We start from the raw sequence: 144,179 nt of genomic DNA, 5'->3' as shown, positions 1-144,179 counted from the left end.
ATACTGTTGTAAAAACTTAGTGCTGTGGTTGACATAGATTACTTGTTAAAAAAAGTTTGTTTCTTTTCTGCCTTGGGGACATGCAGAGTCATCATCCAAAGTGAAGTAAATGTCATTGTCCAGCCTGAGGGCAGACGTGGCCTACAGTGGTGACCTCAGTGCCTTTCACATTGTCGCCTCCTCCTTCACCCTGGGTTTCTACTCCTCTGCTCTCCCGGGTCACCTTCTACTTCTCTGACCCTCTCCCAGCGCCTCCTCCCAGGGCCATGTCCCCCACAGAGGGTCTTCAGCTCCTCTGTTGAAGATCATGGTCGCTGTCTGTGATATTCGTCTCTGTTTGCAAGGCTGATCTCATCCTCACCCATGGCATCCACAGGGCTGCCGGAAGCTCCCAGCCCGTGTCCACTCCGTTTCTATTCTTCACTGCTCTCTTGGACACCATGTGTTGAGTAAGATCACAAACATTGAACCTTTAGAATCTTTGTCTTCCCCGTCTGTCTGTCTGTCTGACTCTCTCCACATACATACACGCGCACACACACACGCACACACACACACTCACACTCACAATTCAATTAGTCAACAGAATTTAATTGACTTGTACATATTTTTCAAAACCAAACTGTTCTCATAGCTTTTCTCCTGGCCTGTTTAAATAAAACCCCCTTACAGACCTTCTTACCTCTAATTGTGTACCTCCCCAATCTACCCACCCCCTTAGTGAGATCAGTGTTATCTTTTTAAAACCCATGTTGGACCGTGTAACTTCCTAACTCAAAACCCTTCATTGTATCCCCGCTGTTTCCAAGTTAAGCCCAAATCAGTTAGCCTAGCATTTGAGGTCCTTAGTATCTAGGGCTTAATCTCTCCACCTTCACGCCCCACCGTTCCTCCGTCTCTTCCCTCTTCCTCCCTCTGTGCTTTTCAGTGACACTCTGTGCCTCCGTCACCCATTCTTCGACACCCAGCCTGACTTCACCCCTTTTGCTGAGGCAGAGTGAGAGCCATGGCATCTTGTGCTTTTATCCGTTGTAGCATTTAACCCCTTGTGTTACGGGTTTTTGTCCGAGACGTCAACGCACAGTACCATGCATACCTGGAATATCTTAGGGATGGGATCTCTAGTTGAACAAATGAATAGCACCCCCGTGATTGATGACAGAATCCTCATGAACACCGTGGTCACCAAGGCCCGGGTGGCATGAAGGAGTCACTCCAAGGGCTTACAGGAGATGATCACAGGGGCACTGGAGTGGATGTCCCAAGCTCTTCAGTGAAAGGCTTGGGAGCCAGATTGCAGTGCTGCCTGGGGGTGAGAAGTTCACAGTGAATTTTCCATGTATGGAATCCTATCCTCTTGATGGCTCAAAAGCGCTTTTCATTATAGGTGTTTAGACAATAAACTGGGAAAGTTGAATTATATAGAAACATGTTGGTATTACCTTGAAGTAGGGTTTAAGGAATTATGACTATGCCTTTTGTGTCTATTTCATTTCATTTAGGCAGTTGAGAGTATTTTCATGACAAAATTCAATTCTAGTCCTGCGGTTTTTTTTTTTTTCTGAATTAAAAGAGTTGGAGCGTTAATATGATATCCAAACCAACCTGTGAAGTGACAGATGAAGGGGTGGTTGATACGCAAACAGTATCAGACACTTCAACCAGTGGTTTGACAGTATCCTTTCAGGAAGTAGGTCACGGGGATGGGGGAGGTAGTATGGTGGGACTTCAAAGGGGATTCTTTGAATTTGGTTCACATGGTCATGCCGGGAACCCTGCACTGTGTACTGAACAGCTGGAGCGTCTCCATGGAGTGTAGCAGCTTCACTACCCAGCACTGACTCATCAGTGGAAAACTCAACTCTTCCAGCGCACCAACACTCACAGGCCCTTGACCATGATGAAAATTCTGGAATTGACCGGGGTTGATCTTCTGCCATGTCTAGAATGTAGCCCAGACCTTACAACAGCAGATTTTGGTTCACTGTGATCTGAGACCACATAAATATTGGATAGCACTTTGAGACACTTGATAAAGTATCCAGTAGTAAATTAATCACCTCCAAATTTAAGGATGAGTAAGCACTTCCAAATTAAAGTGTTTACAGAAAGATGGGTCACGGTAATCAAAAAAGGAACTTAAAAAATCTATAGGAAATAACTTTTGAGATACTCTAGTAGGTCACTTTCCCTTGTGCTCTGGAGATATATATAGATATAAAAAGCTGATCTATCTCTATCTATATGCTGATATTCGATAGATAACTTTTTAAAGCTGAGATACTGATTCCTAAAATTCAGTCAATAGCCTTAGAATATTTTGCTTTTTTCTTCTTTCTTTCTCTTCCAACATGTTGGGTTCTGCAGAGCTTGTATTTGAACCAGTTCTCTATTATTTTACACTCTTGAGCTGTTTGTCAATTCCCATAGCTTCACCTTTCAGGCGAAAGGCTTGGACCTAGGGGTTTGCTGTGTGTACTACAGAAGTCGTAGACCCCTACACACTTGCCTCCCAGTGTGGGAAATGCAGGGCACACTTGGGGGTCAGCTGGAAGGTTTGTGCCCCTTGAGATCGCAGCTTGATACAGCCGCCCACTCCCATTTGGGGAATTCTCGCTTGTGAAAGTCCAAACACTTCTCCAGCATTTCTGTGAGCTCCCAAGGACATTGGGCTTTCTGGACTTCTGCTTCCTTGTATGAAAACTTTGCTCTGCATTGTTTTAATAAGCCATTAAGGTGATTCTTACATTGGTATCTGTGGATCACACCTTTGCAAACACTGATACAAGGCAGCATAATTTGCCTCATGTCTTGTTCTCAAACGGGCATATCCAGAGGTGTTCAGCAGAGCCAGAGACTTTAGTTCCACAGTGTTCCTTCTATAAAACTCAGCTGTGGTTAATGACCCCCTTTCATTTTGTTGTATTCATAAGACAAAGAAGTGTATGAATAATATCAAAGGAGCGTTATGGACAAGTCAATATCATAAGAGTTCAGAGGATGGAGAAACCATTGTGTTCCCAGAGTGCGTGAAAAGAATCTGAGACAGCTTGCTGAGAGACGGTGAAACTAAACTTTGAGGTGGTCAGCTCTAGGGTGAACAAGATGAGCGAGAGCTCAGGAGGTGGACATGGGGGCAGCAAGAACAGGATGTAGTTGAGGACCCATAGGGCTTGAGCCCAGCCGGGGTGGAGAGCCCTGGGTACCAGGCTATCACTAGAACCTGGAGGAGAGACAATAACCTTGCCACCACTGCTGGTAAATTCATAAGACATATTTTCTTTTTGAGTTAGTGCCCCATCCCCTGCGTTTATGGACACGACAGGAGTTTATAAAATGACTCCTCGGGGAGGGTGCTTTTCTGCTCAGTTGATCCACAGTGCCTGATGCTCCGCTAGGAAATCAGTAATACTTATTGACTGACAGGTTTTTTCCTCTTCCCCAAGGCCTTCTTTAAGGCTTCTGAAAAGACCGCCCTTCTTCTCTTTCTGACCTCAGCGCTCCCTCACCTCCACCTGCCCACTCCAAGTCGTTCTGAGGCTGCAATTTCCCGTCTCGCCTTCCTCTGGTTTTGTTCCTCGTGAGCCTTGATTAGAGGTAAGCCACAGAGCAGTCCCCTCGGGCAGCTGCCTTTCTTTCCACTCTTCCCTGAGCGGAGGCATCTGGTTCTCATTCTCCTCTTGATGCACTGGTCTCCACTTTCACCTTGCTCTGTTTTCGTATATATTACACTGCTGGTTTGAAACTCAGAGCTCCTGACTGGTCTTGCCCCCTGTAATAAAAGTAGCATCCATAGGGAATCTGAAGAGAGTTGGACAGGTTGAGAAAAGCTTGAGTATGAATTAAGCCTTACCCAAAGCAAAATTTCTGTAACCAGGGAGACAGGAGTCTGTCAAACCCTTTTGATGGAGGCGTTCCTAAACTCAGTCTGTGTACAATCTTTGTGGAGTCTGTTGACCCCCAAAATGTGATTCAGATTTGTGTATGGGCATGTATATTCTTTGGCTGATAGGATCTGAAGTTTTATGAAATTCTCTAAGAGATCTGGGGCCCAAAAGGGGTTAAAATCCACCATCACAAATCTTTCTATGTGGTTATCTGTAGCAATGCTGTTGTTACTGGGAGGAAACTGAAGCTTATGTACTTTAGGTTAGGTACTTTCTAAAGTCACTAAGTAATGTGATCTGGAGGCAAACCAAGACAGGCTGAGCGAAGGCTGTGAGCCGCCACACCATCCTGCCCCTCCACTGTGGGAGACAGGTCTTCACATTCCCTAGAAACGCTTGTCACCTGTTGGACTGCTCAGGTGTGCAGAGGAGGCTGAGTGAAGCCCACGTGCTTTCTGTTGGTACCTGGAACCATGAGGGTCACCTAGAGCAAGTGTTCTCATACCTGGTTGAAATAAGAAGGTCCTGGGTAGCTCGTAAACAGCCTGATGCCTCAGCCACACCCCCAGTCCAGTCATTTAACTTGACTCGGGTGGGACTTGGGCACCGGTAATTTGTAAAGCTCCTCAGGTGATTCCATTGTGTAGTCAAGTTCAGAAACCATTAACCGGCAGCATCTGAAATGGTGAAAGGAGACTGAGGGCCATTTAGGAAACCTGGGTTCTGGCCTCCCGCACAGCCGTCAACAAGCCCAGTGCATTGGCCCTTGATGGTTCCCCCCCCAGAAGGCCTGCTCAGCCTGGATGATCCAGCAGGACTGGTTTTTCCTCTTCTCTGCTCATCAAAACGTTGTTCACTTTCCCAAGCCCAGCTCTTAGGATGACGCCACTAGCCAGAAATGCCCTCTCCCTTGATGCTCCCTCAAAGCACCGCTGGTTCCTCTCTCCTGGCTCTGTGGTTTGCACTTTGCCTCCTCTCTCATGCTGCCCTCCACCCCTGTGCCTGGCGTCCAGTAGTCAACTCAGCATGTGTTTCTGGATGGATGGATGAATGAATGAACCTGTGGCCTTGAGCATTTCACCTACTTCTTAGCCAGCGCCTCACCCCCAGCCTTTTAGATTGGTGTCTCCACTGCAGTCACAACAACCTTTCAGTCTCTAAAATTAATTTCTAGCACAGTTACTGGACCAGGCTGTTTTTCTGGGGTTCTTCCAGCTCTCCCAAGGAGGGAGACATGGAGAGGAGAGCTGTAATATTCACTCAGCTCCAATTTATAGACAGTGTTATTTACGAACTTCTGGTCAAACGGAACTGAAGTGAGCTAATTTGTTTTGGAGAGCTCAATAATTTTTGGACACTTCAGCTGCAGTTCAAAATTTCCCTCTCCCGACCTGAGAACATCTTGTTGGTTTTAGTTGTTTCACAGCTCACTGTACAGGGGTGTCTGCTGTTCTGCCCCTGGTCAGGACAGACCTCAGAGCCTGCGTCTCCAGCCTCAGTAGTCACCTGTACCTTACCCTTGGACATCTCTAATATCATAACAGTTTCTCTTGTGATTTTTTTGTTGGCAGCAAGTTGCACCCTTGCCTTTAAATGCCCTAGTTTGTCTTCACTGTTCTCAAGGAACTGTACTGAGATTCTCCAAATGCACTTATTTGTGATTCATCTAATCGAACAACATTTGAGGATAAGGGGGAGGTGGACAAGGGGAAGGAAATAGAAATGTGCAGACTTGTGGACTGAGAGGCCCATTGAGTGCCAGCGATATGGCTCCTTCTTACTGACGTGGTTCTTCCCCTGCCTCTGGGAATTTAGCTTCACAATGCGGTGACCGTCACAATAGGAAAGAACAGTGGTCCTGGAGGGTTAGTGTTGGAGATCATCCCTGCCAGCCTCCTGAACTTAACTTGGAAGGGAAGAGGCTTTCACAGGGTCACCAAGAAGAGTGCCCAGCCAGTGCTAGGACCCTAATCCCAGTGGAACATAGGAAAGGCGGACAGGACCTGGCTCCTCCTCATTGTAGGTGAGCAAAGTGCTGTTGGGAATGGAGCTACTGTTTCACATAGTGGTAATGACCTAGGGGGTCATGTCACCAGCTCAGTTTAATATTCATGGAGCAGGTGGTATCAAGCTGATGATTGCTCTTCTAAATATCACACACACAGCCATCTGAAATAGCCATGTCCTCTTAGACATTAAATAATGTAGTCTGCCCTCTGTATCTGGAGTCTGTACTGAGTTCAGCCTTGACCTTTTCTCTGTCTGCAGCAAGCAGGCATCAGAGAAGCTATTTCTTTTGATTTTATTTAAAAATATTTTACTCGTGATGTTTATAGAGTACTTCAGACAGAGCCTTCTGGACGAGATGGTAAGGTATTTGAGTCCCCCATTTCCATTGAACTGACCAATGAAATATACACATTTGTAAAAACCTGTATTCATACTAGAAACCAAGGATTGATGCCAATCACATGCTGCAACACCAAAGAATTTCTGAAATAGAGATGACGGGGTTTGAACTGAAAAAAAAAAGCTATGTGGAGAATCCTGTCTCAGAGAAAGCAGAGTCTAGGGAATTATATTGAGGCGACATGGGCAGGATCTCAGTGACAATGCTGACCTGGAGAGATGAAGGTTGGAGGTGAAATCAGGCTGCAGAGGTCTTCAGTGCATGTGATTTGAATTGCTCTTCTGTGAAAGTATAGGCTTAGTTCCCCCAAAATTGCATGGTAAATTCTAGAGTTTACTCCTGAAACAGGCAGTAGCACCAAGCACAGACATGCTATTATGGAGAATTCATCTTGATGCCAGAGTTATAGCCAGAGGAGACAGATATGCTGTTTGGTAGGGTGGGATTGATTTCACTGGTGTTTCATAGATCAGTGTTTGTGGCTAAGAATTTACCTTTGAGCGCCATGTTGGCTTTATCCTTATTATTTCAGTATTTTTCCCCTAATTTTTTTTGCCTTTAGAATTGTCAGTTTGATTTACTCATAGACCCTAAGGTTATTTCAGTGACATTTTTTTTTTAACTTCTTCTAGCTTTCCTTCCTAACTCTAACAATTTAGGAATAATATCGTTATTCCTATTTTTAGTGAGTTGTGGTCGGGCAATTTGGCTATAGAATTTATGAATTTTGAATTTATTAAAGGTTTGTTTATTGCCTAGTATGAAATACTTCGTAGGCATATATTGGTATATTCTTGGTTGAATGCCAAGTTAAATCTCTATCTCTTCCCCTTTCTCTCTTCCCCTCCCTCCCTCCCTTCCTTCCTGTTTCACATCTATATATCTCTTATTATAACCTTATTAATTAATTATATGATTCAAATCTTCTGTAACTTTCTTTTTGATTTGTCATAGATGAATAGTTAGTGCCTTATTAAGTTTTCTTAGTTTCATTTCTATTTTTTGCAATTAAAATCATTAAAATTTATTTTACCAAATATTAAAGTATTTATCACTTAAGTACTTTTGACTTACACTATTATTATCAATATAAAAAGTATTGCTTTATTCATTTAATTTTTTTACCTTTTTCTGATGTTATTTCTATTCCTTCTGTAATTTTATTTGCATTTGCCGGATACATCTAATTTAAATCATTTGCTTTTAACCTTTCTATGTGATTTACTTTGTTTCACTAATAGGCAATAAATCATTATGTTTTCTAACTTAACTTTCCAAGTTTTCTGTTTCTTTTTACTAAGACAGTTTAGCCTACTTATGTTTACTGATATAAATTGCTTTTATTCCATTAATCTGCTATGCTTTCACTTATTAGAGCTTTAATGAGGACTAAGTGAGATAATAACTCTAATGTTCTTAACACAGTGTCTGGCACATATTCAGTACTTTTACTATTACTTATCATATCAATAGAGGCTCAGAAAAGTATCCATTCAGCACTCATTACTGAGAAAACTTTTTAAAAATGAAGATAAGGGCTTCTCTGGTGGCACAGTGGTTAAGAATCCACCTGCTAGTGCAGGGGACACAGGTTTGATCCCTGGTCCAGGAAGATCCCACATGACACAGAGCAACTAAGCCCATGCACCACAACTACTGAACCTGTGCTTTAGAGCCTGCGAGCCACAGCTGCTGAGCCTGCGTACCACAACTACTGAAGCCCGCGCGCCTAGAGCCCGTGCTCCGCAACAAGAGAAGCCACTGCAACGAGAAGCCTGCACGCTGCAACGAAGAGTAGTCCCCGCTCGTCACAACTAGGGAAAGCCCGTGCACAGCAGTGAAGACCCAATGCAGCCAAAAATAAATAAATAAGATACATAAATTTACTTAAAAAAAATTAAAATGAGGATAAGAAAGATACAGATTTTAGTCTATTTAGCTTATTAAAATTTTCAAATATCCTTCAAAATTTGTTTTGTTCATATGACTTGTGCACATATGTCTTCTTCCTTAGAAGAACCTAGTAACTGTACTAAAAATACACCTTCCTGAGCCTCACTCCTCTACTGCTGAGCCAGAATTTCCAGGAGAGAAGCCTGGTGATTCTTTCGAAAACAAATATCCAAGGTGATTATTGTTATTAAAGAAATTTGAGAAACACTACAGTTTCAGCATTGGGACTTTTAGACCTTATCATTTGGCTTTATTTAGTAAATTTGATGTGCTTATTAAAACATTTGTAGCATGGAATCATAGGTTCATCCCAAGTCAAAGCAAACAATAACATTAAGATTAACTAGAAGGGTCCTTTCTTAGGAAAAAAGGATTCAAATATCATCCATATCTAACAACTTTCTTAAAAGAGAAACAAGAGAATCACTACCAGTAAAATCAGTAACAAGACAAAGATGGCCACAGTCATCATTACAGTGTAACTTTGACAGCCTAACTCCAAGCTCAGGTCCTGGAGTTCAGAGGCCCTGGGTGGTGGCCTTCATTCCTCCACTGACTAGCTATTTAATCACTGGCACAGTACTCCTCTGTCCTGTTTTCTCAGCTCTAGAATGGGGATAGTGATACTATCGACCTCATGGGATGTGAGGATTAAGCGAGGTGATGCATAGGAGATGCTGAGCAGAGTGCAAGGTCCATTAGTTAGCACTTGCAGAAGTCAGCTTTCTGAAATTCTCGCTCATGTACACATGAAGAAGTGGCTCAGAGAGAGTGTGGACTTGAACCAGAGCACCTGAGTTAATGGATGTTGACTCTGGCTTTGGGAGTCCGTTCAGTACATTTCTCACTCCACCACCCTGCCGCTTAAACCTGGACTTGTTAAAATTGAAACATGAAAAACAAATAACAGAAATAGATTTGATGTCCAGCACAAGCTAAACTGCCTATAAGCCCAAGGATGAGCACTCATGCTTCCTGACCACAGCCCTGACTCTCAGAGTGACTTGGGGAGCAGAATCTTCTAGCACCTTACACCTTAGTGGGCACAGCTAATGAGCAGATGGGAGAGAGTGCTGCACGGACCCCCACCCAGTCTTCTCCACTTGCAGCCAACCTGCAGCAGGAAGCAGAGGCTGGTATGCAGAACACAAAGCCCCGTCTGCATGGTGGCCTCCCCAAGGTGGCAGGTGCTGTAGGTTTGTTCTCCCGGCAGGGATGGCTCGAACCTTTCATCACCAAGACCGAAGTTCAAGCTTGAAGAATATGGTGCAATTAAATCTGTGAGTCTTAACTCAGAGTGTTGAGCACCCTTCCTTCACATAAACGAATCGTATTATTTTTCCCACTTTGGTGGCTGACAATCTCCCCCTGCCCAGCGAGGCAGGAAGTGTGCTGATGTGGAGGTGAACTTCTCTGGATGGGTCTGGCCCACAGCAGCCAGGAGGCATCAGGAAACGTCGACAGGTGAATGTCTGGGTAGACGAATGAAGGAGTCCACAGCTGCGCAAAAACCTGTCTTGATTCCTCAGCAGACTCAGTTTTTTATTCTCATTCAGTTATAAGAGAAGTCTTACATCTCCTATGATGATGAGAGTAGGTTAAAACAAAAACAAAAACAAACTTCTCCTGTGAAAACCAAAGATGCAGGAGTGTAAGCTCAACAGAGACTGCGCATCAGAAATTCTGAGCTCCAGCCCTCATTCACCCCTACCAGTTGTGTGAATTTGGGTGTATTAGCTCAAGCTTCAGTTTTATGTAGAATGCAATTAATATTTATCAAGTTGATTTCAATGGGGGTGTAAGGTGTACTTGACAATTCATATAGAAGCTTTGCTGAGGGCGTGGTTCAATTCTTACTTATCCCTCTCTGTGCTTGACATACAGCTGTTCACTGGATTTTTGTTGAGTGACTGAATGGGCTTATGAAAGAGCACTACAAGCCGTAAATGCCTCATTTTAAATGATTTTTTTGTGTCTCTGTATCTCCTGCTATCCTATTATTTTGATGAGGGCAGGGAGGGCAACTTATTCATCATTGTACCCCTGGAGCCTATGTTAGGGCCTGGCAAGTAGTAGGCTCCAAGGTCATGGTTGTAAAATTAGTCAATGCAGGATAGAGGTGATGCTATTACAAAGAAGATCTGAAGCCCCAGCTCCTTCTCTTGCTCTAAGTTTATTTACTCTGAAAATCCCATTTGGTGTTAAAAGTATCTCAGTTCACTTTATCTGTATGTCTTGTCTCTTCCATAAACTGTGAGGTCCCGAGGGAGGGGACACTACCTTCTATCTTGGCAGTTTTCCTGACCCCTGAAGACATGCCTTAAAGCTTAATGGATGGAGCAACTGGAACAGGTCTGGCTGACTGTTGGACCAACGAGTACTTTAAAAAAATCACGTTATTTTTTCTTATCATAAAAGTAACACAAGCCTATATTAGGAAATTTGGAAACTACAAAATATTATAAAGAAAGAAATTTAAAAAAAAAACCCTTCCTTAATCTTCCTACCGAAGCACTATTTTACATTAGAGAATTTAAATTTTCTTTGAATTTATCAGGATAAAAGGAAATTGAAGAAATTACTTAGTTTCATTTATTTATTTATTTTTGGCTGCAGCGGGTCTTAGTTGCGGCACGTGGGATCTTTCGTTGCGGCGCATGGGCTTCTCTCTAGTTGTGGCTCGTGGGCTCAGAAGTTGCAGCATGCGGGCTTAGTTGCCCCAGAGCATGTGGGATCTTAGTTCCCCGACCAGGGATCGAACCTGCGTCCCCTGCATTGGAAGGTGGATTCTTAACCACTGGACCACCAGGGAAGTCCCCAAATTACTTAGTTTCTGATGATGTTTTTTCAGTGTGAGAGACACTAATTTCTAAATTATTTCTTGCTCTCGCTCACTTTTCCTAAGCAGATAAACATTAAGAAGTTGGTGTTCATGTGTTTTAACACATCTTTGATGAGCATGACTTTCAATGTCTGGGTAGTAGTAAAACTTAGTCAAAGGTCAGAAGACACCATTTCAGTCTGTAAAACACAAGCAAGCAAAACTTAATTTTTCTCTAATGAAGTAAAAAGTATTTATACTGATTTTTATTACTCTGCAATAAAGATTAATAGAAAAAAACTAATCTATAATAAAAATATTCTATAAAAGCGACAGAGCACTTGAAAGATGAGCAGACACACTATGGGGAAAACGGGGAAGTATGGCAGCTTCTTAGTACCACCTCAAGTGCATTCGTGCTGTCAGAGGGCTAGTTTGTGCTTCCTTTTCTCCTAAGTTACCAGAACAGTAGAGTTTTAATTAATTAATTATTTTGTGCTAACGTACATTGAACGCAATTTATACGTGCCAGATAGTATGCTACACTCTCAACATATTTAAACTAAACTCATTTTATTCTCACAACCCTATTATTTCACAGATGAGGAATTGTGGTTTTGGGTGAGAGAAGGCTTCTATTTCACCTTCGGTAGATCTGTTAAGGATTTCTGAAAGATAATCTCATCTAACCATCTTGTTTCAGAATCAGGAAACTGAGCCCAGAGTAGTTAAGTGACACCCACGGTCTCTCGGGCAGTTATTAGCACAGCTGGGCTAATCTCCAAGTCTCCTTCTTATTCCAATGCTCTCTCCATAATTCTGACACTGGCTACAGTCACATAACTTATCCTGGGACTAAGTACCCTTAGCTGTCAAATCTATGTGCTTGGACCCATTGGGGATGCTGGCATTTACTCTCATTAGTTGCATCATCTTTGGTGTGTGTGGGACCTCCTGGACCAATGAACCTGTGCGCCAAGGTGTGAGAGTCAACAGCATTGTATGATAAGAGGGCAGCAGGTTGGGAAAAAAAACTAGAGGTTCAGATGACTGGTGGTTCCAGAAATGCGAGGCAGCAATGTGTGAGAAGGTGCAGGCCGTCGTCCCCCTTCCAACTTCACCCTGTCACTTGGAGTTAGAGCCCTAGGTGAGAAGGTGCTAGAGGGAATACAGCTACTGTGTTTTCTTAGGCAAATCACTGGTGCCGATCAGTGTGGGCACAGGCTATGTGCTAAGCCTTGGAGAACGCTTTTCTTTGTGTCTTCATTTTCAGCACCAGCTTCTTGTTGTTTTTTAGCAACGGTTTGGTAGTATTCCTCAGGTTTCACCCTTTCAACATCTGAATGTCATTCCTTTGGCTAACCAATTTTTTTTCCTTCCACTTCTTCACTTGGTGATGACAGGAGAAACTGTTAGTTTTTTAAAAAGTTGATTTAATGGTCCACTTGCAAGAAGCCACATAGCAACCAATCTGTTCTTAAGATTTTGGATTTATTTGATTCATCTTCTCAGATGACTTATTGAAATTGTCTTTAGAATGTGTCTGAAATGGGTGTTGTGTGCTCTGCTGATGGCACTAGACCCAGAATTTCCATCCAGGTATTTATTTAATCGTCTCTTCTAATTTTCTGTGCTGACACTCATCTTGAAGCTTACTTTGCCATTTTTTGGAACAGGACTCCACCCCTGCCCCAAATATTTAACTCCTCTCAGATAAATCCAAGCCCAACCCTGAAATTCCCAGGTTGGCCCTAAATCAATGCCAGACTCTACAGTATGTTAGTAATGGCTCATACTTCAGGGAGAAGAATTTTCATGAGTATTTTCAGAGATGCAGATAAAAGCAGCAGAAAGCCCACACTTGGGCTATAGTGATCATTGCTTAAGGCAGGTAGGAAAGATATGGTGGAGAGAGGAGCAATTCATTATTCGAATACAAAATGAATATTAGAAGTTTGTGTTAGAAAGCCTGAGCATCTCCAAATTTAAGCTGAACTCTGTAATTGCATTTGAATTTAGTCTGAAGATAAAGATAGAAAGATTCAGGGTCTTTCAAAGCAAAGGATGGTCTACTGGTTGGGCTGTTTCAGGGGGCTTTGTCCATTAATGGACTGGCTGCTCTTCAGATAGGAGTGTTCCTTGATCTGCGAAACAGAGCAGAAGTACCATCTTCCTAAGTATGTGGGGGACGATTGATGAAGGCATGGACCATGCGCCAGCCTTTGATTTCTCTCCTGTAAGAAACTATGTGGCACAACCAAGCATTTTTTAAAGACAAACCTGGGGCAATCACCTTTCGTGTGTCGGTTTCCTCTGCAAAATCAATGGCGTAGAATAGAGATGCTTCTAGCAATATCGTTGTATTCTCACTATGATTAGGTCTATACTAAGGTTTTGGAATCATAAAGCTGAAAGCACCTTGGAAGTCATCTTGTCTAACTTCCTGGCTCAGTCAGCCTTTGCTGTGTACCAAACCATGCAAAAATTTTGTGGCTTCAAACAAACAAAAATGTATTGTTTCTCATCATCCTGTGGGGTGGCCAAGCAGTCTCTCTTCTGCTTTCTCGGGGCTCACTCATGACTGCTTTCAGCTGGCAGTTCAGCTGGGCTGGCAGGTCCAAGATGGCCTCATTCGCATGTCTGGAAGTTGGTGTTGGGTGTTGCTTGGGGGTCCTTGTTTTCCAAGTGACCTCTTATCCTCTAGAAGATGAGACCAGCTTCCTTATAGGGAAACCTTAGGGCAGTGTCCTCAGACGGGGAAGGCTTCTGAAGGACTAGACTCAGAAGTCACACATCCGTTGATAAGGTCGCCTTCCATGCATTGATAAACGCAAGTATCTTAATTCCCCTCATCTTGTGCTATGTTCATTCTGTAACACGTTGCTTCCCATTGGCTATTTCCAAGTTCATTCATCAACCACAGTATTACTGGGCACGTACTACATGCCAGGAACTGTGCTGGGCATTTTGGTGGATTGAAAGATGACTAAGAAATTATCCCTTTTCCTTCAAGTAATCTATAACCTATGCCTCGCGTGACATGCGAGAGGGGTTAACTGACCACGTTTTAAATAGGGCCGTAACCTGTTCCTAAAGGCTCTATAAGAATGTGTGTCATGGGTGGAAATTAAAGCCCCTTCTTATCTTGAGTTCAATAGCATTACCATATATTTTTACTGGGACAGTTGAGGTGCTTTTCCACTTTCCACAGTCTCCTCCACAGTAAGTTTAATACATGAAGAAAGACAATATCCAAATTATCGTAAATCTGTCGGCATTCCATTTCAGAACAGAGGCAAATGGAGTTTCCATGTATCTGAAATGTTGTATGTATCTGGATTACTGTTTTATCCTTTAATGGGGTGGACCTCAGGGTCAAGTTTTATTATCTGCATCTTAAAAATGTAGAGCTGGAGTTTCAGAGACGGGAGTAGAGGGGTGACCTAAGTCAGGGTGGGACATTAACCTCCTGACCTCGGAGACTGATGGATCTCAAGCAGCACTGCACTCCAGAGGGGAGGCTGTTTTGACATAGAGAGGAAGGCCAGACACCCTGGTGTTTCATTTTAAGCTTTGAAAGGTTAAACTTAGGCTTGCTTTTGCCCTCTAACCTGCCAGGGCCACCCCCTAGCAAAGACCACCTTTAGAGTTCTCCACTTCTTCTTCTTGGACCTTAGTTCTGCTCTTCCCCTCTCTTCAGGTACCTGCTGCCCACTTGTCATCAGCTGTTCGCTTCCATACCTGACTTTCAAGAAAGAACCAGCTACCAGTTACTTACATTTCAGTGTGAATGTCAGTTATTGGGCAAGTCTGATCTTTTTCTAGAAAAAGAAAAGCTTCATTCACGGAAAAAGGGATCCTGGTCATCAGCGAGTAGGTTATAAAAACATTCCCAAGGCCCCTTGAATCATGCCTGCTACTTTCTGCTCTTAATACCTACTCAGAGAGTCTAAGATTCTAAGACTGTTGAGGAGTAGTATTTGAAAACCGAAGTGGTCCACGGAAGTGCTGTTGATACTTCTTATTTCGTTGGTGAAAAACTAAGACCCAGAAAGAAGTGATGGCTTGTCTTGTTATACAACGAGTTAGTGGCAGAGTTGGGATTCAAATTTAAATCACTACATCTTTAAACAAGCAAAGTTTGAGCCAGATATTATTTCCTCTTCCTGAGAAATTGATCTACACAGAATTGGACACTTTCCAGCCGCATAAATTCTCGTAAATCTTTTCTAAGGCACTGGAGGGTTTTTGATACAAAGAGGATGGAATAAGAACCAGGGAGGAAGCCATGGAATAGTCTAGTTGCTGTTGTTCTTGTTGCTGCTACTCCTACTTCAGTATCACACCTGGAAGTGGCATCAGAAAAATAGTTTGACAGATTGAGTCTTGGGCTCTAGCGTTCAGACATAAGTCCGTTATATGGTCTTGGCAACTCATGTAACCTCCTTGCTCATTTGTTAAACAAAAATAGGTAATCTCTGAGCAAATTTATAGACTTTCCATCTCTAGAGCTGGGAAGACAAGATCTTGGTGCAGTGACCAGACTGAGCACAGATTTGCAGTAATGAGGGAGTGATGGTTGGAATAATGGAGTAACGCTTCGAGTAATGGTTATTAGCTGTTTTGGGGACAGCAAAGAGGCCAGTTTGACTAAGACGAATGACTTAACGTTGGCAACTTTTGAGTAAAATAGAGATAACAGTTACTTTTTTAACATGATAAAATATGCCTATCAGGAACAGAGGCAGAATGCTCACTCATGTCGCCATGATTAACTGTTGCTCTAGAAGTACCCGATGATGCCATTAGCTCTTGGAGGTCTCTTGTTTTGGGGGCCCTTTTAAACTCAGGGAATTATGAGAGCCCCGGTTCTTTTCTGACAAAAGTGGCTCTTTAATGGTAGAATTTTTGGCACTGTGGACAAGCAAGTGGAAGAAATAATTTTAGGCAGAAGCCTTCTAGATGGTCTTCAGTTCATACTTACACATCTCTCTTCTGGCTTCTCACTGGGGTGTTTTGAAGGCTAGTTATCTTATAACGGCTGTTCACTCACAATTCTTCCTGATTGGTAGACAGGATAGCCTTGTGGATGGAGCACTACTTAGGAGAAGACCACATTTCAGGTCTGCCACCCACCAGCCAGGGGGCCTTGACCAAGGCAGTTAATAGTACCTACCCTTGTATGTTTTTATGAAAATAGATACAATGACACCTACTCTGTCTGCATCACAGAGTTGTTGTAAGAATCAAGTAAAAAAAAATTATGAATGTGTTTTACTATTGAAGGAAATTTATAGAGATGAGGCGTGGTTCTTGTCTGGACCAAGCCCTTGGGCCTTTAGTTTCCGGAGAACCGTGTAGCTGTGCATCTGCCCTCACCCTATAAAACCGCATTCTTTTCCTAGTGCACCCAAGGCCTGCATCCCATACACCTAGAGTATGTGGCTTTCAGAGTGAGAGCCAGCTTGGAATTGTGTTAGCAGAGCAGGTACAGTTAAAAAGCCTGGGGCTTTGGAATTTTTAAAAGGGAACCAACACCAACATCTCTGAAATAAATTGATTTGGTTGAAACTCTTCCAAAGAAATTACCTTAATTCTGAGACTAAATATGCTGCGTTCCAGCCTAAATGGACTTTTCTTGGCCAATCCCCTGAGAAGTAAACATTCAAGTTTAATAGGGAAAGGGCAGTAGAACTTGCAGTTTTAGCTCACTGATGTCACCCATTGCTTTTTGAGCCAAAGAACAAGAAAATCCAACACTTCCTTCAAGTATGAAGGCATCATATGGGAACGATACAAATATGTTTGTGGTTTCTCTATATTTTCTCTTAAAGAAAAACACAAGAATTGAAGAGGATACATTTTTCAGAATCTTGACAAGACATATGTGCCTCTCTCGGAGAGGGGCCCACCTAGGACTGTTGGCTGTCTGGTCAAAAAGGCTGTCTTTTTTGTTCCTTAATTTAAAAATATGATAAAAAAAAATAAGCACAGAGGGTCTAAATTGTGGAAGAGCTTAATGTTAAATCAAACTAAAAAGTCAGACCCAGGGATAAGATCTTAGTATGCCCTAATAGGAATAGGAATACTATTCTCCTAGTAATACTAAGGAATTCCTAGGAGAGCTTTTGAACTGAAAGGCAAGAGTTCATTTTGCTGGGGAGGAAGTGACAAAATTAAGATCGGGGAGGGTTGTGTAGCTTACCCCAGGTTATAGGGCTTCTGTCCTCAAGGCTAGACTAGAACACAGGACTTTTTGACACCAAGAATCCTCCTATCTTGTTTGAGAACAAATCGTTCCTTGATAACAAAGATATCGTCTTAAGGCTACCCTGAGTCCAGTATTCCCAGACTCGTGGCAGTAATGACTCTGAGTAATTCAGTGATTGGGCAGTGACACCTCACTCATGCAGGGAAGCAGGCAGGCATAGCCATCTTCCAATGGCCCCCAACTGAAGTCGAGATCTCTGTTCCAGGGCCTTCTCCTGGGCAGGTGAGTCGAATCACGGGTTTTCAAAGGCACTAGTAGAGCTTGCATTTTGAGCCAACTCTTGGCGATTTCACTGGGGCATGCAGAATACTTGGGTGAATCCAGTTCGATCCTGCCAGCTTTAAACAAGCACCACTGAACCAGACAGATGTTCACAAGTGAGGGACATGATCCCAGGCGGCTCATGATCCAAAGCGATGGCAAGGATTGGAGCCTCTCATCTTTATACCCACGGTCCCTAACACCCAGGAAGTATTTACACAACATTCGGTGATTGAATGTGGATGGTTAAATGTTAAGCCGGTGGTGGGATTGCCCTGAGTGTGGAAAAGAGGGGGCGATCAATCTTCCTGGGGTGTGGAAAAGAGCAAGTTCAAGAAAAGCTTCAAAGCGGATATTTGATCATTTGATCTGAGCCTTAAAGGAAAACACATTGCAGAGCAAATGATCGTCCACTTAATCTGTTTAAGTTTCAGGGTATAGATCTGGTACTTCGGCGGGTGGGTGGCGAGGGGCTAGTTTGTACGCAAAGCACCCAAACTTCCCTGATAGGGAAAATGACCCCTGGGGTTGAGAGTGGGGATCAGGGATGCCCAGCTTCTTTGTATCAGAGCTGCCGGGTCTGTGTCTGGGTGGAGCTTCGTCCTCAGGCGCTGGAGCTGACCTCGGGCCTTGGACCGGGCCTCGGGTGGCCTCACCTGACTTCCTGCCTTGCCCTTACTTGGGTCCCTGGGAAAAGCTGTTGTACTTGGCCTCCCTCCACCCCCAGGGTACGCAATTACTCAGAAACTCCCAGCTGCTCCCAAGCCCCACACTGAGTTTCCAAACAAAACCTGTGAAAACAGATCTCTGGTGGCAGCCTCGGCCACATTTGGCAGCTCCCCACATCCACGGTCCACGGTCCATCAGCAGGCTCTGGAGTCCCAGACGCTCTCCACTCCAGATGCACACGAAGCCTGGATGGACACTGTCTTTGAGACGCATCCAGGAAAGATCTGCCCGGGAACTCGTGGACTCAGTGTTTTTCTTCTGGCTCCATCCAAACCAAATGGAGCTGAATATCTGCGCCCTGGCCTGTCCCTTTATTGCAGGCACAGGCTCATAGCTCTGCAATCATGCAGTAAGAGAAAGGCTCTCCTAGCTGCAGGGCCTCATGGGGCTTCTCAGTCTCCACTTCTTCCCGTATGGGGACCCCGTGTTCAGAGTGCGGCCCCTCCCCCTCACTCCTCCATCTTACCAGTCTCCCTGTCCTCTCTGTATCTGAACCTGCCGTCTTGTCATCCCACTGCTGTCACCTTCCTTCAGGTCCCCACTTCTTGCTGCGTTATTCCAATAGTCCCCTACTGTTCCCCTCCTTCAGAAGCGTGATGTTGCCAAATTTTTCTTTCCAAAGTATAAACCTTCAGTGACATAATGCCCCTGCTCAAAACCCTTCTGAGGCCAGCTCCCCTACCCCTTGATGCCCTGATACATTATCCTGGCGTTAAGGCCGCCGCTGCTCAAGGCCCTGTGGCTGAGTCAGTCACTAAAACTTAAGCTCCCCACGCCTGGTGTGCAGATGCTTCTGGGAATTGGCTGCCCAGACTGTGGTGACATTTCCCACCCGCTCCCACCACTGCTCCCCGCCCCCCCCCCCGCCCTGAATCTACTTTTTCAAATGAAACGTAAGCAGAAGTGATGTGTGTGTCACTTCAGGGCCCAGGTTGTTCAGAAGAGGGTGCTCCTTTCCTACCCTCGCTTTCTCGTTCTCAGTAGAAACAGGATTTTATGCCCTTGGGGGTCGAGAAACCACACGATGGAAGGAGTGTGGGTCCCAGAAACGCCGTTTGGAGTCAACCATTTTGTCTGTTTTGTGGGGTAAAGGTAGCCACATGTTGTCGTAAGCCATTGGATGTTGGGGGTTTATTTTTGTTTCAGCTAATGCTCTCTTGACTATTACAGGCTTTGATCGCCTTTCCAGCTTGATTTTCCGTTACTCTCATTTATCCCCTCATCTTGAGACCAAACTTGCCGTTCCTCATATGCACCTGTGCGCACCTGCCTTCTCTGCTTGGGTGCCTTTATCCTCACCTGTCTGGATCCACGTGTCATCCTGCCCATGGCTCAGGATGCAGGTGAAATGCCCCCGCTCCATTCAGCTTCCCTTGGCCACCGCAGGGGGAGCTCCCTCACTTGGGCCTCAGATCCTTTATCTGTTCCTCTCTTGTTCCGCTCATTTCTCTTCGCTATGTACTTCAGTCAGTGTTTATGTATCTCATTTCCCTGCTAACTTATAATAGTTCTTGGGAAGTGGGGGAGACCACGTTTCTTTTCCCTTTGTTATCCCCATGGCACCATGGCTCTGAGTGGTCCCCCAACCCAACTCCTTGTATTTAAAGTCACCTGGTTTTTATAGATTAACAACTGAAGGAATAAATGCATAGTTAGTGTAGGGCACTCCTGTGGCGAAATTATAGAACCCGTAGTCTGTCTTCCAGCATCCTGGCCTCCTCTTTTTGTCTCCTTATCCTTCCTGCCTGCTCCTCCCACAAGCCTCCTTCCTACCCTCATGCAGGACAGGGTGGAGAGAGCAGAGTTCATAGTCTTTGAAGCCAGGCTGCCAGGGTTTGAACCCAGGCTCTGGCATCTCCCCGCACTGTGCACCTGGGGGCTGCCCCCGAGCCTCTGCACCTTGGCGTCCTCATTGTGATGTGGGTGTAGTAACCTCCTAATAGAGTTGCTTGAGGGTGAAATGAGGTGGCTATCCGTGAAGCTCTTAGAACAGTAATGGGTCCGAGTGAGCACGATCTGAGTGTTCACATCACATGTCTCTTTGTTCCTTCTCACTTTTCTTTCTCTACATCTGTTCTCCGGCCCTTTTAGACACTGAGGAGTCAGGGATGAGATCAGCCCAGGACCTGGATGGTGGATGGCTCTCCCCTGTGTGTCACTTACCGCTGATCATTCGTGAGGGGCTGCCTGAGCACTGTGGAGGGCGGTGATTCTGAGCCAGAAAGAGAGGCATGATCAGTGGGCTGTATGCGCCATGACTTCAGGAGAGGAAATAGTGGCATAGGTGCCAGGCATTATTTATTCCCCAAAGAACTAGGATTTTACTAGACACTGTAACTTGGAGGAATGAACAATTAAAGTGGAATTTGTTTCTATAAATAAATGTTCAGAATTCAGATGAGTCATTACAACTTTAGTGCTATGAAACTATAGAGAATCATCTACTACATACCCTCATTTAACTTAGCAAAAACCAAGGCCTAAAGACAAGTCACTTGTTCAAGGGGCCATGGTTGGTTTTAACAGTAGAAAGACAAGAACCAGGCCCCTGACTACTCATCCAGTGTACTCCTTAGGTATCACAAGTGCTAACCTCAGGTGAATCTTATAAAGCTTTTCCCACTTCACTCTCCTATCCAGGAACCTTCAGTGGCTCCCTACTACCCTAAGAGGAAGGTTAAATTTCTTATGTGTATAGCAGTCGTCCACAACATGACCCTCTTTCCCCACTCAGAATCCCCCGGTGGCTGGCACTCTCCTGCATTGCTGGTGATAATGTAAATTGGCATAAACCTTTTGGAAAGCAGTTAGCAGTATACATCAAGAAGCATAAACATGCTCGTTGGCTGGTAATTCTATTTCTATACCCCTTCCTAAGGGAATATCACTTAGTACAGAAAAACCTGTACGCCTAAAGGTATTCATCGCAGCATTATTTATAATAACACAAAACCGGAGAGGACCTAAATGTTTACCATTAAAGGGGTTTTTGAATAAATCGTGATATATTTAGTAAATGTTATAAGTTATGAAATAAAAACTGTGAAATAACATGAGACATAAGATATAATGTTAAATAAAAAAGGAGGATATAAAAATATATGTAGAGTGTGGTGACAACGATCTGAGAAATACACATGGGGGAAAAAGACGCTAACAAAATTCAAATAACTGTTGTACGGGATTCTTTTTCTGTTATCCAAAATTTGTGCAACAGCCGTACATTATTTTCCTAATATCTAAAAATTTAATCTTGCATAATGATAAATGTTATGGTTCAGTCCCATCTGCAAACTACCGTTGCCTGGAATCCTTGCGCTCTTCTCTTTGTGAAGTCGTGTGAGCTGATGTCTGGCGTGTGCTTTAAAGCACTGCGGCTCCAAGAGTGGTCTGCGGACTTGTTCTCCGCAGAAGAGGTGTAGCAATAGAGTAAACGTTACTGTGATCTTGTCACCATGGGGAGAGTCAGTTCAGGGCCCAGGACAGGGCTTGAGTGCTCTGCGGGGGAAGGAGACTGGGGAGAAACGGTGAGGAAGATAGACCAAAAGTTGGGCAAAATGACTGAAAGTCAGGGCTTCCCTTGTGGTGCAGTGGTTGAGAGTCCGCCTGCCGATGCAGGGGACACGAGTTCGTGACCCAGTCCGGGAAGATCCCACATGCGGAGGAGCGGCTGGGCCCGTGAGCCATGGCCGCTGAACCTGCGCGTCCGGAGCCTGTGCTCCGCAACAGGAGAGGCCACAACAGCGAGAGGACCGCGTACCGCAAAACAAAAACAAAATGATTGAAAGTCAAGTGATAAGTCCAGAGGGGTTCACCGCACTATATTTATTTTACCTGGGTGGGTATTTGACTATTTCCATGATAACAAGAGTGGAAAATTCCTGCATATCCTTCTTTCAGGACGCTACCCTAGTCCTGTCTTTTTGGGCATATTGTTTCTGTGCATTTTACTCACGCTGATCTCACTTATAATGACAACCTTGCTTGGTGACATCTTTTTATGTACGTGTGTGTACGCACCCATGTGCATATGTACACACACATGTACATATGTATACATTACAAGCATATATTAGGTGTAATGTGCAAATAGTTATAAACTCCCTGAGGGCATGTATCCCACTTCACGTTTCTTTTGCCCCAAACAACACTTTTTAAAGACCTGGGGATGCACATTGTTTTGTAAATGATTTAGATCAGCTTTACAACTTGCCTGATGACTCGTTTAACAGCAGATTCCTGTGCCTCTCCCTGGAGATTCTGATTCACTTGGCCTAGGGTGGGCCACAACCTTCCTTCCTTAGTGTCTGAAGTGCAGTGTGGTCTTACAATGTCCTCTATTAAAATACGCACGCAATTGGGAGGAGGATGTCCATTCAAACAAGGCTTACTGACCAACACCCTCAGCCTTTAGTCCTTCACCGCTGGCGCAGGGCAGAGAAAGGGAACTGGGGTGGGACTGGGAATAAAGATCAAGGTCGGGGTGGTCTCTGAGAGACAAGGTCTAAGGACAAGAAGAGAACTTCACTGATTCTTAATCAACACTGAGTCTGTTGTACCCATGGCTTTGGGCTCTCAAAATCCCTTCAAAAATCTTCTTTCAATTAAACAAATTTCAAGATAATTCAGCAATATGGAGCCAGTATTCACAGAAAGATCATGAGGCCAAGAAACATGTACTTTGTGAGGGTCTTGATTACAGCTTAGAAATAATAGTAGATACGATGCGCTCCATGCATTGGGTGCCATGTGTCAGGCACTGTGCTAAGTGCTTTATACTTGGTTTTAGTGCAGATGGAGAAACAAAGGCCACACAGCTTAGTAAGTGGCAAAGCAGCTATTTGAACTCACATCCGATTGGTTTTGAAGACCGTCTTTCTATTGTGCCGTACTGCTTCTTTGTACACCCAGTACCTAGCCAGGGTCAGGAGCACACGGATTCTCAGCAAAGGCTGGTTAAATGACTGAGGGAATTTCCCACAGTGTTAGGTTCCTGTGTGTTCTCAACCCAGTGCTGGAGGCCAGAAGAGTCCAAGCAGAATATAGATGATTCAGAGGAAGAGTCTGGGGAAAAAAAAAATTGAAAAACAAAGGAGAATGAATGAAAGGTAGAAAAAGTGAAACGAAAGAAAGATTTAGAGGAAGAGTAAAATGATTGGGGGAATTAACATGGAGACAACAGAGCTGAAGGCAGCCCTCTAAATGGTCCTTTGGTTTATGGAGAGAGCAGGGGTGTAGCTAGAAGAGGATGCACGGCTGGAGGAGCAGGTGGAGGCCCCGGGAATCACTGCGGTGGCCTGGGACTCACCGGGCTACGGAGCTGAGCTCTGCGGAGTGGCTGGCCGTAGGCTTTTGGATGGTGACCAATGCTGACTGCTGAAAAACATACAGGGAAGGAAAGAACTGAAAAACTCACTGACCGCTGCTTTCGTGGTGCCTCACTCTTGTGCTTGCCCGAGCGTACATCATCCAGCGTGCAACCCGTCACTCCTTCTCAGCGTCAGTCTGGTCTGTCACGACAACTGGAAATACCATTATCTGCATATAATTGCATTTCTGCAGAGAGACCTCAGTCTCAGTGGATAATCTGACATCATAGGCCGTGATGGATCATCTCAGACCATATGCCCTGAAAGACACACATACCATAGTAAAGCCAAAGATTATGTCACATGCTCTCTGGTCTCTCCATTGGAGTTCCTGTCATCAATAGCTTGGGCTCCAGATGAAAGCATGGAAGGCAGCAGAAAACCAGCATGTTCAGCCTCTATACTGGGAGCAGTGGAGTTACTGCGCTAGTCAGCAGGGCCAGGAGTGAGTTGGCAAAGGAATGCTTAGTTCCCACCTCCTTGACCTGTGCTTTCCGTGGGGTTGAGACTCTCACTCAGTTTTCCTGCTTAGTTTTGCTCTATCTCCTATTTCCTTTGAAATCAAGCAAAATCAAATCACTTAGTCTTAAGGAGTTTTAGTTAAGTAAGGAATATTATTTTTATTAAACCTGTCATACATAAAAAGCAAAACAGAACAAAGTGGGGCAGAAACGTTTCCACCAGAGAATGAGCATAAACCTTTAGATCATGAGGCTTGTCACCAAATTCCCTTGATGTCCCTGATGCCTGGATTATGCATTTGGATCTCTTCTTCTGCTGGAAAATGTACAGTGATGTCAGTAAGGAGATTCCCAACTGACTTGCCACTACGTAGAGTCACTGATTTTCTTTCTCCGAAAGATAGCCCTTGGGTAGCAAGCTGCCGACAGCCAACAACTCCAGGACAAGGAAACTATTATTGGTTCACATGTTAAGCCTATTGAAGTTAAAAGCATCCTTCAGAACCTCAGACTCTCCACTTGGAACTGTCTCTGTCTCCCCTCGGTTCTCACGGTCCTCTCTACTTAGAGCACTTGTCAGAGATGGCCCAGACCCACTGAACAGAGCGCCACTCACACGCCTTTCCCTTCGCTCCTAAGAGAGGGCCTTGAACCCCATGGGTACTGGCATAGGTGTTTTGTGAAATCCAACCTTTGCTTCAGAGAGCGTTAGCGCACCACAGAGACTGCTGTAAGTAAGTAAGATGGCCCTGAATAACCCAACTCCTCACCACCTAGACCACAGAATGATCTCAGTGGTATTGCAGCTTGAGTTTGAAGCCAGATGTGGCTACACCTTTTTTTGTGACCAACTCACCTCAGCCTCCAGAGGAACCTGAAACTTCCTAATGCAGAAATGCAGGTGATCACACACTGCAGCCCTAAAGGGAGATGTCCGTCACCAATACGTATTTCAACAATCGGAGAAGGTTCCACGTAAACGGAGATACAGTAATCGTTTCCAGATACGTGGAGATTTCTGCTGGCTCCGTGATTGTCCCCATCAAGCTAGGAGATCATGAAAAGTGCCCTTTCTCTGGTTCAAATCACTTCCTCCTGTTGGTTGATTTTTTCTTTTTTTTAAGTTATACAGTTATGGCTATAGGGTGTTTGTAAAGGACGAGTCTCATTGTTAATATTGTGAATGCTTTGTCCTCAGGACAGTTTTATTATGCAAATTAATCATTATGAAATGCACTTTAAAAATCATAAAGGCTTCTGTGGAATTTTAAATATTTCTTATAATTGTTTCACAATAGTGCATGGATTAGCAAATAGTATAAGGTAGAGGATACTAACAGAGATATTTACAGAAAAAAAAAGTACACATGAAATATGGTTTGGCCAGGTTTAATACACACAGAATACACTTTAATACTTTCATATGGTCTGAATAATATCCCCATATTGATTTTTTCCTCGTTTCTACAAACTCCACAGCAAATGTACGACAATGGCTCATTGATTTATTGTGAGTGTAGCAATGGGTTTATAACAGCATGAATCATTGCCGATTGCTCAATTCACCACATGCCTTAATAAAAGTTTCACTTTAATAAAACTGAGCTAAGGCAAATATGCCCAGAGGCTGGCCTGACATTCCTTATACATTACCCTGCCTCAGGAAATTATTGCCATATATTTTATAGCAGCTACAGTAGGCTAGGGGATCAGGATTAAAATGTACTAACTACTGTGATATTTAACAGAACTCCTGTGTTCCCAGTTAACCCTCACAGATACAAAATGAACAGAGCAATTAGGAGAGAGCGTGGTGTAGGGAGCAGACCTGGGCTGGAATGCACGCCATGGGGATCAGTGCTGGCCCTTGTCACACTGTGAATGTCCCTTAAGCACCCAACGCAGTGGAGGTGAAAAAAAAATGATCCTGTTTTCCTTCCAGAGTTGCTGTGAGCGTCAAAGAAAGAAGCGGAAGCACAGGGCTTTATGAACTACAAATGCAGTGCCAGTGTAAAGCAGGGTGTCAGCCTGAGGGGCAGAGACTGCAAGGCAAACGCACACCAACCCCTCAGCACTGTGAACTCTGTCTTTGGCAAGATCCATCATCATGGTTGTTAATAACAGTGTGTGTGGATAAATAAAAGATCTTACTCTGTTGGTAGGTGTTTAGGGGTTAAGCAGAGAAAAAACCAAGCATTCTAATAGAGCTATAGGATTATTTTCATAAACTAAGGATTGCTTTTTGTCTCTCATAGTAAGAGTTGGCAGTGAGCCCACCACACCTGCATTGTGTTAGAGAAAATCAAGCTGGGGTGTGAGAACGTAGGCCAAAAGGAATTGCCGGTACAGTTCAAGTGACTTATCACCTGCTCATTATTGCTCTGGAAGAAATTGGGATTAGAGCATCCATATACTATTCAATGATGGTTGGTGTAATGTATGTTAGTCCAGAAGACCAAGAAGCCTCTTTGGACTCCTAATCAATACCAGTCACTTAGGATTCTTTATAGAATGTGTGATAGAGAAGGGTGGGGTGTGGTCCTGTGGAAAGAGTCAGACAGCTTTGGGCTTGAGTCACGTCTCTGCCATTAACTACTGGCTGTATGACCTTGGACCAGGTACAAAATCTTTCTGGGCCTCTGTTTCCTCATCTGTAAAATGGGGTTACAATTGTTGGAGTGACGTTTAAAACTGAAGTTCTCTCCACCCGATCTCAGCTGTTTCACGGTGATTAGTCTCCATCTGCCCAATGAGTCTATCTGCCCCACTCACAGTCCTTTTCCGTTTCCCCCTGGCTCTTGTTTCACCCACACAGCAGCCTGGTAGGGGAGACGTTGCTCGCCCAGCACCCGCTCTGTCTCAGATGGCCTTCCCCTCTGCTCCGCAGCAACTTCATCACGTTCAGCTCTCCAGACCAGCTTGTGTTCATCTCAATCCTTTCTCCTCAGTTAGAACCTAGAGGGAAGAAACTTTTGTTCTTCTCAGCCTTGTTCCCCTAATGTATAACTTTCTGTCTGGCGTATGGAAGATAGTAAATATTAAATAAATGATGAATGAATACATGAATTAATGATGTACAGCAGGTCACAGCTCAAAGAGTTTGTATGAGCTTTTGCAAAAGCGAACTTGATCATAAGTTTTGAAAACGAGTGGTGACTCAGGAGATGCTGGATGAGCCAAAACTCAATTTATAATTCAAAATTGCTGCTTCTAAGATAGGAAAATAACATTAATACACGACTGATGTTTATTGACTACTTACTATGTGCTGGGCACTGTGCTAATCGCTCCACATTCCTTATGTCATTAGTCCTTGTAACAGCTCTACGACATATGTGCTGTTATTTTTCCCATGTTACAGCTTAATACACTGAAGCTTGGAGAGATTAAATAACCTTTCCAAGGCTGCAGAGCTAATGATGGCTAAGTTAGGATTTGGACGTCTCTTTCTGATTCCAGAACCTGTGCTCTAACTCCTATGTTGTACTGAGCAAAGGGGAGTAAGCACCACAGATGCCAATGACACTGCCATCGACACTGCCACTCACAAAGGAGTTAATGTTTGAATATGGGGCTTAGGGTCATAGTGAACTAAACTCACTGTTAACCTAGTTCTCCATATGAGTTTCACTTCCCCTCGTCCATGTTCTGAGGCTTTAACTGTTCATTCTCACTCTCAACCACAAAGGGACTCCAACAGGGGCAGCTGAAGTGAAACCTATCGTCATCAGCGAGGAACTGAGCTGTCAAAAGAAATGAAAAATCCAGGGGCAACTGCCGCCTTACCATTCATAAGTGAGTTTATCGGGAACTCTCTTGACATTGAGCTCTAACTACGGCATTTAAGAAAATCCCAAATTTGAAATAAATAAGTTGGCTGACATACAGACATTTTACATATGAATTTAATAAAATAGGTTTTTCTTTTTGAAATCTTTGGTAATCTCTGAAATATATCAACTGCAACCCAGGAACATTGTATCCCAAGTTGTGATTCATGAAATGAAACGGAAATGTATTATGTAATTCAATTTGGAGAGTCCAGCGCGGAGCTCATTAGAGCTGTTGCTGCTGATGTGCACTGTAGTTCAGAGGCCCTGTGGTTTGGGCAAACTTCTCCCACTCCTTACCTCCCCTTCCTCTGAGGACATTTTAACCAAATATCGTCACCCTTTAAAAATAGCATTCTTGAGCATTTTGCCCACAAATGAGGATCATTCAGGGGAAATCTTAGGAAAGACTGTGGATTGTTTCCCCTCTCCTCACACTTTACCATTAACCCATCTCGTGATGAGTCAGGCTCGGGACTGACTCATGGCCGTTCTATGTAGTCCTTGGATCCAGACGAGGCCTCACCCGTACGTTGGGCAGGTGGATACCAGCATGTCATCTGAGGTAACCAGAGCCCAGAGAGATGAAGAGACTTCCCCGGGGTGATACGGCTCTTAAATATCCACGGCTAGACCTAACTCTGAAATCTCTGGGGTTTTTTATTTTAGCTCATCACATGCCTGAATTTGCAATCAAAGCATAGTTTTCCCTACATATGGTGGTTTCTATGAAAACAAGTAGGAGAATGAGTAAGCACTTTTAGTCTATCTGATTTTTATTGTACTCCTTTGGGATTCTTTCTTTAAAAAAACATTTATTGAGATTAGATAAAATACGCCATTTTAACCATTGTAAAGTGTACAATTCAGTGGCTTTTAATACATTTACGGTGTTGTGTACTGTGACCACTATTTAATTCCAGAACATTTTTGTCACCTTGAAAAGAAACCCTGTACCCATCAAGCGTTCACTCCCTATTCTCTTCTTTTCTGAGTTCCTGGCAACCAGTAATCTACTTTCTGTCTCTTTGGATTTGTCTGTTGTAGATATTTCATATCAACAAATCTTGCGCAGTGAGGTCTTTTGTGACCGGCTGCTTTTACTTAGCATATTGTTTTCAAAGCTCATCCACGTTATAGTATGTATCAGTACTTAATTCCTTTTTATGTTTGAATAGTATCCCACTGTATGTATATACTATGTTTTATCCTGTCAGTTGATGGATATTGAGGTTTCCAGTTTTTGGCTATTAATGAATAATGCTGCTATGAACACTCATGTACAAGTTTTTGTTTGAATTTTTGTTCGTTTGTTTTCAGTTCTCTTGGATTTACGCAGGAGTAGAATCTCTGGATCATACAGAAATTTTATGTTTAACTTTTTGAGGATCCACCAAACTGTTTTCCAGAGCTGCTGCACCATTTTACATTCTTACCAGCAATGTATGAAGGTTCCAGTTTCTCCACATTCGCATAGGCACTTGGTAATTTCTGTTTTTTGTTTGTTTGTTTTTTTATTAGATCCATTCTAGTGGGTGTAAAGTAGTATCTCATTGTGGTTCTGATTTGTATTTCCCTAATGATGCTGAGCATCTTTTCATTTGCTTATTGGCCATTTTTATACCTTCTTTAGAGAAATGTCTATTCAAACCATTTGACCATTTCTTGATTGGATTGTTTTCTTTTTGTTGTTCAGTTGTAAGATTTCTTTATATGTTCTGGATGCTAGACCCTTACCAGATATGTTATTTGCAAATATTTCCTCCTGTTCTGTGGGATGTCTTTTCACTTTCCTGATAGTGTCCTTTGCACAAAAGTTTTAAATTGTAAGTTCAGTTTATTTTTTTCTTTCGTTCCTTGTGATTTTGGTGTTATATTTAAGAAACTATTGTCTAATCCAAGGTCATAAAGATTTACAGCTATATATTCTTCTAAGATATTAATAACTTTAGCTCTTAGTTTTGGGCCTTCCGTTCACTTTGAATAAATTTTTTACATATGGTGTAAGATAGTGGTCCAAATTCATTCTTTTCCATGTGGCCAGTTGTCCCTGCACCACTTGTTGAAAACACTATACTTTCACCACTGAATGTTGGTATTTTTTCTTACATTTGTCAAAAATTAATTAATCATAGGTTTATGAGTTTACTTCTGGACTCTCAATTCTGTTCTGTTGATCTGTATCCCTTATTCCAGTGCCACAGTGTTTAATTACTAAAGCTTGATAGTAATTTTGAAATTGAAAAGTGTGAGTCCTCTAACTTTATCCTTCTTTTCTTAAGATCATTTTGGCTATTCAGGGTCTCTTGCAACTTCTGTGAATTTTGGAATCAGCTTGTCCATTTCTGCATGAAAGGTCATTGGAATTTTGGTAGAGATTGCACTGAATCTGTAGATAGATTTGGGAAATATTGCCATCTTAACAATATCAAGTCTTTTAATCCACGAACACAGGATGTCTTTCCATTTATTTTTAGGTCTTTTAAATAAATTTCTTTCAACAATGTTTCAGTTTTTTTCAGTGTACAAGTCTTGTACCTCCTTGGTTAAATTTATTCGTGGACATTTTATTATTTTTTATAATATTGTAAATGGGATTGTTTTCTTCATTTCAATTTTGGATTGTTCATTTCTGGTGTATAGAAATACAACTGATTTTTGTATGCTGATTATATATTCTACAACTGTGCTGAACTTATTTATTAGGCCTGATTGTGTGTGTGTGTGTTTGTGTGTATTTTTAGGATGTTCTATATATAAAGTCATGTTATCTGTGAATAGAGACAGTTTTACATTTGTCTTTTCAGTTGGGATGACTTTTCTTTTTCTTACCTAATTACCCCTGCTAGAACCTCCAGTATAATGTTGAATAGAAGTTGTGAAGGCAGAAATCCTTTTGTTGTTTCTAATCTTAGAGGAAAGGCTTCTACTCTTTTACTATTAAACATGGTGTTAGCTGTGGGTTTTTGATCAATGCCTCTTATTATGTTGGTGAAGTTCCCTTGTATTCCTAGTTTGTTGAGTGATTTTTATCATGGAAGGGTGCTGGATTTCATAGAATGCTTTTCCTGCATCCTTAGGATAATCATGTGGGTTTCCCTGCTTCTTCTTTCTATTAATATGGTGGATTAACTTAATTGCTTTTCATATGTTGAACCAGTCTTGCATTCCTAGAATAAATACTACTTGGTCATGGTATAAAATCCTTTCAATGGGTTCAGTTTGCTAGCATTTGCTGAGGGTTTTTGCACCTATATTCATAAAGGATTTTGGTCTGTAGTTTTCTCTTCTTGTCATGTCTTTGTTTGGTTTTGGTATCAGGGTAATACTGGCCTCATAGAATGAGTTAAGAAGTGTTCCATCCTCTTCTAATTTTTGGAAGACTTTGAGTAGGATTGGTGTTCATTCTTTTTTAAATCTTTGGTAGAATCCACCAATGAAACCATCTGGTCCTGGGATTTTCTTTTTGAAAGTTTTTTGATTGCTGATGCAATCTCTTTAAGTCTGTTGAAATTTTCTATGTCTTCTTGAGTCAGTTTTGGTAATTTGTGTGTTTCTAGGAATTTATTCACTTCATCTAGGTTATTTTATTTGCTGTCATACAACTGTTCATAGTATTTTCTCGTAATTCTTATTTCTATATGGTTGGTAGTAAAGTCCCTACTTTCACTCCTGATTTTAATAATTTGAGTCTTCTCTCTTTTTTCTTGGTTTATCAAACTAAACGTTTGTCATTTTTTTTTTTAAGAACCAACTTCTGTTTTCATCAATTCTTTTTTTTTCTATTCTTTATTTCATATATCTTCACCCTTGTCTTTATAATTTCCTTCCTTTTGCTAGCTTTGGGTTTAGATTGCTCTTTTTTTTTCCTCTAGTTTTTTAAGGTGTAAAGTTAGGTCATTGACTTCAGATCTTCTTTCTTTTTAAATGTAGACATTTGCAGGTATAAATTTCCCTCTCCACAATACATTTACTGTATCCCATCAGTTTTGATATGTTGCATTTTCATATACATTTGTATGAAAGTATTTTATAATTTCCCTTGTGATTTCTTTTTTGGTCCATTGGTTGTTTAAAGATATGTTGTTTAATTTCCACATTTTTTTGGAATTTACAGTTTTCCTTCTGTTACTGATTTCTAGTTTCATTCCAGTGCAGCCAGAGAAGACAGTTTGTATGATTCCAGTATTTTAAGTTTATTGAGACTTGTTTTGTGACTAAATATATGGTCTATCCTGGAGAATATTTCATGTGCATTTAATAAAATGTGTATTCTATTGTGGTTGGGTGGAGTGTTCTGTACATATCTGTTAGATCTAGTTCATTTACAATGTAGTTCAAGTCCTCTATTCATTAACAGATTTTCTGTCTAGTTGTTTTATTTATTATTGAAAACACGGTACTGAAGTTTCCAACTATCATTGTAGGATTGTCTGTTTTTCTTCTTCAATTCTCTGAATGTACGCTTTATATATTTTGGGGCTCTGTAGTTAGGTGTGTATGTGTTTATTATTTTTATATCTTCATAGTATACTGACCCTTTTGTTATTATCTAATGTCTTTCTAATTTTTGGCTTGAAGTCTATTTTGTTTGATATTCATATGGCCTCTCAGGGTTTCTTTTAGTTCTTGTTTGCATGAAATATCTTTTCCTGCCCTTTTACTTTCAAATTATTTGTGCTTTGGATCTAAAGTGAGGTTCTTGGAGATAGCATAATGTTGGATAATGTTTTTAAAATCCATCCTGCCAATCTCTGCCTTTTAATAAGAGGATTTGAATCATTTACATTTAATGTGATTATTGTAAATGTAGGATTTCAGCCAAGTCACTGTATTTTTTCTTTAGATCATTTATCTTATTTGTTTCTTAAGTCCTCCTGCCTTCTTTTGTGTTAAATTGATATTCACCAGCATACCATTTTGATTGCCTCTTTATGTCTTTTACTATGTATTGTTGTTGTCTCAGTGGTTGTCACCAGGATTACAATTAATATCTTAATTTATAGCAATCTAGTTCAAATAAGTACCAATGTAATTTCAATAGTATATAAAAACTGCTCTCATGTCACTTGGTTCCCCCTATTTAATTACATCTGTGTACACTGTGTGCCCACCAACGTAGATTTATAATTATTGTCTTATGCAATTGTATTTTAAATCACACAAGTAAAAAAGGGTACCAGGGCTTCCCTGGTGGTGCAGTGGTTGGGAGTCCGCCTGCTGATGCAGGGGACGCGGGTTTGTGCCCCGGTCTGGGAAGATCCCACATGCTGCGGAGCGGCTGGGCCCGTGGGCCATGGCCGCTGAGCCTGTGTGTCCGGAGCCTGTGCTCCGCAACGGGAGAGGCCACAACAGTGAGAGGCCCGCGTACCGCAAAAAAAAAGAGTACCAAAAGTACATTAGTACTAACTTTTATATTTTCCTGTGTAGTTATTTTACTACTGTTCTGTTCTTTATTTCTCCATAAGAATTCAAGTTACTGTCTATTGTCTTTTCATTTCAGCCTGAAGGACTCCCTTCAGCATTTCTTGTAGAGCACATCTACTGAAAATGAAACCTCTCAAGTTTCATTTACCTGGGAATGTCTTAATTTCTTCTTCATTATTTCAAGTTTTATTGAGATACAGTTCACATGCCATTCAATTTACCCATTTAAACTGTGCAGTTCAGTAATTTTTAATATATTCATATATGTGTACAACCATCACCACAGTCAGTTTTAGAACATTTAATCACCTCAAAAAGCAGCCCATACCATTTAACTAATTACCCCTTTCTGGTTTCTTTTAAGTAATTAATCAAACTTTTATTTTGGCTTATAATTATTATCCTACATAATTAATTATATAGGATAATTCATATTATTATATTAATTGTGGGCAACTTAAGCTCTTTAGAAGGGGTTGGATATTATGAAATTGGCATTTTGGTAGCTTGGTCTCGTAGTGTGTGTCAGAAGTGTGGAAGGACCAAGATTGGAAGCAAGTGGAGTGCTTGCACAGTGACTTCCTGGGATATAGCAGATATTCAGTAAATATTTATTTAAAGAAGGAATGACTGAATCAATTAATTAATTGTGGATGTCCACTTAAAAACCTATTAGGGGGCTTCCCTGGTGGCGCAGTGGTTGGCGAGTCCGCCTGCCGATGCAGGGGACGTGGGTTCGTGCCCCAGTCCGGGAAGATCCCACATGCCGCGGAGCGGCTGGGCCCGTGGGCCATGGCCGCTGAGCCTGCGTGTCTGGAGCCTGTGCTCCACAACGGGAGAGGCCACAACAGTGAGAGGCCCGCATACTACAAAAAAAAAAAAAAAAAAACCTATTAGGAATCTATCTAGAATGGTGGCTTTAGAAAAACGCAGGGAGGAGAGGTTACTAGATATCTGAAGAGGAGAAACATAGCTGAACTGGGTGAAGGAGTGAAGATGACAGTCTGGTTTTCATCCTGGGAAAAAGAAGAATGGAGGAAAGTGCAGTGGAAAACTTGGAGTACTTGAAAGGGCAAGTCTGTGGCTTTGGGGTCAGCCTTTATTCTCATGCTCATTACATGCTATACATGTTAAATTCAAAAAGTTTTACAGTTGAAGATGAGAGAAATAAAAGGAAGATTGTTGTACTGCTCCTAAGGAAACGGACAATGCTTAGGTGAGCACTTCTGATCTTCATTCTTTGCAAAAATAGCATGATCCCAGCAGGGATTAAAATGTAGTATAGACATCACAATAGAAGAGTAAGAACAGTGCTCTCTATTCGGGTTCTCTGCGTAAAACCTGTTGGTTAATTATTCAATTCAGTTATTCCTTCATTCAATAAACATTTATTGAATTTTTGTTGTGTGCCAGGCAGGAACTGTGCAAGACACTGCAGATATAGTAATAGCAAGTCATAGTTCCTTCCCCCAAGGAGAGACAGGTAAGTAAACACACTGTGTTAATAGAACGTGATAAGTACTTCTCTGGGGCTCAGTCCAGGAGTTACAAGAGAACAGAGGAGAGGCCAGCGGCTGATCCAGAGATCAGAGATCTGTTATTTCCAGCTGAGACCTAAGGGATGATTAAAAGGCAGATGAGGCAGAGGCGGTTGGGTGGGATGGGGGTGGGGAGCATTCTGGGTGGATAAATAGCATGTGCAACGATCCAGGTATTGAGGGTATCAGGAAATGATTGGTTGTTCAATATGGTTGGGATTGAGAATCACAGTTGGGGAGGGAGAGTGGGAATTTGAGTATGGAGATGATAAGCAGAAACTGGATCCTGTAGGACCTGTTAACTCTGGTTTTTTTTTTTTGCGGTACGCGGGCCTCTCACTGCTGTGGCCTCTCCCGTTGCGGAGCACAGGCTCCGGACGCGCAGGCTCAGCGGCCATGGCTCACGGGCCCAGCTGCTCCGCAGCACATGGGATCCTCCCGGACCGGGGCACGAACCCGCGCCCCCTGCATCGGCAGGCGGACTCTCAACTACTGCACCACCAGGGAAGCCCGGACCTGTTAACTCTGATAAGATATTTGGACTTTAGCAATAGGGAGGACTGAGCCAGTTAAGAGCCTGTCTTACACATGAGTGCACGTATACACATACACCCCCCCCACACACACACACACTTATAGATACATAGATTCAGGGAAGTTGTTTTACCCATTATAAAGGCACAGTTTGATGGTCCCTTGAGCACACAAAACTCATTATGCACATTAAGTTTAAATTGTGTGTTTGACTCTGCCATCTGGGAGGAAAGGGTAATGGGAGGTTATTTACACATGTACTTCAGGAGCTGGTTGAGAAAACATGGAATCAGGATCTCCTTTAAAAGGAGAGTGAGTATTCTAGATTGTGGTGGTGATTTCCTTGACCTAGAGGGCAGTTCTTAGAAGAGAAGATGAAGAGTGCTAGTCTAGGCTTAAAATGAGGAAAATGATACCCAGTTGGTGTCATTGCCAATTCCCACAGCAGGTTCCTTTGGTGGGGCGGGGGTGTGTGTGTCATATTCCCTGTGGAAGTAAGTGAAATCTGCACATGGAGCGTTGCTGTCTCATCTAGTAAGCATCGGGAGCTAAGAGGGCAGAAAGCAGAGAGGAATCAGCAGCGGTACATTACTGTGGAGCAAGAAATGCAAAATCCTTAGAGTGATTTCCCCCAAATGCTTAGGCAGGGGGAAGCAAAGCAATGTTGTAGAGACCTTCATTAGTTCCCTAGTGGGAGGTGGGCAGAATTTCGTGGGGTAGAGGAGAGGGTTTGTGCTGGTTAGAAGCGGAAGTCATTGAGTAACCAGCTAAGAGGCCAACTAAGTGAAGACAATTGCCTGGGGTATATGGGACCATTTACTGGAAAGCCAAACTTCTGGTGGTGGAAAAAGATTCAGATTAATGGGTTCGGTGGAAATAAAGGGGATCCAGATAGAAAATAGTGCCCTCCCACTCAGGCTGGCCTTTAACCAGGGGTTGTTTCTTGGGGTGGAATCCCTGATGAGCTAGGTTCATAATTTTCTCCCCCAGGCATGACCCTGGAAGATGTTTGCTGGAGAAAAGAGGAGAATAAAAGATATTGCAGGGATTTAGCCTTAAGCTAAATTGGGATCCAGATAGCCTATGAAACTGGGTGGCTCTGAGGGAAGGTCTCCACTTCACATATCAACTTGCACTTACCTTACCCCTGAGAGATGACCCAAATCTAGCAATGAGAGGTGCTATTAGTAATTCTTTGCAGTCTTGAAACAGTCCAGCTGTGTTGAAACTGCTCTGGAATTAAGATTTTGGATAAGGTGTCACGTAGTTAAGAACAAAAGATTTTTGATTTTGCACATGAATCTGGGAGAAACTGCTAGGCTTTTGCACTGAATCTCAAGATTCTACAGTCAGTTTTCTGTGATGTTTGTCCAGGTCCCTGTGTTCTATTTCCACCATTTAAAAGTGTGTAAAAGAACATTATAATGAATGAGTAACAACATTTTAACAAAATAAGCCAAAACAAAACACACAGGTGTGTGCGCATGCGTATGCGTGCGTACACACACACACACACACACACATACACTGGGCAATGGAGCAGAAGCCCAGAGTAGAAAGAAAGCAAAAAGGGGACTTGTTCCCTCAGTGACAGCATGCAGGTGCATACCCCCCAGGAGGTCAGTTTCCCCATATGAGGAGAGGGAGCATTCAGCCTGCCTTGCCTCACCTTTTGGGCATGATGGGGAGAATGAATGAGAAGATAAATATCTATGTATTTTGGAAATAGAGGTGTTGTAAAATAAGATGTTTTATAATCAGCCAATTAAAAAGAATCATGTCCAAGGACATTAGCCCACAGCAGTCCTCCAGATAGGAAAGGAAAACAACAGAAGTAACAACAAGGACAAAACTGCCCTGATGGCCCAAGTTCCAGTGTCGGGGTTATGTACTTGCTGTGTACTTCTGTTCTCTGTCAGCAAGTGGCTGAGATTCTGACTTCCATAAATAGCCCTTAGTTCCTCTCTCCTGCAGCTTTTGCTGACTCTCCACTCTTTTCTCCCTTCCCTGTACTCAGCACTGATGGCCTGAAATGTTGGTACCCGGGACCTGCTTTGTGCTGCTGGCTTCTGGTGTACCCAGCCTCCCATGCCATTCTAAACAACTGGTGAGTACAATGGATCTTATCCACCCATGTCTGCCTCAGATACCAGCATAGGACTGATAGTAAATATTTTTTGATCAGTTGCTTGATAAATAAAAATATTTTAAAAAATGAAAATGCAAAAACTCAGCTTAAAAAGAAAACAGTGATGTAACCTTTTTGAACGTACCAAAATGGAAACTTACTGGCCAGGAACTATTAACTTATCTCCCAAACACACAGAAGTAGAAACATACCAGATTTAGGTTTCATAGTTCACATTTCTTTATCAAGAGTTGTTGTTTTTATTATAAGCTCTATGTAGACCAGATCAACACTAAATTGTAAAACAGTGAAAAATGCAGAAAATTGATAACCTTTATTTGGGGATGACTTTGATAAACCATTATTTATCTTCACAACACAAATGTACATATTTGACAAATCTTTTTTGTATCAGGATATTACTATTTTTAAATGGTACAAAAAAAGATAGAAAACAGTGGTGCAGAGTAATGGAAAGAGGACTGGATTTGGCTTTTAAGTCTCAGGTATGAAAATAATACACTATCCTTTGTAAACTTCTCTGAGTCCTAGTTTCCTCAGTTGCCCTATTAATATGGCAATAAATTATACCCCCACAACCTCTCAGGATTTTGAATGACTCCAGTGATATAATGCATGTGACCATGATTTATAAATTCTAAAGTGCTCCAGTATATTAGTTGTTATTATAGCAAAGATGAAACAAAGTTCTCCATATCTTCTGCAGAAAGGGGATTTGGCATTAACCATGATCATTGTATAATTTCAGATAAGCAGCCTCACTTAGATCAGAATTGGCACTCTGGAATTTTGAAAAATGAATGATCTAATTTCATTTTTGTTTTTGTAAAATCGTCAGACAATTTGTTTTGTGTTTCTTTCTTTTTTTCTCTCTCTTAACATCTGGTTTTCCTGATTCAATCAGACCTAGACATACCAAAAGAGTGTAAAAAATATTTTTGGGATTCATTTGCAGACACTAGTCACTTGGATCTTTTCATGCATTTTGTGGGTTCTTATCTCAGCCCAGCCTAGACACTTGAGTCTTTAGATATTCCTCATGTACAAGATGATGTAGTTATCAGGGGAACCTACTTTATATCCAGCTTAAGAAGTTTCTTGAGTCTGTACTAGTCCAAACTCCTTTATAATGGAAAGGTGGTGGCCAGAGTTGTTCAGGTAGCTTCCTATCATGGTGTGGAAGGGAGAAAACCTCACTGGGGAGGTGGCTCATCATGTGAGACTCCAAGCGAGCAGTCATGAGTCCTGCCCTTATTGGCTCAACTAGCTCTTGTGCCCTCTCAAGGCTGATTTCTGACTCACATGACCAGGTCTCTCCCTCACGTCTTTGCAAGCATGGACACTCCAAGGCTCAGGTGCGATCGACCTGGCTGTTGAGGCAGGTGTGGAGTTCGAGTCCCCCTTCCTCTCCTCCAGGCCAAGGCCACCATGACCTCCCTGAGCCCAGGCGTGAGGAGCTGGGTCAGTCTGTTTCACTCTGCGGCTTGACTGCATTGACGCAGATGCTTTTAAGAAGAGTAAGCTGAAGAAAGTTAGGTTATTAACTACCTAGCTGGTGTAACCCCTGGCCTAAATGGGTGGCATATAGAATTGATGTGCACAGATCAAACGGCCGCTCAGTCCACCAAATATAGTCTCAGTCTACAAATAATCAAGTAGTCTGTCAGCGTTCAGTATTCAGACAGGAGCTGCTACATGAATGAACGAGGGGATGGCAACCCACTGGCTTTCTTACACACTGAGCCCTTGGCTATCAGTTGCCATTTATTCCTTAACACAGTAGAAAAATGTTGATTGAATGCCTGTGACTTGGGCAGTATCTGGGTCTTGGGGACACAATGGGGACAGAAGCGCAATGGTTTGTGCACCTATGGAACTTGTTATAGTCTGTCTGGAAGGGGAGATAAACTTGAAACAGAAGGACACATGTTCCAATCTAAAACCCCCGCTGTGATAAGTGCAAGGAAGGAAATATACCAAGTGCTATGACGGTATATAAAGGGGGATCCAATCCAGTCTGAGTATCATGAAGGCTTCCCTAAGGAAGTGGTAGTTGAGGTGATGTTTGAAGAGTGAGAATGAGTCGGCTCAGGAAATAATTCCAAGAAGCAGCAGTTGCTCCAGCAGAGATTCTGATTTCCAGGAGGAATGCAGTGTGTTCTGAGAGTTGATGGAAGTTATGCGGTGTGGATTTAGACTAAGAAGTAGAGTGTTACCTGCTGATGTTGGGTAGTAGGGACCAGACCATTACAGGCTTTGTGGTCAGGATAAGAATTCTGATCCTCAGCCTAAAAACCATGGGAAATCATGAAAGGATTTGAAAAGCTCAGTTTAAGGGACAGTTCGGAGTGGTAAGAGTGCGTGTGGGACACCTGTTAGGAGGCTAGAATAGTAGTCAAGATGAAACAAGATGGGAGCTGAGAGAGACTAAGGTGGTGGTGGAAAAAGAATGAAGATAAGTGGACAGAATGGAGAACTCAGTGAGGACTAACCATGCTTGACGCTAGATTCGGTATTTGTGTGATAATAGGATGCATCCCAAGTAACTCTTGGATTTTTCTGCTTGTACAGTCGAACAGACGTGGGTACCATTTCCTGGGAAAAGGACTCCTGGAAGAGGACCAGGTGTGAGGAAAGATTACGGGCCCGCTTTGCACACGTGGATATTGAGATACCGTTGTGCCATTTCTGTGGGGACATAGAGTAGGCATTTGGATACACGAGACTAAAGCTCACAGGAGAGGTCATGGCTGAACATGTGACCTTGACAGTCATTGCTACACCGGTGGGAACTGAAGCCGTAGACACGAATGACATTCAGTGAAGTGAAGGGTGATGTTGCTGTCGATGGTCCTGCTCAACACCTGCTACCAAGTGCTAGGTCCCCATCACTGCCTCCTCGAGGCCATTGAGGATGCTTTTCATCCAGTCTCGGCAGGCTTCTCTTCGAATTGAACAGGAGAGAGAGAGAGAGAGAGAGAGAGAGAGAGAGAGAGAGAGTGTGTGTGTGTGTGTGTGTGTGTGTGTGTGTAGGTGAAGGTTTGTTCTGTGGATCTGGGGTTGGAAAGTCACCATGAACTGTGTTTGAGTTTCATTCTCTAACACTCTAGTCTGCCAATGTTTGCAAAATGGAAGGAGTAGAGTGGCGTTTTCCGGGGTATAATTTATTTCGTTTACCTTTGGCTTTTTATGAAGCTCACACCTTCTTTCTCCAAGATTCCCTACTGCTTGAGACTTTAAACAGTCTGATCTGGTTTCTAATTTTCTCATAATTTCACCACCCACAATTAACTGGATAGCTATATTTTCCTTCATCCAGCAAGGTTTACTAGGAGTTGAACACCTCCTCTTTATTTTCCCACCTGTCTTGGCATCTGAACCTAATTCCTCAAATGAATCTACTGGTTACAGCACTACGTGGTGCTGGCTTTCCATCCCCACAGGTGCCCAAACATTCCGTTCCTCTGAGAGGGCTCTGTCAGAGGTCTCGATCTTGCCAATGGAATTGTATGGCCGGATTTTCACTGACCTTTAGTTCCTCAGTTGGGTTTGTATTGATGGGGAACACATTTGAAAAACAATCAGGTGGCCTTCCTGACTGTTCTCCATGTCTTGAAGAAAAGGTAGTTTTGAAGGGGCCAGAGTGTGCATTTTGGAAAGGTGAGGGTTTCTGCTTGTGGCTCATAGGCTTATGTAAGGCTAAGATTTTATAGTCTGTTTTTGTGGCCTATCATCTTTTAGTTCTAGTGTGGAAAAACATATCTCTTGCTTTGAATTTAATTGCCGATGAATTCGGGGTGAGTGTGTAGTATAATCTGCTGGACTCATGCCCTGGGGTTACCAAAATAAGAAAGATAAGCCATAATCCACACTCTCAAGATGCATATTTGTATAGTAGAGGGGACAGACCGAAAATGACCAGACTCTAAAAGCTGGTTATGATAACAAAGCAACTAACATGGAGAGAATAAAACATTCCACTGGTGATTTTAAAAGCTGTATGTTTAAAGGAAGTGGATCTGGTTAGCCTGCAAAAGACAGGCATATTAATAGTTCACCTCACAGGAAAAGATGGCAGTCTCCCCAGACAAATTATGAAAACAGAATATTTATATATCGTGAAGGTAGAATGTGGACTTAAATATGCAGAAGCTTCTTTGCCAGTTAGATTTGTAACAAAAATTAACATTAATGGAAAAAGTAATTCCAGAGGATGATGGCTGCACAGAGCACACCAGTGTTAGCAGAATTAGTGCAGCATTGAAGCTGGACTTCCAGAGCTGTCTGATGATTAATATCTAAAGAAAGTATGAGGCTTCCACAGCTACCAGAGGACAAACATACAACAATTAATTTTAGTGGATCTCAGACCTGTCTTAAATTAACAGCCTCTTACTCATGTTCATGTCTTCATTAAATATCATAACGAAATTTACCCCTACATTAAATAGAAAAATCCTAGCTGGTAAACATGACCCAGATATTTGTAAGAATATACTCAATATTTGTACACCCATTATGTTTTCAGATAACAGGAGAAAAATGCACTACAGTTTTTTCCTCTTGTTAAGGCACTGTCATTTAAGCTTAAACCTGGAGTACTTGAAATAGAGTTTAGGTTTACAAGATCAAAGCATGGAGAGAAATGTCAGGTGGCTGTGGAAAACGTGTCTCTCTGAAAAGCAGAAATCTCAAGGAGGAAAAGCCGCGATGGCTTTGCTCTGTCCATTTGCTTAGTGGAAGAGCTGCAGCGTAAGTTGTCTAAAGTGGCAGGTACAGCGAATGCTGTCACAGATGGTGTTAATTGTTAAAATAGTGTGAATGCCAGCTACAAGTAGTATCAGAATATATCCAGGATTGTTTTTGATACCTGTACTTTTTGTGGTTGTTGTTCCAAAAACTAGGGTTTTTTTTTAAAGATATTTAAAAATTGGAGTATAGTTGATTTACAATATTGTGTTAGTTTCAGGTGTACGGTACAGCGATTCATTTATAAATATACAGACATATATACTTTTTCAGATGATTTTCGCTTATATTGATGCCTGTATTTATAATAAATACCTGGAGGCAGGGGTGGATGAATTTCTGTTGAAAGCTGTTCATGTGTGTTACATGTGTAACATACATGGTAAATATTTGTTTACAGTCTATGTTTAATGAAACAGGCATTTAAGATGAAGTGAAATCAACAAAAAGGAAATAGATGCATGGATATGTGATTCTGAGATTGAAGTGAGTCTTAAATAAATAAAATGTGTAATGTGAAAAGAAAATAGCATACTTCAAGTTCTGAAGGAACGTGGGTGGTGAAGGTAGCCAATAGGAATTCTGTGTTATCCCGGAGGACATAACCCAGGCTTAGAATTTATAGAGAGGTAAAACTTGGCACTCCACAAGGGAGGAACTTCTCAAGAACTTGAGCAATCTAACATGGAAATGAGCGGCTTCAGGTTAGTGAACTCACAATGGCAGCAGTGTTCAAGCGGGTATTGGATTACTGCCTGTCAAGGATGTCGTAGAAGGAACTGATTTGTGTGGAAGACTGGGCTAGATCAGCGACTTTCAACGTCTTTTTAAGGATTGGAACTTTTTTCCAAATAATCTCTTACATAAAAGCAGAAAATTTAAAAATAAACAACGAAGTAAGAGGGCTGCTTCGGTGAGTCCCACCCTCTCGGTCTCCTCAACATAACTGGCCCTTGGCATCTCCTCTGAATTCCAAGAGCTTCAACACCCCCTCCTCACTCCATAATATCTAAGGATTTATGGCTCCTTTTGCTTCCAGGATTCCATGATTATGCTGTATATAAATTGTTCTTGTTTGAAATGGTTCGTTAGCTATGTTTCTTTTCTTTTTGCTTTAATTCCTAAAACATATGGAGTTTTACAAATTAGGTTTAGAAATTTTTAGCCCAGAGTTTAGTTTTGAGTTGTCTAAATACACATGTTGACCAGTCAGGATACAGAAATGATGATTTTTTTCCAAAGGAAGAGTTTTTGAGATCTAGTAATACATGTTTTATATTCAAACTACTTGAAATCAGATTGTATGACAATGAGGAAGTACAGCACTAAGTAACCAGGTCCAATAACTTTGATCAGCTTATATTTAGTGTGTTATGGAATTATGTGTTTCTTTCAACTCTGTCTGGCCACAGAGATCTTTTGAAGCTCACGTGTAGGCAGTTAATCTTGACTGGGTTCACTGATTTATAACAGGGGGAAAAATGCTCTTGTGAATCCAAATAACTTAAACTTGAAAAAAGTTTCAGCCAAGTGATTTTGTCCATAAGACACTAATAAAATTAAAAAGATGTCAAACAGAGAACAGATATCTTGCAGGGGTCACTGCTCTGCAGGTGCAAAAACTTGAGTTAACCAGTTAATCAGCTTGGGAGATTTAGCATAATAACAAACCTAAAAAAGATGGGTGCATCAAGCAGATAACGATTTATTAATCAGAATGAAGAAAAAGGTGGCACGTCTGATTTGAAAAATGAGATTTCTAAAAAATCAGTCTCTCTGGCGTGTATGTATCCTTAGCAGGCCAAATTACAGTCAATTTACAGAAGAGAAAAACATTGACAGGTATATTCATTGCTGCCTTAGTATGGTAGTGAAGAGCTGAAGGCATTCTGGTTGTGCATCACTTGGAGAGTACATGGATAAAATGTGGTGGGTGTGTTCGCCTTGGCATACGATGAGTAAATTGTTAGAAGCAACATGCTCACTGCAACACAGCGACATGGATGTGTTGTAAAGACATAGAGTTAACACATGGTTGTCTATGGGAGGCATGCAAGGTTAGGAACTGGGAAATGGGAATAAAAGAGAATAAAGACAACAATCAACAATTAGTTATTGTGAAGTGTAAAGCTAGTGGTATGTAGGAGAAATGTCCAAAGTAAAATTTCGAAATGAAGAAATTGATCAAATCTGTGAGGATGGATGGAGACTTCTCAGAGAAGGAAATACTTGGGCTGGCTCTTCAGGCATAGAACAATATGGACAGTTTGGAGAATGTCAATAATTCAGCGTAACTGTAGCATACAATATGCATTGAAAAGTTGCGGGAGGTGAGGTGAGTGCTACAAGCAGGGTGGAGATCACATATGGTCTGGTACACCATGTAAGCAACTTGTATTTGATCCCAGAGGAAATGGAACTAATGGAACTTTTAAGCAGAGAAAAGAAAAGAATGGATTGAGTAATAGACCACTCAAGAGGCAGGGTACAGACTGGTTTGAAGAGATAGAACTGAGAGAGAAAAATTAGGTGGAATATTTGAAACAACCTATATAAGAGAAGACAAGTGTCTGAATTAAGGAAGGGACAGTGAGGATGGATGCTAGGAAAAGATGTTGGAAGGTATTAAGGGGGAAAAATGATAAGACATTGTGGCTGACTAGATATTATGAGGTGAGAGAAAAAAAATTTAGATTAGCCCCCAAGTTTCTGGCTTGGATGATTGGATGAAAAGTCATGTTGTTAAACAAAGGAGGGAATTTAGGAGACAATGGAGGAGTAGACTTAGTTCAGCTTAGTACATGTTGAATTTGAAGCACTTGTGGAGCCATTCAAGCAGTGATATCTAGTAGGTAATTAGATCTGTTTTCAGGAAAGTGATCTCAGCTAGAGATACAAATTTGGGAATTGAGGCAGTGGAAGAGCTGCTGCCCCTGTTTCAGAAACTCAGGGGAAAAATGTAGAAGGAAGAGAAAAAAGGACCAAACATTTTGGAGGGAGGGAGGGAGGGAAAGAAGGAGTAAAAGAAGGTATTTAGGATATAAAAGAAGAATGAGAGGAAGAGAAGAAATCTGCAAAATATAAGGAAAACTAGGAGAAGGTGGTGTATTGGAAGTCTAGGGAATTGAGTACTTGATGAATGAGGAGGGAAAGGCTTTCTTGTGTTATGCATATCTTTCCATTAGCAAGCCCTGCGGATGACATTCCTGGCGCTCACATCTCCACTGTTCCCCAGCGCCGTCACTGTCAACCAAGCCCATGCCACCATCAGTTCTCCACTGTGATCCCCTCATAACTGTTCCCTCGCCTCCACTCTAATCTTACATTTAATCAGAGTACTTTATTTAAAACATAAATTATATCATGTCGCTTCTCTGCTTATAAACCTTCAATCACTTCCCCTTATAAATAGAAAAGAAATTCGTACTTTACCATGGACTACAAGCACCTGCAAAATCTGCCCCCTGCTGGTGTCTCCAGCCCATCTTCTGCTGCTTCCTCCCTTGACCTCCCTCCATTGATCTCTATTCTGTTCCTAAGAGACAACAAATCCCTGACCCTCCGCCTTTTCTTTCCCCAGAGGTTAGTGCGGCTTCTCCATTCTATTTTTTTTAAAACGGTTTTTTTACAAAATATATTTATTTATTTATTTGGCTGCATCAGGTCTTAGTTGTGACGTGCGGGATCACGCGAGATCTTTTGTTGCGGCACGCAGGCTGCTTTCTAGCTGTGGTGCGCGGGCTCTAGAACGGGCCCCACGGCACGTGGGATCTTAGTTCCCTGACCAGGGATTTTTTTTTGGTTTTCAGTTTTATAATTTTTACTTCATTCATTTTTTTTAACATCTTTATTGGAGTATAATTGCTTTACAATGGTATGTTAGTTTCTGCTTTATAACAAAGTGAATTAACTATACATATATATATCCCCATATCTCCTCCCTCTTGCATCTACCACCTCACCCTCCCTATGCCACCCCTCTAGGTGGTCACAGAGCACCAAGCTGATCTCCCTGTGCTATGTGGCTGCTTCCCACTAGCTATCTATTTTACATTTGGTAGTGTATATATGTCCATGCCACTCTCTCACTTCGTCCCAGCTTACCCTTCCCCCTCCCCATTCCCTCAAGTCCCTTCTCTGTCTCTGCGTCTTTATTCCTGTCCTGCTCCTAGGTTCTTCAGAACCTTTTTTTTTTTTAGGTTCCATATATATGTGATAGCATATGGTATTTGTTTTTCTCTTTCTGACTTACTTCAGTCTGTATGACAGTCTCTAGCTCCATCCACCTCACTACAAACAACTCAATTTCTTTTCTTTTTATGGCTGAGTAATATTCCATTGTATATATGTGCCACATTTTCTTTATCCATTCATCTGTCGATGGACATTTAGGTTGCTTCCATGTTCTGGCTATTGTAAATAGAGCTGCAGTGAACATTGTGGTACATGACTCTTTTTGAATTATGGTTTACTCCGGGTATATGCCCAGTAGTGGGATTGCTGGGTCATATGGTAGTTCTATTTTTAGTTTTTTAAGGAACCTCCATACTGTTCTCCATAGTGGCTGTATCAATTGACATTCCCACCAACAGTGCATGAGGGTTCCCTTTTCTCCACACCCTCTCCAGCATTTGTTGTTTGTAGTTCTTTTTAAAAATAAATTTATTTATTTATGGCTGCGTTGGGTCTTCGTTGCTGCATGTGGGCTTTCTCTAGTTGCGGTGAGTTGGGGCTACTCTTTGTTGCAGTGTGCGGGCTTCTCGTTGCGGTGGCATCTCTTGTTGCAGAGCACGGGCTCTAGGCACATGGGCTTCCGTAGTTGTGGCACACAAACTCAGTAGTTGTAGCTCGCGGGCTCTAGAGTGCAGGCTTCAGTAGTTGTGGCGCATGGGCTTAGTTGCTCCACGGCATGTGGGATCTTCCTGGACCGGGGCTTGAACCCATGTCTCCTGCATTGGCAGGCGGATTCTTAACCACTGCGCCACCAGGGAAGCCCTGTTTGTAGATTTTTTTGATGATGGCCATTCTGACCGGTGTGAGGTGATACCTCATTGTAGTTTTGATTTGCATTTCTCTAATGATTAGTGATGTTGACCATCCTTTCATGTGTTTGTTGGCAATCTGTATATCTTCCTTGGAGAAATGTCTATTTAGGTCTTCTGCCCATTTTTTGATTGGGTTGTTTGTTTTTTTGATATTGAGCTGCATGAGCTGCTTGTGTGTTTTGGAGATTAATCCTTTGTCAGTTGCTTCGTTTGCAAATATTTTCTCCCATTCTGAGGGTTGTCTTTTTGTCTTGTTTATGGCTTCTTTTGCTGTGCAAAAGCTTTTAAGTTTCATTAGGTCCCATTTGTTTATTTTTGTTTTTATTTCCATTTCTCTAGGAGGTGGGTCAAAAAGGATCTTGCTGTGATTTATGTCATAGAGTGTTCTGCCTATGTTTTCCTCTTAGAGTGTTATAGTACCTGGCCTTACATTTAGGTCTTTAATCCATTTTGAGTTTATTTTTCTGTATGGTGTTAGGAAGTGTTCTAATTTCATTCTTTTACATGTAACTGTCCAGTTTTCCCAGCACCACTTATTGAAGAGGCTGTCTTTTCTCCATTGTGTACTCTTGCCTCCTTTATCAAAGATAAGGTGACCATGTGTGCATGGGTTTATCTCTGGGCTTTCTATCCTGTTGCATTGATCTATATTTCTGTTTTTGTGCCAGCAGCATACTGTCTTGATTACTGTAGCTTTGTAGTATAGTCTGAGGTCTGGGAGCCTTATTCCTCCAGATCTGTTTTTCTTTCTCAAGATTGCTTTGGCTACTCGGGGTCTTTTGTGTTTCCATACAAATTTTGAAATTTTTTGTTCTAGTTCTGTGAAAAATGCCATTGGTAGTTTGATAGGAATTGCACTGAATCTGCAGATTGCTTTGCGTAGTAGAGTCATTTTCACAATGTTGGTTCTTCCAGTCCAAGAACATGGTATATCTCTCCATCTATTTGTATCATGTTTAATTTCTTTCATCAGTGTCATAGTTTTTTGCATACAGGTCTTTTGTCTCCTTAGGTAGGTTTATTCCTAGATATTTTGTTATTTTTGTTGCAATGGTAAATGGGAGTGTTTCATTAATTTCTCTTTAAGATTTTTCATGATTAGTGTATAGGAATGCAAGAGATTTCTGTGCATTAATTTTGTATCCTGCTACTTTACCAAATTCATTGATTAGCTCTAGTAGTTTTCTGGTAGCATCTTTAGGATTCTCTATGTATAGTATCATGTCATCTGCAAACAGCGACAGTTTTACTTCTTCTTTTCCGATTTGGATTCCTTTTATTTCTTTTTCTTCTCTGATTGCTGTGGCTAAAACTTCCAAAACTGTGTTGAATAGTAGTGGTGAGAGTGAAAAACCTTCTCTTGTTCCTGATCTTAGAGGAAATGGTTTTAGTTTTTCACCATTGAGAATGATGTTGGCTGTGGGTTTGTCATATATGGCCTTTATTATGTTGATGTAAGTTCGCTCTCTGCCTACTTTCTGGAGGGTTTTTATCATAAATGGGTGTTGAATTTTGTTGAAAGCTTTTTCTGCCTCTAGTGAGATGATCATATGGTTTTTATCCTTCAATTTGTTCATATGGTTTATCACATTGATTGATTTGCATATATTGAAGAAACCTTGCATTCCTTGGATAAACCCCACTTGATCATGGTGTATTATCCTTTTAATGTGCTGTTGGATTCTGTTTGCTAGTATTTTGTTGAGGATTGTTGCATCTGTGTTCATCAGTGATATTGGCCTGTAGTTTTCTTTCTTTGTGACGTCTTTGTCTGCCTGATCAGGGATTGAACCCGTGTCTCCTACATTGGAAGGTGGATTCTTAACCACTGGACCACCAGGGAAGTCCCAGCTTCTCCACTCTTATCTTTAATGACTCGACTCAAATGCCACATGCCCAGAGTAAGCTCCTCTGGCCCCTCTGCCCCTCATTACTCTGTCTTCTGTGTCGGAAGTGAAGTGTCCCATGTGAGTGTTTTTTGAGAGAGATAAAGGAGACTTGCAGAGGAAGTACTCACAGCAGGAGGAAAGAACTGGGTCTTTCCCTTTACAGGAGGAGAACTGCTGGCTTCATCTGCACAGACACATCTGTGTAATCACCCTCAAAACGAGTTCTAGAATATATTCTTCACCCCCAAAAGTTCCCTTAAGTCTGTTTTCAACCAACCCCCTCCCTCAATACCTGCCAGCAGAGGTGACTACTTTTTGATTTCTGTTACCAGCCTTTGTGCTTCCCCAAACCTTGTCAGATGTCTTATTGGGAAAAGTGGTGGGAAATTTGGGGCTTGACTGGATTTCAGTCCTTCAGCATAGTCTGCCTGACTATCAGAACTCATCTGGTTTGTCTTTCCCATAGTAAAATACCTCTGCCTCTCCTAGAATACAGAATTGGCAAATGCCACCAGCATAGAAAATAGCCAGCATTTGTCAGCTAGCCCCAGAAAGGACATTTTCTTCTCTGGAAATTTAGATGATTTAGCCATTTTTGGTTCTTCGTTATCTGATGTCTTCAAAAACATTATTTTAAATTATTTTTCTATTTTTTCCCTACTTGTTGTAACAAAAATGTTGGGCTACCACATCCTGCTGTACGCTACTTGAAAGTGGAAGTCTGTTTTCTCTCTAAAAGCTATTTTAAAAATTGCCGACAAGTACTTATTGGACACCTGTTTTATTCTTAACATTGTGCTGAAGGAGTTAGAAAAAGAATCTAAGCTATGATCTTTAACCAAGGTAGCTGACATCCATTTAAGAAGAAAAAACATACCTGCACAAAACTCTTAAAAATCCTGACAGTGATGTTGACTATAACGGGGACACATGTAACCTTGATTCAGTGATTCTGTCTCTTCCAGGTCTCAGTCTCCTCAGTTGCAAATGAGAGGTGTTATTGTGATTAGTGGTTATCAAACATTTACGTTAAATGCACTGAGCCACATAATAGAGCTGGCCAGCTGAGTAGCTGCCCAGGATATCCATCTATATGAGGTGTTAAAACAGCAATGGAAATAAAATAGAATGGAGAAAACGGAATGATCAGAGCTCCTCTCGGGAAGAGTACCATATGCGATCTTAGACTAAGCCATTTGGGATATTGGGTGAGATTCCCAAGGAGCGTGCTTAAGAAACAACAGACAGAGGATAAACCCTTGTAATGAGGGGGAATCTGGTTTGCCACAGGGCTTTTGTTCTGTTACACTGCAAGCTTGGGCCCCATCCAAGATGCCTGGCATGACAGAGGAGGTTGAACCTCACCACCAGTAGTGCTGTTTTCCTGCCCCCCTCACGCAGTGTTTAGTATTTCTACATAAATGAACAGATATTTTAAAAATATAGCCTGAGTGGGACACACAAGTATTAATGCTGCATGCCTTACCTAGCTCTGCAGCAAATAACTCCTTTACGAATGAAATTTTACATAGAACCCCAGTACATGGAAAGAAGATGAAAGAAAACCCACCCTGTTTAAATTAGATGTAAGGACATGGCCCTTCGTTCACTCAGCTTCCCTTTAAACCTGCTGAGAAAATGCTGTCAAATTCTAGTCCGCAGTGGAATACTGTTTAGAAACTACTGACCTAGGTGATTTTCACGGTTTTTTTTGTAGGATTTATCTTCTCTGATTCTATGATAAAGTACAGCCATCTAGAGAATCGTATTGCAATGCCTTATTTCTTAAGTTCTTACATGCCATTCATCAAAATTAATATTTTCACTGGTTCAATAGCAACTATTTTGAGAAAAATGGAACACTGACATGTTAAACATACAATTTTCATTTATATTTTCTCCATCTTTTTAAAAAACTTATGTTCTGAAAGTTTTCTTGAACTTTCAGCTGTGTGTTAAATAATGTTTTTATTTCCAAGAACTCGTTCTTGTTCTCTGATGATGTCTTTTTTAAAAAATAATAACTGCTCTTGTTTTATGAATGCTCCCTTTCCTTGAGCCTCTCTGATTTGATTCATTAGAGTTCTTTGGGCGTCTGTTTCTCTTTTCTAGATTACCTTCTGTTTGTTTCTCAGTTTTTGCTTCCATTCTATTCCTTGTCTTTTGAAGAGCTGGATCTTTGCAAGTTTCCCAGAAGCCTTGACTGCAATTCATATTTAAGAAGGCATAACCGGGCTGGTTAATAAAAGGAGATCTGTGGTTTCCTCTGTGGCTTTGGGCCCCCCTGCAGAAGGAGATGGCAATTCAAATTCTGGGGGTGTTGACTGTCAGGCTTCTTACCTCCACCTCTGCTGGACCTAGATGAAGAGAGTCAGCTCTGGGGTACCCACTCTTATGTGGGCACACAAAGTCCTCCCAGGCAGGTGGCTGAATTCCTTTGGGAACTTTCCTTAGGTCTTTGTCCCAGGGGAAGACACTGTTGCCGTGTGGGGCAGGGTGATTGGAGAGGGCGTGGAATCAGACTGACTCAGCAGAATCCCACAGGTTCTTCATTCACTGCCTTCTCTCCCCTCTTTCATTCTGTCCACACTTGTTCATTCCAGAACACTGCAGTGAAGAATTACCCGTGCGGCAGCCTTCCTCTGATACGTGCTCTGAGCTGTGTGCTCCTACCTCCTAGTTTGTTGGGCAGTATGATCCTATTGTCTAGGATTTTTTTTTTAATGACTGTTACTCCATTATCAGTGCTTTTAATGACTTTTTCCCTTTTGTAATTTACTGCAGTGGCACACTAAAGATGGGGCAGTTGGAAAGCTCCATTCAGGGTGTAGGCAGTAGTGGGTACATTGCCGTAGAGAATTTGTAAACAGTAATAAAACCAACCAAAAGAAAGTCTGGTTTTTATTATCACCAAGATCAATGATAAAATGTTCTCCCTCCCCCCCCCCAAAAGTATCTTTTAAAAAAATATAAGTTCTAAACAATTGCTTTGGTTACTGTAGAGTTTTAATAAAATATATGTATGTTTCAAATAAGCACATTTTTACTACTATTGTCTAACAGACATTAGATTCTACAGGGAAGTTAATTTGGAAACTTCCCAATTATACAGTTGGTTCCAACACAAATGGACTCTGCTACACATGTTTGTTTCAAGACTAAGTTTTGGAATCATTCAGGCTTGATTTTGGCGTCATTTGTGTTTCCAATTCCTGTGGTACTACATATTCCTGCATTTAAACAGTAAATTGGAAATAAGCATTGACAGGACAGTATTGTGAAGATAAAGAAACAGAACTTGAGTAACCTCCATTGTCTCATTCTATGTGACCATTCAGAGTTTTACTTGTGCTTAAATATAAAACAATGATACACAAACTGTGAGGCGTAACATCTTTGATGGTAAGTGCAAGTTGTAGTTTATGCGTGAAATCTTTTATGAAATTACAATAGTATCTTGAAATGGAAGTTTCTTGTTTATAAATTAATTCTTTGTTTTAAGCTATGGAACAAGCCAAGGAAATAGTGATTGTTGCTGAAAGTAATTTTGTCATAAAGGAAAAGGGAGTATGAAAAGACAACCCATTCCAGGTGTCAAATAACACTATGCATGCCAGTGTTTTATGTCATCTCGCGGGGTTAGAGGAAAGAAGGCAGTAAGCCCATGTGTTTAGGCTGCCATTTTGAACCGGAAGCATAGGTACTATGATCAAAAGTTTAAATCAAGAGGTTAAATGACTTTTCAAAAGCAATGGATGTCAGTAGTGGAACCTGTCTCCCACTCCCATTACTTTTAGCCAAAATGGTCTTTGCACTTTGTGCGAGTACTTAGCCTGTGAAGAATATGCACACACGTCCAGCTCTGCCACTTCCTCTGGGCTGAGCATAAGTCCCATTCTTTTTGTTACAGCTTCTCAGACAGCTTCAGCCCAGACTCATCCCGACTCACATATATCTTATTCTTCATCCAGCACTTTTCATATTGTACCTGGGTTTTGCTTCTACTTGGACTACAAGCTCTTTAAGAGTAGGGACCGTATCCTACAGATCACTACATCCCTGGCAGTGCAGAGCCTATTTACTGTAGGTTCCCAGGGGTGGCTGCTGATGGACATAGTGGTGGTAAGCTTGCTAAGAAGGGCTAGTCCTCCGTGGTGACCTACTCTGAAGATGGATTTTTAAAAAGTGTCCAATTCATTTGGAAACCAGATGAAAAATGAATTCTGAAATCTAAGTGCTTTCTACTTCTTAGTCAAAAGTGAAGTACAATGATGGGGCAGTGAGATTTCCTGCTAGCTTAATTTACACAATGGCTCTAAAGGGATTTCCAAAAGTGTGATTACAAATGTGTTCTGTACTAAGGCAAGGTCACTTGGCGTAAGCATGTAGCCTCCTTCAGAGGGACTACTCTGAAAGATAATACTCATTGGACCTGCTAGTTTTGTTACCTAAATATCCTGAGGTAATACTACTTTCTTAAAGCACTAGATCACACTGAAGGCATTGGTTCAATCTGAATCTCGTTATTCGAGATTAAAGGAGGATTTAATTTGATGAGAGAGTAACAGTTTTTCTCCCTCTCAGTTTAGGAGAAAGTCATTGTTGTAATCAGATACCTTCTGTTCTGAAGGTGAGCACGGTTCAATTCCAGAGAGAAATAGAAAAGGGTGGGGTAGCTGTGGCTGTCAAGAGAGTATTAGCTTATGTCATTAAAATCTGCCCCCCCACCCTTTTTTTTTTAATCCAGACAGACAGTTTAACAGGTTGAGGAAGTGGTGGGAGAAGAGATAGCTGTAAAAACCTCAGTCTCAAACAAAAAGACCTTTCATTTGGAAAGGTAAGGCTGTGTTTGGATAAAATCACAGTTAAGTCGTGATGGGCTAGAGAGGATAAGCTGAAGCTTGTTTAACAAACACAAATACTAGATATTCAAAAGTGGTACATTTAGAATAAATAAAAGGGAATTATAATTTCAACAGAGGGAAGTGAATACATTTCTGGAACTCATTAGCCTAAGAGGTGGTACTGGCAAAAATACAAGTAGACTGCCAAGAGGTTCGGTTCATTCATGAATGACAGGTATAGTACAATTATTCAGGGAGGCCAGGGTGACTGGTCCCTTCCTGGACCAACCAGGCTGTTGTCGAATGTGACACCCCAACCCTCCAGGACTCACTCTTGGAGTCGTCATTACAGACACTCTCCCAGACTGCAGGAACCAAGGGACTGGCCCAGAGGCTCATTTCTGATGTTCTCAAGTTTCATCTTCCTGGACTGAATATTAACTTTCAGCCTGAAGTGTCTGTCACCAAGTCATCTGTCTTGGTAAATGCTATTGGGGTCCCAGCATCGTGAGGAGGCAATGAATCTTCCCTGCTGACAGTGAGAATGTCCACACCCAGCTGCCATTGCAATTCCTGCTTCCCACAGTGTTTATGACAGTAAATTAGGCTATGGAATGCACCAAAGATTGTTTACATAACCCCTGATACCTGGTATATTTGTCAGCCCCACTCCATGGTCTGTGACTTTTGTAGAGCCAGAGAGTGTTTAAAATATAAGGCTACGGATAATACATAAAATTATCAGAGCCTTGCAGGAACTCACACTAGTTTATAGGAACCTTCCCCTCAGATCTCATGTATTTCCTTTCTTCCTTTTTCTTTTTAGTCTTCTCATTATCTTTCCGTTTTCCTCCCCTTCTTTGTTAGTTTTGACTCCATCCACGAACAGAGTAGTTTGGGCTCCTCCCTTTAAGCTTCTCACTGGATCCTCTGCTTGCTTCCCCAAGCCGCCATTTTCTTAGGGAGGTCAGCTACACTGATTGGTTCTGTGTACAGGTGATTTCCGAATCTGTAGATCCCACCCTAACTTTTATCCTAACTCTTTGCCCTGTGTCTGGTTGCTTTCTTCTTTATGGTTACAGTTACATTGTAAGTTTAGTCTTTAGCAGAAATTCCTGTGTTATGAGACCTGGTTGCAAAATAGAGAGATTGTTCCATAAAACAATCTCTGTAAAGTGTCATTCCAATCAAAATAGAAACTTTGGGGAAATACTCATTTTGCATGTATTTCTCAAAACACTTTTGGAACTTCTGTGTGTAGGCCTCATTGGTCGTAAATTTGTCCTTTGACTCTGGAACCTGATTTTTTAAGAGTCAAAGTTATCTGGTTTAGATTCAGTAAATCTGGTGGTAAATTAGCCCTTACAGATTTAGATAGTTCTAGCCCTTATACAAATCTTACTTCTGTCCAGCTAAAATTTATTTTCTTATGCAATTTGTTCCTTTGTATAATTGAGTGGCTACTTGGTTTTCAGAACTACAGAAGAGTTGCTGTTGAGATGAATGATACACAGATACTGTTATTGAAATAAATGCTTGGTGTGGAGGAAATTTTTGGTTCCTTGATTCTAACAATCCATTATATCCATTTTTATGGATTTTGTCAGGTCAGGACTAATTCATGGACTGTGAAATTTTAAATTTGGTGGTCACTTTCTGTGATTGTTTTAAATGGCATGGAGTAAAATAGAAGAGAATGTACATAATATTTTTTCTAGCATTACTGAGATATAATTGAAATAGAAGAGAGTAGAATAGTGTTGAATACAATAGCATTCTGCTTCTGCTTAGGATGATGAAAGCTACAAGATAACATTGCTCCTACTCTATTAATGACTGAATAATCAACAAAGTAATAATTTTCTTAGATCCATAACAGAATTGAGGTAACAAAGGAACTAGGTAACCTGAATTTCAGAAGTGCTGGTCTCTCCAAAGAGAAGCAGCAGCACATGGACTGTTCCGTCTCTGGCATAACATGGGAAGAAGTGGTTGCTGTAAAAGGCGAGAAGATGAAGGCAGCTAACATTTTGATGGATTCTTATAGGCTGAGCATGGATTCCTGTGATAGCTTAGAATAACTGGGAGCCCCGGACACAAGAGAATTTGCACTTTTCTGCTGGTCTCCAGTGGGTCCTCAAAAGAAAGACTGGGGACAGGGCAGGAGCCAGGGGATGGGTGCTAAGTGGTAGGGATCAGCTGCTGCTGGTACACAGAAATAAAGCACCGCTAACTTCCCTAGATCTTTTTTTAATAAATTTATTTATTTATTATTTTTGGCTGCGTTGGGTGTTTGTTGCTGCGTGTGGGCTTTCTCTAGTTGCGTGCATGGGGGCTACTCTTCCTTGCGGTGTGCAGGCTTCTCATTGCGGTGGCTTCTCTTGTGGCAGAGCACAGGCTTTAGGTGCGCGGGCTTCAGTAGTTGTGGCTCGCGGGCTTCAGTAGTTGTGGCTCGCAGGCTGTAGAGTGCAAGCTCAGTAGTTGTGGCACACGGAATTAGTTGCTCCGCGGCATTTAGCATCTTCCCAGACCAGGGCTCGAACCTGTGTCCCCTGCATTGGCAGGCGGATTCTTAACCACTGTGCCACCAGGGAAGCCCCCTAGATCTTCCTCATACCTAAGCAAAGGTCTCAAGATGTTGGACAAAGGGCTTGAAACCTTCTTGGATCCAGGATTCGGCACTGATACAAAGCAGATGTCTTCTATCACTGAGAGGGAGACAAGAAACTCTCTACCACCAGTGCCCTGCCTCTCACCACCGCTACATGGATGCAAGGCAGAGTTTGGCTACCATGGTGAGGAGAAGGGAAGGAGCACCAAAAATGCTCAGTCCCCAAGGCTCTGGCGCACAGGATCTGTCTAAGACTGAGTCTAGATCAGGAGAACCAGGAACCCCCATTATGAGTCTAGCCCCAAATAAGAAGCAATAGCTGTCTTCTGCTGGAGTTGGTCAGGAGCATGACAGATGCTTCTGTGGTGTAGAGTGGCAGGGGCTGCTGGAAGCTGAGAGTGGAGCAAGTACATTGAGGAAAACTCCTCAGTACTCCATACCCACACTAAGCACAAGGTAACAGCAGCCCATCGCCAGAAGAATTTGAGTCTGTGGTACACCAGAGGTAACTATGCAGTAAGATAACCCAAATCAATTAGATTGAATCAACTCCCCATCCTAACAGCCTGATGGAAGAAGAAACATGCCCATTTCTGCATGCAGATGTTTTTAAACTCCACCTATATTGTTGTAAATGATAAAAAATTTTGAAGACCCCAAAAAGCAGGGAAAAAAATAACTTGTTGTGAGGAGATGGAACAACCAATAGAGATGATTTAGATGTTGGAACCATCAAACGTGTATTTTAAAATAGCTGTGGTTAATATTTATTAGATGTTGGAACCATCAAACGTGTGTTTTAAAAATAGCTGTGGTTAATATTTATTAATTATATTAGCCACTGGAGAATGTAGACAATGTGCAAGAATAGATTGAGACTTCGAGTAAAGTGTTGAAAACTATATACAAAAAAGGAGTTTATGAGCAGATTGGATATAGCTAAAGAAATAAAATGAGTGAACTTGAGATTTGGACAATAGAAATCATCCAAACTGAAACACAAAGAAGGAAAACAAGCAGGGGCAGAAGTGGGAGAACAGAGCATCTGAGAATCATGGGATAGTATCAAAAGTCTGACATATGTATAACTGGAGACCCAGATGGAGAAGAAATGAACAGAGCAGATGAAATATTTGAGAAGATCATGGCCCAAACTTTTTAAGATTAATGAAAACGTAATAAACCAAAGATCCCAAAAGCTTAATTAGCAAATCCCTAAGCAGGATTAATCCCTCCCTAACACATCTAGACACATCATATTCAAATTGCTGAAAACAAAAGATGAAGAGAATATCTTGTAGGCAGCTAGAGAAAGAATACACTTTTATAAGTTGAAGATGTCATAAGCCATAAAACAACCACTAAAAGTAAAATTAAAACAGAGGTATAACTAATGACTCAGTAGTGGAGATAAAATGAGCACAAAAATAATTGATCAAAAAGGAACCAAGAAAAGAGGGAGAAAAGCGAACAAGAACAGAGGAGACTGGGAATTCCCTGGTGGTCCAGTGGTTAGGACTCCATGCTTTCATTGCCAAGGGCCTGGGTTCAATCCCTGGTTGGGGAACTAGTATCCCACAAGCCGTGCAGCACAGGCCCCCCTCCCCGCACACACAAAAAAAGAACAGAGGAGACAAATAGGAAACAACTAGCACGATGATAGATTTGTGTCCAACCATGAGAATAATTAGATCAAATGTAAATGGTCTACACACTCCAGGTGAAAAGCAATGGTTCAATATATATGTATGCCAAATCATCATGTTGTATACCGTAAACTTACACAATGTGTTCTATATCAATTATATTTCAATAACGCTGGGGGAATAAAAAGAAAAGCAGCGATTGTCAGTTTGGATAAAAAGCAAGATAAATCTATATACTGTTTATAAGAAATCTACTTTAAATAGAGATATAGTTAGGTAAGAGTGTAAGGGTGGAAAAAGATATACTATTCAAACTTTAATCAAAAGAAAGATAGAGTAGCTTTATTTATATCAGGTAAAATTGACTTCAGGTCTTCCCTCGTGGTGCAGTGGTTGAGAGTCCTCCTGCCGATGCAGGGGACGTGGGTTCGTGCCCCGGTCCGGGAAGATCCCACATGCACGAAGCGGCTGGGCGCGTGAGCCATGGCCGCTGAGCCTGCGCGTCCGGAGTCTGTGCTCTGCAATGGGAGAGGCCACAACAGTGAGAGGCCCGCGTAAAAAAAAAAAAAAAAAAAAAATTGACTTCAGAGGGACATTACATTATTATAAGGTAGTCAGTTTATCAAAAAGATGTAATAATTCATAATGTGTATACACCTAGCAGAATTTTGAAGTACATGAAGCAAGAACTTACGGAACTTAATGGAGAAATAAACAAGTCCACAGTTATAGGTGGAGAACTTAATACTCTCATTTAGTGAGGATATAGAAGACCTGAACTATATCATCAACCAGCTTCAGCAGACTGACGCTTACAACACTTCACCCACCAGTAACAGAATACACATTCTTTTCAAGTGCACGTGGAACATTCACTAAGATGCACTACCTTCTGGGCCATAAAACAAAACTCAACAAATTTCAAAGAACTGAAATTATTCAGAGTATGTTCTTTCGAAAAGAATGGATTTAAACTAGAATCAATAACAGAAAGTTATTGGAGAGAGTATTGTAAAATACTCAAACATTCTAAACTTAAATAACATACCTCCAAGCAATCAGTGTGTCAAGAAATCACAAGGGAAGTTAGAAAATATTTTGAATTAAATGAAAATGAACACAGTATATAAAAATGTGTGTGATGCAGCTATGGCAGTACTTACAGGGAAATGTATAACAGAAAAGAATAAGATAGAAAATATGAGTGCACTGCAAGGATTCTAAGTAGGAACTGCACATATAGCAAAGAATATTAAGCCAGCTGCTTTGAGCCATGTGGGAGACACATTTGTTTGAAGGAGACATGACAAATATACCCATTGGGTAGAAATGAGTTTTAAATTTATTGCTTACTGTTTTCTCATTTGATTTTGTAATATAAGACAGCCAGTTTGATTATCAGTGTAACAGGAAGGTTAAAGTGTATTGTTTAATCTTTTTATTACTATAGTCCATAGTTTTGAAGCAAAATGAGAAATTTTTTTCTCTGCTCTTAGCAAGAGTGTGGGACTTACTGCCAAATTTCAGTTATGAACTTTCAGTGCATTTTTCAGAAAGGAAGTTTAGAATATGACAGTTTCTGAGTTTGCAACAATTGTGGTATTTAATTCCAACTAGTGTAGATTGCTCAATAAAATATATTGGTTTCTCATCAGGAGAAAAAAATAATATGCATGTGCAGTTTTAACTCCTGGTTGTAAATTGTAATGATATTGAGAAAATCATTCACCCTATTCTAAAGAAATACCTTATAGTGAAGTTTATTAAAAATATAGTTTTATCAAATGCTGAAAATACCATGAGAATAACAGAATCTGGTGTATTTTTTAATGAAATTTCAAACCTTCAAAATTAAGAGATAAAAATCTACTTGGCAACATAGTATGCCTGCCAAATTTGTTGATAAAAATTCTCAAATATTTTCATTGGAAAAAGAAAAAGAAACAAAGTTATTGCAACATTTCTACAACATTCTGCAACCATTGAGTAAGCCTTGTTATTATTATATTTAATAGTTTATAGTATTGATATGTAGTGTGGCAAAGAGAAAATTGCTCATATAGTTGCTAGAAAAATAGTTTTTTCCATTATATATTGATGATGTGTGTACCTTTATTTTATCTTATATAAACTTTATTGTTGACGAATATTCCACAGCAATGTTTATTACATTATTATACTCAAGTTTGGATTCTGCAATCCAATCTGATGAATGTCCTGGTATTTGTAACACTTACAATTTATGTGAGATAATTGTGGCAAGACAATTTTATAGAGGATTTGATTTGTTCATTTGTATTAATTTTACCTAGATTAGATTAATTTAACCTAGATTTTAATTTCTTTCTAGACTCAGGAAGAAAAGTTGTTAGTCAATGTAAATTAATATGAAAAAGGTATAAAAAATAATTGCAGGTGATAAAGCTGAAAATATATTGGAAAGTATATAGGAGTTAATAAAATGGTTACAGTCTATTAATAATGGTTCCATTTAAAAACACTTAAAATGCATAAATCTTGGGAATCTCAATAATTTCTGGTAATTATCATGAATATATTTTAAAATACTTTGAATTATTTTTAATTTATTGAAATAATTTTACTAGGCAACTGGTTTTGGGACATATTTTGTTCAGAAATTGTAGTTAACCATTGACATTTACTATATCATTCTGAAATTCCTAGATTTTGTAATAGAAAGTACTAAGCAGGGCAGAGAAACTCACAAATGAGATTCACATTTTCAGTTATAAAAGAATCTCTCTTGGAAAATATTTCTACAGATGTCATATGGGTAACAAGTTTGGCTATTTAACTGATATTTTTAGCATTCTTAACAAATTTAATTTAAAACTGCATGGAAAACCAATGCTGTATTTCAACATGTCAAATGTATCTGAGACATTCCAAAAGATGTTGTTATGGCAAGCAAAACTCAAGAATAGTCACTGTAGTTGCTATGTTTTCCCAACATTGCTGTAACATATTGAAAAGAAGCCAATATGAATGAAATAAATTTAGAGGTATTGTTACTTTTCACTTCTGTGTCTCAAACTTTTAATCATTACTTTCCAGAAGAGAAATTTAAAACATTAAAGAAAAATGTTTTCTTTGCAAATCTTGAATTGATGATTTATTTAAACTTGGTCAACCAAAAACTTTTATTGTATCTCAACTCTTCATTTATACCAAAGACTATTTATAACATAGAATTTACCATTATTGTTGGTTACAATTACAGGGGAATTTCTATTGCTTAATAGAAAAAGTACATATTTATAATTACCATTCACAATCACAATGACATACAGTGTATAAACTAGGATTTTCAATGCTGGATTGATCCAAAACAACGGAAAGGAATAGACTTAAACATCTACCAAAGGTCATCTGTTTCTGGGTAAGGTGGAAAAACAAGGAGTGGATTTGCCATTCCATTTGAAACAACCAAAAATTTTTTTAAAAAATTTAAAAAACAGACCAAATAAAGGAGACAACAATTTTCAAGAAATTAGGTACCAGGTAATGAAAGACAGTGATCTCTTAGATATGGGAAATAAGCGGGGTAAGCCTTATGATTAGCCACAGTGAAGGGACGCAGGACCCAGGCACAGTTTGTTGGTCTCCCCGAGTTGAAGAGACAGAGGCGAGACACCAGTGCAATTAGAGTTCACAGAGCAGAGTACCAAGGAAAGGAGAACTGCGTGGAGAGAGAACCGACCTATTTGCAGAGAGTGCTCCTTGAATATTAAGCAGAGTACTGAGCCTGTTCTCATCAGCAAGACTGGAAAATCCTAATAATTCATAGGGGATTAACTAAAATTCTCAGAAGAGTCTTGCCTCAGAAGTGGGGATCAATTAGCCTTAAGTTAGATGCAGCTCTGGTCCCACCTAACAACCTCAAAAGCAGACCTAGAAAACTCATGGTGTTTACAAATAATCAACTGAATCTCAGAACAATGATCAAAATATTTATAGGAATAATCCAGCACCTAACAAAGTAAAAGTCACAATGTGTGTCATCTAGTAAAAAACACAGTGAGACAAACAGAAAAAACCGAAACCATATAAATAGCACTCATAATGAGGAGAAAAATAAATCAATTGAAATTGACCCTGACTGACACAGATGTTAAAATCACCAAACACATTAAAAAGTTATTATAGTTGTATTTCATGTGCTCAAAAAAGCTAGAGGATAGAGTACTCATGTTACTTGGACATGAAAATTATTTTTTAAAAAAAACCCAGACTTTTAGAAGTTAAAACTGTAATGTCTGTGATAAAAATACACTGTATTTAGTTAATGTCAGATTAGAATTGCAGAAAAATAGATTGATGAACTCAAAGACATAATCATAGAAATGATCAAAATCAAATACACAGGAAACAAACAGCAAAGAAAAGGATTATCAGTGAGCTGTGAGACAACTTCAAGCAACTTAACGTAATAAATGTAATAGGAGCTCTGAAGTAGAAGGGAGCATACACATATTTGAAAAAATAATGGCTAAATAATTCCCAAATTTGATGCAAACTTTAAAGCTATAGATCTAAGAAGCTCAAAAAGCTCCAAGCATGAGAAACATAAAGAAAACTATAGGAAGGCACACTATAATAGTATTTTTCAAAAGCAATGATAAAGAAAAAATTTAAAAGTCATCCAGAGAAAAGGAGAAACATAAGAACAAAGTCAAAGATGACAGCAGATTTCTCATCAGAAACTATACAAGAAAGAAGTCAATGGAGAAACATATTGAAAGCAATATAGAAGGAAAAAAAACCTCTCAACCTAGAATTTTATATCTAGTAAAAATATCTTTAAAAATAAAGGCAAAAACACCCTTTTTCAAATATACAAAAGCCAAAACACTTTATTATCAGAAGATTTACACTACAAGAAATGTTGAACAAAATAATTCAGACCTAAGGAAAGTGGTACTAGATAGAAGTAGGAGACTGCACAAAGGAATGAAAAGCCTATAAAATAATAACTAAAAATTTTCCTATTATTTAAATATCTTTAAATGATAACTGTTAAAAAATAATAAAAATGTAATGTGGCATTTATAATATGTGTAAAAGTAAAATGCATGACAACAATAGCACAAAGACCAGGAAGGCAGAAATGGAAGAATACTATCATAAGCTTCTTATAGTACATGTGAAATGGTATCATAACTCTTGAAGATAAACTGTGATAAGATGATATGCATGGTTTTTTTTTTTGTTTTTTTTTTTTGCGGTACGTGGGCCTCTCACTGTTGTGGCCTCTCCCGTTGTGGAGCACAGGCTCCAGACGCACAGGCTCAGCGGCCATGGCTCACGGGCCCAGCCACTCCACGGCATGTGGGATCTTCCTGGACCAGGACACGAACCCGCGTCCCCTGCATCGGCAGGCGGACTCTCAACCACTGTGCCACCAGGGAAGCCCTGATATGCATGCTTTAAAACCTAAAGCAACCAACGAAATTAGAAAAAAAAAAGTTATAGCTAATGAACTAACAAAGGAAATAGAATTGAATAATAAAAATATCTGAAAACTGGAAACATACCAAGTGTCCATCAATAGGTGATATGAGTAAATAAATTGTAGTATATCTATATAATGGAATACTATTTAACAATAATAATGAACCATTGAAACGCACAACAATGTAAATGAAGCAGAACATAATTATGCAGAGTGAAATAGCTAAATATATAGTATTTTTTAAAGTATAACATTTACTTGGAGGTTTTAGTCCTATTATTCTTCCTTCAACATTTTCCACATTACATACGGAGAAATATGGTGCTGGACCCAAATATCCCAGAGTAGTGGGATAATCTTGGGCAGTGGTCGTTTGAGGAGTGGTGAGGTTAGGCATTCCAATTTTTCCATTAATTAGTTGTGCGGCAGTGGGGAAAGTAATTATTATTTGCTATGCTTATGCACTTTTAAAGTAAGGTGATTGGATGATAAGATCTTTAAGGCCTCTGTCAGCTGTGAGTCACTGAACCACATCAGGTCTTGAAAATCCAGGCATGGAAATGAACTACAGAAGAGCTGGGACCCCAAACCAGAAAGACTCTTAGGCATTATAGGAGATGCTGGACTGATTTAAAATATACAACATCTACCTCAGGTAGCTTTCTCTCTAGTGGATGAGGCAGGCATGAAAATAACCATAGTGCGTAATAAAGGCTGCAGAAGTGATATACGTTTTCTTCCAAGAGTGATTAGAGGCCGTGCTTTAACATAATTGACAGAACGCCACACCATTTTTATGTTTTCTGCATACGTTATTTGGGTTGGCACAATACATATCAAATAAATGGATTCTGTCTTTATTTAAGTTATTCCATGGCTCTGTATTAAAAAAAGCTTAGTCATCATTCCCAGTCAGATCTCTCCCCTGGGCTTGTTTACTTTATGTCTCCACTTGGAGATCTCAAATGCATCGCACACTCAACAGGTCCAGACTGACCAAGTCTTCCTTCAGTGTCCTCTGCCTCGGGGATTGTCTTCAGCATCCATCTAGTTACACTCACTTTATTGAGTGAATGTAATAAGAGTTGTAGCTAGTGATCTGTATAAAGTGATCTATATATAGTGAGCTTTTGATGGAAACTTATCAGAAGCTCACTGTATATATAGTGAGTGAGTGAATATAATAAAAACCATCCTTAATGGCACCCTCACCTCACCCCCCGGATATATGGCAAAACTCTGTTGAGCATACACCCTAAATTTCTCCAATTCATCCACCTGTTTTCCTATCTCCCTTCACCACTCTAGTCTAGTTTCCTATTAACTCTTGACTAGATTATGCAATAAACTCCAAACTGTACTCCCCACATCCACACCTGTCTCTTTCTAATCTTTTCTACATATTTTAGCCACTGTGGGGTCTAATCTGGGGACAATTCTAGGTCTAATCTTGCCACTCTGCCCACCCTTTAAAAACCCCTCATACTGATCTCCACAAGTCTATCAGCCTCTTCTCTCATACACTGCCTTGCACTTCTTTAATGTTCCATGCCCTTGTTCACCACAAGGCTTTTTGCATGCTGTTTTCTCTGCCTCTAATGTCTTCTCATATCCCTCCCTTCCCTTCACCTGATTTAATTTAATTCAACTCAACATGCAGATCACAACTTCATATTACCCTGAACCCATGACTAGTTTGAATATCCCTGTTTTACTTTTTTATAGCAATAAGCACCCCTCCTTTACAGACTTTATTATAATTGTGATTTGGTGTTTACTGGGAAGAAGCTATTTAGATCACATCTATCTCTTTCACCAGACTGTAAGCTTCATGGAGGTACCTGATTGTGTCTTTTTTTGTTCATTACTAGATTCCTATCACTTAACCCCATGACTGACATATATTGAGCAATCAATAAATATTTGAGAAATGAATGAATGAATGAATGAGTGACTGTAAAATGTATAGTATAAGAGGAAATTCAGGGATACTAAGACATTCTTATACAACCGCAGTTGAATCTGGTCTTGAACCTCTCTAGGTAATGCAGTCAGCCACATCAGTAAAGGACCAGTGTGATTCCTCCTCCTAGCTGAAGTCATCTCTGTTGATAACCAGAGTGTAAGGCTCTTATTCTCCTCTAAGCTCCTAGGACCTTCATTGATGCTCAGCTCTCTGGTCTTGCCTTGGTAATCCCTGCTTCAGTTTACTACACATGCCATGAGTGCATGAGCTGTATCTTAGCTGACTAGTGCCTTGAAGGCAAGCCAAGTGGTGGCAATGAACTGTCAGCTTTAGAGCCCTTGTCCTCTGAAAGCGTTTCATACTCTGCTGGAGGGATGTAATCTCCCATTGCTCTGTGCTCCCTGAGCCTTTGACTTCTACCTGTACTTTATCCATATGTCCATTTATTTATACAAACACACACACACAACATTCAGGTGTTTTTATGGCTCTTGCATCATTTTTACCTTCCTTGTAGTTAATTGTATGCCTGTCTCTTACTAGACAGGTGTTTCTGAGAAGATGGGTGGTCTTACTCTTGCACTCTTCCGGCACCCAGCACAGTGCCTTGTGGTGGCCCAGTCTAATGTAATGTTTGCTGACTTCAAGTGACTCATGAAAAGTAGGGGCAAAGTAAGGGCTGGAGTTTTCCTCTTCTCCTGGTCTGTACACGTGTCCTGCAGTGCGGTGTATTTGCCAGAGCAATACTTGCCAGAGTATTTGCTGGACCATGGGTCAGCAAGCTCGGGTTTTAGTCTGAGTCACCTAGTTTCAGTTTGCCCATTTATAAAACGTAGAAAATAATCCCTGTTTATCCATTGCAATGAGTATTTGCTAAAATCAAACAGGTGTGGAAGTATTTGGTATAATGTAAAGTATTCTACAGATGTCTAAATACGAATATGCAAAGAAACACGGGCTGAAGTAGCTAAGATTTTAAGTTGCAGCTCCTCTGAGCTGGACCTGTAACTCACAGTGGGTGCCAGAGGTGACTTTGGCTTTGCTCTTTATGTAGCCAAACGGAATGATTCATGAGTTGTAGCTGTGAGGCCTATATACGTAGCACCACCTGGGTGTGTGGTCAGCGGTGCCAAAGTTATTTGGTCACAGGAATTTCAGAGAAATGCCTGGAGCATATCACTAGTGCTTGGTGGATGGTGACAGTAAACTTCCTTCTGAAGGACTAAGAGGGTAGATTTGATGCTAATATCTATCAGAGAACCTACTGAAAGTGAATGAGTGAAAGTTACAGCATGCATTCAACAGCCGTGGAGAAGAACGACTCACAGCCTGCAGCAAAGGGTCTACTCCATTCCCAAAGCACCCATGCAGGCCTGACTTTGCCATTCTTTATTGCGATGGTTGGCTTCCTTTTCTGCTCCTCCTAATTGGCTGCGAATTCCTTGAGGGCAGGGATGACTTTTAGTCATCTTTTAATTTCCAGATCTTGAGACCTGCAAGTGCAGAGTATGTGCTCAGAAAAGAGGAAAAAAAAAAAAAAAAAAAAAAGCTTTTGTGACTATTTGGAGGACTAAAATGAAAAAGAAAAGAAAATGATGGCTAAGACAAGGTTTGTGGTTTTGCAGAGTGACAGAGCTGTGACCAGATCACTACTAAGTGATATGGTACGTGTGAGAATAGAGGCTTCAGAGAAGGCTTCTTTGGGAAGATGACACTTGAACTGCATCTTGAAGGAGAATGAGGCCAGGGGAAGAACAGAGGAAATGATGGTTTGGAAGACTCTGTAATGTTACATGCTGAAGATGCTTAAATATTTCAAGGTGCTTTGGCATCCATTGTCTCAATTCTCATAGAAATTCAGATGTGAACAGGGTAATCCTTAGGGCCACATTCATATATCAGGAAACCAAACCCCAAATGACTAAAAGGACTTGACTAAAGTCACACACAGGTTGGAGGGAAAGGCAGAATTAGAATTCTCTTAACTTTTTTTTTTTTTTTCGCTCTTTACACTAGAACACACTGCTTTATGTGCTAGTGGGAAAACTTCAACTCTGCATCCCAAATGGTTCCTTTGAGTGCACCTAACAGTGAATCTGAAGGAGTTTCTGGAAGTCATTATAAACTGGGTAGAAAAATGAACTGTTTATCAGAGTTTGGAATGGAGAGATTTATTTGGTAGCTGGTGTTTTATTTACAAACAAAAGGAATCCATTGCTTACAATGTAGACCTCAAGGGTAGTAAAGACAAAAGAGTTCAGTTCACAGTGACATTAACAAGCTGAGTGGGTATAGAGAGCAGATCTGAATCTACCAATTGTTGTCCAATATTTGACACTTAAGAAAAAGAAATCCCCTTTTGGTGGGGCTAATGGCACACTCTGGGAGGGCTCACGCCAAGGAGTACTTCTCAGAACTTCTGCTGCCAGTGTCCTTGTCCCCATGGTGAGCCACAGCCACCCACCCACCCCCCAGCCTCTGCAGGAGACCCCGCAACACTAGCAGGTATTGTAAGATTCAGGCTGCTAATGTTGGCATATGCACATTTAGCCTTAAAAGAGATTCAGTTGAGAAACAAGAATAACTACAATCCTGCAGCCTGTGGAACAAGAAGCACATTCACAGAAAGATAGACAAGATGAAAAGGCAGAGGGCTATGTACCAGATAAAGGAACAAGATAAAACCCCAGAAAAACAACTAAATGAAGTGGAAATAGGCAACTTTCCAGAAAAAGAATTCAGAATAATGATAGTGAAGATGATCCAGGACCTCAGAAACAGAATGGAGGCAAAGATCAAGAAGATGCAAGAAATGTTTAACAAAGACCTAGAATAATTAAAGAACAAACAAACAGAGGTGAACAGTACAATAACTGAAATGAAAACTACACTAGAAGGAATCAATAGCAGAATAACTGAGGCAGAAGAATGGATACGTGACCTGGAAGACAGAATGGTGGAATTCACTGCTGTGGAACAGAATAAAGAAGAAAGAATGAAAAGAAATGAAGACAGCCTAAGAGGCCTCTGGGACAACATTAAATACAGCAACATTCACATTACAGGGGTCCCAGAAGGAGAAGAGAGAGAGAAAGGACCAGAGAAAATATTTGAAGAGATTATAGTCGAAAACTTCCCTAACATGGGAAAGGAAATAGCCACCCAAGTCCAGGAAGCACAGTGAGTCCCATACAGGATAAACCCAAGGAGAAACACACCGAGAAACATAGTAATCAAATTGGCAAAAATTAAAGACAAAGAAAAGTTATTGAAAACAGCAAGGGAAAAATGACAAATAACATACAAGGAAACTCTCATAAGGTTAACAGCTGATTTCTCAGCAGAAACTCTACAAGCCAGAAGAGAGTGACATGATATACTTAAAATGATGAAAGGGAAGAACCTACAACCAAGATTAGTCTACCCAGCAAGGATCTCATTCAGATTCAATGGAGAAATCAAAAGCTTTGCAGACAAGCGAAAGCTAAGAGAATTCAGCACCACCAAACCAGCTCTACAACAAATGCTAAAGGAACTTCTCTAAGTGGGAAACACAAGAAGAGAAACGGACTTACAAAAACAAACCCAAAACAATTAAGAAAATGGTCATAGGAACATACATACCGATAATTACATTGAATGTAAATGGATTAAAAGCTCCAACCAGAAGACACAGGCTTGCTGAATGGATACAAAAACAAGACCCATATATATGCTGTCTACAGGAGACCCACTTCAGACTTAGGGACACATACAGACTAAAGTGAGGGGATGGTAAAAGATATTACATGCAAATGGAAATCAAAAGAAAGCTGGAGTAACTATACTCATATCAGATAAAATAGACTTTAAAATAAAGAATGTTACAAGAGGCAAGGAAGGACACTACATAATGATCAAGGGATCAATCCAAGAAGAAGATACAACAATTATAAATATATATGCACCCAGCATAGGAGCACCTCAATACATAAGGCAACTGCTAACAGCCATAAAAAAGGAAACTGACAGTAACACAATAATAGTGGGGGACTTTAACATCTCACTTACACCAATGGACAGATAATCCAAAATGAAAATAAATAAGGAAACAGAAGCTTTAAATGACACAATAGACCAGATAGATTTAATTGATATTTATAGGACATTCCATCCAAAAACAGCAGATTACACTTTCTTCTCAAGTGTGCATGGAACATTCTCCAGGGTAGATCACATCTTGGGTCACAAATCAAGCCTCAGTAAATTTAAGAAAATTGAAATCATATCAAGCATCTTTTCTGACCACAACGCTATGAGATTAGAAATGAATCACAGGGAAAAAAACATAAAAAACACAAACACAAGGAGGCTAAACAATTTGTTACTAAATAACCAAGAGATCACTGAAGAAATCAAAGAGGAAATAAAAAAATACCTAGAGAAAAATGACAATGAAAACACGACGAACCAAAACCTGTGGGATGCAGCAAAAGCAGTTCTAAGAGGGAATTTTATAGCTATACAAGCCTACCTCAAGAAAGAAGAAAAATCTCAGATAAACAATCTAACCTTACACATAAAGGAACTAGAGAAAGAAGAACAAACAAAACCCAAAGTTAGCAGAAGGAAAGAAATCATAAAGATCAGATCAGAAATAGATGAAATAGAAACAAAGAAAACAATAGCAAAGATCAATAAAACTAAAAGCTGGTTCTTTGAGAAGATAAACAAAATTGATAAACCATTAGCCAGACTCATCAAGAAAAAGAGGGAGAGGACTCAAATCAAAAAAATTAGATATGAAAAAGGAGAAGTTACAACAGACACTGCAGAAATACAAACCATCCTAAGAGACTACTACAAGCAACTCTATGCCAATAAAATGGACAACCTGGAGGAAATGGACAAATTCTTAGAAAGGTATAACCTTCCAAGACTCAACCAGGAAGAAATAGAAAATATGAACAGACCAATCACAAGTAATGAAATTGAAACAGTGATTAAAAATCTTCCAACAAACAAAAGTCCAGGACCAGATGGCTTCACAGGTGAATTCTATCAAACATTTAGAGAAGAGCTAACACCCATCCTTCTCAAACTCTTCCAAAAAATTGCAGAGGAAGGAACACTCCCAAACTCATTTTATGAGGCCACCATCCCCCTGATACCAAAACCAGATAAAGATACTACAAGAAAAGAAAATTATAGACCAATATCACTCATGAACATAGATGCAAAAATCCTCAACAAAATACTAGCAAACAGAATCCAGCAACACATTAAAAGGATCATACACCATGATCAAGTGGGGTGTATCCCAGGGATGCAAGGATTCTTCAGTATGTGCAAATCAATCAGTGTGATACACCATATTAACAAATTGAAGAATAAAAACCATATGATCATCTCAATAGATGCAGAAAAAGCTTTTGACAAAATTCAACTCCCATTTATGATAAAAACTCTCCAGAAAGTGGGCATAGAGGGAACCTACCTCAACATAATAAAGTCCATATATGGCAAACTCACAGCAAACATCATTTTCAATGGTGAAAAACTGAAAGCATTTCCTCTAAGATCAGGAGCAAGACAAGGATGTCCACTCTCACCACTATTATTCAACATAGTTTTGGAAGTCCTAGCCATGGCAATCAGAGAAGAAAAAGGAATAAAAGGAATACAAATTGGAAAAGAAGAAGTAAAACTGTCACTGCAGATGACATGATACTATACATAGAGAATCCTAAAAATGCCACCAGAAAACTACTAGAGCTAATCAATGAATTTGGTAAAGTAGCAGGATACAAAATTAATGCACAGAAATCTCTTGCATTCCTATACACTAATGATGAAAAATCTGAAGGAGAAATTAAGGAAACACTCCCATTTACCACTGCAACAAAAAGAGTAAAATACCTGGGAATAAACCTACCTAGGGAGACAGAAGACCTGCATGCAGAAAACTATAAGACACTGATGAAAGAAATTAAAGGTGATACAAACAGATGGAGAGATATACCATGTTCTTGGATTGGAAGAATCAATATTGTGAAAAGGAGTATAGTACCCAAAGCAATCTACAGATTCAATGCAATCCCTATCAAATTACCAATGGCATTTTTTTAAGGAACTAGAACAAAAAAATCTTAAAATTTGTATGGAGACACAAAAGACCCCAAATAGCCATAACGGTCTTGAGGGAAAAAAATGGAGCTCGAGGGATCAGACTCCCTGACTTCAGACTATACTACAAAGCTACAGTAATCAGGACAATATGGTACTGGCACAAAAACAGAAACAGATCAGTGGAACAAGATAGAAAGCCCAGAGGTAAACCCACGCACCTATGGTGAACTAATCTATGACAAAGCAGGCAAGGATATACAATGGAGAAAAGACAGTCTCTTCAATAAGTGGTGCTGGGAAAACTGGGCAGCTACATGTAAAAGAATGAAATTAGAACACTTCCTAACACCATACAGAAAAATAAACTCAAAATGGATTAGAGACCTAAATGTAAGACCAGACACTATAAAACATAGGAAGAACACTGTTTGACATAAATCACAGCAAAATCTTTTTTAATCCACCTCCTAGAGTAATGGAAATAAAACCAAAAATAAACAAATGGGACCTAATGAAACTTCATAGCTTTCGCACAGCAAAGGGAACCCTAAATAAGACAAAAAGACAACCCTCAGAATGGGAGAAAATATTTGCAAACAAATCAACGTACAAAGGATTAATCTCCAAAATATATAAACAGTTCATGCAGGTCAATATTAAACAAACAACCCAATCCAAAAATGGGCAGAAGACCTAAATAGGCATTTCTCCAAAGAAGACATACAGATGTCCAAGAAGCACATGAAAGCTGCTCAGCATCACTAATTATTAGAGAAATGCAAATCAAAACTACAGTGAGGTATCACCTCACACTGGTTAGAATGGGCATCATCAGAAAATCTACAAACAACAATTGCTGGAGAGGGTGTGGAGAAAAGGGAATCCTCTTGCACTGTTGGTGGGAGTGTAAATTGATACAGCCACTATGGAGAACAGTAGGGAGGTTCCTTAAAAAACTAAAAATAGAATTACCATATGATCCAGGAATCCCACTACTGGACATATACCCAGAGAAAAACATAATTCAAAAAGACACATGCACCCCAATGTTCATTGCAGCACTATTTACAATAGCCAGGTCATGGAAGCAACCTAAATGCCCATTAACAGATGTGAATGGATAAAGAAGATGTGGTACATAAATACAATGGAATATTACTCAGCCATAAAAAAGGAACGAAATTGGGTCATTTGTTGAGGCGTGGATGGATCTAGAGACTGTCATACAGAGTGAAGTAAGTCAGAAAGAGAAAAAGAAATATCGTATATTAACGCATATATGTGGAACCTAGAAAAATGCTACAGATGAACCAGTTTGCAGGGCAGAAGTTAAGACACAGATGTAGAGAACAAACGTATGGACACCAAGGGGGGAAAGCCGCGGGGTGGTGGGGATGGTGGTGTGATGAATTGGGTGATTGGGATTGACATGTATACACTGATGTGTATAAAATTGATGACTAATAGGAACCTACTGTATAAAAAAGTAAATAAAATAAAATAAAGAAATCCTTTTGGATTTCCAAAAACCTCAAACTTCCTTCTGCAGGATTCTTCTCTATTCCCTTCATTTCTAAACTTATGAACATTTAAAGAAAAATCTAACCTATGTGCTTTGAGATTAACAACGTTTAAATCAGAAAACAGCATTGCATAAGAGCTACTTGATGTCCAAGTGTCTGCATGCCTTTGGTCTTCTAAATGAAAGTTCACTTGTAAGACACAACTCCAGAATGTTCAAGCACTGTGTAAATTCTTAATGATCATGGACTTTCTCAAATTAAATGTGTGATCTGGAAGCAAGTTGTTTTAATTCTCTGGGCCTCAGTGTTCTCATCTATAGACTGGGGTTTACTAGATCATCTCTGTGTTCCTTCCTCACCGTGACATTATGTGGTTCTGGCCTTGTGGCTATTTCTGGCACACAAGCACAATGAGCTGCCTGGTTTCTGGCTCTGGCTCTGCCACCTATGGGCTCTAAATGATTTAGTCTCATTGGCCTCGGTTTCTTTATATATATAAATGCAATAATAGAACCTACCTCATAGAGTTATGAGCTTAAATAAGTTAACACAGACGAAACACTGAGATCCGGGTGTGGGACGTAGAAAGCATTAAATATGAAAGCTAGTATTGCATATCAGCCTTCTCTTCACTTTGACAACAACAACAGCTAAAATTTACTGAGTGCCCCCCGTCTAGGCAGTTACTACACGCGTTACTGCATCATCTCAATCAACCCTTACAACCCTGCATGGGAGGTAATATTTTTATCTCTTTCGTAGACAAGGAGACCAAGGCTTAAGAAACTGGCTCCAAAGCATATGGCCAGTAAGTGGCAGATCTGGAAACTAAAGCCACTCTCTGGACATCAGAGTAGGCGTTTTCAACCTCCATCAACTGCTTCCTCCTTCCAACTGCCATATCAAGGTAGAACACAGGGCTATATCCAGGGTTGGAGAAAGAGACCTGCTGTAATTTGAAATCCACCCCGTGGACTAGGGCTGGAAAATATGATTTAGAAAGTAGCAAACACCAATCTGTAGTACAGACACACATTATTCATAAATCCTTAATTGTTCTAATTCATTCATCTCATAAGGTACTTTCCCCCTTTACCATCAGCTTATTGTTTATTTCTATGTTATGCTGATTTCTTTACCCCAGTGATTTGCTACCCTCCAGTTAAATTCAGCCAACGACTCAAGGATGTACCACTGTTGATGAAGAAGAGCATTACAGCATTTTTTAAAATAATAGCAAAACCAAAACCAAACAAACAAAACCCATTACATAATCTTAAATAAATAAAAGTATATGCACATTATGTCTACTATACTCCTGTTGAAAATAAAGACATAGCTTTATGTATATGTATATTTCTTAACTAGACATAAGGAAAACCATTCTGTGGGTGTCTTAAAGCAGTGGGCATGAGAGGCCTGAGCATAGAATCCTCAGCACTTCTTCCCAGCCTCATCGAATGCCATTCTCTTCCCCTCTCTTTGGACTTCAGTCACACTGACATTCTTCCAGTCCCTCAAACATGTCACATTCCTTCCTGCCCCAGGGCTCTTGCACATGCTTCTCCCTCCCCTCTCTCCCTAAATTCCCTCTCACCTTTGCTCTTTGCCTTACTAATTTCTATTAATTTTCTAAAGTTCAGCTCCAACTGCCCTTATTCCCCCACTGCACACTCTCATAGCACCTGTGTAATTAATGGTTTAATGTTTGCCCACCTGCTGGAAGGTAAGCTCCTTGAAGGCTGGAAGTTTCTTTTCTGTCATTTTCACCATTGTATCCCCTGTGACAAATGCTATGATTTGTATACTCCATAGTGAATGAAAAGCTCATAAGTTTCTTAAATAGTATATTTTACTCCTGGAACCTGGAGCAACTCAGATATTAGTGCTCAAAGAGATGACTGGGAGAGAGTTTGAGTTTGGAGTCTAGGAATCTGCCTTTTTAACATTACATTTTGGACCATGCTGGCAGACAGTACCTTGGGTGCCATGGTAAAGTGGAGAGAACGTGTGTCTTGGAGTCAAGACCTGATTTTAAATCCCATTCATTTATTCATTCAAAAAGTATTTTGAGTGCCAGACACTATACTGGATGCTGAAGAGACAGCAGCAAACTGTCTCAAATTGTTTCTGTCTTCAAGAACTTGATATTCTGGTGAGGGAGGAACAGGTGAGCAGGCAGTTGTGAAACACTGGACATGTGTTATGAGAAGGGTAAGCAAGGGGTGCTCTGGGGATACAGTGTTGGGAGGATACCTAACCTCATCTGGGTGGTCCGGAAGGCTTCCTGGGGAAGTGAGGGTTAAACTGAGACCCAGTGGAGGAGGTCAGTTGAAGAGCAGTTCAGTGAGACTGGGGTGCATTGGGAGGCATGGCTGATGGTGCCAGCTGGGGGCATAGAACGGGCAGGGCAGGGGAGCTCACTGTGGCGCCAAGACTAGGTAGAGGACATTTGGGAGGGACATCTCTGAAGATAGGGAACCTCCTTAACGGTGGGCATTGTAGATGGTTCACAAAATTCCCAAACAATTCTGTATTCTCTCTCTCTTCACTGCATGGAGAGTGGGTGATGGGTGCCCTCTTTCCTGCCTCCTTAAGACTCATCCTGAAGTTTGAAGCACATATTCCCACCGCCACCTGCCATCGCCCCATGTTATTTTAATGAAATTGCAAAGATCAAAGATTAGTCCCTCATGATATGGAAAGGACTCCACAAACACCAAAGCAATAAAGTTAAGAAAGTGGGTGACAGCACAGAATTTCATAAGTATTAAGAGTTAATTTAGGGCTTTTATATGAAACCCCCCAAAGGTCCTGATAATAAATTCTCATTCTCTTTTCCACAGTCATCCCCTTTCCCCATCGCAAACTCCTCTGGACTTCAAAGTCTCCCTCGGCCCCCAGAGGAGTTCTTTGGCCGTGAGCAGGGAAGTGAGTCTGGGAACTGGCCGACTCAGGGTCCTGTCCTCTCCCCTTTCAGAATGAGACCGCCTGTCAACTTGGGTCACTGTCCTCTGGATGAAGGTGCATTTTAAAAACACTCCGAGCCAGTGACTCTAGACGATTTGGTCTCTTGTTCATATAGGATAATAAATTTCTAAATTCAGCAATGACAAATAACCCTTTGCAAGTTATTAATACTTCATAAAACAAATATTCCAACTTTTGTTTAATTTCCTGGCTTTCTCTTACTCTCATCCCTTCTCTTTTTCTTTCTCCTAATTTTTCTTTCTCCTCTTCTTGGATCTGTCTTTTCTCAAACTCCCTGCATAGTTCTAAGTTTGGTTTTGATTTTTAAAATGTTGTTCCAAGTATACAGCTTGCTAATTCCTACTTCGATAACCTCTTAGAATTTCCAAATGGGATTTTTAAAAAAAATGACTTGTCTTGGTTGCAACTGTTGTGGCTTTGCTTCAGGATTTCTTTTATCATCGAGTTAAAGGGGATTTTATACTTTATAATTTTTTTCTTTGAGGCTGTTTTTAAAATCCATTTGCTCCTTCTTATTCATCCTTTTTTCCTTTCCTAAGCTTTCTTATCACTTCTCTCACCCCTTTCTCTGTACTACATCTCATTTATCCAGCAGCTTCCCCTGCCCTCCCTTCTCTTCTGTTTCTCTCCAATTTCCCTTCCTCTCTCTCCGGTGTTGATTTTCTCATTGGTAAGTTTTAATATTATGGGAGGAAAAAAAGGTTCTGATATTTCATTGGAACCTCCATTAGACCAGCTATTTCTAGAAGCAATAAGGGTTTCTAGGAAGCTTCTTTTAAAATTCATTTAATATGACTTAAAAAAAAACCCTTTACAATAAAAGAGAAGTATCTGAAATTCTTAACAGAAGCATGTAAAAATTGCTTATGCAAATGAAAGTTTCCATTACACAACTAATTTCAGTGTAATACATGTTACTTCTCTCTGTTGTTGATTCAAGTTCTGTGTAAATGTGAATTCAAGCACATGTGCTAAATTTAAACGCCAGTCTCCCCTTTGCAAACTATGTATCCCAACACTTGCTCTTGTAAGCAGGCGTCACTAGCGCTTTCCCGCCACTTCTCAACTCTCCATGTTTTATAGCCTTCCAGGGAGAAAGGAGCCTGACTGCTTAAGTATCCCTCAAGGCAGGATGGACAGCGTCTCCAAATATCTAACAGATGTCGTGCTGTATCTCAGGACGAATCCATTATTGATTCGGAACTCTCGCTATGGTAACTTTTGCCAGGTTTCCTTTCACACTTGCGATGAGGAAATGGATTGAGCATCAGTAATGGGACAAGACAATAACAATAAACAGACATGGGTTGAAAGCGAGGCAGTAATAACAGAAACAATCCCGGTTCCCTTGACAGTTGCTCTCCTTCCAGAGCCAGGTTGCAAATCACTTTCTGTTTCCTTCTCCCTGAGCTCACACACATTCAGAGACACAGGATCTGAAAACGTGCCCATGTGAGTTCTTGTTCAAGGAAATAGTTGGATAAGAGAGACAGGACTAAAGAAATTCAGATCATCTTGGAGGAAGTTATCAAAAGAGATGGTAGTGTTAGGCTTGGGAAGTGAACAGAACGACTTAATTCTCTGTTCCTGTCTAATCAGGATCACTCTCTGCCTCAAAAGCAGGTCCTGATTGCGGTGGACGCCAAAGGCATATTTTCCATGTTCAAAGAAGAATCCATCATCTTCTCCCCGTCCTTCCAAACCTGTAGTCTCTCATCCAATTTACCTAATACATCACCGTCATAGTCATTCTTCTAAAGCTCTTTACTCTCGACTGCCTTAGATATTTTTAGGAAGTTGGTGTGATAAAAATATATGAATTAGTTTATCCAACCATTATGTATTGAATGCCTGCCTTAAGACTGCAGAGAGCAATAAGAAATGGTGGTGCCCGGTGTAGCGGGAAGATGGTCATGTAAATGAATACAGTGAAATGTGAGAAGTGGAGTCACAGAGCTCTTACGTGGTGCTATGAAGAAGAAGAAAAGAAGGGGCGAGGCTGGGGATTATCAGGGAAGGCTTCTTGGAGGAGGTAACATCTGAGCTGAATTTTCAAGGATCAGTAGTATTTTCCCAGACAGACAGGGAGGTTACTCACACAGAGGTATGGAGGTGTGAGAAATCATGGTGTTTAATGGAACAGTGACAAATTCCAGGCCAAAGCATGGGGGGCATAGGACATGTGTGTTTGAGGGGGTTACTAGATAGACAGGTAGGTGAAGTTTAGAGGACGACAGGCCTTATATACCATGCTGAAGGTTTGGATGTCATCCTCCAGGAAAGAGGAGCCTACTGATAGATTTTAAGCTGGGGGATGATGCAGTCATACTTCTCCTTAGGAAGGATGACTTGAGGGTAGGGGAGCACGATGGGGGCTGTCCTGGAATGGATAGACAGTAACATGGACTCTGGGAAGAGAGTGCTGCAGTGAGAGTACAAGGTAGAGCTGATGGGGATTGGAGAGCCATGGCTGTGAGAGGATGAATAACGATCAACAATAAATTAACGTAGGCCATTAACTTGCTTAAAAAAAAAATCACTACAGTGGTCTCTTCATGACTTACCAAATTAAGCTGAAAATTTTCAGTCTGATATTCAATACCCTCAAGAATTTGGGTCCAGTCTATCTTTCTGACTTGATTTCCCAATATTCCTCTGTTGGGAGAAAAAGTAGAGGAATGCTAATTGCTTTCCCTGTGTCTTCTTGATTCCCTGTCATGGCTCAAGCTTTTGTCTCTGCGCTGACAACCCTTTGAACTCTTCTGGTCCAAAGCCAGTGGGCCAACGAATCCATGCTCCTTTGTCATCTCTCCGATTGAATCGAGTCTCTCCCCTCTCAGAGATTTCAAAGGACCTCAGTTTATTTCTTTCATTTCCCTTATTTCAATAGTCCTTTGTATTTGTTTGCTGGTCTTCCCTCCCTTCCACTTCCTTTATCGACTAAGATATAATCTGAGATTCTCTTATTCGTGTTTTTAATCCCCTTTCATACCTCACATATCATCGTCCGTTGTAGTTACAAAGTAAATTTTGTCAAGTTAAAGATTTTTACTTTGGCTGAATTTCCCTAATGACATGAAGTAAAGTGAAGAATTAGGACATTTAGGCAGATAATCCAAATGAAAATATCTACTTTGAGCATGATATTTGGCCATGGCTCAGTGAAATCTCATGACGGTATTAACTTAGATGAGATTTACTGATTGAGCAAAGGAAAACACATATAAAGTTTTGTGCCCTCAAACATCGATTCCGTCAATAAACCTTGGTTATGTTTGGCACATCTCAAAGAGACCAACAGATTGTAAAGATATTATTGATAAGATCCTATAAGCTTATATCCTGTTATTAACTTTTTAAAAATATTTATTTATTCATTTATTTTTGGCTGTGTTGGGTCTTCGTTTCTGTGCTAGGGCTTTCGCTAGTTGCGGCAAGCGGGGGCCACTCTTCATCGCAGTGCGTGGGCCTCTCACTATCGCGGCCTCTCTCTTTGTGGAGCACAGGCTCCAGACGTGCAGGCTCAGTAGTTGTGGCTCACGGGCCTAGTTGCTCCATGGCATGTGAGATCTTCCCAGACCAGGGCTCGAACCCGTGTCCCCTGCATTGGCAGGGGGATTCTCAACCACTGCGCCACCAGGAAGCCCCTATATCCTGTTATTAATTTTTATAACAAATTTCTATTGGCTTTCATGAGAACTCTGATTTTTTTTTTCTTAAGGACTATGATTCCATAAAAGTTCTAAGTGAATTTGTTTTTAGTTCTATAGTGAGGTCTGTGTGGATACAAGTAGAAAAAAGTGCTTTTGGACATCTTTATGGACCTTATGTATTTATTCATTCAGGGATATTTGAGTAAAAACTCCCCTCAAAGACCACAGGCATGATACATTACATGAATATTTGCATCATTACTATTTTACTTCTCAGTATGATTATCGTTATAATATTTATATGGTGTTTGTCTTTGAGCAGCAATGAGTGTATCTATTAGAAAAATACAAAAGAAGCCTTTCATCTCTACATGGTTCTTGAGGATGGATGTTACTGCCACTTAACTTATATGATTCCAGAGGATGAAGAAGTGAAGCTAATTGATTCAGGTAGTCTGGGGGACTGTCTTTGTAAAGATTTTAGCACAGCCTTCAAAGCCTACTTCAGCCTCCCAATGTGTTAGTCTGGCCATTCTGAGCCACACTGATCCTCTAAACTGTACTGCATCTATGGCTCTGTGTCACTGTCTGTTTTGTGGGTGTTCGTCTTGCCTATCTATCTAGACTGCAAGTTCTTTAGGGGTATGAAAACTCACGTTTATTGAGCACTTAGTATGTGCCAGGTACCAGGGTTAGAGAAAGGAATAATCCAGTACAGTACCTTCTCAAAGTCTGTGGCCAACACAGGAAGGTAAATCCGTACCTGCAGTCTGGGGGTGGGGTGGGAAGAGTGCTTTTATGGAGAAAAGCGTAGCGTGTCATTGGCTTGCAGAAAGGAGGCTGCTAAAACAAGCTGACTGTTTATAGTTCGTGGAACAGAGCCTCACAGAGTAACTTGCCCCATGTAACGGCGCAATAAATGGCCATTGCAGGAATTGAACCCCAATTCTAAGACCCCAGGTCCCAGGCTTCTTTCTTTATATCAGCTTATAACCCTTTACACATGTGTGTCTTACATGTTTTTGTACTGTGCCCATATAAGGCAGTCATCACCACATAGGAAATGGTTGTTCTGTGGTGTTACTGAATAGGAGGTGATGTCGTTTCTCACTGTATTTCATGCCAAATATTAAATTAATGCTAAATGACTCACTAAAGCATTTGCATGTTTTCAAAAGGTAAAAATCACCCTGGAGGCATGCTCTTCTGGGACGAGGGAGGTTGGGAGAAGGTCAAGACAGACTATTGCTCTATTTTTCTTGTGCCAGTGAAATTGAAAGGAAAAAACAAAAACAAAAACAAGGCCACTGTTTAACCCATAAGGATGGAAATGGGGCAGAACTGGGGCCTCGCCATGAGCGATAGGGAGAAGGCTGTTGCACAATTAGTGAGTAGACTTTAAAAGCGATGGGGTTGGCTCCTCATATCTTCTGTCAATTGCAGCTCTGTTTTTGTGGGTATTGGACAGGGAAGATTCAAGTGCACGGTGAATTTTGGACATAAGTGGCCGATTTTTAATGCCCATTGCTCCATCATTAACCCTCCCACTCAGTCCTGGAAACGCAAAGCCCAGCATCTTCCATCTGCTCCACGTTATTTATGATGATGCCTCTAATTATGTCCAATTGAATTGCTGTCGATGATTAAAGGTAATAGGTAATAATAACTTGGCCTCATCATTACCACCATTATTATTAGCTCATTGATTGCAATAATTTCTAAAATTACCCCTTGGAATAAAATATGTTAAGCACCTGGTTTATCCTTTTTAGGAACATCTGCTCTAAATGTGTGATAGTGTAGGACTGAACGTGTCTTGCCCTGAAAGGAAAGCAAACAATGTTGACATTGGGAGTCTTGTCTGTGCTGGTATGAATATATTGTGAGATGATGAGAGGAGGAAATAATGATCAGTCTCAAGTTCAATGCTGGAATTAGAGTTGTTAAAAAAGGGGGGGAAGAAACACACACACACACACACACACACACACACACCCCAGAATATTCTGCAGCTACTGCGATTTCTGCTCCTTCTTTGGAGAAATCCACATCTTCAAAGTGGCCCAGATCTCTGTCACGGCGGTGCCTCTCCTGCCCTGTGTAAGCAGGACGTTGGGTATGTGGTGAGTGGGAGGGGTGGGAGGTAGGAGGATGTCAGAGCCATGAAGGCAGGTGGAGAGGGCAGTAGCCTGTAGGGAGTCCTTAGAGGAGGATCCTTTTGCTAATACCATACTCTTGCCTCAGTTCTGGAATTGCCACCACTGGCCTCCTTCTTTTTGATTAAGGTTGCCTTCTCAAGGCTCCCCTTTGGGAGTGAGAGGCTGCCGTGCGGGGCTGCACTGGATGTTTGTGATGTCTCGGTGTTCTTCAGATCATTACATACTTCCCTCCTTTATAGGGTTGGAAGTCACTGTGGAGACAGACACTGCATGTTCCTGCTGCCGTGAGGTGCTTAGGGAAATATAAGCTCTAAAATACACCTCTTCCAAACTTCTAGCCTGCCTGCCGGCACTGTTCATTGTGGTAGCCACTACCCACATGTGGCTATTTAAATTTGAATTAATTAAAATGAAATAAAATTGAAAATTCATTTGTTAGTTGCACCAGTCTCATTTCAGAAGCTCAATAGACCCTTGTGTCTAGTGGCTACCATTTTGGTGAGTGAAAGATAGAGAACCTTTCCATCATCACAGAAAGTGCTAAGGAACAGTGCTGCTGGACCATTAGAAATGTTTATTAAGTAAGGATTGAATGTGGTGAACTTCTGCCAGGTGCTAGTTGCTGATTTTCCATAGGAGCCCCCAAAAGTTTGAGTAACTAAATCACATAGAAGCCATCCCAGCTCTGAAGGACTCAGATTATTTAAAAAAAATTTTAAAAAAAGGCAAACAAGCAGGATATATGCCTCTGTGTTATCAAATATATAAAATAAATAAGTGTGTAAGAATGAACTCTCATATTTGCTGTGTCATTTACTGCTTATCATTATACTGAGAGAGTGGAGTATGCCTATTTAATAAATTTATAAGGTGAGGCCCAGAGAGGCTGGATAATTTATCCAAGGCCACACAGACTACCAGTGGCAGCTAGCCTGCCATCATAAGTGGTAGAGCCAGCCAGGCCTATAGAATTCTATTTCAATGTCTTCTCCAAAATATTCTACAGATACACGTGGAAATACAGACATATTTACTGTTTCTGTTTAGAGTGTTACGCCCCAAATGAACGCAGTTGTATCATGATCAGACCGAATGTGAATTATATCTGGGAAATGAAGAGAAAATATTTGTAATTTTCACAATTCTGAATTGTTACTTTTGCAGATCTCTTACACTGGGTCAAGAAGATACAATTCATTTTTAAAAATAGCTGTTGATCAATAGTGAATTTAAAATATTCCTTGAGAGCAACACAAAATAGATTTTTAAATTTCATAAATTGTGCCGCATTTTGGAATCACAGTGGTAGAAGTTTAACTTCCCTTCTCATTTTAAGTCTTTCCTTTTTCTCTCTTCTTTGACCAGGTCATCAGTTCCCTGAAGTCAGGTGTGGCTCTGGACTGCTCTGCCCGGATCTGGGCGGCTCCCAGACCCTGTGCCATGGTACCTCTGGTTTTGCAGAGGCTTTGCATATAAACCTTCTGATTGAATTCACAGAAACCCAGGAATATAGACATCATGGTACATAAGTGCTTGTGGAGCTTCTCTGTCACTCCAGGGGTATGATTTGGCTCTGACATCCAGTCCCTTTAATACTGTCAGGGTCCCTGAAGAATGTCCTATTTCAGGAAAGAGCTCTAGTCACAGTGTATCATCAACTTATGGAGTGCTGTGGAATAACATTTAGCTTGATTCTCATGGAATAAAGGTGCAAATCCACGTGCATAATTTAAAAATAAAAATTCCTTCTCTGGTGCCATATAAATACACGCCAGGTGTGAAAGGAGAGGTAAGATGGTCCCCAAGGATGTTCTCAGGAAGGAGGCTGAGCTTTCTTCATCAGCAGCTCCCAGCCCCGGGGGCACTCATGTCAGTTGCTGCCCATCCTCACCATTGCATCTGATGTTGCTTCTGGGGATTTTTCAGGGATCCCCTTCACTATCCCCACCCTCTCTTTCTCCGCCATAAGTAAAACTAAAAACTTCTGGAGGCTGAGACTGGGATACGTGGGCTCCTTTATTGGGTTGTGATGCAGAAAATATCAGAAGAGATAGTTATGAGAGTTCTGTGTTAGCTTCTGTGCTGCACTGGTGTAAGGGCGTCAGTTCCGTATTTGCAGAAGAGTTTAAGCTTCAGCTAAAGAGCTGAAAGCTAGGAAACTCAATGTAAGATGGAGATTGCTGGGCTGTCATTTCAAAACAATGGATGCGTAGCTTGGATGACTTGGAACCATGGAATGCCAGTGTATCAGAAAGCATTTATGTCAGTGTTCCCCTCCCTCTGGCCTCCGTCAGGCATCCTTGTCTGTGACATGGATTTCCATTTCTTTTAGCAGCATGGAAAGATAGTTCACTGCACACTTGGGCCTCCCCTCAAGAAATACGATGGGAAAAATTTTCTTCAGCTCCTCCAAACTCCCCCTTCTGAACCCTCTTTCCTCCTTTTAGGGTCCTCACCTTCTTTCTTACCTCGCTGTTTTTCAGCTTCTCAAGGTCACCCATGTCGTAGAGGGGAAGAATACAACAATTTCTTCATAGTGAAGTGTTAGGGGCTTACCAGGGTCCTTACCCAGAAACATCGGCTTTTAAAGGGATAAACCAGTGAGAGAAATGTTTTGTTCAAGGGAGTAAATAAAATCAGGGTTTTAGGCGCTGCAGCCCATGAACCTGAGAAAAGCTGCAGGTGAAGATGTCCGCCAGCGTTGGGACTCACCCATCAGTTTGATCATCGTCTTGTAAGCCATTGCTTGGCTGAGAGAAGAGGGAGGAAGCTTCTATGGGGCCTGAGCATCCGTCAGGAGGGCCTATTTGAAAAGTCTGGAATGGGGGAGGCCCGCAGCCACAGAGCACTTGGAAGAAGAATAAGAACATGTGGTCCACTTGTGATCTGTGTTTACTCGTCTGCCTGGTGTGTCTGAGAAGAGGGCGCAGGCCAGCCAGAGGTCGGCGAGTCAAAACCCTTTGAAGACAGACCCAGCTTCTGAAATGGATCTGGCATCCCCTTGCTGGCTCGGCGTCCTACAGTAGTATGCGTGCTTCGCAGCCCGTCACCTTTTGCATGTGTATTGTCTACAGCTTTCACTTGGAGAAACGCAGGTATGCAAAGCTGTGATGTTCTCTAGTTTTCTATAACTAAACACTTACTCTCTTGAGCCCCTTTCTGCCTGATAGCAGGAACTTTAGCTACTTCTAGGCAGGCTTAAGTGGAAACCCAGTCGATCAGTGTTCTTCCCCTCACCCTTCTTCAGCCCAGAGTGGCATCTAAATGTTTTTTTTTGGGGGGGGTGGTATGCATGTGATGGCTTTAGGGCAAGGGACTGGTGTCGTTTTCCTTGCCCCCAATGGGGTTTACCTCATTCACAGTGACACTGCCCTGTGTCTCTCCTGCTGGTGTCCAGGTCCATTTATGGCCTCAGGTTAGTCCCACCTGTGCTGTCACTGCTGATAGTAGCCTCTTGTCAGTCCTCTTCTGATCCAAAACCTTCCTCAAGGCTGTAGGGTATGTTTGGATGCGCTCCTGTATCCCTAGGGCTGTAGGACACTCAGAAGATTGTCTCAGTCTCTTTCTTCCTAATCCATCCCAGCTTTCTCTCCCAGTTCACTGTGCTGAGGTGCAGAGCACATCTGAGAGGCTCTCGACTCGCCTGCTGGACAGGAAGTGAGATGCCAGCCCTCTTTCTTCCAGGAACTGATTCCCCCCACTACAGTTTGTGTCACCTTCCTCTCGGGCTGGGCCTGACTGTAGAAGCAGGGAAGATGGGGGCGTGAGGTCCCTTCTCTGGGACCTATGTAGCAACTGCTAAATCTTGCCCCCTTTTCCATCTCAGCTCTCTTCTTTCTCCAGCAGATTGAATTTGTGTAATTTTTGGAGGAAAACCTGCTTTCTGCCTAACACTACTATTTATAGTATAAGATTTGTGTTCTGATTCCATCCAAGTTGTTGGAGACTCAAAAATCCTTTTCTCTATAATAAAAGCCTGGCTCTCACCATGAAAGCCTTGGCTCCTGAAGGTATGCTCTGCATTTCTAGAGTATATTTTAGAAATAAAAAGTCAAGATTTGGTTCTTCTCTTCTCTGCATTCTATCCTTTCCCTAAAGTGGTAAGCCCAGTCCAAAAACAAAAATATAGGTTTTTAGGCAACAGTGCTATGAAGAAACATAAAACAGTGCATTAATTGTTATTTCAGAGAATTACCCTACTATACACAGAATGATTACAATTTGCTTTGCCCATTTTGCAATGATCAGATTCATATGACAATCAGGGGAGAGAAGGTAGAGCCCATTAGGAGTACCAAGGAGACAAAAAAGGAATGTTCCAGAAAATGAAAAGCGAGAAGACATTGAATTTATCTTTACCACTATGCACCTTTGTAAAAGGCATTATGAAAAAAAATGGGAGGGAAACTAAAGAATAAATTCCTTTTAGTCTGAACTCTACCATTTAGTAGCCATATAACATTTGACAAGACGAACTTACTGGTTTCTTCATCCATGAACTAAGTATAATAATGCCTGCCTTGTCTACTTTAGAGGTATGTGTCCACATAGAAATCTGAAGAGACATTATTTTTTCCCCATTTTTTTTAACAAGAGACATTATTTTTTAATAAGCTTTATTCTCTTTAGAGCAGACATAACTATGCCTAACAATGGTTGTATAAAACATGATGATTAAGGAAGACCCATGTTCCTTAAGTGATAGGTGATCTCATTTTCAAATTTAAGGATAGTTATATTCTTTCCAAACTTAATAATAGATCTCTTCCTTTCTCTTTCTTGCTTTCCCTCTTTTCCCAGGAAGAATTTAGGCAGTGCCTACTGTAGCATAGTCATTTCACTGTATTTGCCTCCAAATTCCACACAGAACTGTAGTCTGTGGTTGGACTTTGGGGTGACTTACCAGTCACTGGGCATTGGAGAAGTGTGAGTACTTGGTAAATAGTATGTACCCCACAGTGGTTTGTGGCGAGCGAAAGAAAAGGATAATAATATAGTCCCTGGCCTTGAGAGATTCCAAGTTCTACTGGAGAAACATTGTTCAATTTTGTTGAACATTGTTCAACATTTATTCATCTAACAAATATTGATCCAGTCCTCTCACGTGCCAGGCACTATGCTAAGTGCTAAGATTATAGCACTGAACAAACAAACAAACAAACAAACAACTGGGGCTTGCATTCCAGTGAAACTTTACCAAAATGCATAAAACAAGAGTATTTTGCAATATAATTAATTGCTAGGTCATGTGGTCCAGAGGATTAATGCTGTAGGAATGAATGTCGGGGTGTTGTTTGCAGAATGCAAACTTCAAGGAATTACATTTTGAGCTGAAGCTTGAAGTTTGGAAGAAATCCATCAAATGGTAGGCAAGGAAGAAATAAAAGGAAAAGACTCAAGAGTAAACATGGTTATTTTGTAGACACGGAGGGGTCTTGCTTGACTTGAATGGCACGTGTATTTTGGAGAGAACTGGGGAATTGGACTAGAGCAGAAATGTGGAAGACTGTGACGACTAGACAAAGGAGTTTAGTTTCAATCGGATTGAGATTTAAGGGCCATGGGAAATTTTGGGTGGGGCAGCAGTAGGGGTTGGGGATGTAAGGGTGTGTGATATGACGAACATTGTCTTTAACGGGTGTGGGTTTGGTGCACTCAAGATTCAGGCCACAGAAAGGATGGAGCATGAGTTTTCATTTCCAAAGATCTACACACCATGAGGAGGATTGGAAATTACCAGGACAATTGTTTATTCGTATAATGGTGATAAGTCTGGATAAAAAAAATCCCCTCAAATCCAGATTATTTAATTAAGTAGCACATCATATTGTGTTAGTCTCTGTCTAGTTCGTACATGTACGTGTAGCTGTGTACATCCACCTGCATGACATTTATATATGGGGCAGTTGATGTGGATTTAATGAAATGATTTATGATTTGTTTTCTTGGAGTTACCAAGTTATGTTTCTATGAAACATCAGGAACTAACAATAGGAATTTCAACTTCTTAGGAACAGTCCTACCACACAGAGAGAAAAAGACTTATGGTATTGATTAGGAACACTTCTTTTTCTTGATCCAGTGGCCAAGGGAAATTGGTGACCAGACATTATTTTCCAGAGATGATTAAGAAACTTATCATTGAAAAACTAATCAGCCTTCTATTGAGAATTTAGACCACAGCAGCCACGTGTTTTATAAGCCTTTACTTTATTCAGGAAGGAGATTTCCTTATGCCACTAAGGCTAGGACTTGGTTAGGGATAATGCAGTTCAGGTTTTCCCATAATTGTATGAAAATGCCCTGGGTGAAATGTATGGGTCTGGAAAAGATCAGAAATGACAATGCTCAATGATTTCTGATTTTCTAACCCATCAGAATGCCCAGTGGTCTGTGCTGGATAGCTCCTCATTAAGCTTTAAGTTGGTAAAGTTCTTAGTAGATAAATCAGTGCTTCTCACTATGGGCTGTCATTGAAATCTGAAAGGAACAGAATGTGTATTTGGTCAATGGAACTGGCAAACAGAGCAGGCTTCTGGGGCATCTGGACATCGTTCATACTGAAACCTTTTATTTGCTCATTAGAAATGAACAATCAGGAAGGCTTCTGCATTTGGGGGATGTTTGCAAAACAAGTTCTTTCAGGTTGGGTTTGGCTACGGTCCCGTGTGAAGCAGTCACACTTCTTACTCAGAAGATTTTGAGTAAACCAAGAGAGCTGCGCTCCTCAAATTGTTTGATCTTTGTTGCATTGCCCAGTCCTGCAGATTCTGACATCTGGAAGGTAAATTAGAATCACACATTTAATATTCCTGTTCAACGTTCATTATCGGTCTTCCCTGAAGATTGTTATTCACAATTGGCCGCCCAGGGTCTGCTATTCTATTTGACAGAGTTCTAATCCAGCATTCTTGTTACTCCTCTCTCTCCCTAAGTAGACCAAGAAAGGGATAGTGCACTTTTTCAATTTTCCTTGAAAACAGTAAATCATCAGAGGTGTACGTTGATATTTGTGCTGAGCAGTTCATAAATGTTTGTTGAATGAGCCATTCTAGAGGCTTCTAGAACATACCTTTGTAGAAAAATTCTTATCACACTCTAGGAATTTTGGAGAATCAAACACTCTAAACCCCAAACACATCATGTTATGCACCTTGTTGCTCTCAATTCTGTGAAGTTTAATCAACCAATACTACATGTGTCTCCAGATGCTATTGAGAATACAAAGAAAAAGAAGGAATACCTTCTACTTGAGTGACTGTAGCATTTGCTAGGGCTGCCATAAGAAAATACCACAGATTGGGTGGCTTAGACAACAGAAATTTATTTTCTTGCAGTTTTGGAGGCTACAAGTCCAAGATCAAGGTGTTGGCTGGGTTGGTTAGTTTTTTTCTAAGCCTCTTTCCTTGGCTTGCAGATCACTTCTTGCTGTGTCCTCTGGTCTTTCCTTTGTGTGGGTATGTCTCTGGTGTCCCTCTGTTTGTCCCCATCACCTCCTCTTATAAAGACACCAGTCATGTTGGATTAGGGCCCACCCAGTGGACTTACTTACCTCTTTAAAGGCCCTATCTCCAAATACAGTCACATTCTGAGGTAGTGGGGGTCAGGCTTCAACATATGGCTTTTGGGAGGGGACACAGTTTAGCCTATAACAGTACTTTTCAATAGTAGAGAAGCTATATACACATAATGACTATTATACAAACATAGACTCAGCCAAATGTAGGAGCAAAGTTCCAGGAATCAGGTCTGAGAGAAGAGAGTAACATTTACGTCTGTTTGCGAGAACTGGGGAAACCTTTATGATGAAATGGTTTTGAGATGGATATTGAAGACTTCAAAAACTGAACTATTTAAATTGAATTATGAAATTGTGATTTTTAAAATCAAAACAGTCAAATGTCAGCAATTTCATGTTGTATAACAACCTCTTTCTTTTCCTACTTCTGATATAGGGCAGGGGCTGGCAGATTTTTCTATAAAGAGCCAGATGGTAAATGTTTTAGGCTTTGTGGGCTATGTGGTCTCCTTCATAGCTACTCAACTCTGCTATTGTAGTGGGCAAACATTTATAGAAAATATGTAAACAAATGAGTGTTTAAATAAAACTTTATTGACAAAAATAGGCAGCAGACATGTTAGTAGCAGACTCAGGGCAATAATTCAAGTACCCTGACTTCCAAACTAATGTCCTTTCCTCTTTGCCATGCTAATTTTATTTCCTAGTCACTGGGAAGTCTCTAAGTACATAGTAGAAGTTTTTTTCTTTTTTCTTTTTTTTTTAATTAGAAAAAAAGTTCGTTTGGGAAAATAAAAACTTTAAAAACTGCTCCCCACCCCCACCCCTCAAAAAAGACCACAGGCTGGATTTAGCCCTGGGCCATAATTTGCTTACCTTTACATAGAGGAAACTTCAAATTTTCTAAAACTTATCTTCTCTGGTACTTTCACACCCGTGCGCCGGGCACAGAGTTCCTCTTCTCTGACACGCGGATCCCCTCTGTTCCAAAGTAGAGCCTTCCAGCATCCAGAGACTGGAGAGAAGAGAAAATGCCTTGGCTTCAACTCAGTGTTGTCCTGTGGTAACAGACCACAAACCTAAGCCACTTCCGCCTTGTTGTTTGGCTCTTGGCACATGTGTGTCTTGTTTCTATTTTATTGGCTCTTTAATGGAACTGCAAAAAGACTCGTGGCCCCCTTTCATCCAACGAGGGCAAGCAACCACCTCTCTTTCCACAACCTTCTCGGTAGCCCTGTTGGAGAAAGGGCTCTTTCACAATATCAGATCTTTCTAGATGACTGAGAATTTCCAGCAAATACGAACAATCCATGGTGGGTAGGAGATACACTAAACGTACGTAATCAGTCCTGTCTTTCTTTCATAGGGAGGAAACTGACAATACTGCAGCTTCCTAGTGAGGACTCAGTGGTATCACTGGGGACCCCTCTCCTGTTAGTTCCTTTTTTTTTCTTTTTTTTTAAATTTTTATTTTATACTGGAGTACAGTTGATTAACAATATTGTGTTAGTTTCAGGCGTACAGCAAAGTGATTCAGTTATACGTATACACGTATCTATTCTTTTTCAAATTCTTTTCCCATTTCGGTGATTACAGATTATTGAGCAGAGTTCCCTGTGCTCTGCAGTAGTATTTATAGAGTGGCTGTTTTGCACCTTTCAAGGACTGAAGGTAGAATGGTAACCAGGCAAGGCAAGATTCCTTTTCTCATGGAGCTTTCATTTAAGGGGGAGAAGACAGAAAATAAACAAGTAGAAAGGTATATAAATCATATCGTCTCAAATAGTAATTATCATTTATAAAGAAAATAAAACAGGGTAATGGGATGCAGATTGAGGGTGGCTATTTAAGAAATGGAGAAGGGATTTGAACAGAGAAGGGGTGTGTGATGAGCTGCCTTGAGTATTACAGGCAGAGGCTAGAGTGAGGGAGAAGCTCTGCGGTGAGAACGGACTTGGTGTGGTCACACTACAGCAAGGCCAGTGGGGCCGGAGTGGAATGAGCTGGGGGTAGGGGTGGGGAGCAGTAGAAAATGAGGTTGGAGATCCTCTGGGAGACAGTGAGGGCCTGGGACACACTGAGGAGTATAAGACTCTTTGTCCCAGATCCAAATAGCCTCACACTGCCGCACTCTTTAAAGTTCTCATGTCTTTTTTATTTTTTTTTTAAGTTGGAGTATAATTGCTTTACAATGTTGTGTTAGTTTCTGCTGTACAACGAAGTGAATCAGCTATATGTATACCTATATCCCCTCCTTCTTTGACCTCCCTCCCACCCCCCTCCCCCATCCCACCCATCTAGGTCATCACAGAGCACCGAGCTGAGCTCCCAGTGCTATACAGCAGGATCCCACTGGCTCTCTATTTTACACACGGTAGTGTATTTATGTCAAACCTAATCTCGCAATTCATCCCACCCTCCCCTTCCCACACTGTGTCAACACGTCCGTTCTCTATGTCTGTGTCTCTATTCCTGCCCTGAAAATAGGTTCACCTGCACTTTTTTTCTAGCTTCCACATATATGCGTTAATATATGATATTTATTTTTCTCTTTGACTAACTTCACTCTGTAATGAAAGACTCTAGGTCCATCCACATGTCTACAAATGACCCAAATCCTTTCTTTTTTATGGCTAAGTAATATTCCATTGTATATATGTATCACATCTTTCTTTATCCATTCATCTGTTGCTGGACATTTAGGTGGTTTCCATGTCCTGGCTGTTATGAATAGTGCTGCAGTGAACACTGGGGTACATGTGTCTTTTTGAATTATGGTTTTCTCAGGGTATATGCCCAGTAGTGGGATTGCTGGGTCATATAGTAGTTCTATTTTTAGTTTTTTAAGGAACCTCCATACTGTCCTCCATAGTGGCTGTATCAATTTACATTCCTACCAACAGTGCAAGAGTGTTCCCTTTTCTCCACATCCTCTCCAGCATTTACTGTTTGTAGATTTTTTAATGATGGCTGTTCTGACTGGTGTGAGGTGATACCTCATTGTAGTTTTGATTGCATTTCTCTAATAATTACTGATGTTGAGCATCATTTCATGTGCCTCTTGGCCATCTGTGTGTCTTCTTCGGAGAAGTGTCTATTTAGATCTTCTGCCCATTTTTTGATAGGGTTGTTTGTTTTTTTGATATTGAGCTCCAAGAGCTGTTTGTATATCTTGGAGATTAATCCTTTGTCAGTTGCTTCATTTGCAAATATTTTCTCCCATTCTGAGGGTTGTCTTTTCGTCTTGTTTATGGTTTCCTTTGCTGTGCAAAAGCTTTTAAGTTTAACTAGGTCCCATTTTAACATGATTTTGTCCTTTCCTTTTCTCTTAAGTTTTCTTAGCTTTTGCCCACTCTTTTAATGCTCTGCTTCTAATCTCTGGGATGAGAAACTAGATAATTACTCTTATTAAAATTTAATGTAAGGAAATTCCCTGGCGGTGCAGTAGTTAGGACTCTACGCTTTTACTACGGGGGCTCAGGTACAATCCTTGGTTGGGGAACTAAGATCCCACAAACTGGGCAGCACGACCAAAAAAAAAAACATCAATTAGAAAGACATCTGTGTTCATGGACTGGAAGACTTAGCATTGTAAAAAAAGAAAAAAAACCTTAACGTATACGATCAAGTTGAATGCCAAATGAGGACACAAAAGACTCTTCTGTGATAAAATGCATGGGCTGTTTTATAGCCTTTTAAAAGCTCACATGCCTTTTTCATACTGAACTCTCAGCTGTGTCTTGCTAGCGGAGGCAGCTTCATGGCCGACTTCTGGAAGAGAGTGGAGATGCTCTAGGAAGAGTCTCCTTCCTTTATCATCTTATCTCCACATCCTGTATCTTTAGAAAGAAATCTAGTAGATTTCTAAAGGAAAATACTGGTCACTTTCTAATAATTTTGCCTTTCCAGAATTTCAAATCAGCAGGAAAGACGGTGGTGACCGAATGCAGAATTTAATGTCCATTTCACTCTTCCTTTGCTATGGCCTAACACCGGCCAGTCCATGTTTTTCGACTTGCCTCTCCTCTTTTTCTCCGTGAGTTCATATGAGAATTAGTTATAGATAGCATCTTTTCTCCCTACTCCTTCTAACTGTTGTTGGTGACAAGAAGACGAACAAAATCACTTCCGCTCCTATCTCTATGGAAGAAGTTAACATTTGAACAGGGCAGGTTTTCAATCAGGATGATGAGGAAGGTGTTAAAGGCTAAAGGCACACAACCCCTAGTCTGATCCTGAATGTTTCTGGGCCTTGGTTACTTCTTTGTCGTGCTTTTCTCCCTCATATTCTTGTACTATGTTGTCATACTATGGGGTCCTTTGGCCAGAGCTTGTCAATACTGGGTTTTTTTTCCCTGGACAAACCTAGTTTTTAAAGCTGTGTTTCCACTGATTTTATTTTTTCGGAAACACCGGACCAGAATACTGTTTGTCAGGACCAACATTGATTTTACCACCAGGTGCAGGAGACAGCCACCACCAGTGACCTCTGGGACACATAATAACCCTGCTGCATCCTCCCCAAACCCTTCCTTGAAATTCCATCACAACAGTTACAATACTTAGATTTAACATTTTTGTCTCCCATTAAAATGTAAATGCCCAGAGGAAGAGTAGTGCCCTAAACTCTAAGTATTTGTCCCTTAGGGGGAGATAGACACTTAACTGACCTGAGGTTTGTGTAGGAGGGAGAGTGAGATCACTGGGATGCCTGAAACTCAGGAAGCTAGGGTTGATGTTGCAGCTAGTTTTTGGTGGTGGGGAAGGGAAGATTTGAGGGAGAAGACTCAAAAAGAAGGGCTAGAAACACGAAAGACATGATTGGCTGACTTCACAATCATCTATAGCTCTGGCCTCAGGAAGTATCACTGGGCTACCTGTTCCATTCTTTGGTTTATTAATCCTGGTCTCTTTGGTTTGTATTATTGGTTTCCATCTCTCTGCTCAATCCACCATGTCATAGCCAAGCACGTCTACCCCCTGGGCAATATGATTTGCTAGGATTGCTGCGTCCAAGTTTCTGAATCATCTCAAGACTTGGTGCATGTGTTCTGTTGTTTGGCTCCACTTCAGTACTTATTATTTAAAAAAAAAAAACCAAACTATCCCAGGGCTTCCCTGGTGGCGCAGTGGTTGAGGGTCCACCTGCCGGTACAGGGGACACGGGTTCGTGCCCCGGTCCGGGAAGATCCCACATGCCGCGGAGCGGCTGGGCCCGTGAGCCATGGCTGCTGAGCCTGCGCGTCCAGAGCCTGTGCTCCGCGATGGGAGAGGCCACAACAGTGAGAGGCCCGTGTACTGCAAAAAAAAAAAAAAAAACTATCCCAAAATTGGCTGACCATTTTCTCTTACTACTGTCCCCTCGTCCATTCAGGTAGTCCCTTTCCAAGTCGCAAATCCCTTCCCTGCCTTTCATCCATCTCCCTTTCTCGAGCCAGTTTTTTTATCTTCTGTGCTACATCACCCACATTCGATGGCTCTTCTCCTTGACCATTAATCTCAGATGTGGAATCCTGTCAAATCTTATTTAAAATCTAAGTCCTCTTTGTACAGCCACTACATCTCCTTCATCTTTCACGACAGGGATATCTTCAAGAACTCCATCCGATTTGTCGAACATGACTTCCTCGGCCTGGGTCCTTGCAGCCTTCCTTCAATAAAGTGGGCTTTCCCAGGTGTTCTCCTACCAAATCTTTTAAGAATGTTTCCCAGAACTCCTCTACTGTACACCCCTTCTATCCCTAAACAAACCAGATGTTACGATGCTGATCTCCTATCTCCCTGCTTGTCTTAAGAGGGATCTTAAAAGAAATATGAAAGATGGCTCTGGCTATTTTCAAATCCTTGGGAATTTCTTCCTAATACATGAATTGCAGTTACTGCCTCTTTACCTCATCTGCTCTTCCCACGATTGCAAATTAAAAAAAAAAAAAAGGTAAAATGAATAGCCACGTGTTTTCTACTGCTTTATATGATATACTTATATCCTATTTTTTTTGAAGCTTGCCTCTAAGTCAGTTATCCTTAAATATGAACTTGGGATTTGAGGTGGCTCGATATATAATACTCCTTTCAGTATGTAACATGCCTGATTTAGAACCAGTTGAGAAAGGGCATAGGTACGTGAAGAATAAACCATCACCTTTAACCCTTTGAGGAAGGGGGTTTTCTGTTGTTTTAATCCTATACTAGATACTCTTTCCACCCAGTCTCTGGAGGAGTTGGATAATCACAAGCTTCCTTCCTCAGGGTAGAGCCCACTGGACAGAGTCAAATGGACTCTCTTGGCAGGCAGGCAGTTCCCAAAGAGAAGAGAGAGAGATGCAGGGTCTGAGGCAAACACACCTATGTTACTTTTCCAAGTCCATCACTCAGGAAAGTCATTCCTCCTTACAAAGTAAATGTATAAGGCATGGGAGGAGGGACCAAGAGAAGAGTTCCTCTGTATGGAAGTTCAAATTGTGGGGAATAGGCTCTCCAGTAATGTTAGGTTGCATAAGAATTAGTTGTTTGTTTTAAAATGCAGATTCCCAAGGTTCAATCTGATTCAAGATCTGGGATTGGGTCAAAGGTATCCAAATACATAAAAGAACCCCAAATGATTCTGGCGCATGAACCCCACTTTGAGTCATAACACTGTACTAAAGTCTTGTAAGATGTTCTCTAAAAAAGGCATTAAGTAGCCAAATGTTTTGGAAAAACTGGGTTTTAAAAATGAAGCACATTTCGGGCTTCCCTGGTGGCGCAATGGTTGAGAGTCTACCTGCTGATGCAGGGGACACGGGTTCGTGCCCCGGTCCGGGAAGATCCCACATGCCGGGGAGCAGCTGGGCCCGTGAGCCATGGCTGCTGAGCCTGCGTGTCCAGAGCCTGTGCTCCGCAACGGGAGAGGCCACAACAGTGAGAGGCCCACGTACCGTGAAAAAAAAAAAAAGCACATTTCATTTTTGATTTATAGCAGTATAAATGTTTGAGAGGAGGATACGTGGTATTTTCCAACTATTTTTTCAGAATATCTGTTGATCACCTGAGAGACACTACTCCCTGTCTAACCCCGTTTGGAAAGTGCTGAGTTGAGTGTCTACAAAAAAGAAGTAACAATTATAATCTGTACTGATTAGAACACACCTGAAATTCAGCTTGAAGTGCTATTACAGTTTAAGAGAGTTGCTGAAAAACCTAGAGCATGTTGAAAGAAAAGGAGATAGGGTCTTTATGGGTTTGCAATCGTCTCACCTGAACAATGGTTGAAAGAGACTAGAGAGCCTCCCAGGCTAAGATGGCAGCTCAAATACACACATCTCAACTCACTCCCTGTCAAAGCCCCATGAAAGCCATGGGAAAGAGTTTCAAAGGACCGGGAAATAAAGAGGGAAGACAGCAGTCCTATTGCGAAGCTGGAAAGCCTGCAGACCAACGGTAAATGAGTTAGTGGAAACCAAACAGGTGAATCCAAAACCAAAGGGGAGCAAGAAAGCAGGGTGTCAACATGTTACCCATCGCAGACTCCTCAGAACGCACAGGTGGACAGAACTAGTTTCTCTCAAAACTGGTCACAGAGGTGGCAACAAAAATAAATAGGGTAAAAGCTGCTGGCAAAGCAGTCAGATCTCTGGATCTCCCAATATCTATGCCACTGGGTAACTGACCCTCCCAACTCCACATAGGGCTAGAGGTTTATTCTCTAAAGAGAGTAAAACAGAACTTTGGGTTGGGTGTTGGCTGGCACAGATGTTGGTGTAATTGAAGATGAAGATATCCTGCTGAAAACAAGGAGATAATCAAACTCTGTATGTATTAAATGTCCAATGCTGGGTTCTCCAGTCCTGTTAACCTCCAGACCTAGTCCCTTCGAATACAATTGTCCCAAACAGGAAATCCAAAGAATATGCGTTAAGGAATCTGATTATCCCAAGTGGAAAGACCGAAGCCAAGGCTTCCCCACAGTACAGCCAAGCCGATCGCCCTACGTGGACGCTCAGAGTCATAAAGCCTCTTCACAAACGGCTACAACAAGATTCCCAGTCCCACAGGCAATCCCAGAACCTTGCAACTCCCCACTAACGGGCGGTATCTATTTCTCCTCTTCTTGAGACTGGGTGAGATCTTGTGACTCCTTCAATAAATGGACTGTGTTGTGTGATTTTTTAGGCTAGGTCGTAAAAGGTGGTACAGCTTCTGCCTGGCCCTTTCTCTGGGTTCTTGCCCTGAGAACCTTGCCATCATGCTGTGAGGAAGACCAAACTAGCCCATGTGGAGAGGCCCACTGAAGAGGATGAGGCCCTCAGCCAAAAGCTAACATCAACCACAAGACTCGTGAGTGATAGATTCCAGCCCCTGGCCTTGGAACCTTTCCGCTGAGGCCTCTGTCAGTGCGAAGCAGAAAGGCCAACCTTGCTCTGCTCAGTCTAAATTCCTGACCCGCAGAATCCAGGAACATAACAAATGGTTGTTTTAGATCACTATGCTTTGGACTAATTTGTTATAAAGTCATTAGTAACTGGAATAAGCATTAACTCAACAGTTTAAACTTTAATTATTTTGGCGGTCGTCTTCCCTAAACATTTCAAGATCCTTAGAAGAAGCAATTTGCCATCTTGGAATTTAAAAGAATTGTGTGTGTGTGTGTATGTGAGGAGCAGGAGATCAGATTATGATGGACAGTAGATGGGTACAGTACTCCGTATGATCCATAATTCTCTTAAAAGCTTTTGTGGAATTTTAAACTATTTTCTTTTCTCTTTGATTAAAAAAAAAATCATAGAGGATGAGGCATGAGCTCATTACAAGAATAATAAGTTTCAGGATTTTGTAAAATGAAGAGAAAGTTTTGAATAGGCTGAATAGGAATTCAAAGACTACTTATAATACATTCCAGAGCTCAGCAACTTTATTCATATTGCCTGCTGTTTAGGATTATATTCAGCACTGCTGCATTCAGTTACAGGTGGGGACGTTATTTTGGAAACCTCTCTTTGTATTGTCTCTGTAACCTAGATCTATTACCCATGACATTTTAGCTATTTAAGAACTCTGCTGTTCCAACGAAACCTCCCCAAGGAGCACTTCAAGCTCCCAGTGTCCACCAGCCTAAGCTCTCCATAGGAGCAATGAAAAACCACAGGTGCGAGAAATCTGAGGATTCCTTCTCTGAGGGCTCGCTCTTCAGTCAGCTCTGTTTTTGTCTTAAAATAGATCTTAGGCTCTATGGAGTAGTTAATCTTAGAAATTCAGAAATGGAAGATTAACCCCCAAAGATTAAGCGATTTTCTAAAATATGTTAATTCCACGTGATTGTTAATTTATTACCTTCTATCCTTATGATGAATGACAGCGTATCCTGCAACCATCATATCGATTATTTTCATCAGGTGAGAACAAAAATTTCCTTGTGAGTAAGGAAAATAGATGTCTTTCCTCCAAATGAACGGCAGAAAGGTAAAACCATGCTTATGTAGTTTATAAAAGGTGTGAAAGAGATTCTGAAGTTCCATGGCTCACTCGTCTGATGTGACATTTTTCATTTGAAAGAATATTGTTTCCAGTTTGTGCTTGTTATAAAAATAGGATTCCAAATATTTATAGGAATAAAAAATCTTTATCAGCGTCTCTCCTCCCAAAGAGATTTAGGGTTACCGAATCACTGGCAAAACCCTATGGATTCAGAAAATACTTACTGTATGTCATTTTTTGCTAGGCTTTTGATTGGTTCTGGAGAGACAAAGTCAAGTTAATTAGACATGGAATGTGCCTTCAAAAAGCTTACAGTCTAATAGGGAGGTGGCTGTTTTTAAAAAACAATTAAAATGTAAGGTAGAAAGTGAGATGGACCATATGGAAGGCAGAGACATACTGAGAGTTAGGAAGAGGGAGAGAAGTTTTGCGGTTGGTGGTGAGGAAGCAGGATGGTGGGGTAAGGGAAAGAGGAGGCAGAGAAAGGTGGTTTCATGGTGGAGGTAGGCTTTAAAAGCCCACAAAGGATTTGTTCGAGTGAACAGTGAAGCTTCAGTTTGGCTAGAGCACCCAAACTAGACATATACCAGTTGATCTTCTAAAAGAGGAGATCCCTGGACCTTTCACCAGACTTAGAGACCCAACCTCCATAGGGGCAGACCTGGGCAGTCATGTTTTTAACAGGCTCCTCTTGGGACTCTCCTTGTGGCTGGATTTGGGGATCTCTGGGCTGAAGCACAGGGTTCACAATGGGGAATGTTGGAGATGAAGTTGGGAACGTTGGTTGGTGCCAAATACCGAAGGGCATTGACTTCCAGAATGCATGTGGGCTTTATTCATTAGTTAGTGGGATGCCAGGAGAGACCCTTGAGTAATGAAGTAACAGACCATTGTGGTGCTTCAAGAACAGTGATCTGTGGTGTGTAGAATATGGATTGGGAAGGAAGAGATCAGAGGCAGAGAAAATAATTAGGTGCTACCTATAATTTCCCATTTCTGTAATTTAATTACAAAGTAATTAAAGCATAAACTTTAGGAGTAGCTATGGCAGGGCTGGAAAGGAAAGCATGGGTGAACTTCTAATCTCACTCACTCTTGTCTGTTTTACTTTAGTTCTTGTAATGTGTCTTACTTTGACCTTGCCTCCCACTGAAGACAGTCTCAGTAAACCCTTCAACACTCCTGACCCAAGTTTTGGCCTTTTGGTTAAAATACATTGTGTTTCAATGTATGGGATAGTATTTGCTGCCATTATTTTAAGAAAAAAAGTATGTTAGGACCGTTGAGTCCTCTGGACCGCAGGATGCTTAAGAGTGTCTCAACTCTGGATGCAACTGATTCTTTGCCAGGAATGGTGGAAGCTGTTGAATTTTTGTATCTGCCCAGTACACTGCATGAAAGCAGGCATATAGTAATTACTTTAAACTTTTTGATTATTGATTGGAGCTCCAGTTTCTGAAACTTTGGATTCTGTTCCTTGATTCTCTTGAGAAGTCAGGGAATGCTTTTCTGATACATTTCCTCTCTGATAATCTTTTCTGTGCAGACTCTTCCCACTGCCCCACAGCCTATTCTCATAGACTTAATGGACTCTGATTATCCAGGTCTCCAGATCTCACAAAGGAGTCCCTTTAGAGGAGCGAGAAGAAGCCTCGTGACTTCTCGTTGGAATCACCTCGCTTTTGAACACATTGTCCCTATTTGGGAAAAGGCTCAAATGCTTGGCATGTTACTGGCCTTTCATGTGAATCCTTGCATAGGTAGAAACAGGTATTCTTAGCTCTTCTGTATAAAGGGACATAAATTAAAAGAAGAGAAAGGAAATGCTGTGTCCTTTTTTTTTTAACATCTTTATTGGGGTATAATTGCTTTACAATGGTGTGTTAGTTTCTGCTTTATAATAAAGTGAATCAGTTATACATATACATATGTTCCCATATCTCTTCCCTCTTGCGTCTCCCTCCCTCCTACCCTCCCTATCCCACCCCTCCAGGCGGTCACAAAGCACTGAGCTGATCTCCCTGTGCTATTGTGTCCTTTTAAATGAAAAACATCAGAGGAAGAAAAATGATTATCTGTCTCAAAAATGTATTGGTTTAATAAATTCACATTAAACTTAACCAAGAAAAGAAAAAAAGACTAAAATGCAAATTAATCTTGAGAAGAACTTAAATTTACCTACTGTGATCTCTGTGGTGCCTGTTATGGGCTGAACTGTGTTTCCCCAAAATTCATATGTTGAAACTCTCGCCCCCAGTACCTCAGAATATGACTGTATATGGGAGGTAGGACCTTTACAGATGTGATTAAGTTAAAGTGAGTCTGTTTGGGTAGGTTATAATCCAATATAATAGGAGAAGAATGTATAAGAAGAAGAAATGTAGACACACAGAGAAACACCAGGGATGCATGCAGAGAGAGGAATGACCATGAGAGGACACAGGGAGAAGGTGGCCGTCTGCAGGCCAAGGAGAGAGATCTCAGGGGAAATCAAACCTGCCGACCCCTTGGTCTTGGACTTCCAGCCTCCAGAATTGTGATAATTGTGATTTCTGTTGTGTAAGCCTCCCATTCTGTGGTACTTTATTAGGGCAGCCCTAGCAGTCTAGTCCAGTGCTCCAGGCCAAGGGGAAGTCTAAGGGCTCAGGCAGGTCTCATACCCCCATCTGCAGCACAGGACCTAAGTAGTAGTACTTGTGGTGTGAATGGAGCTACCACCTTCATCGCTGACAGCATCCCAGACCCACCAGTGAAAACCTACAGGCATAGGGATTTCCAGGGTCTATCTCACTTTTATCAGAGGGGTCAATGGTGATACACTAGAGATTGAAAAGACCCAAAGGAGAAGATGTTTTCAGTCTCTTTCCATTTGAACACTTGTATCAAAGTTGAGATGGAATGGAGATTGTTAAAAAGGAAGACTCATCCAGGTCGTAGCAGACTGTGGCTCCTCCCCCGTGCTTGCATTCTGGGGGGGCTCCCTCAATCAGTGTTCTTGCTCTAACGCACCACCACTTGACCTTAGATGTGGTCCCTTCATCCTGCATTTAGCTTTTATCACTCTGCCCTATGCAATCACTGCCTGTTTCCACCTCCACCATATCTTGTGTTTCACAAGGTTCCTTTGATCCCCAAGCCGACCTTCCCCTGACATCATAGCTGTGAGCCAATTCCAACTGCTCCCACAGCCCACTCCAACTTACTGAACCCCAGGCTAGGCTAGAGCTCTGGGTCTGCCTGAGTGGGGGAGAGGAAACTGGAGTGAGCCCCAGTGCAGACACTGCCCCATTGGTTCAATTCACCAGGATTTCATTGCAAAGGGGAGCAGAGCTCTAGTTAGTTAACTTGCACCAATAATACCATATTCCATCAAATCTAGGACACCATCAATTGGAACACACAATATTATTTTATATACCAATAAAAAAGATTAAATACTGACAAACTCTAAAAACACACTATCAACTGTAAGATGCCTTAAATTACAGAGTAGTTCAAAAGTCAAAAAAATGTTTTGTCTTAAAGTGAATGACATGAGATATATAAACACGAAAATGACATCACTTAAAATAATGATCGAACTTTAAAAAAAAACATATTGCAAAGCGTGGTAACCACCTGAGGTCTGCTGAAATCACGCTGCCCTTTAAGTTTATAATACATTCACTCATACTCCAAATATGGGGGTATGGGTAAGGGCCAGGATGTTTAATGTTCTCCTCCAAATTTCTGGGACTTCAGGGGTACTTCCATCCCCATGCTAACTGCCCACCCTGTTCTTCTGCTTCCCATTTGCATCTCATGCCCCATAGCTATTCTCTTTTCTGTGTCCCAAACTGACCATGGCCTCTTTTCCTCCATATTTTAAAATGTTTCTTGCATTTTATTTGTGTGTATCCAATTTTATTGGAGGTTTGTGGCAACAGAGGTGGTGAATAGTGCAGAACTGCAAAGTCTTTTGTCTCGTAACACAAAGAATTTCCTTCCAGCTGATATTTCCTTATTTTATCCCTCATCCATTAGTTCCATTTTCTCTTCAGCTCCTCTCCTCTCCTCCGTTCTTATACACCCTCCAATCTTGCTCTCTCTTTAACTCCCTGTCTGCTTCAGGGAGTTTATGCATTTTTAAAATCTAAAGCAGCTTGTCAATATATTTGCCCCAAAAAGAAATTATGGTACTCCCCCTTGGAGGCAAAAGGAGGCACATTCCCTTGTGTTTGTTGTTGTTGTTTGTTTGGTATAATAGACAGTAAAAGGCACAAATCTTAAGTTTTTGACAATTGTGTATAGTCATGTGACAACCACATTAAACAAAATTTAGAGTAGTTCCATCACTCAGAAAGTCCCCTGTGTCCCTTTCCAGTTAATTAACAGCCCTCCTCCCTGCCAGTAACCACTTCCTGATTTCTATCACCATAGATTAATTTTGTCTAATATTGAACTTCACATAAGTGGAATCATTGTGTGGTCTTTTGTGTCTGAACCCTTTTGCTTAACGTGCTTTTGAAATTCATTCCTGTCTGGCACGTATTAGTAGTTCATTCATTTTTATTGCCGAGTATGGTTCTGTTCCATGAATATAGCACTATTTGTTTCTCTTTTCTCCTATTGATGAGCGTTTGGGTTGTTTTCTCTCTGTTGCTATCATGAATAAGGCCACAATGAATATTCTCATCCAAGTCTTTTTGCAGACATATGATTTTCTGCTGTGATTTTTAATTGGCAGTATTTTTCCTCTACTCCTCAAGAAATAAGTAAATTTTCCTAAGCTAGCATTGAAATCTACAACTAATTACCACATGTAGTTTCCCAGGATGTGGTAATGGAGGCATGAATTTAACAGGTGATTTCTGTCCCAGGGATTTTCATGAATATCTAAACTTGTAATTATTGTGTTTGAGACTGTTTACAGAGGCTCTGCTTTTTTCCTGAATGATATTTTCTTTTTTAAAGTATTTATTTATTTTATTTATTTTTTTATTTTTGTCTGTGTTGGGTTTTAGTTGCGGCACGTGGGATCTTCATTGTGGCGTGAGGGCTTCTCTCTAGTTGTGGCATGCGGATTTTTCTCTCTCTAGTTTTGGCGTGCGGGTTTTTCTCTCTCTAGTTGTGGTGTGCAGGCTCCAGAGCACGTGGGCTGTGTAGTTGCGGCATGTGGGCTCTCTAGTTGAGGCGCCTGAGCTTGGGCTCAGTAGTTGTGGTGCAGCATGTGGGATCTTAGTTCCCGGACCAGGGATCGAACCCGTGTCCCCTGCATTGGAAGGTGGATTCTTTACCACTGGACCACCAGGGAAGTCCCTGAATGATATTTCTTTGTTTTAGGTTGTCTGATGGCCTTTGCTGCCCAAATTCTCATTATCTGAACTCTTGCTGTCTAAACACAGGGACTGGATAGATGCATATACTTCTTTTTTTTTTTTTTTTGAGATGGTTCGACATCTCTTAATATCTCAACTCTAATTCCTGTCTATCAGAGACCCAGGAACACTCTGATTTAGATACTGAGTTTCACAATGAGATTAAAAATTTCCAAACCTAAATGGAACTTCCCAGTGACAGAATTGCCAAGCTTCTGTTTAGGTCTGTGCTTATTTAAGCTCTACCCATCACCTTCCAATAAAGGAGACTGGCAGTTCTGTCACTGGAAAGCTCCGTGGTCTAACCATGCAACTTGGAGTAAGTTACTGTGCTTTCCCAACCCTTAGTTGCCCTTTCTGTAGGATGGAATTGTAGCTGCGTGCATCCGAGTTGTGAGGGATACATGGGATTGATTGTATGTAGAAGCTCAAGCGTCCTCAGGACTTTGGGTGGACCGCACTCTTGTTTCTGGCTTGTCTCTGTTTCCTGCTCTAGACCCTCCCCCCTTCTCCACCCACTGCACCTCCCAGAAGTTTTGACTTCTTCGTTCTGCATCACCCAGGCTATCTTCCTTGACCTCTAGCTGCAGGTTGGTTTCCGCTGAAGTGAGGGATTGGGGTCAGGGAGGAAACGGAAGTTTGGGTTCTTATTCCCCTGGAATCCTTCCCCTTCAGCTACGGCTGGATCCCTTCTGGTCTAGAAGTCGTAATGGCTTCCTACTACATTTAGTCCCTGAGAGCTCCCACTCTTGGCGGGTTCCTTTACCTCTGCTCATACTGTGTTCAAAGGTATAAGAACACAGTCCCTTTGTTACAATCTTCTGAGCTACTCCTTTAAGGGTGCCGTTGGTTTTCCTCCAGGGCCCTGTGTGCTGCCCTCTCCCAGGCCTGCAGGTGGTGGTGTTTGCCCCTGATGTAGTTTGCTGCTTAAGAGACTGTGTCTCCGTGCAGCAGCACAAAGTCTGAGCCAGAAGAATCCACCTTTTGGAACCTGGCTCTGTGCAGGCTTAAACATTTTGTTTATGTGATGAAAATAAGGAGAACGTCATTCTTGAAAAGGGATTTCTTTTTTTACTTTGGGCCAAGCATTCCTTCCCTCCCTCCCCTCCAATACACACACCTAAAAAAAAAAAAAAAAGAAGATGACGCTCTGGCTTGTATTTATGAGGGAGTTAGGCATGCTGTTCTCCTTTCAAAGCTCTTCACATGGAGAGGAAACCGGCCTTGACATTTACACAATCCAGGAGAATTCCAAATAGAATTTGGACAGATTGGGAAGTTACCATCTTGGAGTGTGTGGGGAAAACAATCCTGGTGGGAAGATGTGGTGACATATATGAGACAATCCATAGATGTTAGGAATGTGCTGCTTTGTATGTGCCTCTCCACTTCACGATCCGATGGGATTGCCAAAAATATGCATATGTTCTTTATGATATCACATGAGGAGACCATCCAATTAAAGCACTCGACAATAAATGCAAGGAGTATAATTTCTGAGTATATTTATGATTACTTAATGTCAACAAAAGGGTCTTTTAAACACAGCACATTCCTTCCCCTGCACTAGCAGATCAGGCTAAACACATCCAAATGCATGAACTATAAAAGAAGGAAGAGGCAGTGCCGGCACCGAGCTCTTTGGTTTCTGCATCTGGCCAGCGTCCACTGGGAGAAATGTAAGTCATAGTTTACCACATGGATTACAAATGTGCTGAATTGCAAGAATGATTATTAAATGAAAATATCCATAGCACCTGCAGCTTGTCCCGGAAAATTCCCCCAGGGCATTGTGGATGCTTTTTTATTTTTATTTTTTTTTGAGGAAAAAAAGTAAGACAGGGTGAGATGCAAATGGCAACTCCAGCTGCTTATAGTAGCAACTCCATCAATGTTCCTGAAGGGTTTGCAGAGGCCATTCAATCAATCTGAGCTGCTTCCATTCCCAGCATGAGTGTGGTAAGGGAGAGGCTTGGGGAATATCATTAGCCTCTTTCCTTTGAGGTTTGGATGATCAAGAAAATGAAAATAATAGTAATGTAAATGGCAAGTGCTTTTGAAAACAAAGCACGTCAGTGCAGGAGGAAGCATGGAACTGGCCCCGTAGCTCTGGCCCAGCAGTAGTGTTTATTCTGTTACAAGGTCAGGGCTTCTTCTGGAAACAGAAACTGAGTGGCTATGTGGATTTTGTTGATTTAATACGATTGTGTATATATATATATATATATATATATATATATATATATATATATATATATATATAACATTCTGCACATATGTAATATTTGGCCATGTTTCAATTAGCTTCTGTGTGTATGTATTTGTGCATGCACATGCATGTGAAAACCAACAAAAAAATAAAGTTAGGAAAAGTTCAATGAGGTGGAAGTTGAAATCACAATACCTAGAGTCAGTTACCACCCTAACCCTGTAAGTACCTGGGCAAGTCACTTCACCTTTTTGAGCCTCTGTTCCCTCATGTGTGAAATAGGGATGATGCTTAAAGCCATACTTATCCCACAGGTAGCTGTCAGGATCAAATGAGGTACTTTATGTGAGAAAGCCTTGAATATGGTATATCGCTAACTAAATATGGGTCATTATTATTAGAAAGAATTTCTTGCTGCTAGAAGTCTCACACATGAGTATAACTCTATGAGATGTGTCAACATAAATAGGGTTCACACATATCTGGAGATTGGAATCTGAGCAGAACACTTCACCTTTAGATAACCTCTTTTGGGTTTTCTCCTAGTAAAGACACTGCAGACATTTAAATTTCTTTTGAGAGTTGGAGAATCAAAGGTAAATTGATGGAATATGTGCTTGTACATTGTTTTATAAACTTAGCTTTTTTAGTACAGATATGACATATTATCTTTAAAGAGTTTTAAAATATTAGTGTTTGCACCCCTTTTCTGCCTCTACCCCCCTTTCCACTGCTGCTGACAAGTGCAGACTTCTAAAGGGGGGTTCTATGGTCTCCCCCAGGCCCTGGGGTTCATGGTGCTGATCGGGATAACTGGTGAGAAGAGGACCGAAATGAGCCAGAAAGCTGACCTGACTTGCCTTATAGAAAAGCCAGAGGAAAGGCAGAGATCTAGAAACATGGGAGGAAGGTGACATTAGAAAAAGGTGAGAGCCTTTGGGAGTTGAGTTTTGGAACACTTGGGGCAGTTTTGAGATAGTAAGAAAAGGGATTTCGCGAAGACTGCCTTGCTGTGATGAGTGATAGTTTGGAAAGATAACGGTTTAAAGAAACGGTTTTGAAGATTTTTTTTCCTGTACAGTATGCATTGCCGTCCCCCACTTTTCCCTTTTCTCAGACTTCAGGAAATAAAGTTCTTTGCAATTTCTCTTGAATGCCAGTCTTAGATCTCTTCTGAATTCAATTGTATGTTGAGCTGGAACACTAGATAGCTCAGCTTTATGTGGGTTACATAAGGATAATTTAAAAATGACCATTATAAGAATTTTAACATTTATTTTGATGCTGAATAGATTATAAGTTATATTTTCAGTTACGAAAAGATGCTGGCATATTTTGTTGAGGAATATGTGGTAAAGTGAGGAAAAACAAATGCACAAGACATGTATGAATCTATCTGTATCTTCATAGCAAAATGTGGAATGACAGAAGAATGAGAGAAAGCCAAAAACTCTGTTGAGAAGTTCTTTTGTTTTTTTCTTACCCTTGTGCCTCATATATTAGATGGCAATAGACTTAAAAAAAATTTTTTTAGAGGGATACATACATCTTTATTTTTTAAAATATCTTTATTGGAGTATAATTGCTTTACAATGCTGTGTTACTTCTGCTGTACAACAAAGTGAATCAGCCATATGCATACGTATATCCCCATATCCTCTCCCTCTTGAGCCTCCCTCCCTCCCTCCCTATCCCACCCCTCTAGGTGGTCACAAAGCACCCAGCTGATCTCCCTGTGCTATGTGGCTGCTTCCCACTAGCTATCTGTTTTACATTTGGTAGTGTATATGTGTCCATGACACTCTCTCACTTTGTCCCAGCTTACCCTTCCCCCTCCCCGTGTCCTCAAGTCCATTCTCTACCTCTGCATCTTTATTCCAGCCCTGCCACTAGGTTCATCAGTACGGTTTTTTTTTGGTTCCATATATATGTGTTAGCATACGGGATTTGTTTTTCTCTTTCTGACTTACTTCACTAAGTTCCTCATCACAGTGCAGACCCTCTACACAAGTAATCAGACACCTTCTCTGCTGCGCTGCATCTTTAACCGTCTACAGGGAGTCCTGAACCCCTGGTCCCTTCCAACTGGATGAGATTGTTGGGATCATCTGCTCCTATCTCCTCATTTCATATAGAGAACATTCATGCATAAACTGGCTTTGAAGGACTGACCCAAGGACAGATGATTAGCTGGAGGCATCTGATCCTACAGTTCAGTGTTCCTGGGACCACATCATGCTTTCCTGCAAAGGATCGTCATAAAGATACACAGGCTCAGGGCTCTTCTCAAAGAGATGCCCCAGAGAGCTGGGTGACGGAGAGAAAATAGTCTTGCCACACACTGGAACCACGTGACAGAAGTGCCTGCTGTGTTGTCCACCGGGACCCTCCACTACGCCAGCAGCAGTAAGCTACTGCAGACAGGAAGCTGCCGCAGGATGCAGCGCGTGGGCCTCCTGCTGGGAAGGCTTCCTCCGCTTGATGAATCCGTCTTTAGGAGATGGCCATCCCTGACTGTCTTACCAGGGGCCTGCACAATTATGTTCATAATCTCCCTGGCTGTTAAACTGAGATTTCACACCTGTAGCGTTCACTTCTGCTTCATATGCACACTCAGCATTAGGCAGGAAGTAGGCTTAAGGCTCTTTCGGTGACTACATGTGATGACACATGGGATTCCATTTTCCTTCTTATAACAGATTGGCAAAGGCTTGAGATGACATGACCGTAATGTGGCTGGAAAACCGTAGCTCGAAATTCTCAGACTACGTGAAACCTTTTAAAAATCTTCTTCCTATTCCTAAACATTTGCTTTCTAGGTTCAGTGAGAAGAGCTTCACTCATGGAATTTGAAAGAAAAAGTACAAATGTACTATACTTCCTGACTATAATCAAACTGGTAACATCATGTAAACATGTAGCTCTTATATTTTAGTTCTTCTGGTTTAAATTGCAATCTTCCATCTCTGAGTTATGTGTAAACCAAAGTGAGGACTGTGGGAAGAAAATGCATGGCTTTGTTCAAGTTCTGAGTGTTTGAGTACTGGCAGGAATTAGAGATTGAGGGAGTCACAGGAAATCATGAAAAGTCATTTTGTATAATTGCCTCTCCTCCTGCACCCCGTCCCTGTTATGCCTCTTCAATTATTGAAGGCCCTTGGAAATTTCTTCTGGCTTTTACAGGGGACAGGAGACTACTCTTGCTTTTGATAACCCAGGAGAGAATCCAATAATACAGAAAGATACAGAAGTATCTTCCTTACGTCTAACCTAATTTCTAAGTACAGATTCCTGCTTCTGGCTGTGATGCTGTAGCTTGTGATGGACTTAACCTCCTGTGAGAACAACTAGAAGCTCGATTTTAAAAACGTCTCCAAAGGCATGAGGGAGCTTCTGACACAACAAGGAGTTGAGGGAACAGATCCTCGAGGGGAAGGAAGTTCAGTGAGGTGAACACACTGATTTCCTACTCAGGGCACTTGGCAGTCTTGGGTGTGGGGTAAGAGCTTGAGAAGTCAGTCAGAGAACCAGTTCTCATGGATAGGGAGGTGATAGCGTGTTAGGAAATATTAAGGTATAGAGAGCAAAAAATTGGAACTCTGAACCTTTAAGGAAGCTACAGCTTGTGGGCCAAGAAGAGAGGGAAGGTGCAGAGAAGTGAGCCTGATGTCTGGCTCACTGAAAAACTTCCAGTTTTTCCTCCAGGCATTTGACAATTAAGCCGTGTAAGGCAAGAGACTGCGAGGCTAAACAGAAAGCAACTGAAAAGAAGAACAGATTATGTGATGCCAAGAAATAAAAGAATAGAGTTTAGAACTTGGAAGAGAGGAGGGACCCATTGCAGACACCCAGGCTCTCAGTCAGGACCACTGGAGGGTGATATTCTACAAGTGGAGGCCAACCAGAGATAGACCAAGCCTTTCAATGATACAATCCAGTCTCAAATCATTTCAGTCTCAGATTGGATTGAGGCCATCTGTCTCCTGCTTTCCAAAAGAGAGGTTGAATCCTCTCTGAAAGCTGACATCATCCAAAGCATGAACATTTTTAATACACAGTAACTGACATTCAGTTAAAAATGATCAAGCATGTAGAGAAACAGAATCAATAAATAAATAGACAAGAGAAACAGGTAACCCAGATATTAGAATTATTAGATATGGTTTTAAAATAATTGTGATTAATACGTTCAAAACAATAGATGGCAAGGTAGAGAATTTTATCATAGAACTTGGATCCATATAAAATAATCAAATGGAAAATCTAGAACTGGAAATTCTAATATCTGATATTAAAAAGTGAATAGATGAATTTAGCAGCAGACTAGACAGAGCTGAAGAAGAGCTCAGTAAGCTTGAAGGCAGTTAGTAAAAAAATACTTAGAGTGAGGCATGGAGACAAAACGAGGTAAGAATTATAGGGAAGAATATAGAAGACACAGATACGGTAAAAAGTCCAATACAGGGTTTCTAAACTTCTGCACGATTGACATTTTGAGTCAAATAATTACTTGTTGTGGGGCACATTTGCCTTGGGGCAAATAAGTAAATCATCCCCAGTTGAGAGTCACTGGTCTAACATAAGTATAATGTCAGAGAGAGAATGAGGCAGAGGCAATACTTGGAGAGAAATGGCAGAGAATTAATTGAAGAAGTGCTACAAATCAAACACCTAGGCATATCACAGTCAAACTGCTCACAACCAAAAATAAGGAGAAAATCATAAAAGTAGCCAGAGGAAGAAAGATCCATTACTTTTGAAAGAGTAACTTTAAGACTATCAGCTCACTGCTCAAAAGAAATGAAGAAAACTATGTGACAACAGCATGGGATCTCTAAAGTGCTGGAAAAAAAACATGCCAACTTTGAATTCTATAGTCAGCAAAAATATCATTCAAAAATGAAGAAGAAATAAAGACATTTCTGACAAAAGCTAAGAGATCTCATTTCCAGCAGAGAATAACTGACAGAAAATACTAAAGGGAAATGTAGGAAGCAAGAAAGAACAGTGGGTAAATCTAAATGAATATTGACTCTAAAGAGCTAACAATTATTTCTTATGAGATTTAAAGGTTATGTATAAATAAATATCTATGGTAACAGTAACTCAAGATAAGGAGGGGTTGTACAGGAGAGAACTAACAGAGCAGGCCTGAAACTGCTCTCATTAGAAAGGCCTGCTTGCAAGGTTGACCACCCATCTGGGAAATTGAATTTCCTGAACTTTCCCCCCATTCCCTGAACTGAGAAGAGTGGCTGTCTGTGCCCAGACTGTTTGTGCAAAGCAATATGGTTTGTGCTGAACACCTGCTTTCCTTCTGGAAGTCTGGATTGTTGGTATGTATGAGACAGAGGGTGTCTGTATGACTCGTACCCAATCAATATCATGGATGCTGAGTCTCTAATGAACTTCCCTAGTAGACAAGCGTTTGATACATGTTGTCACAACTCGTTGCTGTGGGAATTCAGCACATCCTGTGGATTCCACTAGGAGAGGACTCTTGGAAGTTTGCACCTGGTTCCTTCCAAACTCTGCGACATGTGCCTTTTCCCTTGCTGATTTTGTTTTGTATCCTTTCGCTCTATCAATCAAAGCTATGAGTATAACAATATGTGGGGTCCTGTGAGTCCTCCTGGTGAATCACTAAAACTGAGGATGGCCTTAGGGACCCCAGACAGAGGATCTATTAACCTTCAAGTTTCAAAGTTTCAAGATTTCCAAGGCTCTTTCAATGGTAGGGAGATTGTAAATGTACAAATTTGTATTCGTTTCTGTTAAAATAAGAATGTGCATTGTAGTCTTCAGAATAACCACTGAAACTCAAAAGAGCTTAACCGTTAAGCCAAGTAATGGAAAGGACTAGTGAAGTTGGTATTTTCCTGGGAAGGAGGAGGGAAGAAGATTCTATCTCTCTGAGAAGATGGAGGTTTTAAGATCAGCAGAGCCTCTCTGTCAAGTTAAGAATGCCGCCCATGCCTGAGCGGGTACCTTCAGAGGCATGTGAGTTAATACAAAGTACATAGTGGCCATCATCATCTGTACTGGTTTTTTTAAAAAAATATTTATTTATTTATTGGTTTGTTTGTTGCACCAGGTCTTCGTTGTGGCAGGTGGGCTCCTTAGTTGTAGCAAGCAGGCTCCTTAGTTGCGGCTCCAGGAATTCTTAGTTGTGGCATGCTGGCTCCTTAGTTGCAGCCTGCGAGCTCCTTAGTTGCGTCACGCGGACTCCTTAGTTGGGGCATGCAAACTCTTAGTTGTGGCATGCATGTGGGATCTAGTTCCCTGACCAGGGATTGAACCCGGGCCCCCTGCACTGGGAGCACAGAGTCTTATCCACTGCGCCACCAGGGAAGTCCCTGTATTGTTTTAATACTTTTATTGCATTTATTTTTTATGAGGACTGAATGAGTTAACACAGGTACAGCACTATTCATGATATTCACTGGAGATTTCTTTTCCTCTTTCCTTTGAGAAAGAAGGTGAACAAGACTCATAAGTTGGCTAGAAAGGGTTAAATTGAGAATGAATAATTTTTATTTTCTAGCTTAAAAAGTGATACAGTTCACACAATCAAAAAACGGGCATCTTTTTAAGGAACTGCATTCTCCACTCTTTGGTACAAATCCTCCATTACAGCTAAGTCAGCGCCTGCACTGGACTCCTAATAGCCTCGCACAATCCTTCCTCTACGTCAGTGGTTCTCAAAGTGTGGTCCGTGGACCAGCAGGATGTACATCAACTGGAAACTTGTCAGAGATAGAAATTCTTGGAACCTCATCCCAGACTCACTGAATTAGCATCCCTGGCAGCCCAGGAATCAGTTTTAACCAGCCCTGCAGGTCACTGGTGTACACTCAGACTGGGGAACCACTGCTCTATCCCTTTACTAATGCAATTTCCCCAGCTTGAGATGCTCCACTGGCTTCTCTCTCCATATTCAATGTCTGAAGCCAGCCTCTCACTCTGCTTTCTCTAGGAATTCATCCTAAACTTCCCAAAGGCCAAGGAGGTTGTGCTGTCTTGTGGAAATATCAACACACCTAAGCTAATTCATATCCAGTTTTAAGTTGTTCTCTAAATCGTTTCATGCACGTGAGACAATGAGCGGGAATGTCCCTTGAGGGTAGGATTTTTGAAACCTCGCTTCCACCCCTTTAGTAAATATACAGTAATTTTCTGCACTGAATTGAAATCACACAAAACTCCTTTATCTTTGCATGGAAAACAACGATAATCCCCTTTAAAGTCAGGAGTAACATCCCAAGATAAGACTGGCCTTTCATCTTCTTCCTGCCTGAGATGTGGACATCTAAGCCCTTAGTGAATGGACCTTGGAGGCCTCTCTCCCGACACTTAAAAATTCTCTCCTTCACTGGCAAACATGCCGGGGAAGCCAGCTTTCCTTTTCCTCTTAAGACATTGGAGTATTATTGCAGTTTTGGAAGTGTGGCTGAATTTTTAAGAGAACATCTCAGAAAAGGAGATAAGGCTTAAAAGTCTCCACCAATTTGCCTGCTCCCTTTAAGACCTTAAGAAACTCTTCGGATCCATTAAAATGTTTTCCTTTAATTTTTAATTTTTGTTTTATGATAAGGCTAATTAAAGCAACACCTGTTTGGAATGATATAGTTGGTGCTGGGTCAACATTTCCATTGGTTTATAATCCAGCTGTGAAAACTCAATTTGAACTGAAACTTGGGTGTCTAATATCCAAACCCAGGGGGATTCAAAAGAAACACTAATATACCAGTGCGCATGTTAGGGGGCAAAACAAATAGAAGCAAAGTGGTTTCAGGTGCTCTTTAGCACTTGCGTAGTGTGCAAACAGCTTTACGATCATGGTTTGTAGACCTTCAGCTCCTCATGTAGGTAGGATACCTTTGGGTATTTAAAAGGAATGACAACAGGCCAGTTAGTCCACGTGAAATACTAGCTACCGTGCATGCGTGGTAATGCGGCTTCTCTCATCAGAGGGGCCTTAAGAACTGAAATGACTGCTCTCGTGTTTCTCTGGATTTAAGACCACCTGGAGGTGTCCTCATGTGACACATGACCGTGTGTCTTGAAAACCAATGGGCTGCTTTCTGTTCCTCTTCTTCTATTGGGAGGCTGAAGCAGAGATTTATTTGCACGTCCTGTAAAGAAACTGGAACTTGGCTTCAGGCTGGGAATGACACTACCGACTAGAACTTGCCCTACCGTGGTTTCCAAACACTTTTTAATACCTACAGAGAGACCAATAAATCAGATAAAAGTGGAGCTGCTCAGATTGAATTACTGGGAGAGCCTAGAGCGTCCACCTGACTCAGCTCAAAGATACTCAGAAGCCTGGGAGAGGCCTGGTGGAATCTCGAAGGCTGTGAGAAGCATAGTTGGAAAACTGCTGTCCTGCCAATGATAATAGCAGGTAACCTAACTCTAAGCTTTATTTTAATATGTTCATTTTTCGGAGCAGAAGTTTGGCCAGTTGATCACAGGAGGTAAAATAAGTGTTTAGCAGGCTTTGCTTGAAGATAACCTTCAAGAAAGTTTTAAGCTCCAAAGAACTGTTGGAGACCAGGGTTCCGGTCCCAGCTGACCCTGTAAAGGTTTTTGTGTGTGAACCTTTTGTAAGTTCCTGAGCCCCAGGATTTTTTCCGGGGAAATAGGGATGGGAATTCCTGCCAGGTTCAGAGGTTTTGTTTGTTTGTTTGTTTGATGGAAGTGGGGAATCAAATAAAATGATGAATTTTAAATTATCCTGCTATTAAATTAAAGCCATTCAGAGGGTCTAAGATGACGTAAAACGTGAGCTACTGTATCAGAAGTATAAGGCCCAGAGGAAAGAGATTTTTCCTGAAACCATTTCGAGAAGTTGTACGGATCGCATTTGGAGAGTCTCACCAGACCTACATGTCTTCGATTCCTTTTTTCTCCTTATTTTTCTCACATCCCAGACACTCATGCTACCATGTCAGTCCTATGTTTCCTGTCACTCTGGAGAAATATTTGCCTAATCTAAACTAACCATAGGCCCTTCAAGCTGGGCAGGGTGTTAGAGATGATGCTCTCTGCCTTCTAATGTTACATTGGGAAATTCCAAGCTTAGAACTCAGGTCCCTGGATTCCCAGGCCACGATCTTCTGAATAATGGTGGAGGTGCCCAATTACTCCCACTGCTGTGGACAAGGATGCTGCCACCCTGACACTGGCCATGTTCCCCTCGTGTCCCTTGCTCTCTGTCTGGGATCGTGGGAAGCCAGAGGCTCTTACATTCCAAGGCTCCACTAGGGAGCAGCTGGCCATTTCTTTTTTTTTCACGGTACGCGGGCCTCTCACTGTTGTGGCCTCTCCCATTGCGGAGCACAGGCTCCAGACGCGCAGGCTCAGCGGCCATGGCTCACGGGCCCAGCCGCTCCGCGGCATATGGGATCCTCCCGGACCGGGGCACGAACCCGTGTCCCCTGCATCGGCAGGCGGACTCTCAGCCACTGCGCCACCAGGGAAGCCCATCTGGCCATTTCTTAAAGAACGTGTGGCAGGCAGCAAGCAAGGGTCCTGTACCCACTGTCTCATCTCAGCTGCATGATGATTTGCCACCTTCCAGCAAGCTCTCTCCTGACATCAAACCCTTCTCCTAAAGGTGTCAGTGATTGAAAACAGCAATGATTGTGTCTAGACACTCTTGGGGATTTCCTTTAATTATGGATATAAATTTGAGTCCAAGTTATGAATTTCTGCTGGCTGGATTTTAAGTATCAGGAGATATAACACTGTAGAAATGATAATATCTTAGTACCAAAACTGCATTTCCTGAACTGTCTTTACAGTCAAGAATAGCAAAAATACTGTGTGTCAGGTTATGTGCCCTGATTGTTTTGGTTTCCAAAAAAGATGATTCCCATACATAGGGAGTGGGGAGCCCTCGGTTGGTTAAGGGCATATCTTGTGCCTTGGAGGTTACGAAGCCAGGAAAAATTCTGGAGAGGAGGTGAGGACAAAGAATGGCTTCTGTTTGCAGTTGACAGCCCAGTGACGGCTGGAGAGCCCTCTGGAAGCCCAAAGAGCCATCTGTCATGTGAGCTCAACAGCAAGCCAACTCCACTTGATAGGATGGGGCTGGAGGCCACTGAGGGCTGCCAAGCCTCCAGTCCCCTGGGGAGAAAGTATGCACTGTCTCTAGAGAGGTTGGGAGCCTCTTCTTTCCACTGGGCTTTACTCACCAAGCTAGAATTTGACCTGTGCTATCCTAATTCCTTTTCCATGTGAGTCTTTGGAGATAGGGCTCCCACATAACATTCCCAAAGCCAGTCACACTGTTCTGTGACCGTAACAGAGAAGCCCCAGAAATGAGATCAAGTGGTAGCTGCTTCCTAGGGCTGCTGGGGTTGAACTGAATCCATTCTCGTCAGCCCAAGCCCTTCATTTCACCAATGTGAACTCAGGGTATGGAAGTCAGAACGGTTCACTCCATTAGTGGTGGAACAGATCCCAAAGTCCAGATCTCTTGCTTGTCCTTTCCTGAGACTGGACCCATCCTGCAAGCCTCCTACAAGCAGAGTCATAGAGGAAAGAGCGGATTCTTGTTTGAACACATCTTCCTGGGGGGAGTTTCTGGGTAAATGCCAGGAAGGGGACTTTTTATGAGCCGTTTCTTCAGGCTGAGCTCTAAGCTTTCAAGCCAAAGCAGAGGCTTCTGGGCTCCAAGGTTGAGCAGCAGTTGAGGAAGGCATACCGTAGGTCCACGTGCTGCACTGTGCTTTCACCCCACATTCCTGTTTAACACTCTGGAATCTGGCAGTGGTACAGAGAAAGTTTTGTTCCCTTTGCTGCCCTTCTGTTTATATCAGGTGTCAGGGATGAGGATAGGTTTCTACCTGGAGGGAAAGATACAGAACTTAGGAGTCAGTTGATCTGACAAAGTTTTGTCAGTGATCACCTGTGACCGAATTTAAGAGATGTTTAGTAGGTAAAGATGACAGGACATAGTAATTGAGTGAGTTGAGGAAAGGGAGAAGTACAGTGTGCATCCCAGATTAGACATTGAGCCCTTTTGCCTAAGTCTTGAATAAGACGTCTGAAATAACAAGTGAACAAAATAAAATCTCATAGGATTAAGTGCTCTATTGTGTGCCAGAGACTAGAAGTGTTGTAGTTTTAAGATAAAGGAGATAATAAAGATTAGAGGCTGAACTGGGAAGGTCTTTCTCACTGTAAAAGGAAAACAAGAGATGGGGCTTAATTCCCACCCTCCACTCCCACCCTCACACCCCAGTGTGGGCTGGACTTAGTGAGTCACTTCCAAAGAATAGAGTCAGGTAAGGGAAAAGCAGAAGCTTTGCAGTGGAGACATTAACCAGGTGATCAAGGTTAATATCATCAGTGTTGCCATATGGATTTCATGTACCCCCCGATATGAAGTGATGAGGAAAGTACCTCTGTGGTATTATTTCCCCAAATTACATAACCCCAGTCTAAGCATGAGAAAAACTCAGACTGGCAGACGTTCTACAGGTTACCTGGCCTACTCCTCAACAGTGGCAAGGTCATTAAAAAAAACAAAGACTGGGGCTTCTCTGGTGGCGCAGTGGTTGAGAGTCCGCCTGCCGATGCAGGGGACACAGGTTCGTGCCCCGGTCCGGGAAGATCCCACATGCCGCGGAGCGGCTGGGCCTGTGAGCCATGGCCGCTGAGCCTGCGCGTCCGGAGCCTGTGCTCCGCGATGGGAGAGGCCACAACAGTGAGAGGCCCGCGCACTGCAAAAATAACAAAAAACAAAGACTGACCATAATATATCGGGAAGATATGGCAACTAAATGCAATGTGTTATCCAGGGTTGAATCTTGGGATTGAAAAGGACTTTGGTGGAAAAGCTGATGAAGTCCAAATAAATTCTGGAAGCTAGGTAATAGTAATACACCAATGTTGGTTTCTGAGTTTTGAGGAACGTACCATGGTAACGGAAGATGTTAGCCATGTGGAGAACTGGACTGGTTTTGCAACTTCTCTGTAATTCTAAAATTATTGCAAAACAATAAGGTTATTAAAAATAAAACAATAACCCACCCACCAGCCAATAATGTCTTTTGGCCCTCTCTCTCTCCTTTCCTAGCTGAGCCTCCTGAAATACCACATTCACGTGTACTGTCCCTCCCCAACCCTCTTCTTTCTGCTTCTCTCTACAGGATGCCACGCTCTGTGGCATAGCTGACACAGCTGACCACTTTCTCCCCGTGAAGCTCTGTCCTCCTTTGGTTGGTGAGTCCCTAGGGTCTCATGGCCGACCCTGCTGTCCGCTCATCCTAGCCCTGCTCCCTGCATGATCTCACCTTCCCTGTGTCTTCAGTTTCCACACACTGTGTATACCAGTGGCTCTTCTTTTCCCTGAAAATTCTCCTGCCTACTAGAAACTCCTACAACTGTCCCACAGGCACTCACTCAAAGTATCCCCAGACTAATTTCTTTTCTCTCATTCCACTTCTCTGTAAAACTTCCTTTAGTCCCTACCTTGGTGAACAGGATTGCCATTCATCCAGTTGTCTGAGCCAGAATCCTGAGGGTTTACTCTGGTCATTGCTTCCCTCACATCCTGTGATGGCGTTAAAAATCCCTTAATCTATCCTCTCCTCTCCTCTCCTCTCTCCACTTTGCTGCCTTAGCATACATTCTTAGCTGCCCTAAGGATGCAGTCCCCAACTGGATTCTTCCTCTTTAGTTCTGCATCTCTTCAAACCAATCTCCACATTTCTGACAATGATCTCTCTAAAAACAAGACCTAAACACGTGACTTCCCTTCTGAAAACCTTCAATGACTTCCTATTACTTTGAAAAAAATATCCAAACTTCTTTTACGTGGTATTCACAGGCTCTGGTCATGACTCTTCGTGCCTGTTCAGTTTCATCCTTTTCTGCTCTTCCACGTGTTCCCTAGATTTTATCCAGAGGCGGATTCCTTATAGTTCTTCTCTGACACATCATACCTCTCCCTCTCTTTTGATCCTTGTGCACCTAGAGGGTCCTTTGTTTGCAACAGCCCAGTGTCTCCCAGCCCGTGTTTTATGGCTAAGCTTCTTCATGCCTCATCCTCTGATAAACTGAAGCACAGAGAGATTCAGTAGCACGCTCTCCTAACTGATGGGAGGTGGCCTTTCTCACTGAAGACCTTGAGCTGTTGGGAGTTTTCCAATGTCGGTTGGTTGGTTTGGCGATGACTCCCCAGAGAAATAAAAGGGGTTAGATAGAGCATGTGGTCTGTTGGTTACCAGAATTCTTTACAAAAGGAGGAAGGAAAAACTGGGGAGGAATTAGTGGGCCCTTCGGACATTTGAGGCATGTGCGATTAAGAGAAAAAAAGGCAAAACGCTCTGCAAAATGGCGGACTAGACCCCCAAATTGAAAACGTTAATTTATAATGATAATCCCCGAAGGACAACATCCACCTTGGCACGTGATTCCCAAATTGAAATGGCTGATGGATGGTGAGGGAGCGACTGCTGAGATGAGGTATGATGCTGTCCGTGGAGAAGAGGGCCGGACGTGCCTGAGTTATGGGCTCTAACTGCACCTGGGACTGTGAGTAAATAACGGAGTGCCAGAGGGAGGCTCCAGGTGGTTCGTGTACTGAGTGTGACCAGAGCTCCACGGAGGAATCGGAGCCTGGTAATTCAAACCGGGCCTGCCTCTTTATGTTGTAGCAATTCACGCACTTGCCAGAGAGTGTCTACTGGGTGTACCAGTGGCTCCTTGACAAAAACAGACTTCCTTGGAAACGGCTGATCCAGAGTTTGGAGGCCATGTTACATCTGGCTAGAGCCCGCTGCTTTCTGGAAGGTGATTATTGATCATTTCAGAGAAGCCTCAGGCTCAGATCCCCAAGCTTACATGCATGTCAGCCTATCCTGCCTATTGCAGAGTGAATGTTCTGGGTCGGAGGAGGCGAAACTGGAATAAGACAGTGAAGTAACAATTCTTTTTAAACCCCACCGTCAGACCTCGTTTTCTCCCCCTCACTGCTGGGGCCGCCTTGATCAGCGTAACGAGGACGGTTTTCACAGAACTGTGTGAAAAACATGCAGGGCCTCCAGAGGCCTAAACTTTCTGTCCGTGGGTCGCGGGCGCAGCTGTCCAGCTGAAACCGTAAGCGAGTGCCTCCAATCTGTAGGTCCCGGGGAGGAGAGGCAGTGTCAGGCACTTGGAGCAAGCAAGGTGGGACGGATGGAGGAGGTGGAACAGGTGGCAGCAGTGCCTTAGGCCAGGAGGGAGGGCACTCAAGTAGCAGATGCCGCCTGGGACGCAGGGCGTGATGAACGACTTGAAGACCAAAGCCCAGGTTGACATCATTGTTCTTCAGATGCGCATATGTCTGAGGACAAAGTACAGGTTCTGTGAGTTGGGGAAATACAGCTTTTTAAATTTATTCTTTCCTTCACAAACTGCTTTTGAGCATCTGTTACCTGGAGGATTGAAAAAAAGAATATAGCATATTTCCTGCCCGTAAGAACCATTGAATCAATTGAATACATTGCGTCACTGAACACATTCTATTCACTAGGTGCAGGGTGGCGGGACTCAGAGTGGAAAGTTACTGTTCCTGATAAACTGCTCACTAACTAGCCGGAGAGACAGATTTAAAAAAAAAGAAAAAAAAGTATGTTGCTAGAGGTCATTTTAAGAACCCAGTGGATCTTCCATGGAGGGACATTCAATACTCAGGGTTTGGAGGGGCCTAGGAGGGTTTTCTGAAGGACATAGCATTTCTGCTGAGACGTAGGCTATTTGAAAGGGGGAAGAGGTTTTCTGAGAACAGGGAAATGCGTGTTCAATAATAGGTGAGAGAGAACCTGGGTTGTGCGTGGCTTTGCACGGCTGAAGCAGAGGATGGAGTGGGGAAGGGCCAGGAAGAAGCTGGTGGGGCCTTCTGAAAGTCCGTGGGGACCTTTATGCTGAAGATTCCCAGGAGCCCTGGATAATTCTTTGTAAGGGCATGATAGGCTCCGAGACATGTTTTATATCACTTGTCAGTCAAGTGGAGGATGGGTGAAGGAGGCTAGCCCAAAAAACCAGGGGGAACCAGAGGATGAAGAAAATATGCCCTAGAGTTTCCTTAGCTCGTATTCTAGACATCCCTAGCAATGACATAGACACCAGAATCAGTTATGTTAATTTCCAACAACTGCCATAAACAGCTTAAAAGTGAAATCGCTTGTCCATCCTCGTAGTTTCCAGGCTTGTTTCGGCAGGATTGGAGGCCCATCTGCTTCTTTGACTTAAAGAGAAGAGAGCAATGCACGATGAACCTTCCTGCGTTGTCCTACAGGCAATGTGTGGCCGGCTTCTTAGGTCACCAAGTCCACTGCAAGGAGGCAGGGAACCTGGGGGCTGGCCGCTCCTGAGCTGGTGCAAGCTCTTATTTTTCTCATGCTGAATTGCTGGGGAAATGATTGAAATCAGAAGCAAAATGCCACATCGTACGCCCACTGAAGTCTGGGCTCAAGGAAAAGGAAATGATTGCCAGAGTGTTAGCTGTTCCCAATCCACTCCTGGACCTTAAGCTGTCTTCAACAGAGTTGCCAAACAGCTTGGGAGAGACTGGCCTTTGGGTGGGTGTGGGCAGGGGAGGGGGAAGGGAAGGGAACAGTTGGCTCATCTTAACGACTGGTTCGGAAGCAGCTCCCTTCCCCCGAGGCTCCGTTACCGCTGGTCTACATACAGCAGGGTGAGTCTTTGACTTTGTATGAGAACTTGCTGTCAGATATGCCGATTTGACTGCCTATGCAGGTAAAGGTTGTTTAAACTGATTTGGAGCTTTTCATCTTCCATTTGTTATTTTAGTTGGGAATTTCTTGGTAAGATGAATATCCAGTGCTGAAGCCTTGGAAGGGAATGACCGTATTGTGAAAGAATGATGCTGTCTTCCTGTGGATTTCTGGACGGTGTTCTGGGGCTTCACGTGGAGGAGTCTGTGATTGGGAGGTGATGATTTAGACAGCTGGCAGTGATCAGGCACCGTGGAAAGAGCACCGTCCCGGGCTCGGTAGGCTGGGGTTCGAGCCCCTATTCTAATTCAGTGTGTTACCTCGTTCAGATCCCTTCACTTCCTCGGACCTTTTGCTCACCCTGGGTGAGATGAGGGCGCTGATCCTGCCAGGCATCCTGACTCTCAGATTTTACAACGCGAGGCCTGGAGAACTGACAATACAGGTCTCACGGTCAGTAGGTGTCAGAGCTGTGAGCAAGCTCATTCCCCACATTTTGTAATGAAAGCACTTCAGTCCACCACGGCCTGCAGGTGCGCTCTGCCGTGGGGCAGTGGGAGTGGTCACACCCGGGTCACAGGTCACCATGGTTTCCCCTCTCATGAGGATGCTGCGTTGAGGCCGGGCTGTAGCTGAACAGGACAGAGAAGTACTGGGGAGTAAAGCAGCAGCCTTCTAGCATTTCCACCGTGTACTGTGTCACAGGGTTATGGTCAGGAGAAGAAGGCACAGGGCAGAGCAGAGGGGACCATAAGAGGGAGTCTTCTTTTGCCCTTGAAGAGCCAGTGAAGTGTTGATTCCTAGAATGTGTCTGCACACTTCTTTCATTCACTTTTGAATCACAGCGAGCTCTGTCTGGGACCCTGGCAGGACAGCAAGTCTTTTCACAATAACCACAGTGATCTAGGATGCTTTACGACCTGTTGCCTTGAAAAGCACACGCATAGAGTCAGGCTGGGTGCATTCTGGACTCTGATAGCGTGGTCTCCATCCTAGGGAGGGCTTAAGCGATGGTGTAGACCAGGGGTCCCCGGGTACCTGTTAGGAAGTGGGCCGCACGGCAGGAGGTGAGCGGCAGACAAGGGAGCAAAGCTTCATCTGCCGCTGCCCATCGCTCGCATTACCCCCTGAACCATACCCCCGGCCGTGGAAAAATTGTCTTCCCTGAAACCGCTCCCTGGTGCCAAAAAGGCTGGGGACCGCTGGTGTAGACCACTCCCTAGACACCCACTCGGGGGCACGGGGAAGAGTGCTGAGGTCGCACACCCTCTCAGGAGTTCCTGTGTTCACTGACATTTTCTGTAGGGAAAGGAGGGGACAGAAATTGGTATATTTAGGGCAAAACTGAATATAAAATGCTGACCATTACTGTCTATGAAGAAAGAAAGGACAGAGCCTTCAGAAGCAGAGCTTAAGGCATAATTGCATACTCCTTCCTTTTTTCTATTTTAATTTTAATTTAAAAAATTATATATATATAATCTAGTAATAACAGTAATAGTAAATGGTTGAAAACACTAAGTACTACTTTTCTAAGTGCTTTATGAACTGACTCAAGCCTTACAATAACATGAGGCAAGCATTATTATTCCAATTTGAAAGGGGTCATCAAGGCACAGAGAGCTTAAGGATCTTGTCCAAGTTTACACAGCAAGTGTCAGAGCTGAAATCCAAACCCAGGTCTGGGCTTGTGAGCACTGTACCACACTGCTTCTCTGAAAAGCAAAAGTCAAATGACATCATAAATCGTATGATATAAAACAGCAGTTTCTTGTTCTACCCTCTTCCATCCCTGATTTTTATTCTTCAGAAGTAGCCGCTTTTAATCCTTACTGTTGTTTCCTCTGGCATTTACTTCTATATTTCTAAGTATCATGTTTATACTTTTTCTCCACTTTTCAATTTTAGACGTTATCTATTGACTTTATTCTATGGAAAATGTGGATTTCATTCTCTTTATACCACCCCTCTGCCCCTGCCCCAAACACATACACAGCTCTTCTCCCCATCCCCACTTTATAGTTACAGTGCCATTTCTACTCAAATCGATATTTAGTGTCAGGCATTGTATAATTATGTAAATATTATTCAAAGATGAGCCATGCAATTATACCATTACTCTCTTTCTCTACAACTTTTTGTAGTCAATATTCCTTCTTTCATTTCGTATTGTTATTTGTGTAACTAATTCTTTGCCAGCTTTTCTAACAGAGCTATAAAGCACTTCTCAATATGAACGGAAACTTCAGGCAATCTTTCAGGTTTTGTTTTTTTCTTAGAGTTATTCCTCCTAGAGCCATCTGTCCTGTCCTTCTCCGCCAGTCAAGATGGTTGATGATCTCGGGCTGATGCATCCTGGTATCCTAGGATTTGTCTTGATCATCCTCCTGGGAATTTCCATCATCTGTCTCCTAAGTTAGATCCCTGGTTTCCTGGACCTCACGTCTTCTTTCTGAGTTTAGACCCTCATATTGGAAGATCATATTTTCCAAAAGCTTCCTGAGAAAAAATACAAAGAAGAAAAAGTTTATAAGACCTAGCATGTCTGAAAATATCTTTATTCTCCTCTCATATTGGATAGTAGTTTGGGTATAGATTTGTAGTCATAGTTTTCTGTTAGAATTTTAAGGCATTTCTCTATGGTCAGGTGGCTCCCAATGCTACTTTTTGAAGAGTATGGAGCAATTCTTTATATTCCTAATTCTTTTCATGAGAAAAATTTGATGATTTTTCTCTCGGGAAACTTTCAGGAGCTTCTCTTTATCCCAGATTTCACGATGATAAGCCGTGATGGGTCTTCTCTGAATTCAGCATGCTGGGCATGCAGTATTCTCTTTTGATCTAGAAAGCCATATCCCTTGGCTCAAAAATATTTTCTTATATTATTATTTTTTTTACAGTTTCTTTCTCTGATCATTTCTTCAGGTCATCTCATCAGTTGAATGCCAGTTTTCATGAATTTATCTTTTAATTTTCTAATTTTATTGTTTTCCCTTTCTATCCATTTTTTGGTTATACTTTCCAGGAGAGTTCCTTCAATTTAGTCATCTACCGAATTTTTAAATGCTAATTTTAAGTGCTGTAATATTTTCAGTGTTTAAGGGTTTTTCTTGTTCAGTATTCTTTTATTAGCACTTACTCTTTTCTGCATAGATTTGATATCTCTCTTTTTTTTAATTTATTTATTAATTTATTAATTTTTTGGCTGCATTGGGTCTTCGTTGCTGTGCGTGGGCTTTCTCTAGTTGTGGCAAGCGGGGGCTTGCGGAGCACAGGCTCTAGGCGCACGGGCTTCAGTAGTTGCAGCACGTGGGCTCAGTAGGTGTGGCTCACGGGCTCTAGAGCACAGGCTCAGTAGTTGTGGCACATGGACTTAGTTGCTCCGCGGCATATGGGATCTTCCCGGACCAGGGCTCGAACCTGTGTCTCCTGCATTAGCAGGTGGATTCTTGACCACTGCTCCACCAGGGAAGACCCTAGATTTGATATCTCTTAATATCTTTTCTTATATCTGAGAGCATTCATTCTTTAAAATAATAATTTCTGGGGGCTTCCCTGGCAGCACAGTGGTTAACAGTCTGCTTTTTGTCTGCTTTTTGTTTCCTAAATTTTGTTGAGCATCTCTCATCTGCTGTAATCCTCTCCTTGTCATTTGGGGTTCATATCTTTTATAGTCCTTTATTTTAATGATGTTGGATGAGGGAATGAAGATAAGTACCTACTTGACTTTTAGCAAATCTCTTCATCTACTTGTTGCTGCGTCTAAAATGGCTGAAAATGTCAGCCCCATTTCCCATGGGGGATCATTTCTGTGCTTCACTGTGGTGACTCATGCACGTGTTCATTGGAAAACAATCCCTGATGTTCAGAGCTTTGGGTGTTGTAAAGGATGTATAGGACCCAGTTTCTGCCCTCGGTGGAGGAAGATCAGACCTGCAGGGCCACTCTTGCGGAACAGAAGAATAGCAGACACACCACATGGGCAGGAGAGGGGAAAGTTCTAGGAAGAGAGGTGATGAGGAGTCTCAGAGTAGATAGATTTTGAGACATAGCCTGAAGTTAAAGATGGGGTTTGTAGGTGAAGAGGTGAGTAGAGTATTGTAAGGGGTAGGAGAGCTCAGCAAACACTTGGGGCAAGAATTCACACGACAATAGAGAAGTAGGGCGGAGGTCAGCCTGGCTAGAGCAGAGGTCTCTTGTGAGCCTGCTTGGGAGATAAGACAAGAAAAAGAGCAATTTGAAACACATGGCAAAGAAGCTTTTATGCCAGAAGAGCAAGTATAGACTTAAGTTTAGAGGCGTGGTCCTTTCCGTTTGGTAAGGAGGTGAAGGAGCCACTTACATTCTCTCACTGCTTCAACCCCAGAAGTTGGGGGATTTCAGTAATTCCGTCAAAAGCCTGGAGTCGAGAAGAAGCAGTTGCCCCAGCTGCTGTTACTTCCTGCTGGCCTTTGTGGATGGACTGAGGTGGGTTCATTGTCATGGGCTTATTTATCCCAGGAGAGAAAGGTCACTTGTCAGCAAAATCCAGTGACGTGTGGGGACTCCTACTGGAGGTGAGCAGAGGGGCCCTTTGTGAGCTCCGGAGAGACTGAGTGAAGGGAAGCCTAGTAGGACTGAAAGAAGATCAATGAGCAGTACAGGTGTCGGTCAGAGAGGATGAGATGCTCTTCTGTGCCCTCACTGAGTTGTTGGTATGATGATAGTTTGGCAGTATATGCCTTAAGAGTTTTGGGGTTTTTAAAAAATTAATTAATTAATTAATTAATTTTGGGCTGCTTTGGGTCTTTGTTGCTGCACGTGAGCTTTCTCTAGTTGTGGCGAGCAGGGGCTACTCTTCGTTGCGGTGCGTGGGCCTCTCGTTGCGGTGGCTTCTCTTGTTGTGGAGCACGGGCTCTAGGCACACGGGCTTCAGTAGTTGTGGCAGGTGGGCTCAGTAGTTGTGGCTTGTGGGCTCTAGAGAGCAGGCTCAGTAGTTGTGGCACACAGTCTTAGCTGCTCTGTGGCATGTGGGATCTCTCCGGGCCAGGGATTGAACCCGTGTCCCCTGTGCTGGCAGGCAGACTCTTAACCACTGTGCCACCAGGGAAGTCCCAAGAGTTGTATTATTTTTCATCTTCTCAGACTACAACTTTGAGCAAGTTGCTTTCTTTGCAGAGGTCTGCTGAAAATCAAGGAAGAAACTGCTGGTTGCACTTGGTAGACCAGATACCTGCATTTACCTGTGATCCCTCCCAAAACTCAGCCTGAAACTGTAAAACTTATCCTGCCCAACATCTCAGATTTCACCACATCAGTGACAGGACTCCCCTTGTAATCGTGAGTTATTAACAATTTAAATATTCCACATACTTTAGAGGAGGGTGTAATTAATGTTTTATATCAATGGCAAAAGGAAAGAGAATTGGGTGCTCTTTTCTTGTTAAAGGCATCCCAAGAACATTTGTGAGGTGGAGTGGAATGGGTGAAAAGGATCATTTTCTGAATGTCTAATTTTCTAGCATGTCCAGATTCTCCTGGATTTCCAAACAACTGCTTGTAATGGCAGGCATTAGTGCCCTATTTAACTGCTCCCTCCCACCCAAATCAGTTTTGAAGTATGGAAATGATGTCAGCTATGTTCTTGGCAATCACAGATATCTCTACACCATAGTTCATGTAGCAAGAGCTCAATTAAAAAATAACATTCTAAGTACATAATTATACAACCATGGTTTCAGAATTATGGTTTAAAGGAATGGAAAATTGCCCAGATAAGTAAAAAAAGCAAGTCACAATAATGTAGTATTAGATTGTAATGCAAAGTATAAAATAAATATCCATGAGTTTATACAGATAGAAATTAATGATTGAGTAAAACACATAGGGGAGAGTAGACAAACCTCCCATGAAGAATTCCAAATAATTTATGTAGATACTCTGCCCTCAAGGGGGTATGTATAGGAACTTCCTTTCAAAGAGCATAGAATAGAAAGGGAGGAAAACGGGTAACTTTATAGTGGAGAGACCTGACAAACACTGCCTCAGCCAGGTGGTCACGGTCAACATCGACAGTAATAAAGCATGTTATAGTATATGCCCTTGATATGACATGGTGAAATTGGCACTTTACTTCTGTGATCTTCCTCCCAACAACCCAGAACTCAGTTTAATCTTGGAAAAGGACATCAGACAAATCCCCATAGAGGGACCTCTTACAAAGTATCTAACCAGTATCATCAGAACAGGGAAAGTCTGCGGAACTGTCACAACCAAGAGGAGCCTAAGGAGACATGACACCTGAATACAATGTAGTGTCCTGGATGGGGTCCTGGAACAGAAAAAGGGCAGTAGGTGAAAACTAAGGAGATATGAATAAAGTATAGACTTTAGTTTATAATGATTTATCAGTATTGGTTCATTAATTGTAGCAAATGTACCATAGTAATGTAAGATGTTAATAAGAAAACTGGATGTGGGGTATATGGGAACTCTATTACCATTTTTTCAGTTTTCCTGTAAATCTAAAAGTGTTTTAAAGTAAAAAGTATATATATTTTTTAAAAAAGCAAGTCACAGAAAAAGATTTATTGTTCCTGCCCTTATGTTAAACTAATTTCAAACTCTGCACATACTGTATATAATACATGTTGATATAGACATTTAGAAACATTTGAAATGAATATTAAATTATTGTCTAGGTTAGTTCTAGAGGAGGGGAATGAGATTTTGGAGAGGAACAACTAATGGGTTTTTCACTTTTTTTTTTTTTTTTTTTTTTTTGCGGTACGCGGGCCTCTCACTGTTGTGGCCTCTCCCGTTGCGGAGCACAGGCTCCAGATGCACAGGCTCAGCCGCCATGGCTCACGGGCCCAGCCGCTCCGTGGCATGTGGGATCTTCCCAGACCGGGGCACCAACCCGTGTCCCCTGCATCGGCAGGCGGACTCTCAACCACTGCGCCACCAGGGAAGCCCTTCACTATTATTATACATAGTTATTTATTTTGCAAATAAAGCACATGTATTTGTTTATTACACATATAACTAAAATTAAATGGGAAAAAGGAAAAGAACTTAGTTAAGATGAATTATTCGTACTTTGGATCCTGCTTTTGCTCTCTGTGAGCCAGTTGTGATGCAGAAAGTGACTGCGGTGATACAGAGTACAGGTAACTGCAGCTCCCCATGTGAAATGTCTATCACAGTCTCCTTACTCACTCCTTTGGCAGACACAGTCTTCTCTCTCCAAAGTTAGACTGGCATCCTCATAAGATCAGATTGTGTTAGAAGTATCCAAGAAAGGTAATGAGCTACTTGTTTTGATTCTTTCAGGTGAGGATGTTTCAGCCTAAAGGGTTTCATTTCTTTAAATGAATTAGTTCTCATCTTTGAAGTTAGCTCAAGTACCAGAAATGTTCCTGCCCTGGATTTTTGGTAGCATTGTTGGCTTCTCCAGAGCCATTCCAAATTGGCAGTGACTTTGTTTAAGGGTCGCTGGGGAGGCGGAGATGGGTTCAGTCATCCTCGGGGGCATGTTACCTTCTTACGCTTACATGTGTGAAGCCCAGGAAGCTGACTGCATAACCCTGCAGTTACAACAGCCTTGGTCTTGGCCACCAGGTGTATCAGAGGAGCAGGAAGAAGAGGATAAGTCAAACTTCCTGGCTGTGGGGCTGCCCAGAGGCAGCCAGTAGCCCGTCACAGGATCCGAATGGGTGTAATGAACATGAATCCCATCTGGTCTGATATCCATATTGCAAGGGGTTCCCTCTGGGGAAGGAAGGTGGTGGCATGTAGGAATGGTATGGCAGCAGGAGTATGGAAGAGGGAGTTTTTAATTATGATGACTGCCTTGCTTGGAGGTGACTGTCCAGGTTGAAGCAGGAACCCACACATCTCTGTTACATCTTTTCAGAGGACACAGGGAATACAGACAAAGTTCCCAACTGGGTATTCAAGGACTAGTTCTAATTTCTTTTTCTAATCTTCTTGTGTTCATTCCCTATGGCTGCTATAGCAAATTACCACAAACTTGGTTGCTTAAAACAGTACAGATTTATTCTCGTATGGTTCTGGAAGTCTGAAGTCTAAAATCAGTTTCACTGGGCTATTGTCAAGGTGTCAGCGGGGCTGGGTTCTTCTGGAGGCTCTAGGGAAGAATCTGTTTCCTTGCTTTTCCAGCTTCTAGAGGCCCCATATATTCCTTGGCTTGTGGCCCCTTCCTCCAGCTCAGGGGTTGCATGGATGCCCTGAGTCTCTGGCAAGACCACATCCAGACAAAACTTGCTGCTGGGAAGGGGCAAGTTTGGTTCATACCGTTTGGTTCAGGACTCAGCAGATCCGAGCCTGCAGGTTGGAGGTCTCCTACATGGACAAGGTTGGGGAAGGCAAGTACTGACACAGTATGCTGCTGGTTTGCCAAAGAGAGCAGGTGTCCTGCCTCATTTGCCTCTCCATCCCCGGCATCTGGCACAAGGCCCTGCATGCTATTTTGGTAATTGTAGCTCACGTTCTTAGCATGTCATTTCATTTAATCCCCCCAAATTCCTGTGTCTTAGGTACTATTACTTTTTCTGCTTCACAAATGAAGAAATTTAGACTTAGAGAGGGAAAATGACCTACCCAAGGTCACTGTGCAAGCAATTAGTGGTGCTGAGGCTTGCCTGAGTGGTGCTCTCAGATCTCAGAGTCATGTCAGTGCCAGGGCTTCCCTTCACCACCATAAGAGATGTCAACTATTAGAAAATTCAGTGCGTTTTGGAGAGAGGTAGAGTGATTGCTTTTGTTAATGGCACAGGAAGAGAGAATGAGCCTTCTTTCCTGGATAAAAGAAAACCAAACAAACATGCCTGCATACAAAACACTCACACATGGTGACATGCATCCCATTTATTGTCACTGGAAGATGCCTGAAAGGCAGAAGCCCTTCTGAGTAGGGCACTTGCCCTGGGTTGCAGCCCTGCTTCTGAATGGTCTTCAGGGCATAAGCATCTCCTCCAAGTCCAGAGTGTGTTAGTGCATGTTTCATATAGCCAGCTGCTGGGCTAATGTTCTAAGTGGCTCCAGCAAGCTACTTTTACCATATATAAACTACTTTAAAAAGAAAAACAAAAACAAGAATTATTAACAGTAACAACAGAAATTGGTCACTTAACCCACAGAATTCTATTTCATTTAATAGAATTACAAGAGAGTAGTGTAAGGTTCAACAATCTGTTCATTATAAATTGTTGCCTTGGGTATTTTAAAATTCCTCATGGTGTCTAACACAGGAATGTATACCAAAGTAAATTAAATGATCAATAACTGTTTATTTAATTGGCTAAATACAGTTCACAACACTTTCCTTAGTAGAAATAGTAGCTAGCTTCCAAATGGTACATCTTTCTAAATATGTATCATGATGTTACTTTTCATTGAGAATAGATCCAAGTTGTTACCAGGGCATTCAAAAATCCTTTAACATTTAGCCCTGATGACCTTGCCAACATCATTTCCTATATACAGTGACTATACAGTATTTACTGACCCCTCCACCATGCTAGAACTTTCTTGCCTCTACACGTTTGTTCATCTTTATTTTCTCTGTCCCAAACATTCTTTCTCACTTGTCTGTTAAAAATCCTCCAAAACCAAATTCAAAGCCAATTTCCTCTGTAGAGGTACATCCATTTGTACCTATTTGGAATTAACTCTACCCTGTTTTTGGCAAAGATAAATTGTGTGTAGCCCTAACGTGGCACCTATAGTCTGCTGCGGGCTCCAGCTAGGTGTGTATGTCTTGCTCCTCATTCCATGCTTCTTGAAGACATACCCTTCTACCTTTGCTCTTTTGAATCTTCTGTTGCCTTACCAAAAGACTCACACATGTAAGTACTCAAGAAACATTTGTTTAACTCCGTGGTTCTAGAATTGGAATGCACAGAAGAACATGGAGTGTTTTTAAAAAATTCATAGACCCCACCCAGAGTAATGAAATCAGAACTTTGAGGAGTGGGGTCCAAGCACTGATATGCTAATAAGTTTCTTCCAGCTATTCTTTTTCTAAAAAATTTATTACATTGAAGTGTAGTTGATTTACAATGTGTTAATTTCTGCTGTACAGCAAAGTGATTCAGTTTTATATATATATATATATATATATATATATATATATACAGTCTTTTTCATATTCTTTTCCATTATGGTTTATTACAGGATATTGAATATAGTTCCCTGTGCTATACAGTAGGACTTTGTTGTTTATCCATTCTCTATATATAATAGTTTGCATCTGCTAATCCCAAACTCCCAATCCATCCCTCCTCTCACCCCCCTTGGCAACCACAAGTCTGTTCTCTATGTCTGAGTCTGGTTCTGTTTCATAGATAAATTCACTTGTGCCATATTTTAGATTCCACATATAAGTGATATCATATGGTATTTGTCTTTCTCTTTCTGACTTACTTCACTTAGTATGATAATCTCTAGGTCTATCCATGTTGCTGCAAATGACATTATTTCATTCTTTTTATGCCTGAATAGTATTCCACTGTATATATGTACCACATCTTCTTTATCCATTCATCTGTCTATAGATATTTAGGTTGTTTCCATGTCTTGGCTATTGTAAATAGTGCTGCTATGCACATAGGGGTGCATATATCTTTTTGAATTATAGTTTTTTCTGGATTTATGCCCAGGAGTGGGTTTGCTGAATCTATGACAACTCTATTTTTAGTTTATTTAAGGAACCTCCATACTGTTCTCCATAGTGGCTGCATCCATTTGCATTCCCACCAACAGTGTAGGAGGGTTCCCTTTTCTCCACACTGTCTCTAGCATTTGTTATTTGTAGATTTTTCAATGATGGCCATTCTGACCACTGTGAGGTGGTACCTCACTGTAGTTTTGATTTGCATTTCTCTGATGATTAGCGACATTGAGCATTCCTTCAGCTCTTCTAAGCTGCATCCGTGTAACTGATGTGGGCAGGGGTATCACAGAAGGCAGGGCAGCCCTCCCTAATCCACAGTTTCGCCTAGATCACCAACATCTCTGAAGGCTCATCAGTGCACCTGGAAAAGATTTTGGCTTCACTATGACTTTGAAGTGAACTTTAACTTCCAAAAGAAATCTGCGATGACACAAAAGGCAGGTAAGATATATAGTTGAGAGGTCAGCCCCACATGTGGAAATGGTTTGTTACACTCTGGAATGTACCTGTGAAAAATGTAGCTTTGAAAATGTTAGTAGCAGATGCTTCTGTTTATCCCTCCGTGCAATTTACTGATTATGATGTGCAATCACTTCCTCTCAAATTCCAAGTCAGTCGTCTCCTGGGGGTGTTTGCCTCAATCAGGTCTGAGGTGCTAACATGTGGATTGGCCAGGCTACCCCTTTTATGCAATGGTGTTCTCTGGAGGCACGCCCCAGGCTCTCCTGAGTTGCTCCCTGTCCTGTCTTTACAAGTGTAATGGCTAAGGTGAGAGCTGTTTCTCTGAGACGCCAGGTTGCTTAGTTCCTGAAAAGTGAGGCTGCCGGTACTAGGTCAGTGGTTCTCAGATTTGAGCAGAATCACCTGGAGGGCTTGTTAAAACACACATTACTGGGCTCCAACCCCAGAGTTTCTGATTCAGTGGGTTTGGGATAAAACCTGTAGAATTAACACTCCTAAATTCCCAGGTGCTAGCAGTGCCTCTGGTCTGGGGACCATACTTTGAGAACCACTGTTCTAGGTAGACAACCAAAAAGGTAATCATAAAGGGAGTTGAAAAAAATAGAATTGATTAGGTTTTTCAAGTGGTACGGATTAAGGTTATAAATTATTTTATAAAGGCCAAGAAGAGAGGGGAATGGCTGTGATTCTTGATGTTTTAAGTATTATCCTGTGGCTAACCTATGTTATCCTCTAGCAACAAGAAATAAGGAGGAAATGTGTACATAATTTCAATAACAGGCTGCTCTGAGTTATGAGTATGTGGATGAAGTTACACCATAAGATGAGAATTTAGAGGGAGGTTATGTCTCTGCCACAGAAATTTTTTTTTTTTTAAATCATAAGTGTGAAGCTCTATCACAGTAGAAAATAGACTATTCTAACAAGAAAAGCAACTTTGCTGACCATGACACTTGCCAAACACACAAAGCTCACAGCCTTTGCCTGAATCTCTAGCAGGGCAAGCTTTTAACTGCCTCTAGAAGGATCAGTACAGTGATAAGAAGGGAGAACAGAGAAGAAAAAAATAAGTTGTTGTTTCTCTGATTTAAAATTTACATTTTTATCTGCTGTTTGTATCGAGTCATAACTCTCTTTTAGGATATTAAATGGATACTGAAAAAGCCCAAAGACAAAAGATTAATCAACCCTGTGTTTTCTCAATACCCCCGCAGAACTCATCACCTGCTGTGTACTCAGGAAATCCTGTGTTAGGCTGTGATGGAGAAAATAAAAAATATGTCCAAGAGTTGACCCTATCCATCAAGAAGCTACAGACTATTTTGTGAATTCAGGAAAGACAGAGCTGACAAACCAAATGCTAATACAACACTAAGGGAGAGGAGGAGAGAGAAGTAGGGTGTTGGGGAATCTGATTCCTGTGCAGAGTAAACAGTTAAGTTGACACCAACCAGAAAATCAGATAAATCTTGAGAGTTCTAGTAACTCTAGAGTTCTTGTAAAATCTCAGGATTTTACAAGGTTGGACTGAGTCTTCAATTCCCTTTCCTGTTTTTTTCTTCCCAAGCTGATCCCCATAAATATCTATCCCACCCTTTCCTACCCAGTGGTAGCATAAGATGGGGTGGAAAAGGGCTTCAAGCTTTAACACCAAGCAGCCGTGGACTTTGTTTGGGAGAATGGTTTCTACACCTTAGCCAGCCCCACCCATGCAGCCACTGGAAAAAAAATGTATGTTGGGTGGGGAGGGGAAGGGCAGAGCCCATAAGGACTACAGGAGAAGCAGAATTTAGCTTAGAGTAGTTATGAGTATAACTAAATCCCTCAACCGTGCAAGAGTCTGACTTTCTTGGAGTTTACTGCATGTCCGTGGAATTGGGACTGGTCCCCTTCAGCTACCTCGCTTGCTTTTCTCTGCAGGTGAAAACACTCCCATGCAACCCCTATTTAGGAGTTCCTCCGTATTTGTTTTTCACCCATGAAGGATACAAGATCTTTTTAAATTGTGTTTTTTAAATACTAGGGTGTCTTTTTGAGGACCCAATAGGGGAGATATTTAGATATTCTTTCCACTGGCACCTTATGATCCAAATTCTTGCCTGTTAAATGCAAAAAAAAAAAAAAAAAACCGAAAGAATTGTTTCTTTAAAAGGACCCAACTTAAATACATCTGTGGAAACTAAGCATAATATATTTTAAAATTAGGTTAAAAATGTTTGCAGTGTATGCCCAAACTTTTCCAGATGTTAAGACAAGTAAACACCATTAGATCAAATTTAATTTGGTTCAGTGTTTTAATCAACTTTTACCTTGATTTTCTTTTGTGCTTATAACAAGGTTTACTCTGTGTTGGAGGTGGTCTTAAAAGTGTTAATTTTAGCTTTTCTTTATAATGCAAACACACTCACCAAGGCCTTTTCTTATTATAAAGTGAGTTAGATAAACTTTCAGTGTAGTTCTGCTTTATTAAACCAGGAAGTTTATACACCCTAACAAAAAAAATATGTATTTCCATTTCATGTTGGCATCAATGGTGGTACTGTGTATAATGTCGTTAGTACTGGTAGCTGGAATTCTCCATGGGAGATTGATGAAAGACAGATGACAATAAAAAGAGCATCAAAAACCAAAAATAAAATGTGAGATGTGGCTGGAGAAGCAAGGGCACTATTTATAAGACAGAAATGTTTCTTGGGATGTGGGCTTCAAAGCTTGGAGGAGATGGAGACTGGGACTTCCTGTGTCAGAGAGCTGGACATGCCAGGGCGAGGAAAAGGCATTCCCATCTTCCGGATTTGCAGGGAGGAGAGATGCTTTATGGCATGTGTGGTGCTTTATGTTACTTTTCAAAAGTAGTTTTCTGAATTGCCTTGAATGTCATGAAAGGTACTGATTAAGCTCCTGTTTAGGGGACTGAATGACACAAGCAGTAGTTTAGCCAAGTTAAATGGTGGGCCAAGGTGGCAGTTGACATTGGTCCTTATTATAACAAGCTTTGTTTGAACAAGATTCTTCTGGATTCTGGGTGTTAATGAAGGCAGATGGATGCAAGTATGTGTCTATGAGTGTATTTTTATCATGCATATCTGTGTGTAATTAAAAAATAATAGAAGGTGATGTTAATGGCTTCCATCTTCCTTTTCACACTAAGGATAATTTTGTCTTTGCCAGTACTGTTCCTGGCACAGATATGGATAAATGGGTGAGAAGGAGAAGTAAAAGGACCAAACCGATTTGTCTGATTTGCTTTGGAAAGGACAAAGAAGGACTTGCGAAAATGAATAGATTAGGAAGGTATGAGGAGGTGGGCAAGAATGACAAGGTCTAGCTCAGGACAAATTTTGGGACAGTTTTGGGGGTGTATTTTGAAAGAGAAGGAGAAAGACTGGAAGAAGTCATGCTAGGATGAGAAAGACCTTGAGGTATAGATAGCCAAGGGAATTACAAATAATTCTGTAGTGTGTTATAAATTGGTTTTAGAAAGACTCACTCAGTGCTTCCAGTGAACCCCCAATAACGAAGCACTATTCTTTCTTGTTTTTCTTATGAAACCCTTTTCTTTCCATGTTTTCCTATGGCATCATTGATCAGTCCTCATTTTTGAATTATCTGTCCTTGGATTTCCAGATACTCTGATTGCAAGTTCATGAAAATCTGTAACAATTTCCCATTCTCATCAATTAGGATTGCATTTGGCTGCATGTAATAATGATAATCATGATAACTGCTTGATAATAATCTTCAGTGGGTTTATTTTTTCCCCACATAACAGGCAGTCTGAAGATTGATGGTTTGGGGATAGTGCAGCTTCTCAAGGAAATATCCCTGTCTTTCCCATCCTTACAGTATTTTTTCAAAATGGCTATTTCACCTCCAGACATCAGAACTGTGTTCTAGGTGGAAGAAGGGTAAAGCGGGGAGGAAAAAAGGCATATGTCAGCTGTGGCTATCTCTTCCCCGTAAATTTCAACCACAGTTGTGTCACTTGGTCGACCCCTAGCTGCAAGTGAGCCTGAGAAACAAAGCATTTTTTCTGTGTTTATTGTTTGCCACCTCCCCAAACAAAAGTCGGGTTCTGTAAATAAGGAGGAGAATGAATACTCAGTAGGCTACTAGACATGTCTACCATGTATCCAGTTTGTTCCATAAGACTGGATACACAGAGACTGGTAGCGACTTATTAACTGAGTGTATCCCACACGCACTTACATGTGTAAACTTCTAGTCTATGATCCTTGTTAATAGACTTCTCATGTTTTTCACAGTGTAGTAGATGATATTGCCAATGTTTTATATCCTGTGTTAATTAGATCAAACTGGAAAAGGCTGCTTTCCCTACCAACTGAGACCTTTGTGCTAAACCAAGGAAGTGATGGGTGTTTTAGTTGAGGTCTCCCTGTTTTATCAGAGCCAATAAACATGCTTATGGTCCATAACCCAGAGTACTGACTCTATAGGTAAAAGATTTGGAAGTAGTAAAAGAGATCACTCTCATGGCAGACAAGGGGAGAAGGGTATCAGGGTCAGAAACTCCTTGGGTTTCTCCAGTCACACCATGTAACTCACAATCTAGTCACGTAGAAGTACCATACAGTTTTTCTCATTTTTCCTTTTAAGATATGGTAGGTCTTCGCAAACCTACTTACACTTTTTTAATCAGAGTGAAAAATGCCACTTTTTTCTTGTGATAAGTAGATTCTAGTCTTATACGCATATCTGACTCCTTGCATTGTCTCTTGTGATAAGTAGATTCTACTCTTATATGCATATCTGACTCCTTGCGTTGTCTCTTGTGGTAAGTAGATTCTAGTCTTATACGCATATTGACTCCTTGTGTTGTCTCTTGTGATAAGTAGATTCCAGTCTTATACGCATATTGACTCCTTGCGTTGTCTCTTGTTGTCCTTAATGAACTTAAATGGCTCAGGTTGCTTTGCTTTTTAACAATTTCATTGATTTATTTTTTTATCTTTAGTTCATTCCTTTTTAGGAATTTACAAAATCAGAAAAATAAAAAGACTGGCAACTCCGTTCAACCCCAAATTAGTAACTACTAAATGTCACTGTTTTCTTCTATTATGATACTTTTTCACAAACTGTCATTTGAAGGGGGATGTAATCGGTCATGGCAGGCCTATGCTCTGACTGACAACGCTGAGAAAAGCCAGATAAAGTACAAGCATCATATTTTAAAGACATTGGAAAGCTCTGGAAGCAATGAGGACTAGATGGACTGAATTTTCAGGCAGTGGAGAACCATTCAGGGGGAGCTGAGGTTCAGTGGTTGCTTTGTTCCCATGGAGAATGTATCCATTCTTGGTGTTGGCTAGAGGCTAAGGATCAGGGTACCACTTCTGGGGCAAAGAAAAACCAGCATAGCTTTTAGTGGTCTCATAGGGCTAAAGTGACATCTTTAGAGGCTTTAAATATATGGCCATTTTCCCCCATAACACACTGGATGAATTTCAGGCCATGTGGAAAGTTTTTTTTTTCAATTTTTAAAGATTCTGGAAATTAGAAAGAAATGAATTGCAATCTCTAGTTCTTAAAAGCAAAGAGCTATTAAACGGAGTTCGCTGGAAAACAAAATCAGCAAGAGTGAACCCCCTAGAAGGAGCAGTGAATTAAGTATCCATAGGTGCTTTTCTCTTTGGTAACTTTTGTCAATTCTGGGCCTAAAGAGAGGTTTGAAATCCAGGCTTGGCTTCTGGCAGAAGCCTGCTACAGGGGACAGAAAAGGCAACAAAGCTTTTGGTGGTCACCTGCTGTTGGAGTGTCAAAATTTAGAGACGAGCTTTCAGCACATGGTTCGTCACGCTTCAATATATTTGTAAAATTTTGAAGCATAGAGTGGGGGAAGGAAGCTACAGATTAACCTTTTGTCTTTCACATTCAACAATGAAACAGACTGGAGAATATTCTAGAATATTCTAGATTTTTGCATATGGTCACCTGATACATAACCCGTTTTTTTTGTTCTATCCAAGATTCTAAATGTGTTTGTTAGATCAAGCTCGGAAATCATGTTATTCAAGAATCCTAGATGCTTGCTTTTTTGATCAAAATAGTTTCTGAGAGAAGTATATTAAAATCACCCTCTCTGATAGTGTTTTTGGTATTCTTTATAATTAGGTCATATTGAGTTTTATATATTTTGGAGACCTTTGGATAGGAATATATTAGTTCATAATTGTGCATTTCTTTATCCCTCTGTGTTATGCCCCGGTAGATTTTCTCAGTTCTATCTTCCAAGAAACTATTCTTTCTTCAGAATATCCTATTATTTTTCTAATTCTTTTATTTCAGTTCTAATTTTCTAATGGTTTTTAATGTCTACCTTTAATCTTTCGATGCTTCTAATTCTTCCATGCTGTTAGTTCCTCCTTTGGCTCTTTGAGAATTTTAAACATCCAGTATTTATTTTAAAGTCTTTTCCAAATACCTCAATCATCTCTGTATTGTCAGGAGTAAACAGTCCCATCTGTTGGTTCTCTTGACTTCCTTTCTTGGCACTGGAATCCTCATATACTTTTCTTCATTTTTCCTCCCTTCCCATCTACTATTGGAATGATCAAGTTTTCTTTAACAGTGTCTCATGCTCCCTTGGGTTGGAAGTTTTATATTACATTTTTATTTTTGAGATGGTTATACTTAAATTTTTAACATACATGATTAATTTTGAAATCCAAGTAGTGTCATCTCTACATCCATAGAAGATTTGCATCACTTCAAAGATACATGGGAACACCTACCCCTCCAGCTATGTTGGAAGCTTAAGTGGTAGCAAACTTTCCCTCACATCATAAACAACTAGAAAACTGGATAACCTACATGAAATAACTGCTTTCAGAACAGGACTGTGTTCCCTGAGAGAAACGAAAGAAACAAAATGAAACCAGTGAGCATCTTGGCCCTCTCCCTGGAGACATTTTCTCTCCTGAAGCACAGGAGAGGAACCCAAGCAGAGCATGGTGGTTTTACTGAATCGAGGACATGGGGATTGGAGTACTGGAAGGTGATGCAGCTGGAATTTGATGGGAAGAGTACAGCAAAAGATGAAACCACAGATGGGAAGAGTTGCATAAATCTGCATAGGGGTTCTCTTAAATATTTTCCTCAACATACTAAGCTGCATAGATAGAGTAAGATGCCATGAGGACAGGCAAAGAACAACTATTGGAGAGGTGTCAGCTGAATAATTCCCAGAGCTCACATGGATTTGGATTTGGGAAAATTTCAAGTTTCAACCAGCCAGAGAGGAGAGATGAGACTGATAACCCAACTCCTCAGTACATTTTTGTTTCATGAATAATAACTTTAAATAAAGTAGCCTACACTTAAAACTTGCATAATTACAAAGGTTCCACTACCTCTCCTTTGTTCTTGTATACTGTTAATAAAATGGCGACCATTGGTGAAAGGGCCAATTTCAAATACTTCCACTCCTCTGACCTCTGTTGTCATCTATATGTGATGGTTCCCAAATCTTGTATTCTTACCACCCAGATTCAAGTATCTCTTGGACATCTTTGCTAAAGAGCATTTCAAATGGATGGAACACATTAAACCATGCAAGAATGAATTACATTAACTACAGTGCTATTTCATATAATTTACTAATTGTTTCACATGTTTATGTTTTGTCTCTCTAGCTGCACTGAAAAATTTCGAAGTCACATACCTGGGTTGTATCCTGGCTTTGTCACTCCTGTGTCCCCTTGAGCAATGTTTGGTTTTCTCACATATATACTGAGGATATATACTTCTCAGATTTGTTTGAGGACCTAAATTTAAATGAGCTAGTATATGTTCAGTGCTTTGACAATCTGTAAAGGATTATGAAAGTGTAAGATATTATTATATTCTGCATCCCCCGACAGCATTTTCCCCTCACGCCTCTGCATTCCCCCACACCCATGATGGCACTAGGCACAGAGAGGATGCTCAATAAAAGTGTGGGTACTGAGGGACTATTTAGAGATGGCATGATGAGACCAGAGGGATACTAAACCAAGAATAAGAGGACCTGCCTTCACTGTCATCTGGACCACTAACTTCACGTGTGAGCTCCGGCAATCTTCTCATTTTTTGAGCTTTTTTTTTTAAACCCAAATAATCTCTAAGAACCCTTTCTCTCTCCTTGTTAATTCTGTTAGTCCTGCATTATAGATCTCAAAATCAGATCCCAGTGACTCTTCCAACCCCTCATCCTACTTTTACCCTCAGATTGACATTCTCTTTACCTTGTATGTTCTGCTTTCTCTGCCGTCCCAGATGAGGCCCTGGAGTGTGATAGTGGATTCTCCATTGAGCTCTCCATTACAAAAGGAAAACAAACGTGTGACGCCCTGTAATCCCACCTACTTCTCTGGCAATGCTAGTCCTGGCCTTTCAGTCTCCAGTCCTCGAGATGGACAGTTGAGGAAGCATAGTCAGTTGGCTACTTTTTAAGCTAGTCAGCAAATTTCTTGACTTAGAAAGTTGCTTTTCTCTTCCTCTGTCAACAGGGAGGGGCTGGGACCTGTCTCCCCCCCAGGGATGGGGTGCTGCCCGTGTCTACCTTTGCGCACTAACCCCTCAAGGCTCGTGTTTGGCTTCATCCAATCTTGGCTGCGTCCACCTCGATGGCCACTGACCAACTTCCTGTCTGACTTCTATTTGTACTGAAGGAGGAAATGAGGGTCCCACAGGCAAAGCCTCTTCCACTTCTGGGGCTGTTTCCAAAAATAAAGTTACTGTAATACCCAAAACACCAGGCACAGGCCAGAGCAGCCACAGTTGTTCCCTGGCCTTCCACCTCCTGGTGGCCAGCAGCCAGCAGACTGCAGGGCCGCTTAAGGCTGTGATGAAATGTGGTCTCCAGGGTCCTCTCTCTGACATTTTTAGACTCACCATAAAATAAACTGCCTCAGGATGCCACCTCCCTTCAGCCCCTCCTAGGGCCTTCAGAGGGCACTGGTGACATACAGATGGCCCTTGAACTTTCCTCTCACAACTGCTGTTTCCTAGCAGTTCTGCTTTGGAACTTTTCCCATGGGCTTCAAAGGTATCCTCCTCTGCTCTGTTTTTAAATTCAAAGGCTAAAAAAATTGCAAACCATTTTTTTCCACTTAGAAGCGAAAAAGGTTTTCACGCATATAATTTCTCCTCCCCTGTCCTGTATCTCTATCCTCTTTATTTCTGCCTCTCTCTTTTCTCTCCCTCAAGCGTTACCTGCATTCGGGGATGTGAAATTCTTTAAAGAAGGAATGGAAAGAGGGTGCAAAGTTGATTAAAAAAAAAAAAGCACTGCATTCAGATCTTGGTCCTGAGATGCCAGCCTCCCAAGAAGCCCAGGTTCTTAGCTGCTGAGTGTCCTAATAGTGACATTGACCCAACAGTGTCTGCACCCAAACTAAGGGCCCTGCCATAATTTAAACCTGGCAGCAGCTTCTGTGCTGTTCCTCAGGAGCAGAAACAGAATTCTCTTTGGGGATCTAGAGCTGGGAATTTAAAACACACACATTTCTGATGTCGATGGTAGGTTGGAGATGGCATGGGGTGGCAGGGGTTGTGGTGACAGGTGTGCAGAGAGATGGAAATTAACTAGAGCTTCCTGAAACCGAGTTGAATGTACCAGTATTAGCCAGAGGTCTGACTGGTCTGGTGTGGCTGATATGCTGCATTAGTGGAGAGAGATGATGAAGAATTCATCCTGCTAGGGGCATTCTCTGTACCCACAGTACTCGCTACTCAGTTGTTGGATACATTTGGGCATTGTGTTCTTCATTATATAAGAAAATTGTAACCAGAAGATGAGCCCTTTCGGAGAAAGGGTTAGAGCTGTAGTTCCCCTGTATCCTCCTAGACTAGACAGAGAAAATGTGCTTAGTCTTCAGCATATGACATTCTCAGTTCACTTCATGAAAAAATTTACAGATGAAAGTTAAAGAGAGATTTTCTATTACAACCTTGCTCTGTTCCCAAACTCAGAGACTGAGGTCTGTGCTAATGATTTAAGGGGCAGCTGTTCCTCCCCTACCTGAACCTGATATACAGAGTCGTTTTGTTGTTCTTGGTGTTTTAATATATAGCTCCTTGCAAAAAACCTTGAAACTATTTTAAAATTAATTTATTAAAACTAACTCCAGGTGAAGTAGAAAACTGAAATAGGCAGTAGCATTGTAATTAACATAAAAAGTTGTTAACAAACTATACCACCTAAAAGGAAAATGGCCAGAGGCCCCGAGTGAATTCTAATATCAAACCTTCAAGAATAGATTTTTCATAGCCTATCTAAACTGTTCCAAAGGATAAAAATGAAGTTCTTAACACATTTTTAAAGCCAGAAAACCTTGATACTAAAATCTAAATAGAAAAAAAAAGCTATAGATCAACCTTACTTGTGAATGTAGACTCACAAATAACAAATACAATATTAGCTAATTAAATTCAACTACATGTTAAAAGAACTACCTACCATCACTAGGTTAA

General features: G+C 41.5%; 1 long non-coding RNA gene across 1 annotated transcript; it reads left to right on the top strand.

The window, feature by feature from the left end:
• Nucleotides 1-37,533: 37,533 nt before the first annotated feature.
• LOC309833660 lies at nucleotides 37,534-133,592 on the top strand. Its single transcript, XR_014297793.1, has 3 exons — nucleotides 37,534-37,598; nucleotides 127,727-127,888; nucleotides 133,573-133,592. It is a non-coding gene; the product is annotated as an uncharacterized lncRNA (long non-coding RNA).
• Nucleotides 133,593-144,179: the final 10,587 nt, after the last annotated feature.

Source organism: Grampus griseus (genome assembly GCF_964374135.1).
Source record: "Grampus griseus genome assembly, chromosome: 15".
NCBI classification, from domain to species: Eukaryota; Metazoa; Chordata; class Mammalia; order Artiodactyla; family Delphinidae; genus Grampus; species Grampus griseus.
This window is presented reverse-complemented; position numbering and strand designations above follow the sequence as displayed.